At 38.5% G+C, this 138,298-nt stretch overlaps 2 protein-coding genes across 9 annotated transcripts; both read right to left on the bottom strand.

The window, feature by feature from the left end:
* Positions 1-24,656: 24,656 nt before the first annotated feature.
* Positions 24,657-36,010, bottom strand: EIF1AX (eukaryotic translation initiation factor 1A X-linked). 2 transcript variants are annotated; one of them, XR_015261164.1, is made up of 8 exons: positions 35,814-36,010; positions 34,713-34,796; positions 32,278-32,381; positions 30,566-30,616; positions 29,543-29,624; positions 29,344-29,435; positions 26,600-26,986; positions 24,657-26,018 (listed from the first exon to the last, which is right to left on the bottom strand). XR_015261164.1 is itself a non-coding variant. In XM_086767379.1 (7 exons), exons 1-7 carry the CDS (start codon positions 35,827-35,829, stop codon positions 26,013-26,015), a joined length of 435 nt encoding a protein of 144 aa, XP_086623505.1. In that variant the 5' UTR covers positions 35,830-36,003; the 3' UTR covers positions 24,657-26,012. The 2 variants fall into 2 exon arrangements, 1 of the variants encoding a protein (XP_086623505.1); XM_086767379.1 differs by lacking the exon at positions 26,600-26,986 and having other exon boundaries at positions 35,814-36,003.
* A 1,460-nt stretch (positions 36,011-37,470) lies between these two features.
* On the bottom strand, positions 37,471-115,107 carry RPS6KA3 (ribosomal protein S6 kinase A3). Of its 7 annotated transcripts, none has more exons than XM_086767315.1 (23): positions 114,894-115,022; positions 102,010-102,066; positions 95,191-95,269; positions 78,888-79,004; positions 76,496-76,577; positions 72,619-72,699; positions 71,514-71,593; positions 68,963-69,069; positions 66,559-66,596; positions 66,051-66,193; positions 62,834-62,904; positions 58,835-58,923; positions 58,512-58,576; positions 58,307-58,409; positions 57,363-57,487; positions 55,776-55,901; positions 53,866-53,955; positions 49,406-49,564; positions 45,708-45,869; positions 45,438-45,514; positions 44,140-44,257; positions 42,767-42,907; positions 37,471-41,609 (listed from the first exon to the last, which is right to left on the bottom strand). In XM_086767315.1, exons 2-23 carry the CDS (start codon positions 102,063-102,065, stop codon positions 41,487-41,489), a joined length of 2,232 nt encoding a protein of 743 aa, XP_086623441.1. In that variant the 5' UTR covers position 102,066; positions 114,894-115,022; the 3' UTR covers positions 37,471-41,486. The 7 variants fall into 7 exon arrangements, with proteins under 7 accessions (XP_086623441.1, XP_086623468.1, XP_086623451.1 ...); XM_086767342.1 differs by having other exon boundaries at positions 95,199-95,264; positions 114,894-114,914; XM_086767325.1 differs by lacking the exon at positions 95,191-95,269 and having other exon boundaries at positions 114,894-115,107.
* Positions 115,108-138,298: the final 23,191 nt, after the last annotated feature.

Here is a 138,298-nt window from a genome sequence, read left to right as displayed (position 1 = left end):
GCAGCCCCGCGCTGCCGCAGTTGAAGCCGTGGCGCTGGGGAAAGGCGCGAGTGCGTCCTCCTGGTCCGGCTGCTGCGGGCCATTCACCGCCAAGGCCGTTCGCACCTGCAGGCTTGCAGACGGCCCTGCAGAAGAGGAGAAATAAAGAAACATATTTTTTTTTTCTCCTAAATATTTGTATGGTAGTGGTCAAAAAAAAAAAAACAAACCCAGAAGTTGAACACACAGCTTGTGTATTTGTTTTGCTCCGGCCTTCCCATTTTTGTGGCTTCTTGACAACGTGGGGACGGCACAGCGCTACAGGAGCGCATGTGGCCCCTGGGCGTGTGGCCTTGGGCAGCCTTTAAATGTCACTAGAGCTGCTGCTAGATGCCAAATGCCTTATTGCCTCACCTTCAATGCCAGTTTTCCAAAACTGAAATTTAAGACATCCTTAATCCTCCCACTTTCCATCCTTAGTCCTTTTCTTCTGTTCTTTTTGACTGGCAATTACATTCCCATTGTATTCTTCTTTAGCTGGAAATACAGACCATAGGCAATATAGGGAGGTGGAGGAGGAAAATATTTTCCTTTCATTTTTTTTTTGGGAAGCATTTGCTTTGGTATTTCTGATGTGTCTCTCCCAAGTGTAAATTATTCTGTTGAGGTGCTGGTCAACAATTTGTCTTCTATCTATACATTCTAGTGGTGTCCTCATGTTCAGGTTCATACACCTCAGTGAAAGTTTAGCTACACAGATTTAGTTTTTGTTGGTGCGTACAGTAACAATTATTCCTAATGTTGCCTTATCAGTGAAAGACTTCTTTTTTGTTGTTTGTAACTCTGCCAAATTAAAAAAGTGTCAATTGATGTTTTCATGCCAGCTGTTTCTCAGACTAAACTTCTGCCAAGGGGCTCCTCTTAAAATTATTCAACATGGAGAAAAATCCTACATGTCTTACTGTAGCTGTGCCTCCTGATTTCCAGGGGCTCGTTTGACAACAAAACCAAAAGAAAGAAGACTCTTCTGTAATCTTAATTAATCTTTAGCCTCTTGGTGCCTGATGAACACACGGGAAAGAGCAGCTGGTCTCAGTGCAAGTTACATGGGCTTAGTGCTGAGGGAAAGGAAACTGCAGGAGTTTCTAGGACTGCGAGTTAGGAAAGCAGGGAATGGATGTGGGGGATTTGAAGGGACAGGAAAAGACAGAGGAGTACAGCCAGAACCTGGAGAAGGGGAGTTTGAGGGTATCTGCAGAGAAGGCATTTGGGCAGGAGCTGGTGGTTGGGTGGAGAGGGGTGGATGGGACCACAGGAGAATGTGAGCCAACTAGTGCTGGCTCTCAAGTGGCTGTGAAGCCCGTAAGCGTAGCGTGTCACGTGGAGAAATAAGTCATCTTCTACGACTGTAATTTCCTCTGATAGCTGGCTCACAGCCTCACCAATATTCAGATTGGAAGTCATACAGAGAAAAAAAAAAGATTTTAAAGACAACTTGAGGAATCTATATGGAAAACACTGACTCTCCAAAGACAAAAACCTCCCCTGTAGTACTGTATGTAGTATGTGATATGAGTCAGTTTTTAAATTACCTTTGCGGAGTGTTTTTTCCGCAAGACTCCTGCCTCATTCAGTGCAAAGGATGTGTTTAATTAATGTATACTTCTTCAATGTTTCTCTTAATTTTCATCATATAAAGTGGAATCTTTCATGTCATATTCACTGTACATTCTTCAAACCCTGCCTTCAAGGCAGGTTAATTAATTTCCATGACAGCTTTCCTGTGGTACTCTCATAACTCCTTCAAGCATTAATAAATTTAACTTTATAACAGCCTTCTGAGGTGAAGTAGTACAATTATCATCCTTCAGACACAGGGAAGAGCTAACAGAAAGTAATGTATCTGGAGTTGTCCATAGTTGTTTGTTAATTCTTTATGTTGTAGAGGTTGGCAGGTTGGTTTAGAGCGGGGAATAGTGGATTCAATACAATGTGCATCTACCAGCACCTAAGAAACAAGACCGTCACCGTTCTTGCTCAGGTTTGACTTTGAATACTTCATGGATCTTTAAGCACCAGGTGTAGTGAGTGAGTACAAATCTACAAAGCTTTGGTATGCACTTACACCTTGGAGCCAGGAGCTAGTTTCAGACGTATCTGTATATCCTTCTTCATGACAGATAGAGGACCTCTGGGGAATTTTTTACTCTTCAGCTTTTAAAAAGGAAGTTATGAACTGTTTAATTTTGCCCATACTTCACAGAACAAGATTATTTTCTTGACTGTAGCAGCTAAAGGGGCTTTTCCAGCTCTGATGGGACTACAGCCAGTGTCTGCATGCTCAGAGTTGGAGATGTCACCATGTCCCTCTTTAACTTTCCACCCTCCACCTAGCTCTGCTGTCCCTTCATATCACACCAAAGGAAACTGCCCTAGAGGCAACACTTCACCAGAAGCAATGTGAAGCTCCACTTTTGAGTGACAGAGGAAGCAATACATAACTTGACAGCCCTACAGCCTTGAGGAGCTGAGGGACAGGTCTGGGAAGTTTCTCCTCACTCCCGGGACCACAAGCGTGAGTTGCCACAGCACTGCCCGTGAGGGCGGGGAGATGGGCAGGGAGAAGCTGTGTGTGTGCTAGGCTGTGGCCAGCCTCTTATTGTCAGCTCTCTGGCGTGAATTGTAAGGCAATGCAGGAATCCTCCCGAGCGCAACTTCATCTCTGTAAGGCACATCGCATTGAGCCTTCTGGTTGGGAAGGTGTTTTATTGCAGACACTTTGGTTATTCTGCTATCTTCATCTGATGCCCAGTTTGTCCTTCTGTGAATGGAGCTCTGGTAATACTTGTTCCAGACTGTTGTATTTTAAAGTGTTTTTATTTCTTTTGTGGTGTGTTGTGCGCTGTGAAGATCAATGCCACTTTGAGTTTCTTTTGTGGAAAATATATTTCCCCTCTTACCACACATTTTCAGCAGGTGCTGTATTTAAACAGATATACACAAATATTCATACATGAGCTGGAGTAAGTGTTGGTCAACATAAGTCTGTGAAAATCTCGGAGGTAAATCTGCGGAGAGGTAGTTCAGGAAGCAGGCAGAAAGAAGCTGGGCTGACTGCTAATTTTGCCACCTTAAAAGACATTAAAAGAAAAATTGTTGAAAGTGTAAACTAACTTGAAAAGCTTGACTTCTTTTTTTCAGTGTTTTTTGTATCTTGTGGTTGTATCTATGTGTCCAAAGCCATCGATCCCTAGGAATGCTTCTGAGAGAGAACAGAATGGTGAGCCCTGAGCAAACTGGCCAGATCTACAATAAAACAAATCTGCGGTGGTCCACAGTTTCTGCTCTATTTTGCCAGTGACAAGTTGAGAACCCAAAAAAGTGAGGAAAACAGAATGGCTGCTCATGCGTGATGCTTCAGTCAGAGTGACTGGCCAAGCACCTCGGAAACTGTGTGTCAAAGATGGGGATCCAGTTTTCCCAGTCAGTATTTGTCTGCTTCAACTTTAAAATAATCCCTCCTTTTCTGAGATTCCTGAAACTCCAGTGCCTCGTAACTTCTGAATGAAATTGAGTGCTCGCAACAAAGTATTTTTACAGACACTATGAATTCTTCTAAACAGAAGTACTCCTCTTTAGCAGGTAAGTTCATGTTCTCCAAGAAAAACAGAACAAGACTCAGAAGTTAAAAAGAGAGTTGTAGCACATATATGAGAAATTGAAGAAAGGTGGTGGGTACAAGTAATGATAGTTATTTCTGATTGTTGAAATGTTAACTCACCACCTTAAGCATTCCCCTAAAATAGATTATAAATCATAATTGTACTTAGAGTGTTGTCGAGAAATTAGCTTTGCAAATGACAGAAGTGCTCATGGACTAATTGACAAATAAGAAATCTTCCTCATGCGGGGTCAGTCTTACACAAAAAATTAATGGGCAATGAGTCAATAAGCTGAGCCACAGTATGATAACAGAGAAAAATCTTTTTTTTTCCCAGTCACTTGAAACCATTCTATAAAATGTATTGGTGGAGTCAGTCTTGAAGCATATCAACAGCAAAATGGTGCTGTGTTTCAAAACCACAGTTTTGAAATAAAAAATTGTGGTTGTATTTCTAAAGGACTTCTACCTTTAAGTCATGAATGTTTTTATAAAACATAGCTGAATTTGCCCTGGTGAAATGGCTTCGATTTCTATTTGTCTCACTGTCTAAGAAGCCATGGGCAGAATATTCATAGGAATCAAACTATTTTTGAAGTTCTCTTGATTGAAGAGTGGGACCAATGTGCAGCTCAAGTCTGGCAAAGCTTGAACTACATCTGTCTGCTTTATTTTTGTGTACTTACATAGCCAAGAAGTGTCATTCAGTGAATAATATCAGCCTCATGTTAAAATAATTTTTAGGATGAATCATAATGGATTGCTTTTGCATTTGTCATTTGGCATGTGAAAAGTGCATTAGTTCTCCTCCGTGTGAAAATATATATTAAAAATGTTAAATGATATTAATGTTAAATTAAATATATGTTAAGTGACACATCTTCTACCCTAATATCCTATGCCATGTATGATTCTTTTTATACTCACAGAATGCCTTGAACGAGGGGTGTATTCTCGCTTCACACATTTACATTACCTTTTGAAGTGCAGCCGGAGCTGTTTGACATGGAACAGGTTGACACTAACGGGGTCAATCTTCACAAAAATAAGTGAAAACAGAGAAAGAGAGGAACTCTCTCATCACCTTGTTCTTCGTTATTTACTGACGGCGCAGGCATTTTAAGTCATGTACAAACACAGCTCTGCCTACACGCCCTGCTTTTCTGAGCACAGTGATGGGATAAACCGTAGTGGAATGCAGCACAAACTTATTTCAGACCTGATTTAAATTGAGTATTTTTTCATCAGTCTTTCATTGACAGGTTGATATATATTATTTCTCCAATACTCCTGTAAATAAGGCCTTCTTTATTTACCACCAGATACCTGCTCTTCTCCTCCAGATTCAAAACCTTGTGAGCCATGAATCTTAGAGCTGTGTTATTAATTGTTTTGCAGATTTGTGGCCAGGTATCATTGAGGGGGGATATGAACAAGTTCGATTTTGATGAGTTTTGGATTGCTTTTGATTCTGGGATTAAACTAAAGGTTCTTTACTGCAGTATTAGGCAAAGAAAAGGCAAAAGCTCTGTTAGCTTTTCATGCTTTAACAGGATGTGACACAGTCTTAGCATTTGCTGGGAGAGGCAGGAGGAGATAAGTCTTGCTGAGGAAGGAAAGAATGTCTGCCCTGCAGCCATAGAAACGTTTCTCCGTTTCTCTTCAGCACCTGCTGAAGTGATTGATATTTGCCTGAAAGATTTGCAATTATTTGTAGTATTGTTGTTTAACTGCACCAGCGTACTTTGGCAGGAAGAGGAACATTCCTTGCCCAGCCGTACATAATCCGTTCGTATAGGGGAACGTTATGTAATGTTCATATATGACAGAAGCATGGACAGGGACATATCCACATCACATTGATGATGAGCTGTTCTCAAGGTTATGGCACATAAAATCCTAAGATATTTCTGCTCTGATTGAATGCTTAAAATAGCATTAAACTAATTAAGTTTGGTTAACATTGAATAATGATTATACTGCATCAAGTAGCAGACAGTCAGTAGAGAATTAGGTTTTTTAACTTTTTTTGGTTAATCCAGCATCCTATGAATAAGAAATTAAGTCACCTTGAAGAGAAGAGAAGTCATTACTTCCCTGAGGATGCAAAACCTCTGGAACAGGACTGCCAGGCTGTCTTGAGACTATGTAATTTATGAGTAGTACCGCATGTGCACAGAGGAGACCGCCTTGCGCTTGCAGTGAGACCACTTGAGTGCTCCGTGCTCACCCCTTCACATACCACTGACAAGGCCAGTGCCTCAGCCTTTGTGAGCACTATCCGTAAGATAACTCTGGGAGAGATGTAATAATTGGAGGAAAGAAGTCAGCGTGGTTTAGATCTGTTTTCATAACTACCTATTAGGAATCTACAACAGACCCAGACTTAATACCTAACAAGCGTAGGAAAATTGAAGTTGAATTCTGATTGCTTTTATTTGAAAAGAGAGAAAGAACATTGTAAAAGATGAGGATTTTATTTACTTCCATAATCAATTTTCATTCTTCCTTAACTTCCATAGACTGTGATATTTATTTGTGCGTGTGACTCGGCATACCAAATAGAGAATGCGACGCTGGTCACAGCAATTCTGCAGTTGCTTCAAAGCAAGATAAATCAGGCTATGCCTGTAGATGCTGACAGTCTAAAGGTCTCCTGGCTATTCAAATGAGATCAATAATTTTGAAGCAAGCAGTCTTTGAAAAATTATTGAGCTGAGCCTCAAATCAATGGGTATAAAACATTGTACTGAACGTTTTAACACAGAAGGGGAGGGTCTGTTGACAAGACTTGTTAATCAAGAACAAAATGGATCCTCAGGCTGAGCTCCACTGACTTCAGCACAGCTACAGCAAATTAAACAATCTGTGTCTGGACAGAAAAATCAGTTATTCCAGTTTATAATGTATGAACATTCAACAAAGAAATCTTAAATATATATGCTAAAAAGATAAAATAATAACTATACAGAAGTCTCACAGCAAAGTATTTAGGTAATTTTCGTACATTTCAAAACTTGAGTAAACATCAGATGTTAATCAAACATTAACTTACCTTAATTTCACAGATTAAAGATCACTCTCATGTACAATGAAGGATCAATTTTCTGTCTCCCTGCCAATCCAGCAATTCATGGAACATGCTGCTTCCTCTAGATTTGAATTTTATAGGAGTTACAACTAAGCAAACATAGTGAATGCAGTTTGTAAATGTTTACAAACCTCTGTAGCCAACATATGAGAGATCAAAATACAAAATAAGAAGATCTGGTAATTGCTAGTGGGATAATAAAAACAGGCATGCCAGATTCCGTGGAAATAATGTAAGGGGTGGTACCAAGGGCATAGTGTTGTTTTTGCAGTAATTTTGTGTATTTTCTGAATTCTAGCTCTTTGACAACTTAGGCTTCTGGCCCCTGGAAAATCAGGTCTAATTATGTGTTCTATATATCTTGTAATCATTATTTTTTAATTTCTACTTTATATTCAGAATGTTCAGCATTTGTTTTTAAATTAATTTGTGATAATTATGAAATAAGTCATTGTCTCTGCCTTCAAGCTCAATTTGAAGATACAACCCGATGCAACTAACCCAACTACTCCGAAAAAATTAAGAGGGCTAAAACTAATGTTTCTATTTAATGAGAATTCTGCCATTTCAGAATTTCTTTTCATTCCATATCAGTTAAAAATAATGGAAATTACTTACTTGCAGTTAAAAAAATGTTTAAGGATTCTGCATATTTCATGCTAGGCAAATGATAGAAGGTTTTCACAGCAGTCTTGCATACCTTGTTACTGTAGTGTAGTGATCTGTTAGCAGATCTAGGAATAGGTAGATCTTCCAGTCTGAGGACTTAAACTTTTCCATATTTATAGAGTTACTAAGGGTACTCCTTTTCTCTTCCAAATTACATGACAGAGATCTACATCCCTGTCTAAATCCAACCCCCAGGCTCTCTTGTATGCTGCAGGCTCTCTGATACCTCAGTACAGTATTTTTTTCTACCTTTCTCTAAACAATTTAAATTCAAACAGGATCCATTGTATACGTATCATCCCTTTTCTTTCTCTGAAGTCATGAATGCAAAACACTATTTCACCATCTTTATTTTTCTCTTCTATCTTTCCTAAATGATGCATATACTTCCATTCTGATGTTCCAGCCACAACTGCGAATCCTCTGCAGGTCTCTGTACTGCACATTCCCAGTCAGTTGTTCTGGATCTTCTGTTTTGTTGTACCAATGTAACACCTTCAGTCTGGCCACTGCAAGAGGCTCATTTTTAGCCAGTACTTTCCCACTCTGTGTTAGCCAGCAAGTGCTCTTATCAGTATTGGCACATTCATTCCTCTCTCTGACCCTCTGATGTTTCTTTCTCACTACATTATCATCATGGAGATTAAATGAGCCTTTCCCAGCTTTGTTCTCTGCTTTTAAATGTAAGCTCTTATCAATCAAATTAATCTTGATCCCAGTCTAGAACTCAAACTGTTCAGCGTATGATCCTCTTCCAAGAACGTTTCCCAATGGCAGACAAACCCTAAACCTTCCTGTAGGGTGATCTGCTGGTCTTCACTGTCTAGTTGCATCTTTCTTCTAAATATTTGAAGACCAGAAGAATCCCATTCCATTTGTATTGATATTTGTATTAACCACATTTAACTGAGTTGTAATTTCAGGCATCTTTTCCATGCCTTCCTACTAGCAGACTGCAATTGCTTCTGCACTTGGAGTAATTTTTCCATGTTCATTCATGAGTCTTGACCTGCCGGAGCAAAAGTGTGCAAGAGTCAGAAAGACCATCTCCTATGTGGTTTAGATTGGCTAAATTAACTAAATGAAATTATTCTGATGTCTTAAGTAAACCACTACCAATTAACAGACAAAAAAAAAAAAAAAAAAAAAGAAAAGAAAAAGAAAAAGCAGTGTTAGCTGCTTAGTGTAAAGATCAGGAAGGCGAAAGCCCAGCTGGAGCTGAGACTGCTGAGGGGCACTGGTTGGAACAAGGCAGATTCTGTGAGAATGCTAGTTGGAAATGCAAGTGCAAGGCTTCTGCTGACGGAGGCCCCTAGTGACAACAGGTATCAATGAAAAAGCCGATGAACTCAGTGCCTTTTTTCTGCCTCTGTCTTCATAACCACAGCCAACTCTCAGACCTCTGCCTGTACGGACACAGTCGGGGAGAGAATGGGGCAGCCAGCAATGGAGGAGCAACAGGTGAGAGAAACTGGATGTATTCAGATCCACTGGGCTGGGTGGGAATCACCCCAAGCTACTGAAGACCTGATGGACCTGAGTGCAAGGCCACTATCAATCTTTAACTTTCAAAAAGGCGAGAAGGACAACTTGGGAAACAATATCCCAGTCACCTTCACGTCCCTCATTGAGGAAAGATCAGGGAGCACATAGTCAGCAGTAGTCAGCCCAGGAAGGCAAACCACGTTTGACCTGCCTGATTGCCTGCTATGATAAAATGACTGGCTCCGTGGGCAAGGGCGGAGTGACAGGTGCAATATGGCTCAATTTGAATATGGCTTTTAACACCACCTTCCCCAGCCTTCCCCTCTGGAAACAGCAGAAGCAGGGGCTGGACAAACAGACTGTTTAGATGAATTGAAAACTGGCTGTAAGGGTAGCAGTCAATAACTCAGTGTTCTGCTGGTAATCAGCAAAGCACCCTGAGGTCAATACTGGCACCCATATCAAATGCCTTCATTAACAACCCGGCTGCAACACCGAGCTCATTCCCTGCAGATAATGCTAAGTCAGCGGAAGTGGCTGCTGGCTCAACCCAGAAGGACCTTGAAAAACACAAGGATTGGACAGAGACCTCACGATCCTTCTAAGCATGAAGTTCTGCGGCTATGGCAGTTGGAATAACCACATGGGGTGGGAAGTGGCTGGCTAGTGGGTTACAGTGCACACCGGATTGAATGTGAACCCGCGGCATGCTCTTGTGAAAGCAGCTACGTACTGGGTTACATTAGAAGTGTGGCCAGCACATAAAAGGAAATTTGCTGATAATCCCGACTTGGTACTGCTGAGGCCATACTTGAAGCAGTGTTTAGTTTTGGATACCTCTGAACAAGAGTAACATGGTGAAATTGGAAGGACTTCAGTGAAGGGCTACTAAGAAGGCTATTGAGGAGAGGCTGAAGGAGCTGGACTTATTTAGTCTGGTAAAAAGGAAGCTAAGAAGTGACAATACATCAGCCTACAGCTGTTTGAAGTATTATTACAGAAGTGACAGAGCCAAACTCTTCTTGCTACTGCCAGCTGGTCTAACAAAGGACAATTGCCACAGTTTACAGCATGGGAGGTTCAGATTGGCATCAGAAAACAAAATCAACAAGAGGGTAGCTGGGCACTGAAACAGGCTGTCCAGAGAGGAGGAGGAATCTCTGTCACTGGGGTTTTTCAAGACTCAGGCAAAGCCAAGAGAGATATAGTCTAGTGCTGAGCCAGTCCAACTAAAAGACAGCCTCCAGAGGTGCCTTCCAACCAACATTTCTACAGTCTTGCAGGAGGTCTCAGATCTTCACAACAGCTTATTATTAAAGCCCTATTATTAAAATAAACTATTTATTAAGTTGATTGGTTTAATGAGTGGTGGTAGAAGATTGTCACCTAGCCTGTTTGAAGAGAGAAGATTCAACAGGTGGGAAACAGCTTGGTAAGTTTTGTAACTGAGACAACACCTCTCATCAACCCATTTTCTGGGGTTAGAACTACAGCAAGTGACTTCAGCGAAGGAAAGGTATTAAAGCCACTCTTCTGCTCCACATCCCTCATTCCCTTGCCCTGGCACCCATTCACCTTTCTGGCTTATTTGACTTTGTCCTCCATCACATTAAAATCTAGATCAAGACTCAGTTGCTCCTTCTGCCATGTCCGAAACAGGACAACCTGAATTGCTAATTAGCCTCTCTCTGGCCTGCAGTTATCGAAGCATTATTCAGCTTCTTTGCTCTGTAGGAAATACTTTGGTATAAACAGACATATTCTGCTGTGAACAATTCCATGACATCTCAGCCCAGTAGTTTCCCACACTGCATGGTACAGAAAAAAAAAAAGGTGTCTCTTTCTCAATTGCATGAAATTTTTTTTTTCCTCCATCAGGAAATATTGAAGATCATAATTTTCCTCTGAATCTGTGGACTGTCATTGCTTTTATCAGTTAGGAATAAGCTGCACCTGAAAGACAATTGCTTCTGAACAAAACATAAATTTGCCAGGTTTTTCAGTATAGGTTGACATGATGGAGCAGATCAAATTGTAATAGTCCATTTGACACTTAAATCTTAATAGAAAGACAATTTTAAGATGATGATTCTGTCCTCAGTTCAACAGAGTTATAGAGCATCCTCTGAAGCAGAAGAAATGGAAGCAACTGGACCTATAACAAATTCTGGTCCTACCTCTTTGACCCTCTCTGCTGGCCACAAACTTTTGTTGTAGGAAGGCTGGATGATACAGGGGAGAATGCTTTCAAAAGAAGGTGAATCAGATGAACCTGCATACTTGGGATCTAAAAAGTGGAGGGCTTTTTGATACTTCCAGAGGCAAGTGGCCATGCTAATAAGAGTCCACACATTTTCTATAATCTTAGGTAAATGACAATAAGGTCATTTACAGTCAATGTGATTTTCAGGTGTCACCACTAATAGAACTTGCTTTACCATACTCAGGGAAACAATGATCTGCTCGTCTCCTGTTTAGAGGTGTGTGATTTTTGTTTATTTTTTTTCCCAAACAACAGAAAAACCCCAAAAAGCAGTCCTCAGATGGTAGTCTATATCCATATATTCTACGCATCTGAATTCTTCTTTTTATGACACAGATGACACCAAACTGGGTGGGAGTGTCAATCAGCTCTAGGGTAGGAAGGTTCTGCAGAGGGATCAGGACAGGCTGGATCGACGGGCCAAGGTGAACTGTATGAAGTTCAACAAGGCCAAGTGCCGGGTCCTGCACTTGGGTCACAACAACCCCATGCAACGCTACAGCCCTGGGGAAGAGTGGCTGGAAATCTGTCTGGTGGAAAAGGACCTGCGGGTATTGGTCCACAGCCAGTTGAACATGAGCCAGCAGTGTGCCCAGGTGGCCAAGAAGGCCAGTAGCATCCTGGCTTGCATCAGGAACAGTGTGGCCAGCAGGAGTAGGGAAGTGATCATCCCTCTGTACTCAGCACTGTTGAGGCCTCACCTCAAATACTGCATGCAGTTTTGGACCCCTTACTACAAGGACATTGAGTTACTGGAGTGTGTCCAGAGAAGGGCAACAAAGCTGGTGAAGGGTCTGGAACACAAGTCTTATGATGAGCAGCTGAGGGAACTGGGATTGTTCAGTCTGGAGAAGAGAAGGCTGAGGGGAGACCTCATTGCTCTCTACAACTACTTGAAAGGAGGTTGTAGGGAGGCAGGTGTTGGTCTCTTCTCCCAAGTAACTAGTGATAGAACAAGAGGAAATGGCCTTAAGTTGCGGCAGGGGAGGTTTAGGCTGGACATTAGGAAACACTTCTTTACTGAAAGAGAGGTCAGGCACTGGAACAGGCTGCCCAAGGAAGTGGTGGAGTCACCATCCCTGAAGGCATTCAAAGAACATGTAGATTTGGCACTTCAGGACATGGTTTAGTAGGCATGGTGGTATTAGGTTGACAGTTGGACTTGATGATCTTGGAGGTCTTTTCCAACCTTAAAGATTCTGTGATGATGGATTTGACATTGGATCCAGTATTCTAGGTTTCAATGGAGAAAGGATAGGACGTGATGTATGTAAAGGAGAGGAGCAGAGCAGCCACACTATGAGAAACTAGAACCAGAAGACACCTGGTGGGATGCAACCAACACACTTACAAGTGCTAAAAAATCAGATATTTTGGTTTATTATGTATAGACATTCAGAAAAAAAATCTGACATATGTATGCTAAAAAGGTAAATAAACATAATTTTATGGAAGTTTCACAGAGATGTATTTATAGATAGTTGTCATACATTTCAGAACTTGAGTAAACATCTGCTCTTAATCATTAACTTACATTAACTTACCTTCATTTCACAGGTTAAAGATCACTGTAATGTACAATTAAGGGTTGGTTTCCTTCCTCCCTGCAAATTCATGGAACATGCTGCTTCCTCTAGGTTTGAATTATGTAAGAGCTATAACATCATGGACCTGATGTCATTGTGAGGCCACTCTTGTTAACTGATGGTGATGGTGATCAGGGGAGGTTCCTGGGGAACTGGAAGAAAGTAAAAGTTACTGCTTTCTTCAAGAAGGGCAAAAAGGAGGATCCAAGAATCTACAGGGCAGGCAGCCTCACGTCAGTCCCTTGGAAGGTGGTGTTGCAAGTGATTTTCAAACATATTAAAGGATAAGAAGGTGTTGGGGAGTAGTCAGCCTTGATTTACAAAGTGATCATCATACCTCCCCTATGATGACAGTATACGAGTGGCTTGGTGGAGGGAGGGAGAGCCATGGGCTTTATTTTTGTTGACTCGAGCAAGGCTTTCAATACTGTTTCCCATAGTATCCTCATAGACAAACTGATGAAATAGATAAATGACCAATGGGGTGAAATGAAAACTAACTGAACTGCTAGGCTCCAAAGGTTGTGATCAGTGGCATTAAGTCAAGCTGGAGGTGTATCCCAGGAGTTAACGCTCCTTGGGATCTTCATTAATGACTTGGATGATAGGACAGAGTGCACCCTCAGCAACTCTGCAGATGACACAAAACTGGGAGGAGTAGATGATACATCAGATGGGTGTTGTGCTATTCAAAGAGACCTCAACAGACTGAAGAAATGGGTCAACAGAATCCATATGAAGTTCAAGAAAAGGAAATGCCAAGTCCTCCATCTGGGAACAAAAAGTGAAGTACTTAAGGATGTACTGAAACACTGTATCTGACCTCCTTTTTCTTTTGTGGAGGTCCAAGCAACAGAAATCTCCTTTTACCTGCCTTTTGGCCTTGTCTCATGCAGATCCAGTACCTGATCCAGAAGTACAGTAAAAGCTGGTGCTGTTTGAACCACCGGTGACTGTTGTTTCCATTCATGTGTCTGAGACACTTGTGACTCAGCCATGGAAAAGGTCTTCAACTTCTGACACTTAGAAGACTGGTCTGAAGCTAGTGGTATCTCTTAGACTCTTTTCTCTTAAATATTGCAGATGGAAAACTGTGACTTCAGGGGCTGCTGATACCAAGGTAGTGACAAATAATTCTGGCCTTTGAGCAGTTACAGGTAGGGAGTTTAAAATGGGGCTTGAATAGACAGGCTCTCAGCATCAACAACGATGACATTATTCCAGCAGTTGCACTTGTTTATTTCCTCAGAAGGCACCTCCCTAGAAGAGAGGCTGCAAGCTAATTACATAAAAAGATGAAGAAATGATCCTACAGAATGAACACTCAAACTGATTATAGACTTCAGAAAAATACTGTGTTTAAACATGAACTTAAAAATCATTCCAGATCCTCACAGCTCAAACAAGTGTACCTCTGAAGATCCTTCTGGTATGAGAAGCATGTCCTTCCCTCTATACTAGCATTTGCTTTTCTTGGATGCGGTTCAGTAGATATAAATCAGACCTTTGACTCTTAGCTCTAAGTTAACAAACTGAAACCACTGATACAATAGACAAAAAAACACTGATACAATAGACAAAAACCTTTCCATCCTATGCAGCCAGTCCCTTTTGGCAACCATGTAGTTCTGACAGAAAACAAACAAACAAACCTTTAATAGATTGAACTTTGGCAACTGAAAATTGAAGAAATCTTAGGAAGATAGCCTCAGGACAAAATAACTTGAATGTAATAAAAGTCCCAATCTAAGCTTGAGACATAAGCACGTGTAAAATCTGTCATCTTGTGGAAGATTCTTTATTTGGTTCAGAAATCTGCAGTGACAGATTTCTCCCAACTAAGTTCAATGGCTATTAACAGAACTAGCTTCAAAAAACACACCGTTGAAAAAAAAATTAAAAAATAATTCACAGGGAGACCATAAACCATGAATTTTCTTTCCTCCAAAATGTTTTTACATCTATGTATCTGTGGCTATGACAATAACCAGTACCATAGTCCGTAGTGCAATTTTCACTAGAGATACGGGCACATCTGGTTGCACTGAAGATAAAAGCTAGTCTAAAAAAAAAAAAAGGGAACCTCTAAATTTTTTATGCAATACCTCTTAACTGTATTTTTCACTTCATGCAGTTATTCTGCTGAGATGGAGTCACTCAGTTACCTTCTCTAACAGGGAACTGAGTCAGGAGTTCTCAGATTCTTGGAGTCAAGTTCAAGTCTTGTGATTCAAATTGAGTGCTGCAACTGCTCAGTAGTGGACAAAAAAAAAAATCGTATACCAGATGCTTGTTTTAGTCTGCAGTGAAGAACACTGTTGTGTTGAGACTGCATATGAAATACCATGTCCCTTCTGGGGCTCCTCAGCGTGAGAAAAATGAGTGAGTCCAGCAGAAAACTAACAAGACTGCTGAAGGGACTGGAGCACGATACTGAAGAGAGGCTCAAAGAGCTGCGTTTGCTCAGTCCGTAGGAAAGAATAACGAGAGGAGATCTTACTCCTGCCTGCAACTATGTAATTGGGGTGGAGGGGGAGAGAAGAGAAAGCCAGACTCTTCTTCATGGCATACTGTGGGTGAACAAAAGGCAAAGGACACAACTCAGAATACAGAAGATTCCAATGAGAGATGGAAGGAAGTTATTTCTTTTTAACCATGAGGGTGTTCAAACCCTGGAACAGGTTTCCTAGAGAGGCGGTGGAGCCTCCATCCTTGGAAATACTGAAAAAGTGGCAGGACAAAGCCATGAGCAATGTGTTCTAACTGGACCTGTTTTGCACAGGAGGTTGGACTAGCAACCCCAAGAGGGTTGCTAGTGCAATTCTGTGAATCTAACAATTCATTAAGGCCAGGGTTTCCTCAAAGTCTTCAGAGGCTACACCAGCTTACAACAGTCTTCATACCTCCCACTGCTCTTCTCACCTCCCAGTACATTTCTCTTTCAGTTGGGCTGGCATTAATGCAAAATGAACAGGGGAAGTGACCCAGTTTAAAAATAGGTTTGCAAAAAAAAAATCCAAAAAATGTTTTCTTAAGTGACTTAACTGCCCTGAGATGGTTCAGAATGCACTGTACCAACAGTTGTATTGGTACACTACGACAGAGGTTCAAAAGGAGCATTGACCAGGCAAGTACTAAATATTAATTATTCAAAAACATTGTCTTACCAATGATCAGTGTTAAAATTTTTACTATTTCAGAAACTGTTAGGTTTTAAGAAATCTTAGTTTCCAGTCCTTTTCTGTGCCAATTATACAAATGCAACATTGTCCTGCCAACACAACCATACAGAAGAGTAACCCAAATACCAACTTCATAAAGTGGTCAATACTCAACTCTATACTAATAAACGTAAAACTGAAACTAACCTTCAGTACCATCAAGGGACTAAAGACTACCATGCTACTGCTAATTCAACTCAGCCCAAGAGAGAAGGTTTCTGTGGCTTCTGATTTCTTGCTATGGCATAATAGTACAATATAATAGTATCTGCTGAAGAAATAATGTAGATATATATTTCAACTATGTAAACTAGGTGTATCCATTATTGTTACCATGAAAAATATTAAACACTATGTAAACATGCAGGAGCTCCTAATCTGAATCTCTGATTGATACACAAGATGTAGCAGTCTTTCTGACCTCCCCATGATCTTATTTTCTCCTCACGTACCATGTTCTTCAGTGTACTCTGAGGATCAGTGTTAACTCCCCAAATATCGTGGAAGTTTAAATTTCTCAGAATTCTAGTTTGAGGAGTGCTCAGTGGTTTATACCCTGTCTCCTTAGGCATGCATGCACCATCTACACAAGAGGCTTGGAATAGGGCCTAGAGTACCCTCCGGCTTTAGTTCACAGCACAAAAAAGAAAGTTACTCAAAACCTGCTGTCCAAAGGCTCACTGTGCTATGCATAGATGTGACTATTTGAGCTGGAAACATTTTTAGAACTAGCGGTACTTTCTACTGTCAAACTGCACAAGCAAGCTACAAAAGGGGAAGAAAGTGCCCCATCTTCTGGATGCATCTTATACCTAAGTTAGCTTCCAGTTTTTGGTAAATGAGTTAACTTTTTGCTCCAAATGATTGTCATGGGGTGGATGCCTCTAAGCCGTATATCCCCTACACCTTTACCTGGCCTCCTGCAGCTGAATGAAGGATGGTCTTGCAAACCTCTAAAAATAGAGGCTGGAGGAGCAACACAGCCAACTACACCATCAAATTTAAATGCTTTTGCGATGGCATACTAAGCAAAAGTTTGAACAGAGCTCGAGACAGTATGTCTGCACATCTCAGTGACAGAAGTCCTTGAGAACACCAAAGTGTTCAGAGAAGGCCTGTGCAGGCCCACTACCACAGGAGGTGGTTCTGCTCCGTGGCCAGTCTCAACAGAGAGAGTGCTGCTAGCAAGCAAGGCAGACACCATCACACCTCTACAGAGAGAACAAAGATTTGAAATATTTTCAGATGGGGTGGGGAGTGTCAACAGGAGCCTGGAGAGAGACTTGAAGCTGAAGGTCTAGCACTTTCCTAGGATGCGATGAAAAGAATTGACCTCAAGGTTTTCTCAGTCCTGAAAAAGGAATGTATTTTCCCCTTTGTAATCTACTGCTCTAAAATGACTCAAATATTCTGCTAGCATATAGAGCTCTCAGTGATTTATAGCTGAGCTTTCTATCAGAAGAACAGACTCTAAGGAGAAACTGCTTTTTGACAAAAAAGAATAAATTTTGTGCTGATGTCTTTAAGCAATGCCATTAAAATGTGTATTTCTGATTGGAGTTGAGCACCCAATCCAGATTCCTGGTAGAGCCCCAGAGCACACCTGTGCAACGTGGTCACTTGTAGAATCAGAAATCTCTTTCCTCAGTTTTCTCTGAATGACTCTCATCCTTACTCCCCATTTCCCTAACTGAAAAGGGAGGGGTGTATCATGACACAGTGAGCTACAGCTGGGGAATCCCACTGAAAGTGGGAGATCATACAAGAAGAAAGATTTTGTTGTGTATGAGCTGTTTCCTACATTCTTCTCTATCTGCTTTTGGCTATTTCAAAAGCAGGATGAGATGGTCCAGATGGTCCTTTCAAGCTGACAAAGACTGGGTATTTTCACACGTTTATGAAGTGCTCAGCTGATGTACCAAACACGAAATATTCCAAGATACTGCAGGAGATTAAGTGCACTTAAGAGCCCTGCTACTGAAGACTAAAAAGGGACTAATTGGGGAAGTGCAATGGAGTGTGGTGGAGCCAGGAGGTGGAACAAGAAACAGAACTTACTTTATCTGCCACCTCTGGATTTCTTAATCCAGAGGTTAGAATTTACTGGAAAAAAGATATATGATGGTGAGGGTGGAAGATCCATGCCAAATACATTTCAAATCTACTTACTGTGCTAGTAACTTCCCTTAGGTACTCCATCTCTTATCACAAGCAATAGACTGTTACTGGAAGAAAGAATTTCATCTAACGGAACGGTAAGTGCACGCTTTAGTAAGTTAAGTGTCAAGATAAGATACTTCTTTAACTGAATTATAGTTAGAGAGTTATGTATGCCCTTTGAAGTAGTTACCATACAAACCAATTAAAATATATTTCTGAAAAATATTAATATATGGCTTGATAAAGCATTTTCTTACTATAATGTCCACATTAAGTTCTTTTGAAATATAGACATTCAGCTATGGGATACAGTTACCAAAGATTCCTTGATCCTTTGAAGTTCTGGGAGAAAGCCAGGAGCTCAGCTAAACAGCTTTATTTCTGTCAGTCTAAATTCTAATTACACATATATGCACTTCCCTTGAGGAAAGTATGGTTTTGGGAGAGAGGAAAAAAAAAAAGCTTAGTTAGCCATTGAAAGGAATATTGAGTGTCATCTGCTCTAACTATGCCCTTCAGAAAAAACAGTAGCTGATGCTCCGTCCAAGTTCATCCACTTAGTGCATTGAGATAAAATAACAATACTACTATTTTTTACAGAAAGGACACTGAAAACATAATTATTAAGGCATATTAAGCTATTAGGAACAATGTGATGTTCCCTTAACAGCAATATTTCTCATGATAGAGGAAACAGATGCAAAAGTCCCTTGAGAAATGTCAGTAATGAGGAGTACAGGAGAACGAGTGTGATGCATGGATGGCAAAAAATGAAGCTAAAGAAATGCACGTGACCACCCAACACTAACTGAGAAATCAGGAGTTCAAGGACTTTTTTCCAGACGTATCAAGTTTTCTTAGGAAGATGAAGAGGTATTTACTTATCCTTACTGTGTAATATGAATAAAGAATGTAAGAATATTAACTAAGATTTTCTACAGTCATATGTGCAAATGATGACTAAGTACAGAAAAAAAAAAGGATGAAAAACCTATTCAAGAGTAAATTTTATTTTGAAAACCAGTAATAAGGAAATTACTGGTTTTAAGGAGGGCTTGGGTATTAAAGGAGGCAACTATTAGGTGCTATACTCTCCTCCCTTCCCCCTTTTATTATTTTAATTGATTTTGAAGATTTCTATCTATGCAAGTAAGCAGAAACAGTCATGCTGTCTTCTCAACATAAAGTTATTGGCTACTTGGCACTCAAGCTGTTTCTTCTAAATGCTTCCCCATGCCTTAAATCAGACAGACATCTTCCATGTTTTTTGATTCTCTAACACTTGCCTATATAACTATTGCTAGGTTGACCTAAGCTGCCTATAATAACACAAATCCACCTCCTGGTTGTATTATTTTCTCTTTCTTAGTTACCATACATTATTTTCTGTATTGTCCTATACTAAATACTACAGTTAACATCGACTTCCGTAGTCCTAATGAGTAACTTCACAGCAGTTTAGTTTAAAACACTTAATGAAGCCCGAGATCACTCTTCCTACCTTTGTAGTCAAAATGTACACCTAGAAATACGATAGCCTCGATTCAAACTGGGTAGAGGAGGAGGCTGCTGAGGATTACAGCATAATTATATACAGAGGAGCACCAGCTGATCTTGGCTTTTTCCATTTTTCAGCAACTGTTTCATTAGTTGGTGGTAGTATAACAACACACAAGTGATAGTATTTGTTCCGCTTACAGGTGGTGTACTCACATTTCTAGTGAAGCAATCCCTACGCTGCTGCACGTTTCCAGCACCTTTGTGAAACTGGCACCCTGTTTTGGGAAGAGGTTTGTGCTCTCTCACCGATACTCTGGCTAACAGCAGTTGTCCAAAGACACATGAGTAGGCTGCAAGTGGTATAAGCTGCTGGTAAGGGGATGGAGCTGACAACCACAGCAGGATACAGGGTGCCCGTTACTTCTGACCCAATCACTGAAGTGGAATACAGTAAGACTGGACAACCACACTAAAGGGTCTTAGGGCATCTTTTAAGATGTTTTCAGCTAACCAGGCTGGCAGAACCACCTAACATCTTTATGAATACTAAAAGCAATAGATGCACCCATACTTATTATTTTCCGAAGTGGGTAGTGCCATTTAGGTGCGAAGAACCAAATGTTCCATTAAAGATTTCTTAAGTCACAGGTTCACTGAGAATAAGATACTGCAGGTCCTTCTGATTAGCTTAAGAGGCTATTTACCAAACGTACACACACCAACATCTGATCTGTGGCTTCTTCCTTTTCATTTCTATTCAGGCTCCTATGCTGCAGTCAATTAGCAGCAGGTAACTGTGAGGTTGTATCATCAATCTGAAGATTCATCTCTATATATTCTGTCACACCCAACACAGTTACTTACCACTGGCTACTTCTGCCATTTTCAGCAGAACTTAGGATCTAGCTGGATATTGTTATTTGCTCAAGACACAAAGGTCCCTGTGACTGAGCTGTTGCAAAACTCCCTCTGGTCAGACACCTGCTGCATCTGTTGGTAATGAACATCCCAGACCTATTCCAGAGTAATTTGGCAGGGCAAGTTGGGACAGTTGCTGTCCATAGGTTCAGAAGAAGGCAAGGTCTTCCACACCTTTTCAGGGTCTTCGGCTTCTCAGCAAGTCTCCAAGACTACAGCTTTAACTGCTGTAGCTTCTGTATACATCTCCAGTTTCAGCTGTGAGCAGGAGAGATCTTTGCACTGGGTCAGGCAGAAAAAGCGTGAAATTATTCTCAGAAACTTCATTAATGCATCTTTCCCCACCCCCTGCCACTGTCTACTACAATTAGTTTTAAAGCCTTGTAAGTGAGAAGCTGTTTCCTCAAGCACTTTGCAGCACTTGGCTTTCCTCTCTAAGCACAGAGACTGTAACTGCAGCGTCCTGTCACTGTCTTGAGGACTGTCACAAAGTTGAATCCCTCCCTGACAGCAGGTACCACTGATGGTGGAACATATATAACCCATGCGGGTCTGAGTGTCCCACAGGGATCCTCCCATGTATCTGCTGCTGTTTGCTGTATTTCCTACAGATGGGAACAGCAGCATCCATCGTGTGTTGCTGCCAGTGACAGGCTTGCACCTCAGCCCATACTTAATGCTTGAATCAGCTTGTTCTGTAGGAAGAAGGCAACCTACTTCAAAAACCTTAAAAAATAAAACTTAAGTATTTCCATTGCTGGCAATAATTATTGCAGAGACCGGGCACCTCAGAGCCCCTGAAACCCAGTGACAGAAACTCCTTCTACTAAGAAGCTGAGGCAATCTGCCAAGGTCAGTTTGTTTTTTCACTTGTCTGCTCCCTCCAGAGGCCAAGCATGCAAAGGCATTTTGCTGATCATCTTCCTCAACTGGGAATAAAATCCATCCACTTCACTATAACGAAGAGCAGGGCTGATTAAGGAACATAGATGCCAGTGACCGCAGAAGAGACTCCTAAACAGCCACAGCCTAGAGACACAAATACAAGCTACCCACTTTTACAAGAGGGAAGAATGAGTGCCTACAAAATACAGTAAGAGTCCTGCAAAAGAGAATTTACCGTTAGGCAAGTGACATAGTAATAAGCCCCTTAACTGTAACCAAGTCTCTTTCAGCTTCTGACTCAGCTTTCCTTTCTTGACCTGACAGCCTGGATATAAATAAAACTACTGTGCAAGCATCCTCTCTGTCTACAAACACTTTGGAAAAAAAAACACAAAGAAAAGCTAACTCATAGGACAGACAACACAATCTCATCTCTGTATTTTTTTAAAGTATTTTTGTCGCTCTGAAAACATAATTGGTGTAATTAAAACATCTGGATCCCAAACGTGGCCCAGGAGCAAACAAGCACTTGAGAAACAAGTCTTTAGATGCTTCTAGTGGTATTCCGCTGTTAGTCTATTCTATCCCTAGATAGAATTACTGCATGAAGGTACTCACTATTTTCAGCTTGCATCTCTATTTGAGACAGGAATTTATAATCAGAAAGTTGATCTTTGGCATTAAATTTGATGGGCAAGATATAGCACAGGCAACCTGAATTAATCAACAGGAACTCTACCTCATGCTTGCTGTGACAGAAAAATAATAAAGGAAAGGCATCCTTCCTGTTCACCTCTTCTCCCTCTTTCTCCAAAGGGAAGGGCATACACTGCCTGAGAAATAAATTCTGAAGATTGTTTTGTATCAAAATGAGAAAGCTGCCAACAGCTACCTTCACAAAAGCCAGCAATGAGCCACAAGTTTAAAGGGACAAAGCTGCAATCAGACTACTCTGAGATTATTTCAGATAATACTTCCCTCCTCCCACACATCTCCCAGAAGGTTGCACTTATTTTAACTTTCAAGTCCTCACTTCTATGAAGTGGCTGTACAACCTATAGGATAGCAGTGTCCACAGACAAAAAGCTAGGCTTGAGTCCTCTGGTGAACCATGTGATACGGGTGTTCAAGTCTCATGATACTCACGTTCAGTATCAGAAGATAATTACGGCTTAGGTTGGAACCTCTTCAGCAGCAGGAGCAGTCAACACCCCAGCTCACCTGAAAAGAGGACTTACCTTACCACCCGAGGGCCACAGGGAGCAGCAGTCCCAGCACGAGCTCACAACCTAGGCGTGCCACGAGTCTATCCGTTCATCAGAACAAACCTGGTCAGGAGTACAGCTGGACACCACGCCGGGCAAACTGCCACCCTCAGTCATCAGCTCATTTTCATTCGCGGACATCACTCCGACTCCAGAGAGATCACTGTGCCAGCCTAACCTCTGCCAGGTTGTATACCGTACGCTAATTTAAATGTGTGCATATATATGGTACCACATGTCTGTATGTCAGGCATCATCTATACGTAAGGCACTAGCACAGACTACCCCAAATGTGCATGCCAGCACATACAGCGCACACTGCTACAATAGAACCTATCAGTAGTAACAAGTACATGGCACAGAGCTCAACAACTACGGGTGATCAGCTCCTCAGCTCCTTCCCCTCTTACATAAGGAGAGGTTTGGGGTTTTTTTTGTGTGTTTTTTTTTTAAACCATGTATTTTTTCAGTTAGTGCATCTGGACTGTATCTGCTAAGGATTAGGATGGAAAAGCATTAGGGCTGTCCAACCAAATGCACAGCTGCCCCTATTATAAGGTGACGGGCCAAAGAAGATTTGAAACAATGAGCAAAAATCATGTTTCAAAGTTGCAATCATAAAGAACACCTCAAAGTGAGAAACATCTTGGAGAACAGAAAGTTTACACTTCAGCTGCAGGAAATTAATTTTTGAATCCCTGCTTTCAATTTTGCACTATCGGTAAAAAGCCTGCAGCAGTTCCCAAAGTTAAACAAGAATGATTAAAAACTTATCAGGAAAATGCTCTTACGGATGGAGCACCTTTCATGGCTTTACAGTCAGCAATCTTGCAATCCTCTACCTGGCAGCTGCTGTTCTACCGCTGCTCTTTGCACGGAGACACTGAAAAGAGAGCTCTTGTGCAAGCTGCTGTTCTCCCCCAAAGAAGAGAGAAGCAAGAAGGGACAATATAAAGCTGCCTAGAAGGGGCCATGAAAGGATCTTTAGCAGTGAACAGAGAAACAAGCTGAGGAAGTGTATTTGAGGAAGGCAACGCAGCCTAGCATGTAAGTAGACACCAGATGGCGTTGAGCCAGAGCGTTAATAAGAAATTAAGAGTTAAATAGGAAATTTCCTTAAAAACTCTGCAAAGCTTAGACTGAACCAGACACAAGCCTGGGCGCAACAAAGATTGGAAGGAACCTCAGGGCCATAACCAATAAACATTAAAAAAACCCCAAGACCTAACAAATTCTGCCAGGAACAGAATTTCATCTTTGTCCCACAGGTGAAGTCTCCGTTACAGTGGAGAACTCTGGTACAGGGAAATAAGTTCCTTACAACAGCAGTGTATTCGTTTGTATTTCTCCTTACCGCTGACCATACACTTTTCATTTTTCCCCACATGTACAAGATTGGTTTTGGCAAGTGTAATTTCCATGATACCTGTATCTTCAGTAAACATTCGCTGTAATTTAATCATTAACCTTTTGGCTAGCACAACTGAGAGAACAGATGCCTTCTGCACCTGGACCTCAAGATCAGTTTTGAGAGCTTTTAGCCATTTTCAGAGCTGCTCCATAGTCTGCTTAATATGTTGAGGAAACCAATGAGGTAGGGAATGGTTTATAAACCTTATCCTGAAACATTACAGCATTTACGTTGCTTCACAATTGAACCTTACAGGCATACAAAGACAGCAAATTAATATACTTGAAGATCAGTGGAATAAGAATGCTGTATTAGTAGTATATCCTCACAATATTTAGCAAGTTTTTACAACAAATATTTAAAATCCATTAAACACTTGTCAGAATTACTTAATACTAAGGAAACATTATCCCTAGAATAAGATACCAGATCCAGGTAAGGAAAATAGACACTATAACAAAAGAAAAAAGTAAGAGAGAGGACATTTTTGCATTTCTGGAAATTCAAATCAAGCATGGAATTTCTCCTTAAAAATCATGTAAAGCAATGAGGCCACTCAATATTTAAAGCCATTTTGTTTTTATCTCTTGGGGTAGTCACTTTACATCATACCAAAAAGACTGTATAACGAATACAAGTGTCAAGAATCAGATTTTTATGGCACAAAAGGAAGTTTTCCATTAACCTGCTTTCAGAGTTGTTAAATACATAACTGAAGACAAAGAAACTAAGGCTACCACAAAATAATATTTGCATGACGAGGTTAGTCTTTATTCAGCTTCTTAACTGACTCCTCCAGTCCGAGGGCGGAGAAGAATCTTTCCATTTGTTTCAGTGATTTATTCCGTATGAAAAGATTCTTTTCCTACGTTTGACACAAATTTATTTTCTCACTTATATTGTTATTCAAAATTCACATAAGCTTTCATGTTGTACCTTACAATGTATGGAGTTTAAGATTAAAATAAAAATCTACTCTTAACATAACCTCTTCTATAATGTAAAAATATTCTACATGTTTAACATATCAAGAATGTTAAGCATTCACTTGGGGAAAACCTATTTTACGTATTTTTCAGTAAAAGCCAACAGTTAATGTCTTGCATTAATGTATCCCTGTCAAGTTGGGTGCCACCCAGTGTTCAACTTCTGCAACTACAGCTTGACTACTGTACTTACCGAAGAGCTATGCATACAAGACAGTTTTCAACAACTGCCAATTTGAGATGCTGCTTACTTTTTATCTTTACTTCTCCCCTACCTCTCCACTGTGGCAAGTTTACATCTTTGAAATAATGAGTGTTTTTTAATTATCAAAATCAGTATAAAAATAGCAGCATGCTACTAGACATGAAAAGCAGATTCATCACGCATTATGAATTTAAATGCAGATTTCTGCCTTCCTTTTATATTATCAAAATCTTTTTAAAGTTAACATCAAGGCAAGGGGTATAAGGACAGACACTGCATAGTATGATTTTGACACTAATCTGAACTGGGTATTTGTATTTAATCAAAATCCATTATAATTACAGGGTAAACAATTTTTATTTCAAAATACAAGTTTAACTGGAATTGTAGTGATGAAAGTAGAAGAGGAAAAAATGCAGTCTTTTACAGCCCATGTCACTGTATCTCACTTACATCCAGAGGTAAAAGCTCTAATTGGTGAAGAGACAAAATATTTGTGGCTTTTCATTGAACCTTTGTGATAATCCAGCATTATCCATTTCTAAAGAAATATAAATACTTTAAAACAAACATTGAAAATAAATCCTTTTGATGTAACAAACTACACTCTTTACCAGGAATTTTCAGTCTTCTTAAAAGAAAGGGACTTCACCCAAAAAATAATCGAAATATCAATGTAGAACAATCCTTGGAGGAAAAAAGTCGGAATGTAAACCTCTGTTCCAATTTAGATCTGAAAAGCAAAAACACCACACCATACATTTAATTCACATGCATTTTTCATCACGCAACTCTTGTCTTTAAGCTATTTTTATGGTTCAACAGGAGACTTCCTGAACTCAGTACTGCACTGTTTTTGCCTTAGCTCATATCCCATTTTCTTAACACGTGAACAATTACGCTCCTCTTACGACCTCACCACCACTGTTATGATACCATAGTTCTGCAGGTGAGCAATTCTGCCAATATGATTACACATAAATAGTACAGACATAAATTAGCCCATGATTCTCAAAATGAAAGCAAAACCGAGTTTAAGCGTAACTTCCTTAAGTAGTGACTACGTGTCCTGGTTTTGTGTAGCTGGTGGGGGCTACAGTGGGAGCTTCTGCGAGAAGCTGCTAGAAGTTTCCCCTTTGTCCAGTGGACTCGGCCAGACCTAGGGCGGACCTGCTGTTGGTCAGGGCCAAGACAATTGATTACAATGATAGCTTATTTAGGAAGGGGAAAATAAAAAATAAAAAAAAAAAAGGCAGCAGCAGAAGTGCAAGCAGAGAGGGAGAGACGGGGAGGCACGAGCCTTGTGGCCCTCACCTTCTGGCTTCCCACTGGGCAGCTGTCTGGGCCCAACTCAGCCCAGCCCAGTTGCAAGAAGCGGAGATGAGATGTGGAGAGAACCTGAGAGGCGTCTGCCTGAGCCTGATCATGAAGAATTTCTTGTGAGAGGAACGGCTGCAGATGCCAAGGTCAGTGAAGAAGGAGGGGGAGGAGTAAAGTAACTTCTGAAAAGATTCCCCTGCAGCCTGTGGTGATGACCATGGTGAGGCAGGCTGTCCCCCTGCAGCCACGGAGGCCCACGGAGGAGCAGAGATCCACCTGCAGCCCATGGAGCACCCCACACCGGGGCAGGTGGATGCCTAAAGGAGGCTGTGGCCTGTGGAGGGCTGGTGCTGAGACAGCTGGTTCCGGAGGGACTGCACCCTGTGGAAGAAATGACCCACACTGGAGCAGTTTCACGAAGGACTGTGGCCTGTGGGAGGGACCCCATGCTGGAGCAGGGGAGGAATGTGAGTTCTTCCCCTGAGAAGGAAGGAGCGTCGGAAAAACAAACTGTGTGATGAACTCACTGCAACCCCCATTCCCTATTCACCTCTGTGCCGCTCAGGAGGGTGAAGAAGGTAGAGAGAATTTGAAACCAAGTTAAGCCCAGGAAGAGGGGAGGGGTGGCGGGTAAGCTGTTTGTTGTTATCTCTCTCATTATCCTGCTTCGGTTTTATTAATAATAAACTGAACTAGTTTTCCCCAAGTAGAATCGATTCGTCCGTAATAACAGACAAATATAACAGTAACTTGAACGATCTTTCCCTGTCCTCAAATCTCAAGGTTTTTGTTATATTCTCTCTTCTCTATTCCCTTGGAGGGCGGGAAGAGTGAGTGGGAGACTGCATAGCTTGGTCCCAGGCGAGGCTAAACTACAACACTATCCAGATTTGGTAGCAAAATGAAGTTTTCTAACTATCCTTCTGACATAAACAACAAAGAAAAAGTTCCACCAAGTCTTTCACATTAACAGGACTTTGGGACACACTTCATTCTAGGTAGACTAGGATGATCCTTAGAGAGGTTATTTACATTTTCTCTTTATGTCTTTTCCTTTCACAAAGCCTGATATTAGTATTACATTGCATAGCTGACAGAAGCTTAAAAACAATCATAGCTGCTCACTTAAATACATTATCCCACACAAAGATCCACTAATTTGCAAATTTTACTATTTAGTATTCCTACAGCTACTTATCATTTAGACACCTTACAATAGCTTCATTATTAAAAGCACGCAGTCCTAGAAAGTAAGCTAGATCTTCAGTAAGCTCAACCACTGACAGGTCCAAAGTGCAATTTTCAAAAGTCTGATGAAAAATTCATCAAGATTTTGATATTTCTAAAATATTTGATCTAATGCATAATATAGTGAGCACCTCAAAAAAGTAAAAATAATGTAAGCATTTAAAGAGAATTAGTCATATTACCAGCTCAGAGAGAGAGAGAGGACTAAAAAGATGAAGAATTAAAACATAATAATATACTTAGAACAGTCTATCCAATTAAGTTAACTCACTGGCTCAGTAAGTTCCTACTTATCCTCTCAGCCAGTTGACCCTGTAAACACTCATCTCTCAACTGCAAAATGAAGTGCATAGTCTTAGAAGACATTTCACAGCAGATTCCACTTCTGCAATTTGCTATATAGTTTGAATGACCACAATTTTATTACTAAAATTTAAGAGTGTGCACAGTCAATTACTATGGCTTAGCGATAAGCAGTAACACGACTGATAGTGACAATCTCTAGGTTCAGGATTATGGTTAACTTTAGTAACTACTAGGATGATTTTTATGTAAACAAAAATGGAGATTTAAAGTCTTTGTTTTTTTGTGTTGTTGGTTTGTTTGTTTTTTTTTTTTTTGTAAACCACAAATCCCTCAATTGTTTCTGTAGTTATTATTAGACAGTGAGACTGTTAAAAACTACAGAGGAATGAGAAAAGCGAAACCCACACATGCACATGCAATTTGCCAAAACACCTACATAACCTGTGATCTATTCCAGCAGCTGGTGTCCAACGTAGTTTGTATCAGCAGTTTATGGCTCACACTGCCTTGACTGAAGCGGCCACAGCTGTCCTACACAGCACAGGAGCTGACCCACCAATCTTTGCACCTGTTCCCTGAGAAGTCTTTCTAGCCTACTGTGCAAGGGATGCAAGGAAATCCTACAAGTCTGCTAAACCTTCCTGTATCATCTACTTTGCTTTCTGTCACAAGCTTGTAAGGAGCTTACACTTCAGAGAGCAGTACCGAGGGCTACATTCAGTTCCTCCAATATGAACATACCCAGCTACGTCCATGTATGTAGTTGTCGACTCCCCTAACTGCAGTTCTTCACGCATGCGCACACACACATATACGTGTACACACACACAATCATTTGCGTGGACGCTTCTATGTAAATCTCGGTCACTGGGGTCAAATGACTTTGATTTTCTTTCAGGCATCTTAAGAGGAATAAGAAGACTCCTCTCGAGGTATGTTTCAATATTATGACACTAAGCATACTATTTGCATACAGGTCAATTAGAGGAGGATTGTAGGACAGAACAGAGAACAGAAAGCTGGCATGCGTACGTCCACACCACTTTCTGAAGGAGTCCCTGAGAAGGCGAGCTATTCTGAAGACCAATGTGTTATTTTATTTGCTCTAAAACAAGGAAAATCAGCTTATTGCCAAGTACGACAGTTTCAAGTATATGATACAAAAATATATGTTTATTACTTACATCATCAATATCTTCATCATCATCCCCAATATCATCAAACTGGATTTCATCATCATCTCCAGGCCCAAATGTGTCTGTTTCATTGATTTTAGCTAAAAAGGAATTTAGAGAAGTTACAGAGTGCACTCACACCAAGTCAAGACAGATCAAATATTCTTGTCCAATATGAACTACCAATTTAAAGTGAAAAGATTCCTACCATGTTCTGGAAGCTCCCCATATGCTTTCAGACTTCTGGCTTCATCTGCGTTGTACTTTAGAATAACATCAGCCTTGTTATCCTAAATAAGAATTTATTAGCATTTATTAGTCATCTATGAAGAAAAAAAACCCCTATTATCCTCAGCAGACTAGTAACACCTATATCATTTACAGAAGAATATTTTGTTCCTCCTTCCCCTCCAGTTCCTTTAAATGTGAAATAAAAACTACTCATTTGTAGAATATCTTCATTTCTTCTGGGTGACAACTTAATTTTTGCCCACTGTAAATAATTTGAAAAGTTCAGTTTCATGCTTTTGAAATTAATCTTTCTTCAGAGAACACACATAGTGAGGTGTTCGGTGGTCAGTCAGAAAGTGTCAAAACTTCCTAGTTTTAAGTAGAATAATGTATCACAGCATCTGAAACGTTTTACAACTCTATTGTACGCTTCAGAAGCGGAATCTATCTTCAAACAACTGATGACACAACACTACTATTCATGGAAAAAGCATTTACCTAACAAAAATTTGACAACTCTTTTCCAATTAACCTTTACATTACGTAAACTTACACTACTCCATTTTTTGAAATTTAAGTAGCAACTAATCACTGATCAATTGGCCTCTTATGGTAAAAGCCTCCATCAAGGCTCCGAAATTCTCATTACCAACAATTCTGATTATCACAATAAAATGTTTGATGCATAGCTCAATGTACCCTATATATTACAGGATCCAAGCATCAGCTACACCTGGAAAAAAAAAGGTCAGGTGTGATGCCAAAAAGCACTTTCAAGCACAGGGTGCAATTTAGAAGAACAAGTTGAACAAGGATCTGCCATCTACTCATGACAATCTTTCTGTAATAGAGGGAAACTAAAAGTCATGACTCAGCATAACTAAATACAAATTTAAAGTAAGTTAGATGGGAATTTCCTCATGATACCTGCTGCAAATTTAATGTTAAATAAAGCTGTTTGTAAGATATTCTTTACTGGCAAATCACACTGAATTTTTACCTGGTAGTCTCTTAAGCCAACCAATATAATATCAGATGTATTTATCCAAACCTGAAAGAAAAAACATGTTATTGCAGGAATTCAACTTCTGTTGTATAACACAAGATTCAAACAGTACATTTAGGTTTACTGAGAGACATGAAATATTTAACTATAGCCACCACTTTCACTTTCTAACCAGTAAACTGGAAGTATCCAATTTCATATTTTAACAGCAAAACCAAGGTCATAAGTATTCATAGACAGATTATCTTGCATGTTACGGAACTATTACTAAGGGAAATCAAACTTCTTTAAAGAGCTTCTAGCCGATAAGGTGGTTATTAAATCCTAACTTCTGAGGATACAGAAATAACACATCAAGCCACCACTCTGTGAACTGAGCTCCACAAGGCCAAAAATGAAAGAAAAATCTGATGAAGGGGTGATGGACAAGCACAATGAAGAGCACAAGAAAAGAATGGAGTTGTTTCCAGTAACTGACTATGCTAATCAGTCAAACCAAAGCCAGGAGCCTGCAAAACAGGACATCCTAATTTGAATGCACGAGTTCTATCCTACATGAGCTTGATTTTTTTGGAGATCAAATACATTTCAGCTGAGATTTCCCTTCTTTTAGACCTGAGGAACAGGTAAGCGATGCTTTCTGTATCAAGAAATTAATTCTGCAGCACCTAGCATTTATCTGTGTACATTCTCGATTACCTTCAACAGTTTAGCGTAGTGTATTGCAGACAGCTAGCAGGGCTTACACTGATACCAAGATACATGCATTCACTGGTCTCCAAAACCAAACAGATGAAACAAGCCAGAAAGAACACAGTGAACATCTGGGTTTTTTTGGGAACAGACAGAGTATCTCCTCCCTGCCACACACCAGCAGTCGTTAGAAAGTTGTAACATCTGACAAGGCCAAGAGGGGACACCATCCAAAGATGGCAAAGTTAAGGAGGCAAACAAGTACACCTGACTTCCCTGAAGGTACAAACTTCTGCAGATCAGCTTTGCACAAAGGTATTTTGGGAACTGATGATGTGAACAATGAAATTATGGCATCTGAGGTGCCTGCAGGAAGCGATAAACCACCGCTATCGAAATTCCGAAATCACCCCTATTAAAATGTTCCCAGATAAGTCACCCAGTGAGATGACGATAATTATTCAGTTTCTCCCCAGATCAAACAAATGGGGTACCAAGCCCTGATTCTTACTGGGTTTGGGAAACAGCATACAAAAACGGTGGCTTTGGACAACCCTCTTACAGCTTTATTTTCCTATGCAGGGTGTCAATCTTCATGCTAACAGAAGCTCTCCTGCCAAGTTAAGTACTGATCTGGTCTCAGATATAACATGCTGGTTTTCCAAATAGTCATAAAGTTCCTCATCTACAATTAGAGATTTTAAAAATATTTCATATACATATGTTTCTAGAAAATGTAAAAATAGTATTTAATAAGCAGTCAAAAAAATCTCCCCTGAAATACAGACATTCAAAGGTAGCCTTTCAAATACAAGCTTCACTCAAAAGTCAAAGATTGCCTATTTTTGTGACAGCAATACTAACAGAAGAAACTAGTTTAGTATCAAAAAAGAAGTTTACGCTATTAAGTGCAGTAGAAATATTAACTTTTGTAATGAGCTACATACGTAAATGTTTACAGTTACATATAACGCATAATGCCACTGTTCTCTATTGCAGTGCTTCAGAATTACCTTTTTCCTTAGTTTCCCTCTAATATGACATAACCTCTTCACACCATCAAAACATAATGCCTCCAGTCTTCCATTGCCTAACATCTTGATCACCTGGGCATATTCTGGAAGAGATGGTAACATAGAGCAAAACTTGTAAACAAGTACAGCTTCATGAAAGAACCCAGAACTTTTGCCACTGTAACCAAAATTTGGTGTAACATTTTATCAAACATGAACAGCTGAGAGGAGCTTTGACCAGCCACACAGACTGCTGAATGTATCACAGTTGTCCTATCATTGTTGATGTTAACATTTTCAAACACTGCTCATTCTTGGTTGTAGTGATGCTTTTGTTCCCTTTGAAAAGCTCACTACAGATAATTTTTAGAGCCATCAAGTCACACTCAGAGTTTGAAAGCTTTTTGACAGCATCACAACACCTATCCTAACAGACAAACTCTTGCGCTATTATCGAGGGAAGAGGAGAAAGCGGTACATCTCGTATACCCCATTGATACTCCAAAATCCTTCTGCAGAAGCTCTGTGGAAAAACCCACTGTTCTTGAAAGGACACATTCTGGTGTTCTGAGAAACTGCCTGAAAGACAAGTACCAGGCTTCAGCTGAAAACTATGAAGCTTCTCTCCAACAGCCCCCACCGTCAATCTCTCACCTTGAGTTTAATCTCCTTCCCTCACTGAGTTCCAGAAATCACTAATGAAGTACTTCACATACACTATTAAAGTTTGCAGCATAATGTATTACAATTTAACTAAAAAGAATAAAGCTTGTAAGAATTATAACATTATCTGACTGCCCACGCTTGCCAGGAAAAAAAAAAAAAAAAAATCTTAATTAGCCAGAGCTGTAATTCAATATTCTAGAAATCTCTCCTTAGTACAAGCTAAATAGCCCAACAAACCACAGGAGAATATTAATAACCAAGAATAATATTTTATTGCTGCTCATGCCTTGGACAGGCATACTCTTCACCGGGGAAAAACACTGGCTGGATGGCCGGGTCCAAAGAGCGGCGGTGAACGCCGGTCACAAGGGGTGTTCCCCAGGACTCAATGCTGGGGCCAGTTCTGTTTAATGTCTCTATCAATGATCTGGATGAGGAGACTGAGTGCACCATCGGTAAGTTTGCAGATGACATCTCCTAGAGGGTAGAACGGCTCTACAGGGGGATCTGGACAGGCTGGATCAATGGGCTGAGGCCAACTGTATGAGGTTCACAAGTAACACATGATAGGACAAGGGGAAATTGCGCCAGGGGAGGTTTAGATTGGATATTAGGAAAAATTTCTTCACTCCAAAGGGTTATCAACCCTTGGAACAGGCTGCCCAGGGAGGTGATGGAGTCACCATCGCTGGAGATATTTAAAAGCCATGTAGATGTAGAGCTTACGGACATGGTTTAGTGGTGGACTTGGCACTGCTGGGATAATGGTTGGACTTGATCATCTTAAAGGTCTTTTCCAACCTAAATGATTCTATGATTAAGTAGATTTTGCTTTGGAGTTGAAGAAAAATTTTAAGTTTTATAGGTGCATCAAAATCAACTAATTTTTTTTGCTTGCAACTGTCACAAAATACCAGAAAGAGCTTAAAAAATGAGTGCAGTGGTCTCTTCCTTTACAGTGATTTAAGTCAAGAGTTTTCCTGTCTTTCCAAGAAAGCAACTGATTAATTGGTCACTAGGCAAGTACTTGCATATATGTGAACAACCACAAGAGCGTGACACACAAGACAGGGCAAGCCAAAAGGGAGGTGAGCTCACTGTCACAAAAGGCAGGGGAGAGGGCAATCCTAGTCATCACCCTTCAGCTGTGGCTTACTTTACTTGACAGCATCCAAGTAAGGATCTTACCTATTACTCCCATTTTAGTAACTGTTAGACATCCTGACCCAGGAGCCAATTCAACCAAACGGTAAGGGGACAGTGGCAGAACGGTAAGATGTACTGTTCTGCCAGGTCAGTGACTTTGGAAGGATCACTGAAGGATCCAAGAAGTTATACAGTTGGTATAAAACAGGAAATGGGACCGTGCATCCAAGCGACCACAAACAACTACTGGCAACACTGAACTACATCAGCTAAGCTAGCTGCTTACAGACCCTCACACAGAGCAACTCAAGGGATTTCCAGGGAATGTTTACACACATACTGCATTACACATGGCATCACAATAAAGTCAAGGAAAGACAGGCTTCATTCTTAACTGCTGAAGCTATTTAGAATTTCCCTTTTCCTAATGTCTTCCTCCTACACTCGATGTGTCATCTAGAATTCAAATACAACCCCAATAAAAATACCTCTCTTTATTCCACAATAACTTTTGTATTTCTCAGACACCCAGATGTTTTATTTGTGTATCAATTTCCAATGTACATCACTTACAATACTTAACTGAAAACAATCGCATTGCCATACTGTAGTTCAAAACTCACCTTGCCCATCTTCCTTGAACACTAGTTCTCTTTTTTCTGATTCATTCTCATTCTTACCTCGTCGCCTATTTTTACCTCCTTTGCCTAAATTAAAAGGGGAGAAAAAAAGAGCATGTGTTACTATTTGTGAATACAGTGAACAAACTAATAAGGCTTATGGGGATTTCTGTACTAGTTCTCTATATGGCAGTTTTGAGTATCCTATTCAGATCTAGATTTTTCTGCTTGCTTTTAACATTCCTATCTCTAAATTTTTAACTAATTAGTAACATAGTAATTAAAAGATTAGAGCCTCCACTATTTCAAATGTCCTGATTGCTCTGGATTGACAGAAGCCTTCAAGAAGGATTTGCACAAGATCACCATTTTCAGTTTTTGTGACCGCTGCTACCAAATACATGATAAATAATGGTGGGATAACCTGATGCACATCACCACCAAAGAGCAGAAGAATAACTCGAGGGGTTATGGTAGTGCTGCTGAAATCCCCGAAATACTTGGAGGAAAGCTTATGCTCCAGGTGAAGATGCCCTTTTTAAAAGGCACACACGTGGCAACAGGATTAGATACTCTTCGTGAGGACGCAGAAGAGCAGTTCGTTAAAAAGCTGCTGTTCCCTTCTTCTCACTTTTTCTTCATTTCCTTTAAGCAGCAGGGTGGGTGGAGGAAAAGGGGAGAAGCAGCAGCCCGCAGCGAGCGCACGGAGGGACACGCACACCCGGCTACTCCCTCGGCGGCCCCTGACAGCCCAGCCCCACCGAGGGCCCCCCTCCCAGCCGGCTAGGCCCCGGAGGCCTCCGACACGCCGCTGGGCCGCGTACGACCGGGGCCAGGCCGGGACCCGTGCCCAAGAAGGGCCGGGAGCGGGGAGTGGGAACCGGCTCAGGGGACTCGCCGGCACGGCGCGGTGGGCGGGAGGGCTCCTCCGCCCCCTTCCCGCCCCGCCCGCGGGCACCAGGCCGCGGCGGCTCCCACGTGAGAGGCGGCGGCGGCGGCAGGCGGGTGTCCCCGGGCCTCCCCACCGCGGCCGGGCCCGGCCTCGTCGCTACGGCGAAGAGACAGGCCGCCGCACAAGGCCCGGCGGAGGGGAGGGCGCCTCACCTTTATTCTTGGGCATGGCGCCGGGCGCTCCGCCGTGGAGGGGCTGCGAGCAGGGACGGCGGTGGGAGCTTCAAGCGGCTTCTGCGAGGCGAAGGCGGAGACGGCTCCGGGCGCGAAGGGAGGCGGCGGGGCCGGGACCGGGGCTGGGGCTGCGGCTGACTCGTGCGTTCCGGCCGCTGGCGCCGATCCGTCCCACAGCGCCCCCTGGCGCGCGGGCGGGCTGGCCGCCTCCCGGCAAGAGCCGCCCCTGCGCATGCGCCCCGCGCCCTCCCGGCGTAGCGGTGTCGGGGCAGGGACACACCTCAACGGGCGTCGTGATTGGCGAGCGCCGCGCCATTGGCTAAGGCGGGCCTCGCCGGGCGGGCGGCAGCGACCAATCAGGGGCTGCAGGAGGCAGCCGCTGGCGCGAGCGGCGGGGCTGGCGGCGCGGCGGAGCCGCGTGGGTCGGGGGCGGGCAGCGCTTGGTCCTCATCCGGACGCGCACGAACCGGAACAGGCACGGAAACGTCGCCACGGAGTTTCTGGTTTATTTTGGGTTTTTTTTTTGTTTGTTTGTTTTCTGCCACCGCTCCGGGTGTGGGGGCCCAGCGTCGGCTTCGGGAACGGCAGCTCCCGGGGACTGCGGGGCTGTCGTGTGTGGGGTTTTTAGGAAAAGCAGGAGATCCGGCACCTCTGCCCGCAGCAACGGGCGGCGCAGCCCCGTCCCCGCCCCGAGCCTGGGGTGGAGCCCCGCACCTCTCGGGGAGGAAAAAGGTGGTTACGGGCCGCGGGGGTACACGTCACAAACGGGAGGGGGTGAACGTGGCAGTAGCGTCAGGATGGCGTGCTGTATCGACCCCGCTTTCTTCCTTTCCAGAGCTTCTCCAGGCTTATGCATTGTCCAGTTTACTCGAAAATTTATTTTAAAACGTTTTTAGACAGGCAGGTAAAGCGTTGCATAGGCACAGTGCTGCACCGCTGCGTGCCTCGGCTCCTAGGTGCGAATGTCACTCTCTCCCTGCCCCTGGTTTCTGTTGTGCTGTGTTCTGCCTGTCACCGAACCTCTCTTCGTGTCCTCGTACAGCTTTGGGTACGCTTGCCTCATGGATGCTTTATCACAGTTATGTACTCTGGTGGGGCCTGTGCAAACTCTAAAAATTCCAGGTTCTAAGGCTAAAAAGAATTACCCTTGTAAGCTTCCAAGTTCGGTGAGCTGCTAAAAGATGTGGGCATGTTGTTTATGGAGTACTTATGCATACATTCTGATTTTTCAAATGTTTATATGTTCATTAATTATGAAACACGCCTTTATTTTCAACAAACATCCAGAAGAATGGAGGCACTGCAAGTATTATTTAGCAGCCTCCCTTTAAGTTGTTCTTTACAGCTGACTGGAGTCTTCACAGGGTGTTAAAATACAATATTCTTGCACTTGGGTCTTGCTGTGTCAATATACGGGGTCTATAGCATCTACTCAATACCAGTGTTTTTCCGTTGACGCTGTATTTACCTTACTAACAGTGATCTGACTAAATATTCTGTAACATTTTAACTGACAAACACTTGCTTATTAAAAACTGGTTGGAAACGCACGCCTGGTATGCTGCAAATGTAGTTCAGTGTTAGTGACGAACAAACAACTTTGTAACTGGGCAGAACAAATGATTAACCAAAAAGGCACTTTAAGATGTTTGAAAGTTTATTCATAGTAGAAATTTCGATTTCTTTTGAAGACTACAAAACCTGCCATTAGACAGGAGTACAAGCAATGATATCTTTCCAGAACTGTTCATAGTTACATCTGGAACAGTTCTAGTTACACATTAATAGCATGATTGGAACATTTCCTAGATCAGACTCTGAATAAAACAATCGTTTAAAGTATTCAGTACAATTATTTTCTTTTACTAGCATTTCAGTTCTATGACAGCAGTGCCAAGCATCTAACAGATGCTATCTAGAACAAGGTACAATACCACTGATTTCCTGGAACAGTACCTTAGACTCACTCACATGTCATGCTGAGAAAACTAGTATAAAGGATGATTGTATAGAATTGTAGAAAAATATTTTATCTGCGATTTTGACATTTTTTAAAAATGTTTTAAGTAGACCTCCCCGCCGACTAGGTTGCAAAATAATTACATCCCTCATAAGTACACCTTCCCTTTGATTAGGTCAAGAGTATCAAGATAAAGCTAATCATTTACATCATTTTCTTAAGTGAAAATTAATCTATTAACCATTGCTGCTTACTAAGGACCAGCATACTTTGAATCCTTTCCTTCCAATAATAGAAAAGCACAGCTTTAGTTGGTACACCACATTTACAAAAGCAAAACACAAAAAATCCCAGACACGTAAACCTGTTTTCTTATGCCTTCGTCTCTTTAGAATAAAGTTTTAAATATTCTTTTGAAAACCTCCTTATAAGTTTCATTCAGTGTTATAGTGATGATGAATAAAGAACTTTGCCCTTTCTGGATATAGATGGCATTTAATGAGTATTGAAACTATGCTCTTCCTTCTTGTCTCTTATGTGCTCAAGCGTAGTAAGTGGTAATTTCACACACACCCAAAAAATCCCCATGGCCTAGATACAGAAGATTTACTTGTACCTGCAGTTCTCCTTTTTATCCTCTCTGACTCTAGGATAGAGTCACTTGCTATACTTTGCAGACCAAGAAGCAGTCCAGCAATGAATTTACACCAGTGTGTCACATATACTCACATTCTAATAGCAAGTTGCTGCGATTCAAAGCAGCATTATGTCGATTTCTTTATAGCTTCTAACAACTGCAGCTACAAAAACAAAAGTGAAAGTTGTGAACACAGAGCCAAAACAGGAGGTAAGGTACATAAAACCATACAAGTGCAGCCTGTAAAAGTATACCTCTTGCATATACGGGCCCTTGATACCTTGGGTAGCCCTTTATACCTTGGTTTAAAAAGTAACTTAAAAATACAGTGGATCTAGACTTCCACACACTGAAGTCAGCATGTGCTGAACTGCCCTGACTTCAGATGTTCATCCTATGCTGCTATATATATATATATGACATAGTGGCAACACCTGTAAAGTCTAGACTAAATTAACAGCTTACTTGAGAATACAGATACATAAAATGTAGGAGTTCACTTTACTTCATGATTTGGCTAACGACCAGTGAGCCTGAGAGCCACAAAATGTGGCTAAAACAAAATTACTCAAAGTACTTTTGTATTATTTTAACACAGGTATTGCCAATAGTGAAGCAGTTTAACACTTCCTGGTTTTCGTCTGTTCTTTGCAGGTACCTGTATATACACACTGAGAATAGATGAGAAATTCCTTCCCAAACTGAAATGCTATTATTGACACACTAGCAAGTACTGTCATCCCTTTATTTCACCAGTATCAGTTTTAAAATTTTGTTTGTTGACTACATACGACAATCTTCAGAGTAACACGTTTAGAAACCACTCCAGAAGGTATGGTTTCTAGATTTTGATGAGCCTGGCTTATGACCGCTCACAGAGCTGAAAATACATTTTCTGAGAGGTAAGGTTTTACTAAATTCCTCTAGAATTGCAGACACTGTCAAAGAAAAATTAAAATGGCCTTCTTCTGCCTCTAGTTAAAGATGTTTCTCGAAGGAAGGGCAGATGCATCTGTATAGCTAAAGGGAACTTCAATGCTAGAGCATCAAGTAAGGGAAAAACGCCAATTGCTTGGAAGAGCTGTGTGTTCAAATTTCTTGAGATCTATGGTAATTTAAGAATACTTATTCATAAAACCAATTTCCTTAACAATTACATTATGGATTAAATATTTAACAGATTAAGGGCAACAGAAGTGGGATCCTTTGCAAGTCTACTAAAGGAAGCTTTCCCAAGGAACTCTGAAAAAATTGTGGCAGAAGGAACACTCTCACATTCATTTAGAGCAAATCTGTGGTGTCAAAAAGACGATTCTCCCTTTCAACAAACCTCTGATGATTTCAGAGAAATGAGTAAATTAATCACCATAAAAGAAATTTAATACCACTAAATCAAGAAAATACCTTCTTATGCAAAACACAAAATTGCACCTTTTAGTTTTCAAATTGTATTGTTTACATAGAGCTGTTCACCCAGATCCATATTTATTAAAGCTGGAATTCCCAATAGCCATTTTCATATCTGGAATGAGTTGATGTAGCATACCACTTTGGTGGAGTGGGACACTCACTGAATTCAAACACATTCCAGTGCACCTTCTCGTGGGCAATTTGATCTTTCAAGACGAGCCATCAAAATGTGCCTTTCATTACTAAAGACACTGAGAGGCCCGGAGTATTAAAAGTTTATATTAGTATTTGAGTCTTGCACTCTCATTACAAACTTTCTTCCATCCAGGGGAAAATGAGAACGCTCACTCTGAACAGCTGTGTCTTACCTGGCTGGGGCAATACTATTTTCATGGTAAATTATAATGACCCTTTTCCAACCCCGGACAGATCTGGATGACTCTCCTCTTGTTTTGCTTTGGCTGTCAATTAAAATTATCAGAAAATAACCAACAGAATATTAGATTCATCAGTTTTGGAACCGCAATGAATGCAGTTTAAACCTACTTTCTGCAGGCTTCTGCTTATCAGCAGACAATCTGTTTTGCTTTATCTTCAATGCTGCCTTTCTTTTATAATGCCAACATTCGCTGAACAAATCCTTTGCAGCTTAAACAAAAGTCACAGAATAGAGATAAAATATTAACAATGGATTATAAGAATAAACAATATAGAAATGTCCTCTATCAGAAAGTATTTAGCAATGATTCCTGAGTCCAGAGATTAGATGGGAGAAAATGAAAGGGAGAAGAGGGGGAACAAAAGAGTGAGATATAGAGCAAGTTATCTTTTCTCTGGGTTATATTACCTATTGTATATATAGTATAGTGAGAGATTCACTGTTTAAATTTTGAATACTATAAACAGTATCCTGATTTTCATAGCATGACATGCAACGTCAAAAACATGGAAATGTAGAAAAGACAGGCAAGGAGAAATACATATTCATAGTATTACATTCAATAGCTGTTTAACAGTCAGGCTTCTTTTAGAGCTGTCCAACAATACTGATTAATCCAGGTGAACTGTTTAATCAGACTTAATTGTGAAAATGATTAATAATATCTAAGTAAAACAAGGCATGTATACATTAAAGAAAACAGCACAGAAATGTACTGCTTGTGAACTGTTTACAAAAACATACAAAATGTTGGATGGCACGAAGTATATAGTGCTAATATAAACAGATTGTTTAAGCTAAGTGCTTAACATAAACTGTCCATCTCTATCTGTAACAAAGAATATCTTAGGGGACAAAAAATATTCCTTATAAAAATAATGCTATGTGGTGCAGAGTGCTTTATTCAGTGTATTTTTGACAGAGGTGGCATTCGTAATTCTTCTGGTTTATTCAATCATGAACATGATTGTTTTCCTTGTGTCTCCACTTGTCACTCCATTTGAAGCTCCAGTAAGATCAGTAACTTGCCATCAACAGTTTAAAGCGAGAACAGATGAAAGCAGTAGCAGCAGCAGGAGCAGCAGCATTATAGGTACCAGCTGGGACAGAGTGTGCTTGCAGGTATCTGTCAGATATGTGCTACCTGTCGCCATGGTTTGTGCTATCATCTTATGCCATGGTACCAAATATCTGGTTGAGGTCACTTCACAGGGCTGTTGAGGTAATTTTTTTTATACCTCTCCTCTGAGCAAGAGTAGAACGGCCAACTGGCTCCAAAACTGGTGACTGATTACGATTCAAAGCAGAATAAGTTGCTGCCATTGCACCCTGTGGGGCAGAGGGGAGAAAAAACCCAAGAAGAGCACGTTGTGACTGATGCACATGCCAGAGATCACACAGCGCTAACTGCCAGAGATTCTGACCAAGTTTTACCTTCCATTCTACTTTCATCTACAAAACAGAAACATGCCACTGCATTGCTCAAATACCAGCAGTGTCTGGAGTGAGTGTTTTTTTAGGGTAATAAATAGTTTTCAGATCAATCTACAGCAATTCTACCTTGCTTAAAAAGCTAAACCAACATTGCTAAATGAAGTTCTCTCTCTATGCTTTGTGAAATAGCTGGGGAATGAAACCCCACCGGTGGGCTGTCTCTGCTTGTCCCTTATATAACCATTTCAGTTTTCAACAAAATACTTTAAAATCTCCCAAATTATTCAGCACATGAAGATTATTAAAAAAAAAAAAAGTTAGGAAGTTGTAAGCTGTGGGTAAGAACTTCCCATTCTTTCCACTTGTGTTTTTGGATGCTAGAAGTTTCTAATAGGTCGCTCAGAGAGAGTGTTAATTATATTCATCAGAACCCTTTCATGTTGCACAACAGAGATTCTTGGATGTAGGAGTCAAGGCAGGGCGGAATACAGAGAAGCAGAATTAAATTATTTTGGATTTCTCTCTGCTTGTTCAAAGCAAAAGAGTTTATCAGGGTCAAAACCAGATTGTGTTTCAGACAGAATGGAGAACAGTACAATACTGTATTAATTAACACTGCCTTTTTGACTTTTTTTAGCTTATATTGTGATCATGAAGTATATACTGTTTTCTTTTTTACACTGACGAGTAATCACTGAAACTAAAATTCGCTAAACTATTTTTCAGCTCCCCTAAAGTCACCTGACAACATTTTCACTATCAGAAGAATTATTTCTTGTATGCTGGTTTCTTAAGGAAGTTAAGGCTCCGAGTGTAAGTCCAATAAATTTCCAACCTAAGAAAATGAATCTTTTTCAAATGTATTTGATATATTCTCCATGAAATCCTATTACATATTACAAGTTCATCTTATGGCTTAGTGCAATTCCCAGTTATAACAACTTTTAAACAGTATTTAGAGGAAACACATGCCACACAGTAACTACCTATTTTTTTTTTTCATTCTGTTTACACTAATTTTGGCTAAGCAGCAAGCTTAAATATCTACTTACCTTCACTAAATGAGGAGCATCCTGCCTGTTCAGCTGGTATTGAGGCAACTGGTCACAGTGAACTATCCAGGGGTGACTAAGAACTTGGGCTGCAGTCAATCTTTGATGTGGATCAACATGAAGCATTTTTGAAACAAGGTCCTGTCAATAATATACAAAGAGTCAATGCAAATAACAGTAAAACTTCAGCTTTAAAAACAGATTACAGATCAAAACTGAAGATTTTAGTGGTATAAAAATACATTCATAGCATCAGTTTGAAACAGGTGAAAATTTGCCCGGCAATGCTAATACTATACCTTTTAATTATGTGACTTAATGGATGTTTGGTAACACAACAGCAAAGTATCCAATTAAGTTAGGCAAAATACACAAACATAAAAGTATGCACATTGCACTAGAGTAGAGGCCCACTATACCAGCATTTTTTTTTAAACAATGACAAATAGCAAATATGTAGGAAATGAGTATTGGAAAAGGAACAACTGAGAAAATAGAGATGATCCTTCCCTTTGCATGCTTCCCTAGTGTCTAACAATCTTTCAAAAACTGTGCAAGCTGAACAGCGAACTTGAGTACTCCTGCTGGCTATATACATATCCTTAGTAATTTTTACCTCATCCCCTCTGAACTAATTTTTCTGCTTACACTTTTGTTTTCCCCTCCTTCTCAAACATCTTTTTTATTTTATTTTATTTTTTAAAAAAAGTTGTCTAAAATTTTTACTTTGTTCAAACACAGTAAAAAATGTATAATATTTCAGTGGTTGTACATATGGATGTACATATCTACAGTACTAAGTAGATATGACATCCTTAAGAACCAAAAGTTCTTGAAGTACTTAAAAGAATAAACTGCTCAAATTCCTAATGAAAGACTATGAAATAAACTGTCTGGAGTAACGCTGAAGGACTGACTCAACAGAAGAATGTGAGAAACTATTTTTTTTCCTACCATGAATCAGTGAAACATATGGTAATTATTGTAATATTTTCATTATCCTGATTTAGACTATCGCTGTGATTTTTGAATGTCACGCTTCCACATTAAGTTTTATTACAGCATTTCTCATAATGGATGACTGAGCATGCGTGTGAATACTGATGAAATACACTCTACTTCCAAGGACACTAGTTAATGACTCTAGTTCAAGGCACACCGGTTTTTCTTCCTATGTGCAAGTGACGGCTGAGACATGAAAGGAACATAAACAGGAAACAAACTTCTAGGCACATAAAGCATCAGATCAGCATTTTAAAATAACAATAACAATGGGTGGAACTTAATAATATATGATGTAACATACATTATAAGCAACATGTTACATTGCAATCCATTTCTCATCCCCCAAAGGACAAAGCAAATGTACTTGCCTTAGCTGTGTCTGAAACTGTGTTCCAATAACCACCGCTGAGAGAGAACTTTCCACTACCTATTCGGGCCAAAATCTCCTCTGGGGTATCATCAGGACCATTTGCAAAGGGAGTGTAGCTATTTAACCAAACAATTTCAATGTTAATAACTTCCATAACCTGGACCTCAATAGTTATTATAAATCTTATAATAATAATCTGGGAGTTCAACATAATTATAGGCAACAGATAGTCAAATAGCTGTAAAAAGAAATTATTCTTAACACATGAATTGCATGGCCTTGACTACAGATCTGTTCTTACTGTATGTATTTCCTCTATATCAGGTCTAAAAACCAGATTTTTCCTATAGCAGTCTAAGTACTGGTGGTTCCTGAATTACAGAAAGTATTCCTTAAGCCTTCCTATTTTAGCGTAGGAATAAAAAAAGCTGTTATAAAGTTAAATGTGAAGATGTTATGATGAGTTGCATGAGTTATGATGGGGGTTGGACTAGATGACCTTTAAAGGTCCCTTCCAACCTAAACTATTCTATGATTCTATGAGTTTGAAAAAGAATATATGCTGGTTTGATACTAGAAGCAGCAATGTGCAGCAATCTTCCTTGCTTCACTATCAGCATTCTTGCTGCTACCAGAATATCCACAACCAAAAAAGGGATATATTAAAAAACAACAATGCTTGTCACTTATTTATCTTAAAATGCCAAAATGTCTCTGATGTTGTTAACTAAAGTGTCAATCTGAATAATCCAGCATAAAAAAAATAATCTATTTGGCAGGTGCAATAGTAACTATCTTTTGAACTTGTGGAACTATAGTTGAATTTGTTATTCATCATCTTTTATACAATTCATTTCTATTGCACATATAAATGCATTTCTATTGCATTTATTATATCCTAACTGCATCACTTCAAACCATCCAGTGGCTGAATTTTGCACACAATCATGCTTCAATGCATTGCAATTATATTTTGCAACATATATTTCCTTCAACATACATGCTGCTTAATCAGCTAATTTTCACATGAAAGAATCAATTCTTGCTCCTAAATCACCATAAAGCAGAAGCTAAACACCTACAGTAGATAAGACATGAAAAGCCAAGATTTTTTCACATCATACCTTGCAAACTTGGATTCTCCTAAAGGCAAAGCATATTCTACATCCACTGAAGCCAAAGTTGAGATTAATCGGTGCTTCAACAGAAATATCTAACAGTAGGCCTACATTTATTATTCTTTTTGTTTATATTGGTTTGCTATTCTACAGCAAAGCAAACTAAAATTACCCTTACCCAGTAAGCATGGTATAAAGTAGAACACCAAGGCTCCATATGTCACACGCAGCATCATAACCTTGCCTCTTTAAAACCTGAGGGAGACAAATACTTCTGCTGAAAAAAATGCTTAGAAATGCTTTGATGATGCCACAAAAATAGAGATATTTAAAATTTTTAGTGTTTACTAGTTGATTTCACTTGTCACATGAGAATTAAACAAATATCTAACTAGGAAAAACACCACATTAAAATAAATCAAGGCATATAAACTATCCTGGTATTTACCTCTGGTGCAACAAAATTTGCTGTGTAACACGGAGTCATCAGAAGACCATTTTCTGCTCGTAGTTGTTTTGCAAAGCCAAAATCACAAATCCGAATTGATTCTGGATTACCAGATTCATCAACATAAAGAATATTGCTAGGCTTCAGGTCTCTATGAACAACCTAAAAAAATAAAACAAACCACTAAATACAATAAATAAATACAATAAACACAGGAAAGGAAAGGCTTTATAATATAATTATAAACTCTGCTACTTAATTTCAAATCTCCATCGGCAATCAGTTTCCAGACTTCCAGCTTCTAAAATCAGCTGCAGTATTCTGATGCTCAGTGGTGTCTAAAGCACTACAATTCTAACTTGGAAACTCTAACTATAAAGCCTCCTTCAGACATCCCATTGCCCTTAAATTTATTTGTACAGACAGTTCCAGAGATGTTATTCCAATAGGTAAATATATGCATTACTTATTTTAAGATGCATATCTACAACGCTCTTGAAATCAGAACCTTTGGCTAGTACTATCTTTTAGAGTCACAGATGTCCATAGCTGCTGATGCACCACCGTGCCACATAACCACATGCTAGTTACTGCTGGAGTAGCCCTCTAAATTCCATTCTCTTCATTCAGATAGTCTGAATTAACCTCAGGGCAAATATTTAAGGCCTGATTAAGGAGGAATTTCAATACAGTTCTGGCAAAAAAGAGCAAAATATCAAAGAGGTATAATCCTCATAGACAGGCATGTCAAAAAAAGCCTGTACTGGTTCCCAAGTGGCTGTTTTGGAAGGGTCTGATATGTAAAATGCTTGACAAAAAAAACCCCATAGAAGCTGCCAAAGTTCTGGCAGAATGAATCTGATTTTATTTGAAGCTATGTTTTAACAAGCCTTAATAAAACCTGGAATGCACAGGGACAGTCTTCAAAATCAGATGACCTGTGATTTTTTTCTTCACAAGACAAATTAGCTTAAAGTCTCTAGAGGCTTTGCTCTCTGAAAAGAAAAGGATATATACTGCTGTAAGATAGTAGAGTGGATCTACATGTCCTTTTTAAAATATTTAAATAGACCCGCTATGAAGGCCTTTATTTTCTCATTTGTCCTATGTATTTGATTAAACACAACTCTTCATGGTTAAATTTGGATGGAAGACTCATTTCCTCTTGGAAAAGACAGTGATGAAACATTTCAAGAAGGTAATCGCATTAGAACGAGATGATACCTCAAAATTCCTGCAATTAAGTGTTGTGCAGAATCAGAAGCTCTACGCACTCTTCCAGAAAGCTAGCAGTGTTTCAGGAAAGTATGTAATACAAGACCAAGAAGTAAAAGACTGCAGAGGGTCTGCAGATTGTAAAGCCATTTAACACAGCAATTGCAAGTACTTTGCAATTCTCAGATTTAACAAAACACATACTTAAAAATATGGAAATAAGCACCTTGTAAGCTGAAATATACAAAATGGTATTAAAGAATTTAAATTGAAACAGTAGATGTCAAGGGGAACATCCTGGCTTGAGATGTCAGTGTAGGAGAGAACTGGCTCCTGATAGCCCTCATTTTTTTTGTGTTTAGATAGATTAGAATTTTTTTTTTCTTTAAGTAACGAATGAAGCAGCCTTTACTGCTCCAACAGGCAGAAGAAAAAACTCCCACAGTTTTACTCTAGTTGCTGGGTTTTTTTTTTTTTTTTAAATAGATCCTAAAAGGGGTAGAAAGGAAGAGGTGGGCAACGGAAGCAGCACAGAGCTGGGGATTTGGCAGAGTGTTTCTAGAATCAGTCTGCTCGAGTTGTACTTTTTTAGGAAGAAGGGGAAGCAATTCTCAAGTGGGAGGAAGACTAACTAACAGTCTAGTTCAAATTAAAATGCTAATTCCTAAGCAATCAAAATAGGCATGTCAAAGAATAAATAAAATAGTTTCCTGGATTAAGCTGTTTTCCCAAAGGTGAATTTAAAAAAGATGTTAGATTGTTTAGATTATACAGCTATTTTGCAGAGAAATAACATTTTATTTTAGAGCAATGGAAAACAGCAAAACAATATGCAGGACGTTTCAGTTCTTTATTTCTTAGCATCATGTTTTTGATTAGCACTCTCAATTATCTACCAGCATGGAGAAGTATTCTGCTCCAAGATGACATGACACTTCTTGTTTATCCTTTTTATGGTGTCTATTATGCCAATCCTTAATTGCTGTATGCTGGCCCTCATACTTTTAGAACAGTTTGAGTAAGAGTTGGAAGTGTTGCTTACTCTGAAGAGGAGTTAATTTTTCAGTTCAAAAGTATCTTATGAATGTCCATCAGGAAAATCCTTCTGGGAAGAGTTGTGGAGACTGCATACAGATGCAGAATCTGTCAAACCAAATATTACCTAATACCATATTCAAATGAGCTCCTCTGGTGTCTAAAAAAGTTACAAAAAGAAAATTCACTGAAGACAGGGAGGACTCTTCTAGACAACAATTAGAGTACTGAAGTGCTCACTATTTACATATCTGGCCATCTTTCACGTGAAGTGTACTTAACATAAGATGACACAAAAATTTCCAAAAGTAAAAGTTCTAAAAAGCATGTGATCTAATGCAAGTTAAAATGCCAATAGTTACAAAGACCTACACTAAAGAAACCAAGAAAAGCCCCTAAGAACCCTTATTTGATGCAAGGGCACTGGGCCTTTTTTGGCCACATGTATTAAGAAGGAACCAAATTATGATTTGTATTATTCTATTATTTATATTTCCATACAGAAGGTATTGAGGTTTAATCATAATTCCCATGGATGCTGCTGGCCAAGGATTCTATCTTGTGCACAGAGGCTCAAATAAAGTCCACACTTGAGCAAGTGATTGAAGAAAGCGATGAATCATAGAGTAAGATACACCAAATAACTTTGATGCCAAGTTTTCTGAAATAATAGCTCCCAGAAATGACCATGTGTGCTAAATTGTTATTTGTTTCTTAAAATAATTTGAGTACTATCCATTTCAAAGCAGTTTTTCTTGGATAATAACATTAGCTGTTAGCAGCTTGACTTCTTCCTTACACCCTTACTTTCTACTTTTTCCTCTATTCCCCTTTACCTATTTGCTTAAAAATGCAACATGACTTGTCATTATTGCCATACAATTGTCACACTTGCTTTCTCTATCTTTGAGCTACTTCCTTTGTCTCCAAATTAATTTCCTGAAGCATTAATTTTTTCTCTTAACAGTCCACTACAACTTCCTGACCCTATGGTGCAGGAGTTACAAGTCATAAAACCATGTTCTTCAAAACCAAGAAGTGGAAGAAATTACAAGTGTGATAGGTGGAAAATAAATTTTCAGTGTCTATCACAGGATGGGATTGGAATTACGTTCAGTTCCATGGCTAAGCAAAAGCACTGGTCCTAGCACTTCTTCCTGGCTTGCTTCCTCTCTTACCCTATCTACTAGTCATTACCTGCATGTTCCACAGAACTGCTGACAAGACTGCATGCAGGACAAGGGAAAGAGTTGCATCATCTCCTTTATCTGGAAATCTATACAGCTGCTGAGGAATGCTTTGATTTCAACACAAATTCCTGCTGCAATGTAATTATTTACCAAAAATTACTTAATTACCACAGAAAAGAACATATCAAGATAGGAGTTTATACTTCTGAGGGAGAAGAGTATTAACATCTATAACCATTTTGTCCGAGAAAAACTTACCCCTTGCGTATGGAGATATTCAACCGTTTTTGTTATTGTGAACAGAACAGCACTAGCTTCTCGTTCCGAGAAAAATTTTTGTCTAAGAATTTTATCAAGCAGTTCTCCTCCTTTCATAAGTTCTGTTACTACATATACATATTTTCCATCATCATACACCTGCAAAAAGTACAAAAAGATGTAAACTTCAAAATATTTATTTTCTGCTATCTTCCTGTGAAATGCACAGAGATAGTGCAGGTGCATCCACAAGCTGTTTTTTTCCACTTATTTTTCCCATATTTCTCACACTATCCAAAGACTGTTCATCTTCAAAAAAGATCACAAAGCCGTCTACAAAAAGGTAGTACAGTAATGAAATAACATAAAAATACTGGGGTGTAAATGTTTAAAGACAAGAAAGAATTAATAACATAGTTCTCCCAACACACTTTTACTGAAACAAATTAAACTAGATATGGCAGAAATTAAGTAGTAGTAGAAAATGGAAACTAGTCCAATTAAAGCAAAACCAGAGCTAATTCTAGAAGCAATTACTGCACAAAATTACAAATACAAACAGATCATTCTAACTGAATAGTCATACAAAAAAAAAAAATCCAAGTTCACCTCAAATAGCCTCTGTGAACACTGAAGTTAATGCATACAAAAGAGATGCTATGATAAAAGCCTACAACTTATACATTACTCTGCACATAAAGCCTATACCAAACTCTAAAATGAATAAAATATGTATATTTTAGCCGTTACGCCTAGTTATGGAAAATGGCTTAATTTTTGCATGGCTTTTATCTTCCAGGGAAAGAGTAGGTGAGAATTATTCATGTTGTCACCAGGGGGCACTACAGACCGAAGTATACCGAAACACGTTTTAAGGCATACCTCAGCATTTAATTTCAGTTGCACTTTCTTGGGGTTTTAACTTAATCCAGAAAGCGGTTCCTGCTTCAGTGAAACCTTTTACAGACTCTGTTCCCTATTATTATTTCAGTCTATTTTTTTTATGGTGATGTTGGAGTCGTTCTCGTCAGTAATACATATGAAATAAAAACTAGTTCATGTTTAAACAGAAACAATTATCTAAGTTGTAGTAAAATAAATTTAGGAATATATATCAGCTAAATTTAAAAGAGTTTTTATCCCAATTTCCTTGTCTTAAGCTACCTGAGAAATACAGGCTACTAGAGTTCTAAGCTTAAATTTTTTTTGGCTCTTAACTATACCAAAAAGGATTTATTTTCTCACCAAATAAAAAAAAAGAGGAAGAGTGTTAAGAAATAATTCTGCAAGATTTACAAGATTATGATCTTAGGGATAGGAAGATATGATGGGCTTTCTATGTTCTCATTTAACTAATTTTTGCCTTATGAAATATACGATTGATAATCTGAATGTGTTTGTATTAATACTTCAAATATTACACAGTACTAAAAAGCAGAATTATGTAATTCTAGATACAAATTGGCATTTTAGGTATTTTTTTTGGTTTTTTTTTGTTTTTTTTTTTTTGTTTTGTTTTTTGTTTTTTTTTTAATAGGCATGCTCCCTCTATGGTGGTATAACATGAGTAAATAAGCTTATTTCATTTGGCATACACATCTCAGTACTGCAGGGGGCATTCAAGAAAAGGTTACTTATTTTATCTGCTACTCCTTGCTGGTCCTGTCTGCCTGCCAAAAAAACCCTCCACCCCAAACAAACCATTCCCCTCACCCCTGTTTCTCTAATTCTTTCTAATTAATTTAGCTGTTTGCATTGAATACTGTTGAAGTTTTCTTCACAGTTAGGTGCACAGTATTACGCTGAAATAATGAATTTGAGCGCAGCTTTTAAAATGAGCTCCTGGCACATGCAAAAGAGCAGTCAGTGTGTCTTCTCTACCAGGCAAACTGGAAGAAACTATAGTCAAAATAGATGTAGGCACATGAACAAAATATAATGTGATGAAGAAAGAGAATGTGTTTTTTGCAAAGTGAAATAAGATTTCTTATATATATTAGGAGTTTTCTTTAACTCGTAAATTAGCACTTGGGTAGAGAGACTGGATGTACTGTATTGAGGTTTGTAAAATGCTTCTGAAAAGATTCTTCAGCCAATGCTTTAAATAACTCAGAACAAAAGTTCTGTTACAGAACAGTAACTAATCTGGGTAAAATACACGTAATGGTCTGGCACAGGAAGTTTCTAGGTAAAGGTTTGTTGGAAGCTCTGTGCTTCCTCTGTTCTTACACTGTTTCCTAGGGATCCACTAATGGCCACTGTCAGAGGCAGGATATTGGATAAGAAGGACAACTGATTTCGCACAATATAGCTCCTTCTTTTGTTTATATACTGTGTAACTAAAAAAGACCACTGTTAACAATCAGAAGGAAAAACCCCAGAGGACTGTGCATTGAAAAAAAAATTGTTCTTCTGAATATCCATTGTCTCAATCTAAACACCTTCAGAATTAAGTTACATAAAAAGGCTGATCAAGGATGAAAATTTCCATCCTAAGGTAAATTCAACTACTACCACATTTATTCTTGAAATATAAGAAAAGAAAGAAATTATTTCTTGCAGAATAGTAATTTCCAAAGATAAGCACTTAAATGCTGAAACATTTTATTTTGGCATTTCAGAATAGAAACCTTTAAATTTTAGTGTGGAACTGAATGAAAAATTGAGTCAAATCAACATTGAGTTTTATTTGTATAACAACACATGGTGCTCTTGATGAGTTTGAGGCCTGAAGGCCAAGTACTCCTTATTCTTTTCTCTGAAAGCTGCAGTAGCACACCACTATCCTGTGGGATATGCAAGCAATCTGCCCCATATATCTATATTAGGACAATGAAAACTTAAAACAGTATTATATTTTTACAGTAGTGGATATTATACAAGTTTCTAATATATACGAATCTTATACCTCTGTCCTTACACTGGACATACTTCCATAAACTGGAGTTGAGGAACTGATCTTAAGTAGAAACAAGCAAGAATTAACAGCCCACTGTCTTCCTCTGTGGACTTAAGGCCTTTTTTTTTTTGTACTATCCTTTTGCGTATTTTGTGTACTATCCTTTTGTGTATTACTGTTGGGGTGAATGAAAGATGGCTCCTACTGGAAGATGACAGATGATGATGATGAAGAACTAATTACAAAGTAGAATGATTCAGCATGTGGCAACTTTTCAAGGCTGCCTGGATTTCTCTGCTCAATGAAAAATACTCATAATGCTAAAGTTCAGGTAAGTACTCACACGCCTTATGTTTGTCTTCCTGCTTAAATATAATAACCTCTACTATGTATTGAAGTAACACATAAACCTAGCATGCAGCACTAAAAGCAATGTAAATGCTGATGCAGCTTCTGTGTTAGCACAGTTGCTTTCAGGTAGCTTTACCGTCCAACCATGTGAAGCAGAACAAGCAGAAAGTAGGATTCTAATTACAGTATCTAGCTTGCAATAACCTAAGCTCCATGGTGGGCTACCTTGTATATCTGACTGACTTTGTTCTTCCAAGAAAGGGCCAAGCTACATGACATCAACAAAGTGAAGACAGATTATAGTAGGAGAAAGACTTTAGGCAGAGTTCTCCAGTACTCAGCTCCACAGTATTTACAAGCTACAGACTTCAAAATGTTGGAGAATTTCCCTTCAGCTGAGCTCAGCTTCCTGCAAATAGTTAGCTGTTTTGCTTGAGGTTTCGTTTCAGGGACTAGACACTTTCTTGCAGACTAAGAAAATCATTAAGCATATGCCTTTTTAATTTTTAATCCTCTTTAATGCCTCACCAAGGAGAGAAAGCCAATTTTCCTTTTTCTGTTAGATCATTAGAATCTACTGTTTACTATGAAAAACCTCTACATCAACTTATTCTTTGCTTTTTATGGTAAGAGTGTTTCCATGGTCAGAGCAAATAATACAAGAAAAAAATACCTAGGTAATCTTCCAAATAAAGACTAGATAAAGATACTAGGTAAAGAAAAGTGATGACCATAGATATGAAAGATTTTGTCTGCTACTGAGTAATATTCATTCCTGTCCATGAAACTTACTTTGGGAATTGTGCTATCTCAAACAGTGAGTGTTCAGTTATGTAATAACACACTTTAAAATTGCTTTTGACTAATGTAAACAAAAGTAGATTTGAAGTTAACTAAGCAATTAAGAAACTTGCTTGTTCCTTTAAAAATACAGCCAATATTAAATTAATTATTCCTGTGCTAGGATTTATGAAGGATGTATTATTTAACTGCTTAAGATCACATTGTACCAAAATTTGAGGATCTTTAAAAGACATCTCAGTAAAAAAAAAATTGATATCGTTTAATAAATTGCATTAGGACATTATTTCATTTTTAAATACTGAAAAACAGTAACATAAGTCTGAAACATGTAGTTTGTCATCTCTCAAATTAGAAAGTGATATGCTATTATAATACACTAAAGTATGTCTTTTAACACATTACTTACATCTTTTAGGGTAATAATATTTGGATGCTGTCCATAGCGCAGTAGGATTTCAATCTCTTCTGTTGGATCTCTTTTACTCTTGTCAATGATCTAGAAGAGTGAGTAGATACACAGGCATAATTCTGTTTGTGAATATTATACAGTGTCACACTTTGGTGTGCTTACTAGCATAAGCAGATAACGAATATGTATTGTGGTTAGTAAAGGGAATATATTATAACCAAAACAAGGTTTGTTAAATTGGAACAGTTAGGCAAAGCAAAAAATACATTGGAAAAACATGGAAAAATCTCTCAATTGAAAACAATTTTGGAGTGTAAGTGATCTGATCCTTCAGGCTGTGATAAATAATGCAAAGCTGTTTAGTAGATAAGACTTCAGTCACCTACCACTTAATGAAATGGGAAGTTCCTAATTTGACATGAGATACCAGTTTGACAATGCTAATGAACTGATTTTCACAAAGCTAATCTCAAACAAATATTTAGTGCAGCAAAATACAAAGCAGGAGAGTAAAGGAATCAAAAATAAGAAAAAGGAAAAATTTCTCAGAATTAATTCAGATAAGCATTCAATTATGAAAGTTCATTTGAATCTCTAGAGGCTTGCTATCAGGCTCTGAAGTTCTCCCTGTGCAAACAAGGAAAACATTATTTTGCCCTACTTAAAAAGTATTCTTATTCTTCTACTTTTTTTCTCTCCTTCTAAACAGTAGAATTTCCTCTAATGTCTTCTCCATCTCTGTCTTACTTCTTTTTCTGCTTGACATCCTAAAATCCTTACTGCTACCAGCACCACCCTAACACATTGGACACTGATCACATTCTTTTGTCATGATTCCTTGAGGAAAAAAAGCCACAACAGAGGCAGCAGAAAAGCAAGGCAATCCTCACGATAAGTATTCGGCTCAGAGAATTAGCAGCTCTGCCACTACTTTCTTCCAGTTTCAAGAAACTACTTCAAACTGCAAGCACGGAAGTAAAATTTGTTCCTGGTCAGAACCAGAATAATGACAAGTATGTAACTATCAAATTGAAATTGGAGGCTTTCCAGTAAAAAATCTGCATACAACGATACAGCAAAACATACTTGATTTATCTTCGCATTTTACATATTTGAGTAGTAGACTGCTCAACAATACAAAAAGAGAATTGCCTCACAGTACAGGATTTCAATTTTTTTTCTTTGCTTTTAAAGTCTGCTAATCTATACTCCTGCTTTCATAGTAACCATTCAGCTCCAGTGTTATGCAGAGACACAAAAAAAACCCCAAACAAACCAAAAGCAAACTTATCATTCTACTTCTGGAAATTCTATTGATTTAAACTAATTTAATGTCTTCAAAGAAATGCTAGAAAGTCCAACAGACTAACATAAAAATAACATTAGAAACCTTGTTAAAAACTAGCAAGCAAAGACTAAGAGTTAACTGTTAAGCCTGGTATACCTTCCAGAATAAACTTTATGAACTCCTAGCTATCTGACAATTTATTAATCTACTTTGGAAGCAAAAGCTCCATATGTAACGATGTTTAAATAAAAGTAATCACGTTTTTAAAGAAATTATGGAAAGTCACATAAGCTTTTCATAGGACGTTTCCTCCTAGAAGCAGTCATGTAACTCTCATCAGTATTACTGTAATTACATAGGTGTTTCAAAGACTAAAGATTGCTTTTTACCACCCAAACCAGCATGTAGATAACAAAACCCATAACAATTCTATGTAAGTATCTGCCACTAAATATTCTATTTTGTTGATTAGTATAATTCACATTTGCATCTAAAAATTCTTATACTAAAAAAATTAATCTTAATTTGCTATGTTCCTTATGGCAAATAAACTAATAATGTCCAATGTCTATGATGCTAAAACATTAAGAGTTAGCAAGTTTTGTAACAAAGTAATTACCTTTACAGCATATTCCATGTTTGAAGCTTTGTGAATACATCTCTTGCAGATAGAGTAAGACCCAACTCCAATATCTTCCTTTACTTCATATCCATCAGTAAATTGAATGCTGTTCCTGTGCAACTGCTACCAAAATAATATTATGATGAATATTCTAAATATATAAAAGACCTTTACATTAAGGTAAGTTTTTGAATTCCTACTGATTTGCTTCAAATTTTAAACTGATGACTGTACTACGTCAAAATGGTCTAAATAGCCACTACCTTCTGTTTGAAATTAGGATGAGATAAATTATATGTTAGACACATTGTAAATAACATACACTGTATTTTTAGAAACTGACAACATGATGTTTCTGGTTACTGATTTATTAAAGAAAATCTCCTAAACAAAGAAGATCTGAAGACTCCATGATAAAATAACAGTAAAAAAGCATCACTGTTTCTATTATCTGAATAGATGAATGTCAACTGGAAAATTCAGACATACTGAAGAGAATCAGATTAACGGGAAATTGCATGGAATAGCAGTCAAAAATCCTTTCACAGAAATGAAAAGCTGAAAGAATGACAAGTGTTCACTCTCGTAAGGGAAGGAAGTGGTGTTCTCGTGTAAGGAGTTTGTGCAAAGGATGCAAAGCATTTGCAGGAAACCATCTGGGTATCCTGCAGCACAGAAAAGAGGAAATACAAGTGAGGAAGTGGTTCAGGGGCACAGAGGAAAGGCAGCAGAGAAACAGACTTTTACAAGAGAAGGAAAACATATACAAAGAGAAGGCATTTCATCCACAAAACTATGTGGCAAAGAAGGAGCACAGAAAAGCTCGTAGAAACTTTTTGCAAGACTTCAGGACCAGAAGTCATACAGCAAATCAGATAGCTTCTTTAGAATAAAAATGGATCTAAAACTCCTTGAAATGTACTGGTTTTTTACACATGAAACAGGTAAGGTGTACGAACAAGCATGTTATGACTATTCTGGAGATAATAAGAGGATTAAAGAAATACAAGAGCTATTCATGTTCTAAATAAACTGGTTTTCAAAAATTTTCTCAGACATTTGCGAAATATCCTTCCAGTGAAAATATATACAACCCCCATCACACAGCATACCTTTTTATTCCTATCTATGCACCAATAAGGAAGTTTTCAACACAATTTAGATCACCAGCTGTCCAAAACATCCAGATACAATTCGCAATTGTACTCCAGTGCCTTCTACTGCACTGTAGGAATCAACCAATATTTTCATGCACAGGGGAAAAATATCAAGATGTCCGTTATTCCCCTCCACCTTATAAGTATGGCTTGACATTAAAAAGACTCATTACAGTACAGATGGTAGAATGTTTTCATTTGAGGGTTGAAGCCTATTCACGCCCGTGGCTGCTCAGTAATTAAACAGGTCCTGCACCTTCAGTGGTTTTGTTTGGATAAAATAATCTAGTCTTCACTTTTCTTGTGTAAAGCTGATCATGACTTTGTCACGATACTTCATTCTGTGATGAAGGAAACAATCCCTCCACGAAGAGAGAGCAATACTCTTTATTGACTTTTTTTTTTTTTTTAAAGCGAATGTACTCACCTGGACAATTGAATGCACTCCAACTGTCTGCATTGCTTGGCTTTCATCATCTGATGTAATAGCTACGAAACTAAATCCCCGAAAAAGTTGATGTGCATTAGCACTAGGTGGGATACCAGGAGAATCTGAAAAACACGTAATCTACTTACAAGCAGAGTTTTTAAAATGTAGAGATGACATTATGTCTACTCTGAAAAGCATAACTACAGCTTTATTCTATGAAGTACACAGAAAATGAAATTTGGAGAAAAGTGTTTTGAGTACCAAAACACAAATAATTACTGAATTGTTTTGCATATACCATCTAGAAACACAATTGATAATCATTGACTACAAAGAACATATTACTATCAGACAATATTTCTATACAAAATCAGTACTTTGCAGAAAATATTTGCATAAAGCAGTATATCTATGTTATATTCATGGAGTAGAGGCACTCAAATTTTGGTAATGTCCTAAATTTGTAAAGATAAAAATTTCTATCACATTTTGAATGGATCAGTGTGAAAATACACAGAGACAGATTGCACTGAAACAGCAATTTTGCCGCACAAAGTCTGAAATGACTAAGTTTCTACATATACATAGTATGTAGAGTCACCAGCATTAATTAAATGAAGCCATAGAATATAGCCTTTAAAGAGGCACAGACATGGATAATCTTTTTGAATTAAAAAAAAATGAGATTACTTAGATAAGTATAATTGAACTTATGTATATGTTTTGTTGCTGATGATTACTTTATTTTTAACATAGGACAACTCGGTTGCCCCTCAAGATATATTTACACCAAAGACGACCAAAAAATTATTACTATGGAATACTGTACCCATTTAGCCCAGCAACACCTGGAAGAACAAGACACTTAACACAAGCTGAACAGGAACAATGTTCCTTTTTTTTTTTTTAACATGTAGATCGTTTAATTCTTCTCTTTTTACCTTTTGGAGTTTTTGCTGTAAATTCAGGGTCAAAATAAAACGTATCTTCAGGTCTGCCAGTTGCAGGTTTAAAAGGGGGATGAATTTCTCTCCTGTACAATTTCTGAAGAGAAGACATAGGCCAGAGTGAATTAATAAGTTTATACAATGCCACTAAATATTCCACTAAGAAATTTACTGAGTCAATTTTGAATTAGATACTCACATTCCAATCTATTTTGGAAAAAAATGCATGCCTTTTAATTTCTTCAACTCCATCTGGACCTGCTCCTTTTATAAGGAAGAAAAGTGTCTATGAATTTTTTTTTCTTGGTCAAAAGAACGACTAGCAAAATTATATTTCTTATTTTTTTCTGCATTAATTTTAGATGTGTGAATAGCGGAAAAGATAACATGTTGTTGATCATTAGAAGAGCAAGCAAGTAAACTATTTTACACAATAAATTGTAAACTTATTTAGTCAGTTTAATGATCATTGATGTTATCAATACTATGATCAAATTTAAAATATTCCCCTAAACACTTTACCTAATCTGTTTGCTGGGTTTCTTTTGAAGAGCATTCGCAGAAGGCTCTGTGCTTCAGGACTCAAGAACTGGGGCATTCCAAGTTTGGCCCTATAGAACAAAAGTAATTAATAGCATACAAACATATTTAGGTAAGAATTAACTCTGCAATCTCCCTGTCCTTTGTCATTCCACAAATCTACATCAAACAAAATAGCATCACTTAGAAATTGCCTTCAGACATCAGAAATAGAGCAAAAGTGCTGTCAGTCATGTAAATCTGCAATTTTGTTTTTTTTTTTTCCTGTTTTGAGTAGTATAATATTTTCAGTAATGACTCAGGAACTTAAGCAGAGGAAGAGGTGGGAAAAATGTAGAAAAGAATAGTTATAGGATAACAGTTTACAAACTTGTAAATTTTTGTAATATGTTTTGATCCACTTTTAAGTTCAGTTCTTGCCAAATGACATCAAACAAGCAAATCAATTCTGATAGTAAGATAAAAGACATTTTAGAAGGGGTAAGAAAACTACCACAGTATGACATACACCAAGAGCACTCAAGCAAAATAACAGGAAACCTAAGCTAGAAGATAGAAATTAAATGAAGGTAGGACAGTTCTTGCAGGATTAGCAGATAAAAAAAAAAAAAAAAAGAAAAAAAAAAAGAAAGAAAGATCATTCACTTTTTTTTTTTTGCTCCCACCCAATCAATTTCAAATACTACTTTTCAACTTGCTAGTCTTGAAGTTTTAGATTTAAGTTTTTGTAGTTCTGTCATTTAATTTTGTTTTCTAATCCTCAGCATCTTGTTTTTCTCCTCCTCATTTAATGTTGATCCTCTATTCTCTCACTGTTACTAGGTATCACTTTTTCTTATGACCATGACAACAGTTAAGGACAGATATAATTCCCCAATTTTCATCTCTCATTCAACCTGTAGCTTGTATTTTTCCGTAACAATCCATGATGCAAGCTTTCTCTTGGTTTCAAGCAGATGATGTGATTTGCCAGCTCTTCATAGATGTCCACCTCCCTGTCACTTCAGCAAGTGCATATGCATCCCCATTGATTCACTATTCATTACTTTAAAACTGGAATTTACTGAATTTTCCATTCTTTTCTGCATTAAAACAGCTAGAGGGGTGGGGGGGCGGAAGTCTGAAAAACTTTGCCGCCTTCAGTAACATACTACAGGCAGATCAAGACCACCAGTTGAATGGAGGAATGGGCAGTGGGCCACCCAACCCTTCCCCAATTGCTGTGCACCACTAGCAGCTGAATGCACTTTATATGCAGTGATGTCATTGCATGTTCACTTGATGTCTTTTCTGCTCCCAGCAAAGTATCAGAGCGCTACACTGTAAGAAGGAAGCAAGGAACACATTGTCTGCAGAAGCACAATGGTATCACATACAATTTTATTGAGGGACAGCGAACAGACAACTAAATATGATAGGGCTCTGCTGGAGTGGGTAGAAACCTTTGTCCTAGTATAATCCAAACCAGCTCCAACAGCAGGATGCAGCTCTGGAGGTTCAGCATGAGAGGTCATCTGCTCAGAAAAACCTAAAACTAGGCCAAAAACATAACTGCAATTAATCTTGCAAAGTGACTCAATGAACAGAAACAGATTATGTAGAAGAAATTCTAGAGGACTGCAGTCCACAGTGGAGTGAATTGGAGGCCCTTGTGCAAACCACAGAGATTACTACTGGTCATTGCTCCCTTTCCATCATGAAGAAGCACCTTTCACAAAACCCTTTACTAGCCAGGTGACGCAGCAGAAGAAAAGGCAATCACCAGGCCCTCAGAGGTCCTAGGTTATACAGCTACATGAGTGACAGCAATTTTTCTTCTGACATTCCTGATGGATGAAGACAAAAATTTATATGAAGGCATACCTCTTCGGTAAGGGAGAAAAGATTCTTTTAAAAGTTAACTTTATTGCTGCAAGCTATGATTTCTTCAAACTGCAGAGTTTCTCAGTTTTAGGTGAAGGATGGTATTTCTCACACTATTTAGGTGAGAAATTAAAAGCCCAGGAAAACATGTACTGTAAGAAAAGTACATTTTCTCTGGATTTTCAGGAAAAGAAGCGAAGAAAAGCATTATATCTTAAATGATACACTATAAAACAGGAATTCATATGCACACCTGTCCATTTTAAACAGTTTTATGAAAAATATAAGGAAAAATATATTATCTTTACTAGTATACAGAAAATAAAAATAAAACTTAGTGCAATTCTCATAGAGCCAGACAAAAAATGTGAACTTATCAGGAAAGACTTTAATACATCTTCTGTTTTTCAGCTGTTCATGTTACCAACAGCAAAAGAAATTTATACGTACACAATAAGTGTGCAGAATATTAAAACAAAGGTAAAATTTCTTTACTTCGTACCACATTTCTTGTGCAGCTCTCTGAAACTAATAACAATTGCAAAGACTTGAAAGTGAGAAAAGAAGTTGGAAAGGGAATTAGAGATAGATGCTCAGATGAAATGTGAAAGTAGTTATGAATGTCAATTAACTGGGGAGATGCAAGGACAGTATTCTACACGGCAGTTGAATATAGAAGATTTTTGTAGCAATGGTGGAAAGATTGTTGAGGAACAGAATGGAGTCACATGCAGGCAGAGAAAAGAAGAGAAAGATGTGACTCATGAGATACGGATGGAAAAAAAATGCTCAGCTCCCAAAATAAATGAGAGTGCAGCAGAACTATCTCAGACTAGCTTCTTGTAAAAATGAGGTGGTCAGAACGAGTTTACGCTTGCTGTGAATAGATAGAACCTTTTAGTTAAAGACATTCAGTAATCACAACATGAAGATTTGAATTGGCATGGTGTTGAGGCAGCAGCAGAAATTAGCATAAATACATTTGCAAATATAAGATGAGGAAGAAATACAAGGGCAAAGAATAACATAACATGTATGCATTATGAAAGGAAAAACAAGGAAAATAATGAGTTTGTTTTCTAGAGGTTTTCACATTCTAATTACTCAGAAAAAATGAAAGAATTTTGTATATTTACTTTTCAAAACAGGCTGTTGGTGCAAAAGAAATGCTGGCTATATAGGTAGATAAGTGGTAACAGGATTAAGAACAATGATAAACAAAGAAGCAGAAAACAAATGTGAAAACTAAGATAGTCTTATGAGCTTCCACGTAAAAAAAGAAATGGTATTAGTATAAAAACGGCTGGAAGCAGAGAAGTGAAACTACGACATGAAGAAACAGAATTGTTTGCACAGCGTTAGGATACAGTCCCAAAAGTGGGACAATTATGTCAGAGGTTGTATTAGTTCAGAGAATATGTAGGGGATCAGGAAGGAAAAAAAAAAAAAAAAAAAAAAAACAAACAAAAAACAAACCAACCAAACAGGCCTTCATTAGCAAAAACAAGAACGTCAGCTGCATGAAGGAAAGCAATTTCCACAATATAGCTAATGTAAAAAACTATACTGAAATTAGCAAAGGGGATAAATGGAGCTTGGGCAAGTCTTGGGAGAGTATGCAAGGGAGGATGCACTTTAGCAAGTACGGGAAGTATCAGGGAAGCAAGTTGTTGGCAGCACTAGTAATATAAAGAAGTGGGGTGAGGAGCTGGTCAGATAGAGAAGGATAAGGAGAGAAAATACTTTAAAAAAAAAAAAAACAGAACAAAAAAACCCCAACAAAACAAAACCCTAAAAAAACCATCAAGAAAAAAAATGCACAGGTTATCAAAAAGGATAAGAAAGTTAAAAAATATTATGGAAATAAGACGGGCAGGATGACATGGTTGGAGAATTTATTACAGATTAAAGAGCTGCTATGAAATTCTTTGTACCTGGTATGGGGGAAGAATAGAAAGGCAAATTAGATCGGCAGCAAAGGGAATTAATAGTACAGAATAGGGAGTGAGGATTTATCAGTACCTTTGGAAATGAGGGAAGAGTAGAAATTAGATATTGCAGCCCGGAGGGCATCCCTGTAGAATACCTGATGAGATATATAAATAAGAGTGTACTCACTTGAGAATCATAGTCATGGTTTCTTTTCTGTCTTTCCCTTGGAAAGGTAGAGTACCAGTGAGCATTTCAAACTGTATAGAGTAAAACTTTCATCAATTACATTACCTGGACAAAATCTAATTTTTGACAAAACTACTTAGCATCTTAACCTTCCAAAATTCATGCATGTTAACAACCAAGTCTGTGCAAAACAACTTCTCATTGTACAATTTAAATTACTATGAATATCAAGCAGCCTTTGCCATTTTTAAAGCTGCAAAATAGTTTCCTATATTGATACTTTGTTTTACATCTTTTTTTTTTCCTGAAGAATTTAGACTATAATGTTCTGTATTTCTGCCTAAAAAGATTATTCTTGGAAGACTTGATCTATACAACCATATTTTAGTCTTCAAGAGGGTGAAGGGGGTGGGGTAGGGAAAAAGATTCCCCTTTCAAAAGTTAGTGATGATTTCTCCTCATGCAAAGGTATTTTAAGATGTCAGAACTGTAAAAATTGAGATCTACATAGCCTTCATTGGAAAGGATAAAAAGGTTAGTTGATTGACAAAGACATGCATGATGAAAAGTGGTTACTGTATGCATACAGTGGAAATAAAGCCTGAAGGAACATGTAAGAGCTACACAGTACATGCATGCACATTCTACAGTGCCTGGTAGTAGGCAACAGACACTTAAAATACTGATTTGTTCTGAAAGTGACTGAGTAAAAATAGGTGAATATGAAGGCACTTCCATTGGGCTGCACTATACTGCAGGGATATCAGATCTGAGTGAGGTACTGAAAGCAGTCTGTCAGCAGTCAGGGCAGCCAACACTCTGAGGCAGGAGCTCTGATTTTTGTTTTAAGAATTGCAAAACAATTTAGTTTAATGAAATTTCATGGCGTACACTTAAAGCCATCACAATTAAAGTAATTATAAAGGAACCCTCTGAACAGCTTATGTCAACTTAAGTCATCCTGAACACAAGGTATCCTCTATTCCTCTCTTTTCTGGTATGATGCAAACATGCAGCCTTCTAAGTGTTAAAAATGTACATGGATAACTTGAGTGAAAAACGTGTGACGGTAGTATTCTTAGATCTAGATTCTTAGATGCATGAAGTTGCACGAACAGCATTCTTTAAAACCACTTTTTATTAAAATAAAATTTTAAATTTCTTACTACTCTATATCAGAGAATAAAAGTTGCTAAGTCTTCACTACTGCTAGAAACTTTTTACTCAAAGTATTTTTTACATATATACTTATATTTAAAATTTTAAATGTAATATAATGCCAACATGAAAAAAAACACTATTTATGTTTATATGTCAGGAAGATGTGAGAGGAACAAGCAAAAAATATATAGAAAAAGAATCACCTTTTGTTTGTTTATAGTTTAGAATTATCTTCACAAATAGCACTTGCAAAAAAAGCTTCTTTAAAGGTAAATTTGTAGTGCTGTATGTTTTGCTTACACTTACTTAGAAAGTTTCTTTAGCAAGCTCCTATTTGTCACAAGCATACACATTTGTATTAACAACTCGACATAGGTGTTCTTTGTCACCCCCCAAAATACTATATTCCAACATCAACAGGCCCATAGTTCTTTAAGAATAAGCCAACATTGGCCTTCCCTAGGTATCATTTTTTATTTCAGCAGAAGAGTACCTGAACAAATACATAATGCTTCTGAAAACTTCAGATGAATGTTTTAATAGGTCTGGCATTTCCTGAAACATTCTCTGTTTTAAAGGACAAATTGGAATACACTTCTCAAGGATAGTTTAAACATACTTACTGCCTAGCAGCAGGAGAAAAAAGGCCAAGTGATTTGTTGAGATATCTTTCTAGTCTCTGTTTCTATGCTATAACTTCTGTTCCATCTACATACTGTGTACTCACACCACACCAACACCCACTTGAATTCTCAGTCAACACAAATTCTAATTAAGAATGATTTAATAGTGGATACATACAAATTGTCTATGAAAATTACCATGCAAACTAGAAATGCAAGCAACAGAAATAGATCTTAGAGAAAACTGTGCAGTATTCCATATACTAATTTAGAGAATTTGCTTTTTAAGGTCATATAGTTGTATTCAAAGTAGAACTCAAGGTGTTTAAAATACAGTGCACTTAGACTGTGAAAGCTACACTAGTCACCTCTAACATCTTTCAGTAATTTTCAATTTTAATATATGCACTTTATTAGCACAAAATTATGTTTTCCAGTTTTATAATGTAAAGGTGAAGTTTAACTATGTTTGTGTTATCAACAACAATTATTTTGCAACTACACTGTAAGTATCCTTTAACTGACTGTTTTCTTACTGATAAAATGTGCAGTTGTGAGGGGGTGTATGTGTGCTTGTCTGTCTGGAGAGAGTTTAGTTATCAGATGCTACTTTTACATAGTCAGTTTTCAGATCACAACAGCATTCTAGATGATTAAAAGGGATAGAGTGACTTATTTTCAGACACAAGAGTTCTTGTACTACGAAGCACACACACTAGTTGTACTGTTACAGTCATATGTAGCAGAAGCAGTAAGAAACAAAAACATTTCCTTTAAAAACTACAGTTATTTAATCTTTATGTAAAAAATGCATACAAATAATAAAAGCCGTTCAGCATTCCTAGAACACCAAACAATTTTTCTTTTCCAAAGCCATATTAAATACACACATTATTTCCTCCAACCCTGCAACTTCACAGAAGTAAACTCCTTGCAGAAACACCATAATCAACTGAGCAACTATATCCAATATCAGCTCAGTGTCACTTAGATTATTTTGAAGTGTGAGCACAACAGCTGTCATTATTCCACTAAGTTGTAATTACACCGGAGACTCCAATTAGAAAATTATCACTCTTTTTTTTCCACTTGAGAATAAATTCAAATTTAAAATTTTAATCTAAATTTCTTCCTCTCCTTGGAAGAGACACTACTTTTCCTATATATTTTAGTATTCCTATTAGTCTCCATAACATTCAAACTACAATAGATGCACAGTATTTCAAGTGAATAACAAAAATATGGCATATTTTTGGTGTTTATATGCACCTAGTCCATGTTCTTCATCCAAACTCTGTGGTGTTATTAATTTCATATAATTTAGACTTTTTCAGTAGTTAGACTTCATTTAAAGCTCACCTTACAGTTTAATGTTTGATTTACTTCACCAAACCTTGCAAAGCACAGTTTTGTTATTATTTGCATTTACCTACCATTAAAACACCAAAAGACCACCAGTCCGCACTCTGTGTATGGCCTCGTCTATTAACGACTTCTGGTGCCATATATTCTACTGTTCCACAGAAAGAGTAGGCTTTTTTTTCGTGATCAATTGACTCCTTACTTAAGCCAAAGTCTGGAAGAAAAAAAAGAATAGTTCTGAACATTTTTTTTTTGTTTGTTTAAATCACTCATGGTTAATACTTCCACCATAATATGAAAAGTGATGCTGATATCATTTGTATATACACTCAAATACACATATGGGAATTACAGAATTCTCCTTGCATTTTCACAGGTCCATAACATCAGATACACTTGGAAAGCAGATATCTTAATTTATATATTTCATTTATTTCAAACTAATTACACTATTTGCTCCACAGCAAAATTGCCTACCAGTTAAAATTACTTATTTTACCATATTGCTTTACCAAAAAAGAGAAAAAGAATTTATTACGAATGGAAAAGATCCAGATGTTGCGATTTCCCTTTACTCACCTGTCAATTTGATATGTCCTTCCTCATCTAGCAGGATGCTAAAAAACAATAAAAAGAATAAAATAAGCTAATTACAATATCTTTTAATAGTTGTTTCAGAAAATGTGCTGACAACATTTAGGAATAAACAGAATGACATACACAAAGACAAGCAGAATTTAACGTGCATGAAAATGAATCATAAGGAGGAGATACTTTGAAAGTACAGATTTTCTTTTCCCTTAATTCTTTCTTTTAAAAAAATATTAAACATAACCAGCATATCAGAGTTTTATTTAACCATTTGGTTAAATTCAGCATGGTATGTAGCAACATTTATCTTGAACTTTCAGTTTTGGCCATCTGCAGCATGTGTCATTATCACAATTGTTAAAAATAGAGATACGGTTCTATTTCTCTTAGACTGAGCAAGACACATTAATACAATCTATGTCTGCATATGCATACAAAATAGATATTCATTTGTAATTACCATTTCAAAGGGTGTTGACCACTTAAAATAACATCAAGTAATAAATATTCTCATGTTGTACCAAAAGACAGGAGCCATGGGCCCTATACTTCGAGTAAGCCTTGTGCTTCCACCCATTTATTTCAATCCCCAAAAATGCCACACTTCTTTTAGATGCCAACTATCCTTAACCACCACTGAATACAATCACAATTCAAAGCATGCAAAGTATTCAAGAACTGGACTCTCTAACACCACCTACACAGCGGACTTAGTTCCTCCAGCTTCTCCTGTGGGGAGCTGTGTTTCCATCCTGGGGATGAGACGTGACCCAGGCACACGCTATTTGTCCATTTCCCCTGCCCTTCCCTTTTCCTCCTGGCAGTTTCCATGGTAGGAAACAGCCCCACAGTACAGATATAGCCTGTGAGAGCTAATATTACCTCATTCATGACTTGCAAATAATTTCAACCTTTGGTAAGATTTTTTTTTTTTAATCAGATACAGCCAAGACTTAAAAATCAAGGCTTTTCAATAGGTATAGACACATACTTAAAAAAAAAATACTATATTTGAGGCAGTAGCTATTTAGTCTGCTGACAATTACTATTTTGTTCTTTTCCTCTTGGAAGTAAATGTTAGCAAAATAACTAAACTTCTCCCACTTTGCTTTTTAAAGGTCTTTTTCCACTTGGTAAGCTTATTTTCCCTCACTTCAGAACTACTTAGCAGAACACTCTTGAAGTTTAAACATAATTCATTCCCTGTTTATTTGTAAGTGCAACACCATGCCAAAAGCCTCCAAATTTCTGATTTGAGTACGAATCTTTCCCTTCCTGTCACTCAGGGCTAAACATTTTTAAATATGTGTCTTTTTTCCAGGAGATGCACAAAAGAACAAGCTATCCTAATGGAAGTTCCACATAACAGCCAGGTTCTGTGATACTTGTTACTGATTTTTACTCTTTTCCACTAAATACTTTACATGAGATAGTTATCTCACACAGACTTCTCAGGTTCTCCACATAGCCAGAGAGGTGGGATCACAAAGGACATCAGGACTTCAGAGTTATTACAGACTTCCTTGCAAGGAGGCAGAGTATGTTAACTATCTGATTAAGCACAATAAAAGATATGCATGCATTATATTGCCACTTAGATTCCGCTCTGGGTAGAGAGTAAACACTACAGAATACATTTATATCTGAAAGGTTCAAATGTTCCAGATGATAGCCCTGACATTTTCTTCTTTAAATCTAAAACTAAAAAAAATTACTGGAGGAAAGACACAAACAGGAGACAGAATTCAGTCATTTGAATGAAGCACAGATGACTAATACACTGAGACACAACAACATACCAGAATTGTAACTTAAAGCTTATTTTAAGTTTTCAGTGTAATTATGGGATCATCAATATGTTAAATAAAGCCTGTGAGTTACTATTTTCATATTTTACTTTAAAATTTAAACTCCATCCTGTTCTTTCTGCAATGGATTTTAAAAATCAGCATTGGAAAATATGTTTGCTGCTAGGCTTTCAAATGCAAAGATAGAACATTAAACTGTAACTTTATATCGTGCATGTGTTCTAAGTTTATCACTAGTCCAGAAAGTCTACAATAATGACAAAAATAAAAGGCTAAGATGATCTCTTCTCCGTTGTACACCCTAAAACACCTGGAAAATGAAAAGTAGGAATATTTCAGTATACACTTTAAAGTAACATGGATTATCGTACTTGGCATATCACTGTGAAACTAGATGCTCATGTTAGAGTGGAAGTGAAATCCAACCTTTTTAATTAAGACAGACTGCAAGCTTTCCCCACCTCCTTCCCTGCCCAGTTTATATAGGAAATTACTGAAGTTTAACAGCTGGAAAGAGAAATGCATAGATAGAAGTTCTATACAAATCAAATTAATACACTGCATTTGCTGCAGAAGATCCTTACTTTTCTGGTTTTAGGTCCCGGTATATTATTCCAAGACTATGTAGATGGTCTAAAGCAAGTGCTAATTCTGCCAGGTAAAATTTAACATCGTCTTCTGTGAACATCACCTGAAAAAGCAAACCAACATATTTCAAATGTAAAATCTCTAAAGCTTATACCAACACCAACTAAACAATTATAAGAGTGGTTTTCCAGAACAGTTCGTAATACTTGAATTCATTTATCTACAAAACCCTTAAAATTCCAATTTCTTGGTTAGACTTGAACTTGGATTTCATAAACAATACTATTTTACAGCACATACTTGAAAAAGAACTTTCAAAGTCAATATTGTATTATGCTTTCTGCAAAACTGAGGTTATTTGCTTCTGATTGTTTAAGAGAATAAACAGATTGTAGTGGGACTGAAAAATTTTGCGAAGCATTTCAAGAATGGGACTACCTCTTTATTGGATGTGACCATTTCACTTCCAGACAACAAATGGACTAAAGAAGTTGAAATGCCTGAATTTTGTCTACAAAGTCAGAGAGGTAAGAAAAGCATATGCATCTTAATTTTGAGGGGAGTGTCTCTAAGCACTATGAGAAAGAAGTTACAGTGATGGTAAAAACCAATATGCAGCCCGAGATGTAACTGCAGAAGAGAGATCAAAGAGTAAACTAAGGAAATAGCCTATGTAAGGGTACAGGTAAGATCTCAGATAGCAATCCCACACTTTTCCACATTTCAAATGTAAACAGGGATTAGTTTATCTACAATGAAATGAACATGTCCCAGTCATACCAACACCGGTTGTGATCCACTGACAGACAACATCACAAATTTTAGTGCAAATTTAGAAAGAGATTTAAAAAAATCCTGCATGATTTTATTCTACCTCAGTTACTATTCTGAGCCCTCTTCCCACTTGCCTAGAATTTAAGGCTAACATCTTTAAATAGGGACCTGGAAAAAATAATGGCAATGGGGAGCACAGACAAACACTATTTTAAGCAAGAATTAAGAATAGAGAATACCATACATTTTCCCCCTTAGTAGTTTAAAGGGAGAAAGCAATATCAATGTTTGTACAAAAGGTTGTTGCTGATGTTACTTCTACAAAAGAGGCAATATTTAGTACAGGCACATTCAAGAAGGGAAATCTCTACAAGAAACATTTAAAAGCTCAAATAATGAAAGATCCCACGAGGATGATAACACACCCACACACTATGCTCTTTAAAAACACTGCATGGAGTTACTCTCTCCTAACCTTAAACATCTACAGTGTAGACATCTAGCTGTGAATTAATCACTTTTCCCTTTGTAGTCAATGGGGAAAAAGCAGGAACTTTTAGGCTGTAGTTCATCTCAAAATCACATGAATTGATCGGAGGACGACATTAATTGCCTCCAGCATGCCCATTTCACTCCATTAGTTATGAACAATTAGCTTACATTCAGGTACCTATAATGAATATTTCTTATCTAACCATATTAAATCTTTTCAGATTTTAGTGGCTCAAGATGAAAAAGTCATCAGCAAGAAAGCAATATACATTCTTTCTTGGGAATCAAGAACGAACTATGGATTTTAAGAAAAAAGTATGTCAATTTTAGAGTACTAATAACTTTCTACTTATCTGTGACAAAACAAATTAAAAGCAGCAGCTTGAAATAGATGGCTTCACTGAATTAAATGTAATACTTTATGTGGTCAGTAGGGAAATGATGATATATCTACGTACAAAATGCATTGCATTGTACTCTGCTCTTAACGTCATATGAGATTTGTAGTGGTGACCCAACTGTCCTGGATACTCTGTAGCAACGGAAAATGAAGACAGCTACAATTACAAGTTCTGGCTACTAGATATACACTGGATATATTTGTATCTCTATCCTACAATATATTTGTTGGAAGTTTTTGCACACGAATGACGTGAAAGAAATAAAAGTCTGATATATGAAGTGTTAGTATTTATTTCAGGAGTTACAATCAAATTAATGTGACGTAATCAAACCTTTCAAAGTCATTATTTCAGATATCTACACAGAGATATCACCAGCATGACAAAGGCAAAGTGTTCACGTTTGAAAAATTACTAAAATAAATTTAATATGATTCTTGCTTTTTAAATATTTAGAAAGAATGTAATTTTGTGTTCATACATAAATCCTAAAAAAAAATTTCACACTAATTTCAGAGTAGTAAAACCAGACACAAATCAGTTAATTTGAATACAACTACTTTATATAAATCCATGCTCCGAGACTCATCTTAAAACGTGGCAGCAATAAGAGAAGAAAATTTTGTAAGGTGTAAAAAGCAGCACAGAATACCACTTGTATAAGTATTTTTTTCAGAAACAATGTGAATTACCAACAGCATTTTCATGAAGAGACTACTTTGTGCAAAAAACCCAAGAAAACAAAAAGTCTAGCTGGTTAAAAAAAGATATTAAAAATTTTATTCAATGAAAACTGAATTTAAAAAGTAAACTCTCCTAATATAGGCAATTTATAATCAAATTTTATCAGTAGATGATTTTCAAATTAAAAAAAGTTTACCTCTTTGGATAAACGTGTAAACAAGTCTCCTCCCCTGAGAAAATCCAAAATAAGATATAGCTTCCCTTCTGTTTGAAAAGCTGAAAAGATCAATTAAAAAAATTAAACATCATCTAATTCTACCCACGATCAGAAGAATACCATACCCAATAATTCACCCTTTATTTTAATTATAAAAATGAATTATTCTTCTTTTTCCTTTGTGGAAAAATTTATTTAAATTAACTAAGCAACTGTTCTTCTATCATGGACCAAGTAACTCTCATGCCATGTCAAAGCAAAGCAAGCCACCAATGGAATTTATACATTTCTAAAAAAGTAAACTATATTTAGGTTAGCCAGCATTTCATTCCAGATTTTGGCAGTAAAAATCCTAGATTTAAAAGGGCAAATTAGTAACTAATGCATGTATTCTAAAACCTCTGGAAACTCAGCTTAACAGGGAGATCTTGTCCAGTTTGCAAAAGAGTGACAATAGTGAAAGCTACATTATTTAAGCCACATCAGAAAGTGACAGAGATCAGAGGTTTGAAAGATAGGAAAAACTGGATCCTAAAAGAAAAACAAACTGAAAAAAAAAATGAAAACCAGGAACTATTAGCTTTTTTCAGTTTACTTCCTGCATGACATGTTAAGAGTACTAATTTCCTCCCCCACTCCAAGTGAATAATTGTTTATGGCTGTCCATACTACTAAAATTAAAAGGCATATTCCCATCAACTTGATGTAACTGGAAGTAATGCCATTATATACAAACATATACATATGTTTGTATATACAAACATAAACATATACATATATGTTTATATATACATATACAAAACATAAGAGGTTTCAGAAAAAAATGGCTAGATATAAATAGATAACTGCTTTTTAATAAAGCAAAGGACTACAAAACTCTCGGTCCTATAAAGATATAACACTGCATTAAGTTAGCCATGTGCCTGCTTTGCATGAGAATTACTACACAGCAATTCTTTGCACTATCATGATTTAGACAGCACACTAATTTTCTCTAATTCTCTGAACCACAAAGCAAATATTAGGTACCATCTTGACAAGCATTCATTTTTACAATATAAAAATGAATTTTTCTGCAACTCACCATAGTGTAACTTGACAATGAAAGGATGGTTAACTTCTACTAGGATATCACGTTCCATTTTTGTCCGAACCCGATCTCGAACTACAACAGAACATGAGCAAGATTTAAAGAAAAAAAAAAAAAAAAAGTTACATTGCGAATCAGTATTTCTCCTACGTTTTGGGATGTACTTCACATTGTATCCCGTAGTATTGTCTGCAGGTCCCTATACTTTACAGAGTAGAGACCTGAGAGAATTTCACAGTGCAGAGTTTTCTGATGAATCTCTTCATGCTTTCCAATTTGCTTCAGTTTCTACTATTGGCAAAATCTGACACTGGCTAAATAAATTTAACAAAAGCTCAAGAGAAAACATAGCCACTCTTCAGTCTGCCCTATACTTAGTTAACCTTTTAAATGGTAGAGCAAAACTGCCACAGCTATGTATAGAAAACATAGTCATTTTCTCTACTGTTGAAAAGTAGGGAGAATAAAAGTTACAATAAAACAAACTTATGAATACAATTACAGTATTATAAAGATGCTTACATTGGTTTAACTAATTCAGATAACTTGCACTATTAAGATCTTAAGTACCTTCACAATTTGTAAGGGATATTTTTAAAAATTTCCTTCTTTTGTTATGAACTCACAATAAAAAGAATATCCATTCAATGTAGTGTGTACTTCAGACAAGCTTTTTGATTTTAAAAAGGTTTACTGAGAGAAAATGTGCACAGTGGAGAATATCAGACATCAGAAGCAGCTACTGCTCAAGCTGCCTGTGCTGCCCCACCATGCTGGCTCAGAATGGGAAATGTATCTGCTCCTATGCCACTATAGATTAAACTGAGGATCACGTACAGACGCCCCACATATGGGGCTGGCAATGCATGAAGACAGGCAGGATGGTCAGCTGAGGATGGCACCTGCTTCAGCTGTCCTAGGCAACTCCCCTGCCATTCCAGTCAGTGCTTGGTTCCCATTCGAAGCTCCACAACCATCAGGACACAAACAAAATTCAGAATTCTTATAGATAAGAGCTAGGAAAGTTTGCTACACTGATTTAAGATGTTGCATTTCTCTTTCTTTCCCTTATTCTACATTTTGTTACTGCCCTTTTCACAAATGTAACTTCTTGAAAGAAGCGCCTGAGAGCAATGAAGTCCAGTCCAAAGTTTAAGTTGCTGGCATTTCTTGTACAATTAACAAGCCAGAATTCTCAGATATTAAAACATAACAAGGCAGGAACAAAAGTCAAGAAGCAAAAGGGTCTTTTAGAAATCTAACTATCTTTTCCTAGAAACAGGCACTTACAATAATACAGGTACTTGTGAAATAAAGTTACATAGGTACATTTTCATAAATGAATAAAGCTATCAAGTTTCCATCTTCCTGCAGAACAGATTCCTAGAAGTGCAAGCACATGAAATAACAGAGCAAACATCATATTTGAATTTTGACCTTTAAATTTAAAGTAATTAAAATGTCACAATATAGTTGTGCTATTTCACTGTTCCAAGGGTTCATGTGAATTACGAAACTGAAATTCAGAATATTCTTTTTTAGGTAGATTCAGCTGAGAAAAAAAATCGAAGGACTTTTAAAGTGCCTACAGCTAACCACAGTTACATTGATAACAAGCCTTATTCTGAAAAGCTAGAGAAAGCTATACTTCTTTTTTGCTTGCTAAAGCAACCAAAAAAGTATAAGTGAGCTAATTTCAGAGATTAGTATTAGCCATGAAAAATCTGATTTCTGTTGACTATAGTTTCCATATGGGTACTGCTGGAAGCCCCGTTTTTTCCTAATACATTTGATGCCAGACCCTCTAGCAATGATTTGGCCCTGTTTCTCTCTCTTCCCATCATAAAGGGGCACTGAAAGGTGATACCTTTTATCAGAGTGTATTAATAAACTAGTCTCTGCACTAAACAAAGTTGTATATGTATATTCTTGGATTTGCTGTAAACACTAAAAGGACTGTGTAGTTGCATCAACATGTTCTGGCTAATATAGTTGCATTCTTAGGAGAATATTCTTTCTAAATTTGATTTGTGAGTCATGCACATCGCTTTTGATTAAGTGTTAAAGGGCATTTTTATCTTTAACTTTAGAACACAAAAATAACTTTATGAAACAGATTTGAAAGAGCTAAAGAATCATGGAAAAAATCAAGTAATACAGTGTATTATTTAAAATTACAATATTAGATCTCAAAAAATGTTGCAATTATGGAAAAAAAGAATTCATTTATGTTACTTTCATATTAAGATTTCAACAGTAATCTTCATTTACTTGCAACTCTACTCTTCCTAAAACATGAAACACAACCAAAAGACACTCAACAGCATCTGAAAACCCAGATACGAAGTGTTGAAAAATGCAGCATCCTCCTGCTAGTGTCAGCTTTCCACCCAAGCCTTTTGCATCCTTGAATTCTCAGTGCCCACAAGTCTCCTTTTCCAACCTAAAGTTCAGTTTCCAATTTCAGTATTTATCAGTTTCTGCCATCTATAGGCAAAACTAGATCTACAGTTTGGACTGTAATTTTTACATGTAAGGTTAAACCATAATCAAAAGGTGATGGAGAGAAGCCCTCAAATGTCTTTAAAAAGCAACTGCTGAATGACCTTTGATTCCAGTTCTGAGCTATTAACAGGCTGGAGAATGAAAGGCTATTGAGGATACCAAAGTACCTTAAATGAGTGGAAATCAGTTTCCGAAAAATAGGAAGTAAATAATGAGAACAGCACGTGCCACAAAACACAGAGGAATCAAAATATAGGAAACTGTTCAAAACCACTTACACTCTCTGTAATAGTTTTAAGCGAAAGTGATATAAAATGAGATCTGCGAGACAAGATATTCAGCAATAGATCTTAAGCAGAAAAATTTCAGGTTCAACATTTTAGCAGAAGTTGACAATTCAGTGCGAGTTTTTGCTCCCTCCATCATTCTATGAATATTTTCAGATGAAACTGTACGTTAAAATTGCAAATCAATATAATAATCAATAACACAGGTCAAGTAATACAAGTTGTTGGAACTATCCCAAAATTATCATTGCAATTTCAGTCCAGACATGAGTTAGAATAACTACAAATAGGCAGAAGTATTAAATAATGGCATAAAGCAACAAATACACATTCTGGTTAAGGGATTAGTGTGAAAGATGACTTTAATTTTAATCCACAGTAAAAAATACATTATTGATTTTTTCTTATGGAATTCTCCAGGACAGAACTGAGACTGTTCAGGTTTTAAATTATTTTCTTACTAATACCCTTCAAGACCAAAAATTCCCAAGACACAAAACATTGTAAAACTCATTTTTGCTCAAGTAATTTAGATGATTAATTTAAGATTTTATGAAATATATCCTACATCCAGAACAAGTTGCCGAAGTTTTGGGAACAGGTAGTGTATACTTCTGTTCTAAAGAAAGAGTTAAACCCCTGTGCTTAGAACTTTCAGAATATAACAACTAATATAATGCACTTTTAAATATCACGGTCTAAATATAAACTGAGCAAGAGGCATTAAGTGTATCCTTGGTGATAAACAGCAAATGAAAAAAGGAAGGATATTAAGTTTCAAATAACAGCTCAGGAGCAAGTCAGGTGGCAGATGTAACACAACTACTCTATTAAACCGTTATCACCTACCGAACTTTGCATGTAAAGGAACCTACTTTCCCCTATAACTATCAATACGGTACGGTTGTTCTCTTAATTTTTCTGGGTTTACAATACAAGGCAGTGTATTCTACTATTTGTTGATAGAAGAAAGTTCTAAAATATAATCTGTAGAACAGCATGTGTGTAAAGATTGAGTTTTGGTATAATGTTCTTGATTTATCTTTTTTTTTTTTCTTTTCTCTCTAGACAATGCTTACCTTTCAAGGTGGCCTTTTTCAATACCTTCATTGCATAAAGTTGTCTAGCATCTGATCCTGAGATTTTTTTGACTAGAAAGACCTGCATTGAAAATTAAAAAGAATTCTTAAATGAAAATAAAGGCAAGTCAGATCAATATACTTTGCTATGAAATTCAAGCAGTCAGTATGATTTCAATCTTATTATTCCTCCCAATACTACTGCTAGCTTCTTCGACAGTTTTAGATTCTGCAAAGTCAAACAAAAATTTCCTTGCAGTTTTTCCTACAATTCCTTCATTTCATAATCCAAAAGGTTCATTCAAGACAGTCTGCCAAATTAATTTTGATTTAACTTAATAGATTTCAGTGAATAAAAGAAAGAATGAATTTGGATTGTCTCAGAAGTTGAGAGAAATTTGAAACACAAAATTCAGCTTTTTAATATTAATCTCTGAATAGTTTTGTGTCTTATTAAAATACATAAGAAGGCACAGCAAAAGTGCTAATAATGATCAGATATGAAAAATAAATGTGTGTATAAGAGTTGATCCAGAAAATTGTATGAATCAATGCATAACAAAATAATTAAACAAAAACCTCTATAAAATTGTAAGAACCAACCTCTTATGTCACAAAAATGTTTTGTTTTTTTTTTTGGTTTTTTTTGATATGCTTCAGTTGAGTTTTGCACAGACCAATAAAGTACAAGCAGCTTCAATTAAAGTTGAAGTTTCATTTCCTTCTTTAGTGTAATGGGCTTTCTTGAGTGGGATTGTATTTAATATCCTTAATACAAAATGAATTTCAGTAGAGCCAAATTTTAGATTTAGAAATAAAGGAAAAAAAAAAAAAAAAAAAAAAAAAAAGACCTGCCACAGGTTTTCTGGTTATTTATGAAAAAGCAGAGACACATGTTGTGGTATATGAGAATGTTAAACGTATTATATGAAATTAGTTTTATGCCTGGTTTTGCATCCAGTTCCCACGTATGTTAACATCCCTTTGCATTATCCAGAGATTACCAAAACGTTATCAAGGGACCTGTAAAGCATGCAAATTACTCTTTTTAAACTGAATAGGAAGTAGCGACATCTTTCCAAATTATTAGAAAAAAAAGAGATTATGGGTTTTGTATTATTAATCCTTTTTGCATAAGCACTAAACCAACTGAGGACAAGACTGGCATTTTTGCAATAGTTTGAGTCAGCTGGACAGTTATTATATTTGTGTTTTCAAAACTTGCCGCCCCCCCCCCCCCCAGCAGTTATAGCACAGAATTTGGTATCATCACTAAAATAAAAGAGATTGTTGAAATTATCATTTATTAGCTTACATTTCCTTGACCCTGAATGATTTACCTTTCCTGATTTGAAGATTGCCAAATAAAAACTTGGTTATGATTGTGGATTAAATCAAACAACATAAGAAACCACCTTTGGAATCAGGTTTCTTAGTGAATTCTTACTAGTTTGAGTACCAAATGTTATAGTTTCTAAACATCTTGATTTCCAAGCTTAACTAGAAACATTACTCCAACAATGTGATTAATAGTAACTTGCTACCATCAAGAGAGAATTGGATTGATTATTCTAATTTCCCCCCATATCCAAGATGGATTTGGCACTACATGCTAGAGCTTAACATCATATCCAGAATGGCAATTAAGGCTGAAAACAGGTGTAAAGGCTCTGTTGTCTTACATTACATATTCCATTCTGTTTCAATGATCTGTCTTGCAACATGAAGTTAATGTTTTGCTTCAATGTTGGATTTGGACAACCACAAGTATGAATCACATACACCTAGTAAGATCTCAGTATGGACAGTACTCACTGAATGCCAGAAACATTGACTCTTTAAAGGAGCTTTGAATAAATATCAAAGTACTTTGTGCCTTAACCAAATTATGACAAATAATGCCTAGCATGAACACAACCAGGGTATATAATGTTTACTTCAGTAGCCATGATTGCTCAAATTTTGTTCTTTACAATTACCAACTGCTACAAAAATAAATTCTGCCTGTAGCTTCTATACTGGTGATAACCTACCATTAGCAGGTTGGCAATCAGGAATACATATCAAATAAACCTCACCTCCTTTAAATGTAGAAGAGTAGTTACAGAAAAATGACATTCCATTTTAACAGCAAATACTCAATTATTTCATATCTAGTCACTTTTTTCCTATGGATCTTTGATATCTACAAATCATATAAACTAGAAGAAAAATCTACTGCTTTAAAAAGATCTGCCACAATTACAGTGGCTAGTTAGCACTAATTTAGAAAGCAGTTTTCTCTTGCAACATTGCCTTAATGCAAACTGTGGCTGCCCTAAATATTTCACTCCTAATATTATTCAATGCTATATTCCTGAATAATTGGCTCCACAAGAGTTCAGTTACTAACCTTTCCAAAGGATCCTTGTCCTAGTACTTTCAGAAGTTCAAACTGTGAAGGGTCTGCTTTCTCATGTCCTTCCTTTACATGGTGAGTTATTGCAATTTCTTTGATATTTCCTTCTTCCTGACAAAGAGCAGAATAAGTTTACGTTAGTGGTGCATAGAATCATAGAATGGTTAGGGTTGGAAGGGACCTTCAAAGGTCATCTAGTCCAACCCCCCTGCAAGGAGCATCTTCCCAACATGTTTATACATTCACAATATGTTGAAAGATACCAGTGCCACTGAATCCAATGAACTACACACTCCCAAATAGACATTAAAAAAAAAAAACAAAACAAAACAAAACCAAAACCACTGAGCAACACTATTTGCATAATCAAGACACAAAAAATAAACTATATGCATTACAAAAGGTGGTATTAGTTTGGTAATTACGTGGCTTAAACTTTTAGGGATGTGTAAGAATTCAGATAACAACCCAGTTGACAATAACAAGTTAGCGATTCCCAAGCTTTTGTACTTAGGCCCATATTGTTTGGTTCATAATCTCCATTCCAGATTCAAAATCCATTAATGGATATCTTCTTAAGAATTTAGTCCTCTTAAAGAACATCTAGAGTGCATCAAACAGACCAGATCTCTTAGGAAGCCCTCCTTTTTAACATTTGAATGAGGATCACTATGCTGTGGCAATGCTAATGCTCACATTTATAAGACAGTGTAAGACAGCACACCCTCCATCCCTACTTCAGCAGCAATAAACTCTACCTGCCACTCAGAAAATTCTGGTGAGGAAAAGAATCTCATTGCCTCTTTTATCAAGGAGAGTCTATTCTATAAAAGCTGCCAGTCTTCAGCATTCCCCCTTATGTGAAAAACTAGTCATCAGAAAGCTCTAAAGGGCAGTGAATCTTCTAGTCTTTTCGTGCTCTGCACTGTCATAGTTTAGCCCTACTCGGGACCAAACTATGCAGTCTCTCTTTCACTCCCCCATCCTCCAAGGGAACAGGGAGAGATAACATTAAGAAAAAAAGGCTTGAGGTTTGAGAGAAGGACAAGGAGAGATTATTAAAGTTACTGTTACAAGCAAAACAGACTCAACTTGGGGAAAACTGTTGTCGTAGTTCAGTTATTAAAACCAAAGCAGGATCATGAGAAAGAGAACCTTGAATAACTCCTTCTACTTGTCAAAGGAATTACTTGCTGGTCAACATTTGTAGTTTCATCTTTTAAATTAGTATATGGTCAGTCAGATTACGTACTACTTAAACCACCCACAGTAATCTTAGAGAATCCCAGCGAAGGAATAGCATAGTAGAGCAGACTGCCAAGCGCACATTACTTCAGATACTTTGATCCATTTCTGCCTAGCTCTTTATCTATTAGCTTCCTGGCTATCTCGGAAAGTAAAAAAAAAAAAAAGTGTGAAACAGAACTTCCTGTTAACTTCTGTTAACTTTCCATTATCTACCCAGATAACAGGGACCCAAAGCTATCAGGTCGACACATTGCTTTAAAAGCATCACAAAATGTAACGAAAACAAGAAATGAAGAAGCAAAGATATGAACTTGTTCTCTATACAGAAACAAAAAAAAAATTTTTTTAAGGCAATGCAATTATTCTGCAACCAACTTCCCAGTGGTTATTTTGGGCACCCTCTAAAAAAAAAAAAAACCAAAACCAAAAACAACAACAACAAAAAAAAAACCAACCCAAAAAACACACAAAAAAAACCCCCACCCAAACCCAAACCACCACTTCACATTCCTGATAAGAGAATATTCCCAGTCTTCACAGTTTCTCATGGTTCAGATACTCTTCAGTCCTTACAAAGCAGATCTAATATAACTCTGTTTTAAATAAAATGGAACTCATCATATCCTACTTCAGTAGCTTGTCCATAACATATGTTTGGGAGCAAGATTTATGACTAATAGTTATGCACAAATTTGCAGTTTCCTTTTCTGATGTAATGGCTCAACAATTGCAATTCTAACCTAAACAGGATTTTGCAAATGCAGTTAAAAATATAAAAGCCAGGCCTTTCACAGAAATGCAAATTATATGCAGAAGTAATCAACCTGCACTGTATCCACTATCTACCTGAATGAAAATACAAGCCTTTGATACTGTAAAAAGAGATCTCTTTCTCAGCCAATTGTACTAATTACATTAGTTAATAGATGTCATCTTACAGTGGAAGAGAAGCCAGCCACTCAGTCTGGTACTGAATTTGTCTTAAGCTCCGTTTCTGATCATTCCACGATACTTGGAAAAAACATTTGTCCAACATTATTAATTCAAAATAAATGAGATTATGCGTGGGGTGCTGAAAGACTCTGGTTCTCCTCTCCTTTATTCAGTTCCCTGACAACTTTCACACCACTACAGATACTCACCAGAGATCTGGCTGTTGCAATGGTGGGATCTTCTTTCCAGTTGTAACTACACCCTACTGCCTATATTTTATTTCTGTTATTTATAAGCTTGGAAAACTCCCTTTTCTCAAGCCTTATACTGCAGCAATGTCTAAATAAAAGTCTCAAGACATAAGTTTCTTTTTTGAGCCTCACAGCTCTTCCAAGGCCTTTTTCAAAGGGGAAAGCAATATTGTCACAGAAAGTCACATTTAAAAAAATATAAAATACTGTTAGTCAGCTTAAAGTGGTTGCTACTGGCTTCCGTTATCATGAAGCTAAATAAAGAACACAAGGAAACAAACAGAAGGTAACATTATTCTGAGTTTCCTTAACATTTCCTTAACAATATAATAGTGTTAAATCAACACTGGCCTAGAAGGGAAGTAAGTGACAAACAAGTTTGGGTATGAATTTAAAACACCACTATTTCAGAATAACTTCCTGCACTGATACAGTTCACAAGTCAGAACTATTCTGTTCAGTAAGTTAGTAATTACTCCAGTATAAGTAAGCTCTTAGTAATGCAGCTCACAAAATATGTCTCTGCGCAGCAATGCATAAACACACAGGAAAGAACATGGAATGGACTATATTCCAAAGACAAATCAAAAATCAAATCTATAAGAGAAATGATGATGATGATGATGATGATGATGATGATGATGATGATGATAATAATAATAATAATAATAATAATAATAATAATAATAATAATAATAATAATAATAATAATAAGGTTCAGCAGCACCAAAGCACCAAGGGTGACTAATTTATCATTTTTCTCTTTAGGAATCAGCTGCAAATTAAAATAGGAAACATACTTGTCAGGGAAAAAAAAAAGATACACACCTTCTAGGCAAGTGGTGAAAAACTATTTAACCATTATAAGGCTATAAAAATAGTAGTCTAGTCATGTTGCTGGAAAAAGTCCATATTTTAGGTAGTTAATGAATACTAAAGTACTCACTTTTGTTCTAGTAATTGAATTTACATTGACTTTTTCATTCAAGACTAAACTAACTTGCTGTAACATAAAATACTTGTATTTGTTTCTGAGATTTTATTACAGGAACAACTATTAGACAATGTATTAAAAGGAACCAGACTTTAAACCCTAAAGGAGGTAGAAGCAGATGAGCCTTCTAGGTAAGTATTTCTCAGTAGTAACAAAACAAAAAACAAAAACAACAAAAAAAAAACCAAACCCAAAAAAACCTAGAACAGAACAGCAAGAGAAAAATGTGAGTATATCTGTACGTAGAATCTTCTGTAAATTATCCTTCAGATTTCTGAGTTTTCACTAGGAGAACTGCAAATAGTTCTGTCTGTAAAGAAGCGGCCTATGCAGAGCTGCACTGCATAATACACTGCTTGCGTTACACAGGTGAGTTTATCTGCAGACCTTTTTCTGAGCAGCACATTCTAGGGACAACTGAAAAGCTGGTCTAGGGCTAACAAACTGGGCTCTGAACTGCTAGGAGAGCTGCCAGTATAACCCACAATACCATCCCTATTGTTGTCATAGGCTTGTAACTTCCAATTCTTTTATTGCTCCTAATAATTTCAATCTTTTTACAGACTGATTTTATTTTCTAATCACACATACAGCAACAAAGAGAGTACATATCCCTTTTATCTCTAACTTGCAATTCCTGAAGATAATGTGAGAGTGGTATGAAAGAAAAAACAAGTAAAAGGGGTCTGTGAGAGAATTCTGGAGTCTGAGCTTAAACCATTTGTAGACACTTTAAGAGAGTGTTGCCAGATGTGCACTTACAACAACGAAGTATTGCAGGTGCCATATGAGATATATTCTTATGACACAACCTAAATCTGATAAATTCAGAAAATACAATGAAGACTCATTAGAATTTAAATAGCACCTCAAAAATTAGAAGTGTTCTTAGCCCACAAATTTTACAGATAAAGTACAGAGAAACAACCAACTAAAGATTAAAATAATTTAAAAAAAAAATTAAAAGTATGCTCTGACACTGACAAAATAATCCACAAGGAAAAAGCTCCGAATGATCTAAATAGATGGCACAAAATCAGATTTATGCTCTTACTCATACCAGGAAGAGGAAGGCTATCTGCAATAAGGACCACTAGCATATCCAAACACCATAAGGGTCCTGCTGGACCTAAAATTCTCAGTTTCAGGTTCTTGAATAAACACATAAGCATGGTGTGAACATACATAAGTTAAGTCCTTAACAAAGAAATTCCAAAACATTGGCACGAAAACTGGAAATTCAGCAATAAAAGTTACCTTACTCTCAAAGATGTGTAAGAATTATATATGAATTAACTTCAACAGTACATCAGAGAACAAGCTGGTATGTCATGTACAGAATGCTTACTTAGGAAAAGTATCCCTGGAAGATAGATTCCTCCTTTTCTTGGTACTCAAAATTATACGAATATGAGTAGAAATATTTTAAACACCTAACTCTTTATGATAGCGTATTTTACAGAACAGTTATTAAAAGAGCAATTAGTTCATCAGCTTCACAGTGAGTGACAAAGATCTGAGTATACACTCTTCAATATACCAAAAGTCTAAGTTAAAACTAGCTATATACAGATTACACTAAAGGGAAAAAGCAGCAGTTATCTAAAAAATTTTAAAGTTTTACAGCAATAATAATAATGGAGTATTTAAAATTGTTCCTACATATAGGTGATATTTAATGGGTGTAAAGTCACCAAGGGACATAAAATTGGAAAGGTACAAAAAAAAAAAGTACAGGGAAACATTTACAGCTTAAGGCATCCAAAGCATTCAGGTCAGACAGTAAACTAGACCCATCCTGAACAGAAAGACTGACTGCATCATCTCTGCTGTCAGCTTCAGTGAAACTAAACTGGAATTAGATCATATACAGAAAGCTAACCAAAACCAAGATATCCAGAGGTAAGATCCCTAACAAATTCAGAATCAGATTTCTGAGAAAGTTCTCTTTATGAAAAAGTTCATATATGGATTTAGAAAATACCAGAAGTTCTTATTGTGTGAGATATGTGATGAATAACCGTATCCTACCTTGAGTCCTTTGCATCAGGAAGTGGATATTAAAGATAACGCACAATATCCATTTTCCATTAATAAAAGGGACAAAGTGACTGCAAAACAAGGCTTCATGCTCACTTTCTCACAAAATTAATACTACCTGAATGTAGGAGAAAAATCTCCTCGGAAGTGCAGTGAATTTCAGCTGACAGACAACTAAGCAACAATCAAAGAACCTTCCCTCTGCACACTTGCTGGCTGTATGAAATACATCAAGAAGTAAAACACCAAACCTGTAACATCTGAATAAAAGGTTTCACGGTGAGAGAAAGTAAAAGGCCACATACCAACCCCTTCTGCATCTAACACAGATGGAATTGAGAAGCAACTTGCATTTCAGTAGGGCTTTAAAATAAACTGTATTTTTCTAATAAGGGGCACAGATAACTAGAATAGATATAGTCTAGAATCAAAGAATATGACTATACATACTGGAGCTCATCAAAATCCAGTGGGAGGGAAATCTGGCATATGCAAAAAATCCTTAGATGGGTCTTGTATTCAAGAAAAGTTCTTCCTGGACAGCAAATATTGTTGACATGCTGACCAAAAACTGTAAAAATGAAGTTAAGACTTTGACTTAAGGTGCACATTAGATAAATAGATTAACAAATTTTTAATCTAACTGAAAAATTAAAATCTGTTCTAATATCCAAGCCGGGTTAAGTAACTACTGGAGAAATTAACTTAAATACTGATATTCCTGGTTCCGACATTACCCAGGTTTCACCTTTATCCATTAATTCTGTATTGCTCTTAACAGAGTTAAGAAGGTACAGTCTGAAGCATCTTCTAAATACAGTTACTTACAGACTTCGTTATGATTTAATTTGCCCCTTATGATAACTAAGGGTTTGTTCAGATTTTTTTTGCTGTAAAGTGACCTTCCAGCTCCTGGTCTTCTAAGGTCTTCCCTGAATAACTTTTTATTTTTAATACTTGATTTTTAGTGTTATTTTGGAAGCCCTTGCATCCCTGCTAGACACAGTAACATTGGACTGATTTTATGCTGCCTATAGAGCAATAGCCCCATACTACTCCTAGCCACAATCTTCCTGCCTCGACCTGCAGAGACTGCAGTTGCTGAGGCACCGACCACCAGGCTGCGTTCAGCTGAGAGCTCAGTGGTACTGCTGAGTCCTTTGAGTCTCTGCCTGCCAAAGTCAAGTCACTCCCCCAGATTGTGCAAGATTCTTTGTTCCTAATACACAAGTTAGCATTTAACTGTGCCAATATTTGTATGTTTAACACTCCTTCTAAACAGACACTATTAATATGTTAAGAAATGTTGGTGGAATCCCACCAGAAACTCTTCCAGGAACAGTTTCATTAATATTTTCTGTTTTGAATTAAAATCTTTTTTATACATTTATTTTGTATAGTGATCATTTACACATGAGAAACAGCCAGAATCACTATTAGGAAAGTTCACAATTTTGGAATTTCAACTTCTGTATAGTCAGGAACCAGAATGAGAGAGAGAAAAAAAAAATCTGTTAGTTTTAATCACAACAACTAAGTCAGATCTATATTGTCAGTATTGGTGAACACCTGCCTCAAATATTAGCCATCTTTCAAGATAAGACGACAGCCCTAGAACAAATTTTAAAACTAACTTTCTGAAATAAAGATACAAATATTTCAATAGTATTAAGGTGCAACCCTTTTCCTATAAGACAGATAATAGTAATTTCTATCAGTGTAAAGGACATTTCATAATCTACTTCCCTGTAATACTGTTCAGGTAGTAAGTATTCACTTAATGAATTTTAACTTATCTGACAAACTCACTTCTCTATCAGTTTATACTACTGAACATGCAATTTTCAAAAAAGCAAATCCAACTAATCAAGCGCTAAGTGCAATATTCTTTTCCACTTGAAAGCTGAGCAGCAGCAAAAAACCTGCTTTTATCAGTTTTGATTTGTTAGTATCATGTATGTAGCTACATAGAATTTTCCATTTTCATTACAGAAGTAGCAACTTTGTTTTCATCTCTCTCAGTCTATTTTTCAGGAATGTTTTGCTTCCTCTAGACAAATTCATGTTCTTGAGGCACATGTACATTCAGTACAAGCGAAGATAGACTGAAAACAGAAAAAACTGATTCCCCAGCAAGTTACTTAACACTGCTACAACCACGATTGCAAGTTTCCTTTTACTACTTTGTTAGCCTTCAATGTACTTATGAACGCTCAGCTGGACATTCCTGTACATGGCAAAATATTTTTCTGTCACAGGCATAAGAAGGTTGATTCCTGTAACGAGCTAGAAACCATTTCTGAAATATTGACTATGATATTAAACCTTGGTGCTGAAGTTACATAATGCAGTTATGGCCCGTAGAGACAGTGAGCTTATTGGATATCAAGAGATTTTAAAAGGATGACTCAATGTTGGCACAGCTCCCCAGCTCATATACATAATTTCCTTTTCCTCCCCTCCCTTAAGTCAGGAAGTCTCCTAGATGTATTTTTACTTTCCCAAGTTGTTATGAACGTAGGACAAATTTTCAGTATTACCTGAAGAAATAAAACCCATATGAGCTACGATTTTGAAGTAAAAAAGAGCCAACAAACTGAAAACCAACTACTTTTACCTTTTCTATTAGAGCCTATGGAAATCTTTATTAAGTCAAAAATAGGAGTTAAAAATGTGAGGACTACACCAGTCTAGGTACTTTTTAAACATCTCAAACACATTCTATATACAATCATGCATTCTATGCTCATTATACTCCTACCTCTAAATTCAAAACTGTCTTTAAAAAGAAATCATTTCAATGTCCAACAAGCATTTCACAATCTCTCATTACTTCAGTAAGCAATGTTAGTGAGCTGAACCATGGAATAAAAAACATTCCTTATAGTTGTGACTAATATTCAATTTGAGTCTCTTAACAGAACTAACGATCACTTAAATGCTTGTACACAAACAATTGTTCTAAAAAGCTGTTTAAAAATGCTGCTTTTGAAGTAGTAATTATTCTAATATAACACAAAGCAAAGCACTGCCATGCATATAATTAAATCAGGCTGTCTTAGGGTTATTCTGTGTGTGTTGTCTGTTTTACACTAGTATCAAAGAAAATCAAGAATAGAGCAGAAGTTCTAATTAATGTGGACATTTGAAGTCAGAAATACAGGTTTTCACAATTTATGCTTTTGCTTCTTTTTTAAAAGATGGAAAAAAAAAAAACTTGCGCTTTCAACTGACATCAAATTACCTGTTGCAGACAGCACCTGTTGTTTTACCTCAGAGAAAATAAGATTTCCTAAAAGCAAACTCTATTTGTAAAAGTTTAGTTTCAGAGTTTGGTTTTTTTTTTTAATTATTCTTAAATTCTTAAGTCTCTAAGAGAAAAACAATGCATAGAGATAATAAAGAAAAATCACTGTATTTATGTATTTATTCCTTACGCTCTATACCTTCTACTCTTTTCCATTCCTGCCTTTCTACTACAATAGTTTTGAGATCTAGAAGGATGTCTATGCCCACATCTGTTCCAGGTAGCCAACTCACTCACATAAATGAAGACTGCAGACCTGGTGGTTACTGAGACTGAACTCCTCCCATTCTTCTGGTGTTGCAGATGAAGCAAGACAGGGGTTTGAAGAATGAGCCCTGTCCCAGAGCAACAAGTCAACGGATAGATGAGGCCCTTTGGAATGACTGGCCAGACTGGGAGGATAATTCTGAAGATACTTTCCCTCCTCAGAACGAAAATACAAAGTTCAGGACAGAAGTAGGACTCTACTCCTTCCTTCCCAAAGAAACTGTGAGCAGTAGGTTGTTTATCAAGTAAAGCTGAGGAATTCCTGTAAGCATTTTAAAAGCTCAATGTTGGTCACTAAAAGCAGTTTTGTAATTAAATCCTCTTTCGATCATCATGAAATTATCTCATGAAGGAGACCATGCATATCAACATTGGAAAAAAATACTCATTGAGTGGAACTTTAATTTCCCAGTAACTTTGACAAAAGTTTTTGTTCCTACTTTGTAAGCACTAATACATTTGAGAGCATCACAATTAAGAAAAATAATTCAAATTTAAAAAAAAAATTCAACTATTAAAAAAATTCCATGAGCATATTCAGCACTAATCTATGAAAGCTATGATTCTGGTTTTACTGAGATAATATCCTAAATATATAGTAAAATTTATATGGGCTGCACTGTTCAGCATTTCAAAAACAACAGAATGTTAAATACAGTATAATCAAACTGCCGTAAAAGTAGCTAAAATAACCTTCTTTTTTTTTTTTTTTTAAGAGACACTTCTAAGAAATACCTTTCATGTTGCCTGTGGAAAAGAACTATAATTCAGGACTATGAGTTGATAAATGTGGATTTTACAAGGTTTACATTAAAAAACCCCAGTATATAATGCAGCCCATGTTCTACTGTGTTACATGCACGTCTTGTTTTAATGTTGCAGTTATGGCAAGCAAATTCAATTTAATTTTCTCATACGTATTCCAAAGTTTAAACCAGTACACAGGCTAGTAGGTGTTAAATTACTATTCCTTTTATTTACAAATAAGTAGACTTGCTTCACTTAAGACATTAAGACAGTACACAAGAAGAGCTGTTTGGGTTTTTTTTTCCACTGAAAAGTATTTGCAGACTTATAGGAGGAGAAACAGGAAAAGTGATTTGAGTTTCAACGATAAAATGCTCTATCACATCGCATGTTCACATGTATCATTAAATAGTTCAGAAGCAGTGCATGGGATAATACAGTTCTCCACTAGAGATTTTTCTCAACTTAAAAAAAAACCCTTTTATGTTTAAATATATGCTGAACAACAAGACAAATTATATAAGTTAAATGTCTCCTATTACTAAACTGTAATTTAAAAGTTGAAAGAACCATAACATTAACTGTAACTTAAGCAAGAGTGTCACTATTCTTAATGCCATTTTCAGAAGTAAATTTAAGATATTAATAAGCCTGAGTTATTTTAACTGTCATTCCACATATAAACATATTTTACAGCGTAAAGTACTACATGAAAATGTAACTATTAAAACAAACACTAAGTATTAATTTTAAAAATATTTTAAACATTTTTAATAAAACTAGACTCTCAGTGACAAAACTTAACATACACCTTTCTGCAGGAAAAAAAAAAGTAAGTTTTACTGTATTTAAATATAGGTAAAAATTTCCCAATAAGGCTAAATTATCAACAGGTACCTTAGAAACTTCTACAAAATACGAGCGCACCCCGAACTTTTTTTTTTTTTTTAAAGAAAATAAAGGCTTTGTATACAAACAGCATTGACACCAAAGCAGTGAAAGACTAAAATTGCTTTGAAATCAGAAGTTTAATTAAAATAAAATTTCCCCCTTTCCCCTCTTATTCTTTTCAATAAGAAACTAAGCTCACCCGAATAGAACGAACACGTAGAGCCAGAAACTTAAACATGACTAAGAAACCATGATGTTTAGATTTTCTGACTGAGCAATCGTAAGTCTAGCAGGGAAGACCAACCCTGGCGTTTTTGCTGCGACCAGCTGTTCTGGCAATTAGAAAATTTCCTGTCAGGCAAGTCAGACACAGTCAGGGGGTGGGGAGAGAGAAGCAGGGGAAAAAAGGTCAAAGAAAAAAAAAAAAAAAAAAAAGAAAAAAAAAGGAGCCTTGATTTCCCTCCCAATAGATCAACAACTATCTCAGAAATCATGCTACTATGCAACATTTCACTAGTTAAGCAGAATAGCAACTATTTTAGGTTTTACATGTGATAATTGTATTTTTATGAAATTTAACTTAATTTTACAAAATGTTTTAAGATATCATGCATCACTACTTTTTAGACTTCATCAATGCAGAGAATGCGGTATGCTTACGCTTAATGACTTTTTTATTTACTAGTTGTTAGAGGACCAAACGGATCTTGCACATAGCCCTTTGAAATCCTGCACACAGAAAATGCTACACAGATGTTATAGAGGTTAGGACAAGGCAGACTGCAGAAATTATTTGAATTGGATCACCCAGCAAAATGTCTGACTTAGGCACCAATATTATATTGCTGTGAAGACAGTGAAAAATTTCTTAAAGTAATAAAAATATCTAAACTTTCTTTCAATGTTTGAAAAAACTTCAGCTATTTCTAAGAATTAGAATTCAATCTAATTACTTCAAACAGCTAGAGATGAAGTTTTAAATCTGATCTCTCCCTAGATTTAGTACAGAAGTTATTGTTCCGAATCTTGACAGTACCTTTAGCTTTTTCGATATTTCTTTAAAGCACTGAATTACACAGTGCATGCTCTATTAGAATATGGAGCAAGATTGCTTTTCTTCAAGCAATAAAGAAATGAATAAAGGCAAGTAACAACATTTAGTCAAAGGCATACACAGGTACTCAGTTATACGCAGATCCAGGTGATTCCATTTAGTGACTCTGTACCAAAGGAAACATACAGAAAAATACTGTATTTCTGAAAACAAACAAACCCTCCAAACTACCTCCCTTGACTGGGTTCTAACAAATACCTGAATTAGAATCATAGAATGGTTTGGGGTTGGAAGGTACTTTAAAGGTCATCTAGTCCAACCCTCCTGCAAGGAGCAGCGACATCTCCAACTAGATCAATCGATTACTGCAATGTTTTTAGACTTTAATTCCTATTCAGAAGACAAAGACAGCAATTCATGTATTTAAAGTAACAGAACATGTTGCTTCTATCTCTATAACATATCCTGGCTGTCTACACTGTCAGTTTCTAACTTTGCCTTTAAAACCTGGATTATGTGTTTCCCCAGCATAACCAAAGACCCTCTTGCCCAAATGCAGAGATGAAATAAAGACACCTCATTCTTGGCTTTATTAGGACCCCACAAGCAAAAATGCGCCTATTTTGTGTTTTCTTGTACTCCTCTAGGTCTTTATGTCACATTCACAGGCATGGATCTTTCAAATTATATGTACTGAATATATATCATTATTATTATAGATTACATAGTAACTACTGTGTTACAGCAGTATAGATTACAATAACTACTGCTACACCTTGAGTCCTCAATTACAATGTGGTTTTACAGTCCAGTGTGTTATAGCCTTTCTGGAAGAAACAGCCTCTACTACAACAGCAGTAACACAGTAGGAAAAATGATTCAATGTTTGTTTTGGGATAAATAAAGCTTCTTGAGCACAAGGAGGTTACTGCAACACAAGGATTTCAAGTATTTCATAAATGGTACAAAAATTACTTGAAACTTTCCTCACTTCAATTGTTTTTAACTTTCGGCTACTTCCTCCTCAAAACTGAAATACCTCAAGAACTGCAGTTTAACAGCAATATATTGTTCTTTATATTTTGAAGATTTAAAGTAAATAACTAAATAAATGGGAAAACATTCAAGCTCTCTGCCTTACCTTGTCAAGAACATGCATGAATGTGCTAAAAGCAGAGTGATCAAGAATCTCCAGATCACCAAACTAAACTCTGTGGTGGCAAGGAAAGCTAAAAGCAGAAATGGAGAGTAAGTGCTAGGACCTACACTAACCATAATGTTCTTTAAAGCCGAAAAGATAATGTGGGTAAACCATTTTCTTCTCTTTTTCTTGTAAGAGTATGAGTGTATTCTGCTGTAGATAAGCTGTATCTGCTAAGGGTGACAGGAATAAGGCATTTCAACTGCAGCATTTGTACAATTACTGACTACTGCTCTCCCAAACCTTTTATATGACCTCCCAGTGAAGTACAAAGCACAGTGCTCAGGGGTCAGCGGGGTTACTTCACAACAATAGTTCTCCTATAACTGGCATGGATCTGCAGCAGGTGGAAGAAATTTCTTGTGTTCTGGGAGAATAAAGCCTGCATGGTTCCCAAAGAACACTACCAGCCAACCAGAAACATTAAGATATATGCTACATAATTCATTTTGAGAATCTCTGAGAATGGAGCTTGCCCTTTTAAATATTCCTTCATATGAGAAGGAGACAGGTTAGAGGGCAGCAGTCCCCAACAGGGAAGTCTGTGGTAACAAGGACAAATTGCTCCAGCAAATTGCTCCCCTTACCTTGAAATCTTTGATCAGAATTTGTATTATACATGTTTATCATGAAACACGACTGTCTCCAAAACAAAAGGAATTTGCTATGCCTGTCAGTGACAGTTCTGTCGATTACAGAACTCCACTTGCACAATGCATTTTGTCCTCCAGTACAGAAATATAAAGTGAGTTCATCTCCTCATCTTCCCCTCTTCTTCTTTTAAATTGGATGCTCTGAATTTGCAAAAATGAAAAGAAAATGTAATCAGACTTGCTGTCCAGACATTCAAGAGAATGGGGCTCACAGCCTCCACAGAAAGCACGAGAATGGAGAGATGCTAGAGGAGCTCTCAAAGAAGTACGGAACATATGGGAATCCATAACTTATATTGAATAAAACGTGCATGCCACAGTGGGATGTTTTTACACATAACCAGAAAAAGTTGAAGCGTTTAATCTAAGTGGAGTCCCTTAGGTAGACTGACAATCTTCCTATACCATCAGTCTGAGAAGTGTAATAATGCAAATTAAACCTTTATGCTGCTAGACAAGCAAGGCTCTGTAGTATGGATGGCCTTTAATTATCTGGAAAAAACAAAGATGGAGCACACATAAGGAGTGAAAAGCTCTCATTTGATGAAGGTCAACAGTTGAGGAATAGAGAGCTACTTTTTAGAGTTTTCAGAAGCTGAATAATATACTTCTCTTCACAATAAGTACACTGGCATAGCCAAAGCAGCAATATCCTGTTAATCATGGGGTGTGGCAGTTTCCATCTGCTAGTTTACAGGCTTTTCAGGGCTACCATCTGTTTTCTCTTCATGTAACAAGTAAGCAGCCTGACTTCTAATGTTGCTTAGACTCTCAAAGTATTCAGTTCTCTGACCAAGATCCAGAAAGTATTCTGTACCTAAGACACTAACTGCAAAATAAGGCATCCAGAAAAAGACATCAGTGAAAGAGTTTTGCTGTAATCTTTTCTCAACACCTGATGACATCTTGGGGGGGGGGGGGGGGGGGCGGGGGGAATATTCTAGAGTTTGCCTTCTTTATATGGGTTTGATGTCTAATAGTTAACATCTCAGACTGAAAACTTTGCACTGTCTACAAGGGTGCTGTAACTTCTTACACGAGGACCACTAAGTCCATTCTTACCCAGGTGAGATGCATATGCTTCACTGTAAGATTCTACCAAAACTCATCCAAGTTTCAGCACAGCTCAGTGCTTTGGAAAATAATGAACTTCCCATTTCATTACATTAAAGGAAAAAAAGGTATTCTGCCATTTATAAAGGAAAATGTGGGCATGGAGAAGGGAAAAACTGAATTCAAGTTTTACAGATGTAAACAGTTTGCTTGGGAAACTTATTTGTTTAAGAATCAAGATAATAGATTGTAAAATAAATACATGGCTACATATATTTAAATGTATTTAGTAAAATATATTAGAAAGAATGTAAGAGTTACATTCCTCCTTAAGGTCCGAGTTTAGTATTTGTAACCCAGATGGTTTCTTTCATTCCCTGCATTACACAGCAGACACTATTTCATTATATGGCCAGGTAATAGTCTGGCTTTAACAGAAACTACTGCATAAGAAGAAACATGGTGTAATACTGAATTATGCAATATTATAGCTTCAAACGATCGCACTGCTATGGCTGTAAAGAAAGCTTCCTCAGTCTGATTTCCATATGAACAGGCAATAATTACACATTCAAGAATGTGTAAGCAATGTGAAAGAATAACTTAACTGTATACCTCTTCTCACAGCAAAAATACAAAAATATTAACTTGTCACTGTTTTACTACTGATAAGCTATCCAAGTAACTGTTTTAGCTAAAATGAAGTATTAGTTTGTAAAACATGAGAAATCCCAAACTCGGTACTCTATGAATACTTGTGAACCCAAGCATTTCTGTAATACTCTACGAATTCTAGCTATGTCTTACAACCTCTACCACAGAGCCAAGAATTTACATTAAAATACTGACAAAAATACCCACACAGAAAATTGTGAAAGTTATACCAGCAGAGGGAAAGCAAATATATCAAAATGATCATCAGAAATTTTGTTCATGGTTATGTTAATACACATGATTTTAGGAAACTGTTATTGAGCACCCAAACAACCATATCCAACAGAAGTCTGGAGCAGTGCTGAAACGGTGCTTTAACCTGCCAAAATGTAAAAAAAGTTTTTGAAATTGAAAGTTCTCACTGGTACAATGCTATAATATTAAGAATTAAGGTAAAACTAAAAATCATGGTAGATTGTACAGTGTACGTGCATGTACAATACAGAATCTCAATATTACTACATATCATTGACCAATCAAATTCAGTACTTTGACAGAGACACAATATCACATGCTTCAAACTATTTTTCTAATGTATCTTAAAACCTTATTTAAGATCACATTTTCCTTATAAATTCTATTAAAACACTGATTGTCAAGACAAAAGTCATAATTTTAATCTCTCCTGACTGTAAACAGTTGTTTTATTTAAATTGTATTAGAGAAAAATTAAAAAGATGTTTTAAACTACTGACTTTTCTTTGCAAGCTTTTCTTACACTACTTTTTGACTACCCATTGACTACAGTCTGTTATCTTAATTACATATATTTTAGTAAGCGGATGAAAGCTACCAAGATTTAGTTTTTCATCACTCAGATTAGCATATTTTAATATACTTTATGCTTTAGTTACATGTAATTCTATGTATGCTTTAATTCCGCTTATTTAAAAGTAGCGTTTTGTTTAAAGTTTTACCAAAGCATACAAGCATAATAATATTACCCAATCACCTCCACTGGAGAGAGGGTTTACTTTTTCATCCCAGTTGTTTGAGCCTGAAAAGGTTCCACTCCTGCCTGCACTAGAAAAAAAGTAAACTTCAGTCTTTGTAGATTTCCAACAAGAAATATATGTGAGTTTTTCTGCAACTTACAAAGTATTATTGAAAACAACTTTTCACAAATGCTTGGAACCTAATATTTTTGTATGTTTAATAATTATGCTTAAGCTAGTAGAGTGCAACAGTAATATACCAGTTGTGTTACGTGTTTTAACAGCTAAATTGAATTCAGATTACAGAATGGAACAAAGAACATGGCACACACAATATGCTCTTCACGTAGACAAAATGGGAAGCTACTTGGTGGATCAGCTGTAGCTTCTGGTTAGCTTTAGGTAGTAGAAAAGCATATATCATGATTGTAAGAGCTCAAAGCAATTAACTTGCTCAGTCAATTTACTCAATCTCTATGGACACAGAGATACAGAATGCAATGGCAGACAGCACAAGAGAGAGACAGGTAGCAAATAAAAGGCTTTAAATAGCTTCCCCTCTTTCAGTAATGTTCATTTAAGCTTTCACATTAGGTCAAGCTTCAGACAGCTGTTTACTTGTTCTTGAACTGGTTTCCTGCTAGACCCAGATCGTTTATAAGATACATCCGATAAAAAGTGTTGACAGCAAACTATAAAGCCAGATATAACCAGTATATTCATTGTAATAAAACTAGAATACTGAATGATTCCTCTTTTAAGATGAGCAAGACTTTGAACCATACAGCATCTTGGACTCCTCAGAAACAGATACGTACTGTTATAGCTTCTGCTTCGCTTCAAGCAAACTACCAAATTTGAGTCAAAGTTATGCAACTCAGACTCTCCTGTCAATCAACTTTACTTTTAACCAAAAGATCAGGGATGTAACAAAAAGAAATTTCTTTTGGTATGCAGAATACTAGAGAAACTTCCTATGTAAGCAAAACTGTGTTAGCCCTTAATATTTAAAATTTATCTGATTTGCATTATCAGCATACCAAACACTTAACACAGCAAAAAGATGCAGTATTTCAATTTTTCACCTTCTGTCTCACTATGGCAACTCTCTCTCTATCCTGAACTTGCATACCTTACACACCTACCAAGTATTTTGTCTTTTTACCTGATGTACTGGTACATGCTAGACCTGTTCACTCTACTGTCCTCAGTTACAGCTGAGAAATTTCTTAAGTTGTAACTAACCAAGTAAGTGCTTTAAGTCCATTTCAGTGCAAAGTTAAACAGAACAACTTAAAACAAGTTTCTGTGGCAATTTAAAATTAATCTTTCATCAAAATAGATACAAAGCAAGGAAAGAATATCACATCTCCGCTGAAGTAGTATTTTATTAGAAGACAGAGAGCAAAGGCTAGCTTCCAGATATAACTGACTGAGTGGTCGTAGTAATTTTTTGTGTAAAAACCCTAAATCGTTTTACATCGCTATTGGCAACCTTTTACTCACCACAATCTAGAAATAAATGTTAAATAAATTCCTGAAATACTGCTCTGAGGCATTAAAAAGCTAAAACAATCTCAACCAAGTAGCTCAAGCATGACAGAAAGAATATTAGAGAAAGGTTTTAAGTTTTTGCTGGTCATATCAGGCCTAGTCAGCATGGATTTATGAAACGCAGGTCTTGCTTGACCAGCTTGATCTCCTTCTACGACACGGTGACCTGCTTAGTACATGAGGAAAAAGCCGTGGATGTTGTTTACCTGGACTTTAGTAATGCCTTTGACACCATTTCCCACAGCATTCTCCTGGAGAAACTGGCTGCTCATGGCTTGGACAGGTGTACTCTTTGCTGGGTAAAAAACTGGCTGGATGGCCAGGCCCCAAGAGTTGTGGGGAACGGAGCTAAATCCAGCTGGCAGCTGGTCCCAAGCGGTGTTCCCCATGGCTCAGTACTGGGGTCAGCCCTGTTTAATATCTTTACCAATGATCAGGATGAGGGGATCGAGTGCTCCCTCCATAAGTTTGCAGACAACATCAAGTTGGACAGGACTGTTGATCTGCTTGAGGGTAGGAAGGCTCTGCAGAGGGATCAGGACAGGCTGGAGTGATGGACCACGGTCAATTGTATGCGGTTCAACAAGGCCAAGTGCCAGGTCCTGCACTTGGGTCACAACAACCCCATGCAACGTTACAGGCTTGGGGAAGAGTGGCTGGAAAGCTGCCCAGTGGAAAAGGATATGGGGATGCTGGTAGACAGCTGGCTGAACATGAGCCAGCAGTGTGCCCAGGTGTCCAAGAAGGCCAACAGCATCCCAGCTTGTATCAGGAACAGTGTGGCCAGCAGGAGTAGGGAAGTGATCCTTCCCCTGTACTTGGCTCTGGTGAGGGCTGCACCTCGAATACTGTGTGCAGTTTTGAGCCCCTCACTACAAGACATTGAGGTGCTGGAGCATATATAGAGAAGGCCAACGGAGCTGGTGAGGGGTCTGGATCACAAGTCTTATAAAGAGCGGCTGAGGGAACCTGGGTTGTTCAGTCTGAAGAGAAGGAGGTTGAGAGGAGACCTGATCACTCTCTACAAGTACCTGAGAGGAGGCTGTAGCAAGGTGGGTGTTGGTCTGTCCTCCCAAGTAACAACTGACACGACAAGTGGAAATAGCCTCAAGTTGTACCAGGGGAGGTTTAGATTGGATATTAAGAAAAAATTCTTCAGCAAAATGGTTATCAAGCACTGAAACAGGCTGCCCAGGGAAGTGGTGGAGTCACTATCCTGGGAGGTCTTTAAAAGATGTGTAGATGTGGCACTCAGGTACATGGTTTAATGGTGGACTTGTCAGTGTTAGGTTTCCAGTTTGACTCAATAATGTAAAGGTCTTTTCCAACCGAAATGATTCTATGATACTGTATTAACACAGGTTGCTCCTAAAAAAAGCAGTAGTTTGGAAATGTCTGAAAAAAGTACAGGAAATGTCCTGGCTTTTTGTAGTGGGGGGTGAAGGTGGGGGCTACAGTGGCAGCTTCTGAAAGAAGCTGCTAGAAGCTTCCCCTTTGTCTGGTGGATTCAGCCAGGTCTAGGGAGGACCCGCTGCTGGTCAGGGCCAAACCAATTGGTGACACAATGTTCAGTGATCACGCCTCTGTGATAACGTATTTAAGGCGGGGAAAATAATAAATAAATAAATAATAAAAAAGAAGGAGTGAAGAAGCAGAAGCAGGGGCAGAGAGGGGCAGCCATGAACTTTGTGGGCCCTGCGGCCCTCACCCTCTGCCCTCCTGCCAGGTGGCTGTCTGGACCCGACTCAGCCCAGCCTGGCTGCAAGAACTGGAGAGGAGATGTGAACAGAACCTCAGAGGCATCTGCCTGAGTCTGATCATAAAGAATTTCTTGTGAGAGGAACGGCTGCAGACACCAAGGTCAGTGAAGAAGGTGGGAGAGGAGTAATGTTGCTCCCAGCAGAGATTCACCTGCAGCCCATGGTGAAGACCATGGTGGGGCAGGCTGTCCCCCTGCAGCCCATGGAGGCCCACAGAGGAGCAGAGATCCAGCTGCAGCCCGTGGTGGACCCCACGCCGGAGCAGGTGAAAGCCCGAAGAAGGCTGTGGCCCCTGGAGGGCCCGCACTGAAGCAGCTGGTTCCTGAGGGACTGCATCCTGTGGAAAAGAACCTGTGCCAGAGCAGTTCATGAAGGACTGCAGCTCATGGGAGGGACCGCTTGCAGGAGCAGGGGAGGAATGCGAGGAGTTCTTCCCCTGAGGAGGAAGCAGTGGCATAAAGCAACGTGTGATGAACTGACCAAAACCCCATTCACTATTCCCCCCTGTGCTGCTCAGGGCAGGGGAAGGAGGAAGAGGTAATTAAAATGAGCTTAAGCTAGGGTAGAGAAAGGGGTGGGGGGAAGTTACTTTATTCTCTTTCTCATTACCCTGTTTTGGTTTTATTAATAATAATAAATAGATAATTTTCCCCAAGTCGAGTCTGTTTTGCCCATTAACTTCAACGATCTCTCCCTGTCCTTATCTCAATCTCAAACTTTTTGTTATATTTTCTCTCCTCCATTCTCTCGAAGGGCGGGGAGTGTGAGTGAAAAACCACGTAGCTTGGTCCTGAGCAGGGCTAAACAACAACAGGAAACCATTTGTAAGTAATCCTGCAGTTATCAAATCTTGAAAGAAAAATTTGATAGTTGTGGTGGGTTAACATTGGCTACTACCAAAACCTTGTCATGTAAACGTACAGAATAAAGAATACAATTTTAGCAGGTAAATACAAACCAGAAAAGCTCGTAAGATGAAGGTGAAGTTACAGATTCAAAACAAGGATGCTATCAAGTGATGGCACTAGTCAGAATGAATTAACAAACCAAACCAAAACTGAACACTTTTCCAAAAACAAATGTTCTATTTCAAACAAGAATTCATGTAAGCACTGTAGTCTATGTTACACAGAATATTAGAAAAAATTATCTACTTATCCTGGTGTTGCCTTCTAACCACACAAATATTGTTCCTTTCTTACTCTAACCTTGCACTACTTTTGTAGCACTTGTAGCATCTGTCAGCACTTGCCTTGTTTCTTCACCCTGTGTTAAAGACTGCAGAGCTTTGCATGGTATGTGTAGGAATTAAAAGCCGTTATATAGTGCAGGCTTTTAATCTCCTAATTTTCATATCAGCTTATGAGCTACATCTATTACTGGCATGTTTGAAGACAAGCACGGAAAAGGCAACTCCACTCATTATCTTAACTGTCTCTTGTCCACAGCTTCAGCAGAGCGAGAAGCTGCTGTGGCATTGCCATTATATCCATGCTGCACAGATGAACATAGGTTTAACCGTCTAATCACAAGCTGAAGGCTGCACAATATGCAATACCAGCATATGAACCCTGAACTACAACCAAACGTGGAGTTCCAAAAATTGTGTTTTATTGGCAAGGCCATCTATCACCAGGCTTATCAGTCAGCTAGCCCTCTAACACAAAACTACAACTAAACACCAAAGTTGCCTTAATGTCTGAGAAAAAGTCACAGGCATCACAATAAGAAACGTGAATTCACTAGTATCTTCACATTATGAAATTTTGTAAATTGCAAGTTTGACATGAAGATAAGGAACTTAAATTATCAACCAATCCTCCTGCTGTGATCTTCTCTTTAGCAGCAAACTCTATTTTCAAGAAGCCTGGGTTAAGAATTTCTTTGATTAATGCCTCTCAGTTACAAGAGCAATGGAAACCACAGTTTCACAGTCCCTCCTCACTCTTGATCTTCCCCAGAAAGACTATTGAAAGCAGAAAAGAATACGAGGTATGGGCTTTTAAAATTTACAGATAGCTGAAATATTTTTTTTAAAAGTTATTAAAAGGAAGAAAAAAAGGGATAAATACCTGTTTGGTTTTTTTTTATTTACTTGCTATTTTAAGCTCAGAGTCACCACTCTATGCCTATGTGTGCTTCACAATGCATTAGTCCACAGCTCTCTAATGCTTACTGTCCAAGTTTGATTTATAGCAAACACTCAAGATCTACATTAATAGTTCAGCCTCTGCCTTTAGCTATTACATCACTATGAAAATTTCACTAAGCGTGTTTCAGCATTTAGCATCTTATCTGAGGCAGGGAAGTGGTCTTAAGTCACTGTCTAAATTGATACGTACTGCTATCATCCTCAAGTATCTCCATGCAAACATTTCTGGAGCTTCATCAGCTCTGAACCAATGAACAGAAGTTCTCTTCCACTCCAACTTAGCCAAATTAGCAACACAAGAGGAAAGTTGGAATCCAACTCAGAAAAGAATTAGGAAACCCCTGGGCCTCAATGGTCTAGCTTTGCTATTCTTGAATACATTCCAATGTGATATTTCTAAACTTTTCAACTGGACACCCAGGAAGAAGGCCTAAAACTCTGTATCTTAGTTTCTTAGTTCTATGGAGAACAGGAAGAGGAAGAATCTTCTAGGCTAATGAAGATTTACAATGCAAATAATCTAGATTTACATGGGTCAATAAGGAAAATATGAAATGACTAATGCTAGCAACAAAAGGGCACAGGTAGATACTGCCAAGAAATCTTATGACAATATGGAAAAACAAAGGTGATAGCTGCTGTTATATCTTGTATATCAAACTAGAAGGGGAAAAGCTACGGTGTACACAGAAACTCTGAAAAAATTGTATTTCATACAGTAAGTGCACATGTCCCTGCAACAGAATCTGTGTGGAATTTAACCATGTATCCTTTGCTGTGACACAACCACAACTGAAACCTTAACAATTAATAAAGCATACTCTGGAACTCAGAGATGTAAAATATTTTCACCTATGCACCAATGAGACTAACAGAAGCCAATGGAAGTGCTCTGTTTGCTGACACTAGGAAAAGCGGACAGTAAAAAAAGAAACAAATGTTTAAAGTTTGTTAAGATAAGAAAAGAGAAGCTCATCCTCCCTTCCTAATTCAGGAATGCTCTAACTAGACACATCTTACTATCAAACCTTTTCACTCCCCAATCCAATTATAATTTCTACCATATTCAGCTTTGTGCTTTCCATAGGAAAGTCTGCCTCATATTAAGAATACTAGGGAGAGCCTGTATCATACAAAAATACTAGGGAAAGTGTAAGAGTTCATCAGAACAAACAGTAGGATACTGAACCAGACAAGAGAGTCAGGGAGAAAAAACCCCTTTCAAAAAATATCCTAGATTGCACTTCATACCACGTAAATCTAAACAACAAATCATTAGTGGTAAACTGTCTGTAAACCAAGTGATATCAGTGTGCTACCATTTTGTACTATCTGTCTTTATTACAACCATCTTCTACTTACAGTTTGTGGGTTGATATCATCTTCTCCCATAGGTTCATCAACAATTTGCTGTCCATTCTGTAAAAAAAAGACATAGCAAGTTACTAGAAATGCTGAATCCAAGTATAGAAATAAATATTGTAGATGTGCTTTTATGGCATGCTACTCTACAGGATCAAGTGTTCTCTTCTCCATATTCTATTTAAAAAAAAAAAAAAATCATGGAAAGGAAACACAGAAGACTGCATATTGCTGGCATGCAGTGCCACTCTCGCTTTGATCCTCATGTATTATCAACCTAGATGGAGTCACAGTAAGAAATACATAAAACTATCTGGCATTTTAAGCCTTAGTACTACACAGCTAGACATTATTTCCACTACTACAACTTCCACAGAAGACTTAAACCTCATGAAGGCTGAACAGCAAAAAGCCACAACGAAGAACAGATAAACAGGTTCTTTCTAAAAGCAAGATCTTACGTAGCAAGATCTTGTTGCTCAGCCAATGCTTTCTTTTTTCTTGTCAGTGATACTGTACTTGGAGAATCGAGACATTTTTCCCCAGAAAGACTTAGAATGAGCTAGCATACACAAGCACAAATATTAGCAAGTTGTAAGGAAAAATATGTATTTCCTAAGTTATACCTCAGATGATATCCTGTACCATTAATTCCTAATTGGCTCCTAAAGTTTAACAGCAATTCAATACGATTTTAGAAATAAATGAAAAACTATTAAAAATGATTACACTTATGATTATCCCTTACCACTGGAGGGAGAATTTAAGTTCATTTGTGCATTTTTTTTCCCTAGAGAACACAAGGCCTAGTTAATCTATTTTTTCAGAACTTAATTTACTTAAAATAAAGTTACATGCATGTATAGATACATATTTTCTAGATGTTGCAAAGATAATAAAAGCTGCTCAGAGATTCAAGCTTCATTCTACACCTTGCTTCCCACAGTTCAGTTTTTCAGCAGACTTCTTGTGTGAAACCTTGCTAACATTTTTCTGTAAGAACTTCTTGTTAATATAATCTTTCAGCCTGCACATGACTGAAGGAGAATCTTTTATAGGAGGTGACAGATCAAATCCTAACTACTTAATAATTCTAATTTTCAAATATTACAAGTACACTGAATGTTCAATCTCAGACTACTACCAGCTCCCTACCAAGTTTTCTCCTGAGCATTTTTTTTTTTTGCTAAAAGATACCGCTGGACAAAGCTAAGGTATGAGAATTATGGATTGCTCAAATATGACAAAGGGTTGGGGTTTTTTTTGTTTGCTTGTTTTTTTTAAGGGGATGGGAAGAATGTTTGGCTTCTGATTGTGTCTCCAGTGCAGAGTTCTGGCACACAGTAACACTGCTATTTTCTCATCTTAATATGCTTCAGGAAGATACTAGAGACTTCTAGTACAACTCTAGTCTACTCTAGAAGTAATCTTTCCGTGAGACATCACTAGTAAGAAATCAGCTTCACATGCTATACATTACTAAAGAGGTGAATATAATCTTTATAAGCTGTCTCAGTTAAGGGCAGTCAGCATTACACCTTCTAGTTGTACCACTAAGGCTCCAAAAAGCCTAAATTCCCCTCACTGTAGCATCTTATAGCGTACAAGCAGTGAATATGGTACTATCCAACCTTAAGACACATAAAAATTTGAAATCATCAAATAGAAGACCATAAAAATACCAGCTTAGCTAAGTAACAGAAATGAGTGTTTATAATAAAGCCTGTTTACAAGGAAGCACATGGTGTACACATACATCATTACCATCAAGGCCACAAGTAACATACTTTCCATTTTCTCAAACTTATGGCATATATTTAAATTAAATTAACTTTTGTATTTTAGCTACACATCTCTATATTCTGTTTATGCTACAAGATAGCTTCCAAATTATCTCATCAATAGAAAAAAAATGAGGCAAAAAACAGTAGAACAAGTAAGACAATTGACTTTAGCTGGAAAGGAGGAGTCTATAATATCCCAACAACTAATGATGGCTAAACTCTGGGGCCTAAAATAGGGCAATTTGTGTACCAAAGCCGTGTACTGTAAACTGACTCCACATGCAGATTTTCAGAAATAGTGATTCCTGCTACAACAATAATTCCACTGAATAATAATTTACCTTAACTGCAGGTTAAGTAAGATTTTACTACACAGTGAGCTTTAAGATTTCATACTTGCTATTTTAAGGCAACTGAAACACAGCTGAAAGTGGAACACACCATGAGAAACTTGAGACGAGCCTCTCTTTGAAGACAAAAACATGAGATCAACCTCTGTTTTTAAAATGGCTCTAATCTTTAACCTCATTGACTTTTTCAACATTTTATCAGTCTACCAGAAAAAAACAGCAAACTTTTGCAACACAAATGAATGTTTTGTACAATCTGGTTTTCCTGTTTAATCCTGCACTGCTTTCAGTTACTCTTCAGTTGAATTCAAGCAATGCATTCTGGACACACTTACTGGAACTAGGAACAAACTCAAGAAATCAGCATGTGCACCATGCAGTTATGTCTGAGACAGATCACTGGATTAGCAAGATCTTTTTAGACAGGTCTACCCAAGCAATGATTATGCTAAAGGAATCACTAGATGGTAGAACCAGTTTTTCTCAGAACAGTCTGAGCCATGTAAGGTAAAGCAGAATATGTATATATGATTTATGGTTTGCTGGTATACGATACCATTAAATGGAAAGCAGTTGTGTATTCAAAAAGGCTACAAAGTGTACTGCCTTCCTTATGAGTTAAAACGTAAAGCCAAAAGGTTCCTATTGGAAGTGGCAATATTTAAACCACTGTGAAGCAAGGAGGTCAGCAGCATGCTCAAGAGGTGAGTGAATGAAATAGCTTTCATTTTGCTGGGCGTAGACTTGCTTTACTATTTAACTAGAAGAAAGGGCATGTCTCAGTGACATAACAGTTTGGGACTAGATATTGCAGTATGATGCATACAGAATAAAAGAAGGCTGAATATATCTTCCACATGTACAGATGAGTCTAATTCAAAAGACAGAGACTCTAGATCTTGCTAATTCTTCAGCTGCACTTCTCCTGTAGTGGAACGCTAAGCAAGAGGAATGGATCAAAGATCTGGTTATATTTCAGATGACAGCACAAGAGAACTATAAGAAAAATAACAGAAGAGGTCCATAGAAAGTTTCTACTTACACCTAAACACATCAGCAATCAATTTCTGCCATGAAAGGAGAGTGCACATCCCTTATAAGGGTAACGTACAAAATGTTATTCAAATTCACTCAATTCCATTTCCTATTCTGTTTTCCAGTGGAAGCAGTCATGTTAAGTTAGCAACAAATTTCCCTCCCAAAAGCTTTTAAGCCTGTTGCCACATTTCACTAACTTGTTAGAAATGAATACTTAAACATAGTTGGGTTCCAGCAGTATTCCTGAAGGCACATGGACAGGAACACAAAAGAAAACCTACAGGTTCCCTAACTAAGCATAATGCAGACAAACATCAGGGAATCTGCATCAGGCAACTGGTAGATGAATATCTCTCATATGAACTGACAGAAGCTTTGACACAAAAGTCAATCAACTACAAAACAGGAAATCTACCATCAGTATTTCTAGCAAACAAGAATTACAGGTTTAAACCCACTGAACTTTTAGGATATAATAAAGTACTTTATTTTCCTGGCAAAAAGACATATCAGAGAAGGTTGGTTTGTCTTTTTGTTTGTTTGGTTTTGTTTTGTTTTTTTTTTTAAAAAAAAACAAGTGGAATATTTTCATTTCTTGACCAGTAACACACACCCATAAATAACTGCACTGGAAGGCACCAAGAAGTAGCAAGTAGTGGTGTATGTTAGGGTATTGGTACTGAGAGAACATAATCATACTAAATCCTTTGTAAGAAAGGAGTACATCAAGAACTAGCCCACATCCCATCCACAATCAACTAACTGCTTTGTGTGAAGCAGGGAATATCCTGCACTCTACACACTACAACTATTACGGTTCCAACATTTACTGCAAGAGATCCAATTAATCTCAGAACTCTGCAAAATTTTACTATCTGGGACACCTGCACAATAAATCTAATGCTATTCCCACCCATGCTTCTGATTAGCATTGATTACCCACACGGGTAATCTTTTAAGTAAAATAAACCATCTAGCATCCATAACAGCAGTTTGAACTTACCAATTTGGTGCAGGTTTTTTCACAGGTATCTAAACCATATTAATTGAAATATTAAGTGGATAAAACATTGTTTCCTGCAGTACTCATTTTTTCCCTATTTTTCCTATTAGTTTCATCAATGATATTACAGATAGTAAATTAAATCTAAAAACTTAAGTGTATACTATCTCCATTCTCACATTCTGTTTGCAAATTAATTTCTGCTCATTTGAATTTACCTTGCTGAACTTCATGTTCTTTCCTACAGTTTAATAGATTTTTTTTTTTTAATATATATTAGGCACCACCAAATATCATCTTCGACCTTCCCAAAACATCTCTGCTTTGTGTTTAGACTACTGCTAGACTATTTTGGGATGTTTAAGTAGCCTCTCTGCCAAACATTCTAACTTTTTAACCTGACTATGCTTGTCAGTTATTTTAAAACCCCTTATGAAATTTATACCAATTATAGCTTTTGGTATAATTCTTCTGCCATTAACCTCAACATTTCCTAATTAATATCAGGCTTGAGCATATAAGTTAGTAAACCATCTTTACACTATTAACAGAGCTCAGTATATTATATAACTACTGACTTTTCCATGTAATTGGTGCCTTTTACCAGAACCATACCCCCAGTTAAGATGTAATTTAAAAAGTGTTATATCCTTAGACTCAACAATTGGACAAATCAAGAATTATGAACTGTATATCAGTGCAGGATGATGTTTTGAGTACGCAAATAAGCAGAGAAGATATATGAATCACAATTTAAAAATTATTATCTAGAAGTTTTAATATGCCAATGTTAATCGCAACATAGGCAATGATTTAACTATACTTTGCAATTATAATTTAAATAAATTACTTGGATAGGTCTGAAGTTTTTCCCAGGTAATTCCTAATTTTCAGCTACCTAAACTTCCAGACTTACCTGACAACTTTTAAACACAGTTACAGGATTTAATAAAAAACTTCCCTCCTGACCACCCCTCCCTCCCCACTTTAAACTTTCTGAAATAAAGTTTAGGTACAAAAAAAAAAAATTTCAAAACACACAAGAACTTTTGGTATTATTTAGTCATTAAAACACTGGCCACATATAGATCTGAGCACTTACATTCTGCTGTTTTCAAGACACTCTCAACTGACAGACAAAGCTTAAGAACCATGCGATCCTTGAATTGAGTAAAGCTGTAACAATGCTTCTGGCTTGTTTCAAAGCAGCACAGAATACAGTATTCCCACTGAAACATTAATAACAAATCTGCTGTTAGCAACACAAGGCATTGCGTGGAGCTACATTCAGCAAAAGCCTTTCGATCTGTACACACTCAAACTTGCTATTCTAAGCAGCAGTGAGCTACCCAGAGAAAAAATTCATAGGTCCACAGAAAAGTAGTTGAAAATAGACCGACAAGACCTTGGGAGGTCATCCAATCTATCTCAGTGCACCAAGGTATGATCAGCTATTCCTACGACGTCGCTCACAAGACGTTTATGTCTAACCCTTCCTTAAATCTTCAGTAATGGAGTTTTCATAATCTATTCCAGTAATTAAGTAAAATATAAGGTTTTAATAGAATCTGAATTAATGACTTGTGCTCTAACTCCTGAGCTGTGAAGCCACACAGATCCAAAGCATTTACCTAAATCTTGACCTGATTAGAACTTACTACACATATGTATAAGAAGCAAGCTATCGTCTTAGACTTCTTCAGCTGTTGTCTCATGGCATATATTCAACACATTTTATTATGTTAAAAATAGTATGTGCAAGTATTAGAAACTACTTAATTTTTTTGAAAAACCAAACAAAAAAAATAAAGATACAAGTCTTTATTTTTATGAAACAAAATTATTGCAAGTATTTATTTTATGTAAAACTTTGTTACTTTGAGGTCCATTAATTCCACATATATTGACTAAGGTGACTGACTTCTTCCTCTGCTGAGTATTAAAAGAAACAGCAGGACATAGAAACCTGTCTCTCTGTACACAATCAACCTCAGATATAAGCCGTTAACATGCAGATCATTTAGGTATAAAGTCAAACTTCCTTAAGTAAGTTAGGTTTTACGAAATCACATAGTTAACGTTGCCCAAGTATCCTATCTACTTCACACTACCACCTTCTTATCTAATATGACTCAAAGTCCCCTTTACTCCACTGTGATGCTTTCCTTGGCACTGGCATCTGTCCAGCCTTGTGCCAAGTCAGGTCAGAAAACAAAACTAAAAGAAAAGTTTGCAGCTCTCAGTGAGTTTAATTCTCTAAATTTACTCAGCTTGAAGTCAGACAAGTGTCATGGCATCATCCAATATGTTGGACATACAGTATCATACAGTAGCTGAAACAAGCTCCGAATTGTGTATGTTCATTTGTTGGGGGAGGGGGGCGGTTTGTATGGTTACAACAGGGAAGTGACATTTTCATTTAGTTCCACACCTGTATGGGTGATAAATTATTACACTTAACATATCAATTCAGCAGCTTTAATAAAACAAACACTGCATCACCTAGTCTCTGTTCATCTGCTCCAAAAAGGAAAAAAAAATATACACATAGAAATAACTTACTTCAATATATCCAATCACTGCTGCACATATGAAAATAAAAGAAATTCCTTCTCTGCTTGCACACATCCTAAGAGTGACTCTAGCAACTGATAGTATGCAAATCTTATTACAAGGACAGTACTTACATGAGAAGGCAGGTATGCTTCACCTTCACTGCCTCCTGCAGTCCCAGGCCCAGGGAAATGCCCTGTGCCTGCCTGGCCTCCTTCCAAAGGGGACTGGGGCGCACACACACACGAGTACCCACCAGTTCCCTACCCCATGAGTCAAGGGGCAGCCAAAAGGCACAGCAAGTCTGCAATTCCTTACAAAACAGACACAAGTTTGTTACAATGACTTTACATGATAAACGACAAAGGTTGAAATTTAATATTGAAGTCAACTAAAGCATTACTTGTTTATGCTCATTTTGTCAGTTAGCTATTTCAAGAAATTCTACTAAGAAGAGAGACTAGGAGCAACTTCACTGTTTCCTAAAATTCAGAAATTAGAAGGTGACTATACAACAAATGTCAACTGCTGGAAGAGAAAGACTCCCCAACAAGTGAAAAAAAAATTGTTTAACATGCAAGTCTAAGTTCTAACAGTAATTTTGGCAATCATGTTATGTAAAGAATAATAAAATAATATTCATCATGGTCTATTTACATCCTGAAACCACCAACTTTTGAGCCTGCAGAACAAAGAAGATTTTATTTTTCAAAGCTATGTTTTACTGGACATTTACAATCACTACAAAATACCATTTCTTCACATCTTCTGTATATACTTAAATATTAACTGTTCTGATAAATTAATGATTGAAATTAAATGTTAAATGGAAATTAAATTTAATTAATTAAATGGAACCTTAGAAATTGTGTCAGAAAACAGACCTAGACAATAACAATGTATAAGTCACATGCTACTTTTTACACAATTTAATTGCTTCACATAATAAATAAATAAAATTAATTTTTAAAAAGCAACACATTTCCTCCAAAAAGAGTTAAGTGGAGCATTAAGCGTACCACAGGGGGTTCCTTGCATCAAAGGGAACATATGGTAACTGTTACCAATAAGAATGAGCTAGCATAACTTTGTGGTTGAGCCACTGGAGTAGGTCCCTGGAAATCAGAGCTCATCTCCTAGCTCTAGAACAGACCCCATGAATTATGCTAGACAGAGTCACTAAGCTGTTGAGCCTCATTTTCCCATCTGTTACACAGGATTTTTTTTTCCCCCTCTACTTCCCATGAGTGAGGCATTTAATCTTACTTCAGAGAATAAGTAGCACAGTATCATGTATGCAAGCATATAGCACAATACTTGCAGTAATCAACCACTTTAGTTTGTCTAAACTTAAAAATTCCCTGAAGAGATTCTAACTTCTCCAGTTTTACTCATAAAATTATTCCTCTTCTGGAAGTCATCAAGATTGAAAAAACAATTGTCATGTTCTACTCTTGCCTGAAAAACTGCTTAAAATTTTTATTATTGGAATATTGTGAATTATGTTAATAAAAAACACCTCAAAACAAAACCCACAAAAAACCCCACAACTCCAAACCCAGTATCTTGAATGAGTTCTTAAACTACCAAGATCAATCAACTCATAAAGCTAATGTTTTTGATGTGCAGAAATAATTAAACACCCACCTTAGTCTATGCATCGTTGTGAAGTTGAGCATTTCAAATGACAAACAACTACAGTTAGCGTGACAGATGACAATCAATTCAAAGACAACAGACGTGCCTTTAAACATGTCAGTCTGCTTACATCTACTTTATGTTATATGTCCCAGCTGTGGCAAGAAGTATTACAAATCCTATACTGAACAAACCAATTACAAGCTAAGAACTGCCAATGTCATAAAAAACCTAACGGAACGATTCAAGAAGTCAAACTCAACACCTTCTATAAGGAAACCAAGAGCTGCGGAGTGCACGCGATACTGCATGAAGGTACTGAAGTCAGCAGAGTAAAAGCACCTGCCCCCTCCTACCCCACCCGCCTGACAGCAGGACATCAGTACTATGTCACATAGTAGGAATATGTTAACTAAAAAAACAGTACAGGCAAAATTGTACCATTAAAGATCTGAAAAAGCTGAAGAAAAAACCTCATGCACCTAAACAAACATCTTTCATGCAGATGATATGTTTCTCAGGATGGTATTTACATATATATAACATCTGTTATCTGTCTCTCTATCAGAGTAGTTTGTGGAATACAGTATATATTACTTATTTAGACGAGAATTAAATTGCCAATTACCACTTTTAAGCCAGCCTAAGAGAACATCACTCCACAAATCTGTGGAAAAACCCCAGACTTCAGAATGCACTGTACTGACAGCAGGTATATACAAGAAGCAATAGCAGAGTGCTGCAGAGAATTCTGCCTGTAATAGAGAGATGATGGACAGTCTTCAAATCCATATAGACCAGTCCATTTGGGTGATTACACTTTGAATTGTTTACCTGTTAGTTACACAGAAAATGACTGTAAATATAGCCTTTGTTCCTGTGGAACGTAAGTACAGCACTGGTTACACAGACTAGTACAGTGTAAAGACACAATCACAACCACAGCCTCATGGCCCCAGGTGGCAAGACATCCCATATACTTCAGATTCCACACCAGAAGCATACATTGACATAAAGAATGTCACTCTGACATCAGAATGGAATTACAAAGCAAAAATTACATTATACTGGATTCTTTAAAGCATCGGCATGACCCTTATATGTTAGCACCCCTTATCTCATGCAAGGTTTAAATAATTCTGGATACAGAAGATAAAATAAGGAATTACGTGAAAGGGGATTTGCGCTATCTATTTAGACACCTAAATAAGTGATCATAAATCCCCTGTCAAGAGCAGCAGAAAAAAACCTGATCTTTCTCCACAGCCAATTTAGAGCACCTAAATTAAAGCTCCTAAAGATAGATGGCATAAATGCTTCCCAGAAAGTCTAGCAAACAGCATCCTTGTGATGGCCAGCTCTTTCAATGTACTGGTGTCCAAAATTTGGCTGCCATAATTGTATTCATTCTCCTCCAGTCAATATTAACATGCATAGCTGGGTGTACAGATCAAAGGATCAGACTAGTTATTCAGGCATTCAAATACAAACTCAAATAATCAATACTTCATCCGCTTGAAAGCAGATGACTTGAAATAACAGACACATTCTCACCATGAAAAACAAACCTATGCTTGTGATAAATCTTGAGTAGACCCTGAGTCAATAAGAGACAGCATCGTTCCACAGGCTTTAAAGGGTGAAACTTTAAAAACAAACAAAACCACATTATGCTACATAGACAAATTATTTCTAAAATCATGTAACAGCTTTACACATAGGTCACTGACCTATTTGTACCTGTAGAAAGAGAAGTGCTGCAATTGATTTCTGAAAACTGTAAATTTATATTTTATCTAAAAACACTGACTGTGTTATTTCTTAAAAAGGACCACATTCTACAGATCTGTTGTCCTGTATACCTAAGTTACAGCAGCTGTTGATGGTTAACTATACTGTCTTCCAAAATAATGCTAGTTAAAGGCATTCTGTTCTTCCTACTAAATCCTGCTCACGTATCACAGCAAATCACTTCCTCAGTGGTAGCACTATAAAACCAAATACAGGATTATACTGGGAAACAAGTAAGAAAATTAATCCAATATAAAAAACCTTACAGAGTTGTTAAGACAAAGAAAGTGCCCGAGTCAAGTTTTAAAGCTCAATACTTTGTAATTCCATGTAGATAACAGTGTTACAAGAACCATGTCAGCAAATCTGAGAGGTTAGCGGAAACTCTTTACCTCACTCAGTACTACAGCTAAAGACATTATTACTAACAAACTAAGACTGAAATCATACAGAGTTTCCAAGTGGATGTAAAAAATATTTTAACTCAAGAACAGTCTTGCAAGATAGGGTCTGTAATTAGGATATTGATATGCTACAGAAACACAACTTATGCAAACTGAAAATGTAAGTTATGTATTTAGGTCATTTGTTTATGTATTTGACTTAAACTTATGTATTTTCACTAAAACATATTTTCTTTAAAAACTCATTTCAGGTAAGCAACCTTTCTAAGTCTACCTTTTTCCATTTGAGGTTCACCTGGGAAGCTTTTACAGGTGCAGTCTGGTCTTCTCTAGAACTGAATGTTTATTCTAGACTAGGGCCTTAGAGTGCAAACCTGTAAGTTCAGTTGCTGTTTCATGTTTTGTTAGCAGTCCTACAAAATTTTTTGGTGATAAACTGCTGTAGACTCATGTAAATATATGTGGGGTTTTTTGTTTGTTTGGGTTTTTTTTTGTTTTGTTTTTTTTTTTTATTTTTTAAGGAAGAGGAAAAATACACTTGTTTCAAGAAGTTTATGACAGAAGTTGAAAAACAACTCATGTCTGGAATACACTAAAACAAGCAACAAAGTATAATTAATCATGCACATACACACATTTCAAATAATATGATCTATTTTGCTACCTTTCCAGCATATATACTATTATTGAAGTTGCATAGACTACAGGCAGTTAGCATGGAAGACTAAAGTAACAGTTAAGATATTTTCTCTAAATCGTGAGTTTAAGTGGTCTTGAAGAAACATCTCCCCTGCCTCAAGCATTACACTACTATTGTAGTCACTCCCCATTAAAAAAAAAAAAAAAAAAAACAAACACAAAAAAAACCCCAACCAAACCAAAACCATCTAAGATCCCCACTTCAGAAGTCAGTGAATAACTGGCAAGAATTTACAATTGACTACAGTAGCTGGCAATAATTTAAAAGACAGATCTGCCTGTCAGATCAGAACCGCAGAGTCTTCTGAGCCCCAGAGATGCAGCCACTTTAAGCAGAAAGAAGACAAGATAAACATCAAAAGGACAAATACTTCTGATACTGCAGAAACTTTGCACTGGTCACTCTCTCTTTGCTCTGCTCACCGAGGAGTAAGTCCTAACCTTGTTGTGAGCTGGCCTGGGTCCATACTGTTCAAGATCAGCATCACTTGAAGCAGCCTGGCTGCGTATCAGCTGGAGCAGATTCAGGTAGAAGCTGCGCTGTCAGAGGAAGCTATTTCTTTTCACGCGGGAGTCTGGTCGTAAACTAGCACATGCATTGTGGGCTACTAGGGAATCACGGAGCAAGCACAACCGACAGTGTAGGTGTAGTGTTTACACAGATCCAAACCAACACAGTAGTACACCGTAGGACAAAATGAAGATAACTGAAGGCACCCATGGCTTCGGACGCAAGTGAATCTAATTTCCAGCCGCTCTCGTTATCTCAGCCTAGGGAGGCTGACACGCGTCCTGCCTAACAAGGGCAGGAGCACAACACGATCTCCCCGCTACCAACAGCAGGAAACCACGCTGCGCTTCATCTCCGGGATATTCCCACAAACGCCGCCAAGCACAAAGCTTCACCCATGCGAAACGTCCCCGCGGTTTCCCAAACGCTTGCGAAACTGCAGAGACAACCCCATCCCGCTGAGATAAGGGGGCAGCGGCAGCCGGGCGGGGACGGCCCTTGGCCGCCGCGGGGGGAGCAGCGGCAAAGCGAGGGCACCGGGCAAGGTGAGGGCAAGGCCCCGGCCCTCCTGCCTTCCCTCCCCGGGCCGCCCTTTGCGGAGGCGGCGGGGCCGCCCCGGGAAGGGAAACTCGCCGTGACAGTAACCAGACACCGCGCTAGAACAAAAGCGCCCGAGTCGGCGGCCGCCGCAGAAGCAGGTTACTCCCTCCCGGGGAAGGGGGCGGAAGGGGAGGGAGCGAGTGAGCCGGGAGCAGCCCGGTCCCGTGAAACACGCCCCGAGCCCCGGCGCGGGGGAGTCCCGGCCGGTCCCGGCCGTGAGTCAGTGTCCCGGAGAGGAAGCGGCGCGCAGGGGCCGGCCGGGCGGCAGGCGCCGACGCTCACCCTCCACTCGCTCCCGCCTGAGCGACCCGGGGACTCAGCGCCCCGTTCCCCCCTCCCCCCCGCGCCGGGCCGCTGTTCCCCGCCTTCCCCTCCCAGCCTCCCGCCCGCAGTCGCGGCGCTGCCCGCCCCGAGCGCCCGCGAGGGGAAACTCTGCCGGTCCCTTGAGCGGCGGCGGCGGGAGCCCAGGTCCCTTCGTAACTTTCCCCACAACGCCCCCCGCCCGCCCCGTACCTCGCTGCTGCTCTCGGCCGCGCTCTCCACAGCCATCTTCTGCCAAGGGTCCGCCAGCTGCGCCAGGGGCATCTTCCCCGCCCGGCTCCCGCAGCCTCCGCGCTCCGCTTCCCCGCACCCCGGCGGCGGTGGACGAGGCGGGGGCGGCGAGGCAAGCAATGAACCCTTCGGAGGGCGCGGGACACCTCAGCTAGCTCCACCGACAAGCGGCGACTGCTGCCCGCTGCCGCCGTCCGTCCCTCCGCCCCCTCCCCGCTGCCAGGCGGAGCCGCGCTTCCGCCCTCCCCCCGGCCCCACCGCTCGGGCCCAGCTTCCGCTCACAACATGGCGGCCGGCCCGTACCTGGCTGGCCAACGACGCCTGCGCGCGCCACTGCCGGGCGAGTCCCTCGCCGCCCCGGCCTTCGCCGACCGCGGGGGATGGAGGCGGCTAGGCCCGCTCGGCTCAGCGGGAGGCGACGGCCCCGCACGGCAGAGCCGAGCCGAGCCGAGGGCGAGAGCCTGGAGCGCGGCGCTGCGGGAGACCCGGGCAGGATCGGGTCAGTGGCGGGTGGGGGAAGCGCTCGGTGACCGCGGGCAGCCGGGCTGGGGCTCCCGGGGGCTCTCCGCCTCAGTCGGTTTCGGCAGGCCCGCTGGGCGGAACGGCGGCAGCGGCCGAGGCGCGGTTCGTTACACGAAGCGCCCGTGCGGGGTTTTGTCCGTCGCCGTTGCCGCTGCCAGGTCCGGTCAGGCCGGCCCCGAGCGAAAGGGTTGTTAGGGGGGCGTGGGGAAGCCCGGCCAAGGTCCGGGGCTGCCGCTGCTCGGGTGGGTGAGCTTGTGAGGGGAACAAGAGAGGCAAAAAGTTTCTTTGAGTAAACAGGAGAACGGGTGGAAGAGTTGGGAGGCAGACGTAGTGTTGTGCAGAATATCATTAGGCAAAGAGGGAAAGGAATTAAGATGCAGGAATTTTGTTTTTATTGCAATACCGTTTAAGCAGTGGTTGGAGTGCATGAGTAAGAGTTGCCTCAAAGCGGGAAAGTCATACTTCTGCAGGCCAGGAGACGTGAAGATAAAGCTGTCAAAAAAACCCCCACAGGTTCTGAAAACAGAACTTTTTATACTCAGCGGTTAGCTAGTACACAAACAGCTGAGTTAAACATATACTGAGATCCACGAACGTATGTGGTCTTAGACGGCTCTCTTAAAATATTAAGCACTGTAATAAACACCCATCCTTTTGCAACGTCAGATGGCTTGGCTGATGCCGAAAAATCCTTGAAACATTAGACCAGCAACTGAAGATGGGTGCTGGTGTCAGACGTCTTGCTGTCAAAGCCAAATTTTTCAGAACTGTGTTTGAGAAGGCTGCTTCATTCTTAACAGCCCTCAGCGTCCCAAAGCATTTGTAGATTTTGACAGGTTATGTGCTTTTTTTTCCATCCTTGACAAAAGTTAACATTCTTTAAATATTTTGACGTTTTTTAAGGGTGGGAGGAATGGCAAGAGTGCTAATTAAAAATGTGTGTATGTGCATGCACACACTGCTGTGATGAACACAGGCTACTTCTGTTTCTGCTTGGTAACATTTTTGATCCCACTTTATATTCGTGTAAGCATAAATACCTATCTACAAGGAGGTACAAAGGAGTGGATATGCAGTTGCTTATAATGAATCAGACTTCAGCTGGTACTACAGAGGCTTCCATATTTGGAGTAAAAGGTCATAGTTGAATGACCACTTGAAGCCATCACCACTGCCAGGAGAAGCAGCTGTGCCTTCCTCTTGCTCACTGCTGTTCAGTCTGGCCCTTGCATCAGCCTCCCTTTTGAAGTGGTGCAATTGCATGTGCTGCCACGTAGTGAGTTAGGCTGGGGAACAGATCTACGTCAAAACTAACCCTGTCCTTTTTACCTTCTGTTGTTGTCTTCTCCAAAAAAAAAACACCAAACCAAAAAACCAGCAAACCAAACATCACCCACCAACTAATCCTATCGAAGTTTGAGTTAAAGGTTGAAGAGAGGTTGAGACTGCTTCTTTCAAAACCGGGCAATTTGCAAAACTGGCCAGTTATTGGTATGAAATTTAGAGCAAGGTAATAGAAAATAGATAATTCAGTAGTGCTTGGTAGCCTTTATGCTTGATTGCATGATGTTAATAGCAAGAAATAATTTTTTTTTTTGTAGTCTGATCAGCACCAGGTCACTTTGGTCTCAAACTGGCTGCTGGAATGTTGAGTAAAAAACCCTTATATTCACAGCAGTTGTACATTGTGAGTTTGACACACAAATCAGGACTTCTAAAACAAAAAAAAAATCTTTGAGCTCATGTGAAAATCCATGATGAAAAAATTGTTTCCTTCTATCCCTCTGGAAACATCAGTTTCTGTTCTCTCACAGGGATAATTCACTTTACATTATCAAAGCTCATGCATTTGTACCTGCATCAACTACACAGTCAGGTACATAGGTTTGAGATGTGCCATTAGGGAAAAGAACCTGAACAGCTGAAAGGTGGCAACAACAACAGGAAAACTTTAAACCTAAGCTTGTGTTTAACATTGTTCAAGCAGTCCTTTATATGAAAAGACTTCCTTCCTCTAAGTAAAAAATTCCATCATCTCCTCTTTTTCTTTCATAGTTATCTAGTCCTTTTCTGCTATAAGTGCCTATTCCAAATTACTTGTTTGAATTAAAAACTCTTTTTAGAAGAAGAGTGGGTGTCACATTTCAGTTAGCATCTCTAAATTTTGTTATGTTGGTCATTTTTTGTTCTCCCCTGTACGCATCCTACAAACCCAGAAAAAACAAGGGCAAAGATCTTATGCACTAGCATATAAGAGGACTGCAAACAATAGAAATCTGACCTTTTCTCAGGCACTGAAGTGCAGAGGGTAGGCAGAAGTATGCCATTTCATTGTTTGGGGGTTTGAGTATTATCACACTACACATTTAAATTTTATAAAGGAGAAAGCTGTATTGGGATTTTAATAGGAGCTACTATGCAAGAACAGACTTCAGGGCAAGAAAATCATCTGGAAATTGTCTCCACGGGAAAGAGAAACATATCAGTTAATCTCTGGGAGATGGGGGGGATTCTGACTTTCAGATCCTGCTAAGCTCAAGAGTTGGATCGTCCTCCCAGTGAGCGGCAAGACACTGAAGATATTTTGCCTCAAGACAGCAGCTCCTATTTTTCATTCCTTTTGTCTCAGGCCAAAGCAAGATCGTGCTTTCACCTGTGGCAGCAGACCTTTCCTTTCAACCTCTTTCCCTCTAGGCACAGCCATCACTGCTTGACTATCGTCACCATTAATAACTGTTTGTCACCAGACTCAGTTGTGGGGGTTGATTTCACCTTTGTGTAAGTGGTTGCAATTGTATTGCATCCACACAGATGTTTTACATGCATTGCACTGGAAAATTTTATCACGTTCATTGGGAAAAGGGTAGCATATGGCACTCGAATGACAGTGTTGTATAAAATCCTGTTAACCTGTCATCATATGAATTAGGTGGGCTTCACAAGCTGCACCATTTTTTTGATCTTACTTCTAACAAATCTCACTAAAATGTCACCCCATTGAAAAGGAGGCATCAGCTTAGTAGGACATATCTGTCTTTCCCCACAGAAGGCATCTTGATATGTGAGCCGTAGAAATTGGAGAAGCTTGCTTATGGTCGGTGGCATCTAGTGCTTTGTTTAGGTTTGAAGTAGTACCTACTTACTCTTTGCAATTAAGGCAGAATTCATGGCAGAGTTAGTAAATCACCATAATCATACTAAAAAAAAAAAGAAGTATAAAACAGGATTAGTTTGCTAATATTACTATCAGCATAATATTTCGGAGCTTGAATTTGTATTTTTAAAATACAAATAAAAGGGATGGAAAACCAAAATGAACTGTTTATGGCAACAAAACCCACAGTCCAGCACTCATCTAGAAGGTGTAGTAGTGTCTCGGGTGCGAATTATAATGCAGTATCTTCTGGATTAAAATGAATAGAATATGAACAAGTAAATGCATTCCACAAGTGTGAAATTTCAGTTTCAATAATTAAAATCATAGCAGAATTTGAATTTAATGCACAAGAAAATATACAGAAATTACTGTCTAAATTTACATGGGAAAAACCTCTAAAGAGTTAAAAAAAATCAATACGTTTATTTGTATAGCTGGTAATGCAGCCAGTCACTTACACCTGGATTCAATTCCTAGCAGATCACAAAGGACAATTGCGTAATTTAGCAAGTCACTTAATATAGATGAGATTCAACTAAGGAGACTTAGTCTTTGTTAATGATGTTTTCAAAAGTGTGAAGAGGCCTTGATTGGAGAAGTGTAAATACATCCTGCCAAAACAGACTAAAGAAGCCTTAGTGCTAATTAGAGCTGGTTGCTCTGTGCTTTAGTTGCAAATATAAAGAACATCTCCTTAACCTCATTGGAATAGTGAAAGGATGGTTTCATTGATGTTTGGAAAACTGACAAAGACCAGGGGGAGAGAGACAAAGCGCTGCAAAAAGTTTCCAGCTGGTGTGAATTGTCATAGCAGAGACACCAGAAGTGTTTGCTCTACAAACCAGGGTTAAAGAGAGTTATAATCAGTAATTAAAAAGGGAAGAACCAAAATGAATGTCTATCGTGTATTAAGACTTAGCCTGACCTTTCAAACAACATCTGCTGAAGAGTGCTTTCACCATTATAGGCCCCTGGATGATGGAATCGTACAGGAATGCAAACATTTCGTACAATTTCCTCTGGCACGCTCTTCTTTGAAGTTCTGACCCTGCAAGTGTAGTAGAAGATGCAATAATGACAATAAGAATACTTCTAAATCCTACATATATTAGAGATACGGTGTTTGACTCACTGCTTAGAACTCTAGCTTTTCTGGATGTATGTATGTTTACATAAAATTGCAGTGAAGGAGTAAAGCATAATGGATCAGGCTCGATGATATTACTGCTCTAAGTTTTATCTGTGGTCACTATACTAGCAGGAAATATTCTGCCTGTGGTTTCTACATCCTGAGTGGAAATCTGGAATTCAATAAAATATGGTCTCATTACAGCATACCTGTCTCCAACATATGTTCTCATTTTAGAGTTTCTGTACATACAGATAGCTCAGATTTATCTTCTGAATGACAAAGATTATCCTGTTCACCACAGAGTATGAGCAACCTTCTGCTGAGTCTTGAAATCTTACATGGAAATCTGCTATCAAATACTGAATACAAGTTGTCACCGCGTCACAGAGGAACACTGAGAAGCAGATCAGCATTTCAGATTGTGGTATTTTGAGACAAAAAAGAAACAAACAGTGGAGTATGAACAAGGATCAGTCTCCAAAAGCCGGAGTTCTCCTGGGTTACATATGACACAATGTAGCTGTTCACAAAAAAAGGAAAAAAAAAGATACAAAAGTGTTAGAATGTGAGATCATATTGTATTATATCAGATAGCGTAGTGATAACAAATTTGTTGGTTTCACGTTTCACCTATAAAACACAGCAGGCCTAGAGGAGAGCACAGCATTATATGTACCCTCCCTGTCTCCTCCTCCAGACCTAGGACTTTAAGGGTCACATACCTTTCTATTATTGTTATCAAATTAGGTCTGATTTAAAGAGTCTAGCTTATCTAGCTTTTTTGGGATCTAACCTTACTACCTCGATTTCCTGATTTTATGCTCTCCCAATTAAATAGTTTTAATGGCCTCACCCATCCCTTGGTCTCTTGAAAAGCTCCCCACCAAATCATCTATTCTTAACAACCTTACTCTTCACTTCCTTTTACAGATTATCCAGTGTCTCTTAGCCAAGAATCCCTTTTAAATCTAGAAAGCTTTACTTTCTCTTTCCTGACCCTTAATTACACTCAACAGGATTCTCCTGGCTGAGCTAACAGCTGTCCTTTATCCTGCTTGACAATATCTGATCCTCATTCCCAGCAGCCTGAAATACCTGCTGTTGTAGTGATCAGACCTAAAAATACAGTTTGCTACCTCTACTGGTTTGAAAGATCCATGTGTTCCCTCAGTATAGATCACTTGCTCTCCCACTAGCATCTCACATTGGTGCCTCTCACATTCTCTCCCCTGTAGAGAACCAAGGAGTGCTGTTCAGAGGGGAACCCAGTTTTGTGTCCAGCCACCGTGTCCATATGTTTTCTCCCATGATCAATAAAACCTGTAGCATCATCACCAAATGTAAATCACAAGGGACTGCAGTTGTGCATGGTGTACACAGGCAGTAGGTATCGTTTTCCCCATTTTCCTGTATGATGTGTGCTGTTCCACTGCAGCTGGGTAATTCCTGCCATGAGCCCTGCCCCGCCCCGTAATTCAGGTATGTGACAGAATCACACTACCATGTGTATGACTTCTGTGAAAAAGGAACTTCACTCATGGTTGACTTACCCTGACAAGTTTCTTCACCACTCATCATGAGCTGGTGGCTGGCAAACTCCAGAGCATACTAGCACCCTTCCTTGTGTCCCATGGGTGATTTACTGGTGAAAAAGACAGGTGCCTACTCTGAAGATGGATATTTTAGATCCCTAGCAATCATTCCAGGACCATGCAATGATACAGTCCCATACGGAGATGGCTCCTTAAACAGGGAAGAGGAAAAAGAGCAAGTGGAAATGAATAGCCTGTTAATCCTATATAAGGCTTTTTGTGTCAATATTTAGTGAATCACAGGAAATCGGAAAGGCTGATGTGTTAACAGTGATAAGACATAGGGATGCTCTAAGCAATTGTAGAAATTTGCCAATATTTTCTTTTTTAAAGTCACTTGATACAAGATTCATGAAACAAACAACCATTCAGTGTCTCATTAAATCCATTCCAACCAGATAAAATTTCCAATGGCTTCAGCTAAATGTTTGCAGTAAGAAGCAAATTTTCAGCTCCTGAGTGGGCCTACAAGTTAATAGAGTCTTTGGTATTACATCACCACAGACAGTAGAAAGGATTAAGCGAGTTGTCAGGATTATATTCCTCCTCTACTGATGCACTTTCAGCAAAACTGAAACTTTGTCTGACTTCAAAGAAGCTATTTTAAAAATCACAATTCTCAGGAAGGAATGACGTTATTTTGCCTACTCCACCAGAATGAATGCTCCTCTGCTGTGCACAAATGAGCTGCTTGCCCTAGTTGAACAAAAGCTACGATGAGGGCTTTGATCAGTGTTGACAGTGTTCCTGCAGTATTTCAGTGTCTCATTCCTTTGTGCTTCCTAGAACCACTACTAATGACGTTGGTTAAGAGACAGTGTAAATTGCAATAAGATGGCCATCTCCAGAGAGTGCCGAATCAGTCTGTTGCAAGGATTCTTTAATTATTAATTTCATTGCTACAGATTTTTTTTTGGTTTAATAGCGTCTCAGGACAAAGAGATCCTTTATGAGCTCCTTAAAGCACCACTCATCTATATGACAAAATTTGTCCGCTTTAGTCCGCAGAGACCCCTTTTACATTAGTGACATGCCAGTGCTCTTGTTTAAAGGGTTACATTCCACACTGGGTTTATTTTTCCTTGGAGACAAGCAGGAAATCTGTCACTAATTTCCTTCCAGCCAGCTCTGACTGTCTTTTCTCAGTCCTCTTAATCCTCTGTACATTTCTTCTTCTCCATTTTGTCTTCTGAAGACAGACCTAGTTCTCTTAACTTCGTTTTTGTGTTTCTTTGAAGGTATTCTTCATCATTCTCACAGAGCTCCAAGCTGGCACTTGGCAGAAGAAGCAGGTCTGCTCTCCGTGCAATGCTTCCAGCAGATCTGAGGTGCTCACCCACCTTAGGTACCTCTATTTCCTCACTTACCACATCTCCTCTTTCCTGCCTAGTCATCTTTATTTTTACGTGTCTCCGCATTGCATGTGGTGTGCCCAAAACTTTCCTTCCCCTTTTCATACATAAACCTTTCTCTTAATACCTTCCCACTTGCCATACAAGAAACCTCTCTAATCCTTCTTGTCAAGTCGTCAGCTTCTCATTAAATCGTGTACCTTCAGGAGCTGCATATTTGCAATTCAGCATTTCCTCTCTGTTGCCACTGCCAGGAGTTGCAGTCCTGTTGCTGCAATGTTCTCATCACCTTGCGTCTCATCACTCACTAATAAAGCCAGACTGCTCGCATCTCTCTTGACATTTCTGCACCTTCACTTCTTTCTGCTTCTTACTCAGGTTCAGCTTCGCGGCTCAGCAGAACTCTGTCTCAGCTTATTTCACTTTTCTCATTTTATCCTTTACCTTGTTCATGGTTCCGTATCCTTCTACATTTCTTTCCTACTGTTTCTCAGCCTCATGCATTTTTTATGTCACTTTGTGCTTCAGGCTTATCACGTAGAAAGCCCTGCTTTTCCCCAAATCCCCTCGAGTCTTCTTGTATCCACCTTAATAGCGTCTCTCAGCTGTTGTCCCAGAAACTGCATTTTTTTTTGTGTTAGAAAAGTCTTCAAAGTGCAGCTTTTGTACTGTCAAAAAGCAGAAGCTTTTCCATTTCCACCTTAAAAGTAAGGAGTGCACTTGAGAGAAAGATACTTTTGCAGATGTAGAGCCACATCCTATACTGTTCTCTGGGGTTCACAGGTCGGCCATCTAAAGACTGACAGACTCCATCTAAAGACACTTTTGAACATTTTGGCAAATGATTTAAGCTCTTCCCTGTTTTATTTAGGTGCAATTCTAAAGGAGGACTTGTTCCCACTTAATACAAGGCTAAAATTGCTGTAAACCTTAGGTATTGGTGCTCCCTAAAGAAAGAAAGAAAAAAGTTTTATTCAGTTACAAGCCTTTGAAAAATGCATATATACTTCTAAGCATGAAATGAGAATTGCAAAAAATATCTAATTTAAGGGAGTAGGTACAAAGCAAATACATTAGGAGTAGACATGAGAAAAAGTTAAGCTTTCCTCCCTCTCTTTTATGCTTCTCCTTTACCAGTGCTCTGGAGACTGAAAATAACTCCACTCTCAGTGATGTCATCACCATTAGAGGTGCGCTGTCAGCTTAATTTGTTTTCTGACTTCAGCAGGGGAAATAGAATCTGACTGCTGACTCACTTGTTAGGTCTGAGGTAAAGTAGTAATGTTTATTTCATCTATTTGGCGATGAGTTTGGAGCTTTAAATATCCACTCCCTTTGTAGCAGGTACAGGTACTCCTATTCATGAAGGAAAAAGGAAGTGATGAGTCCGAAATAACTCTACGCTCTGTTATCATGGAGAAGATGTTGTCTAAAGCAGGAATACATAAGATTTTTGCAGAGTTGCCCTACTGAATAGTTTTCTTCTTTCATACCAGGCCACAGTGGTGGTCTAGTTGTTGGTTGTCTGGGAGGGTTGAGTTGTTACCTTAACCTCAGCCTCAGCAGCTGACGCAGTACCAGTGGTGTCAGCAAATGATGGTTTGGCTGCAGACCCATTGTTCACATGCTTTTATTTTTCTTTCTTGGCCTTCCCCCTAATGTCTCTGCAAGCTGAAGTTAAGAAGTTTTGTGGAAAATCAGTATGCAAATGGACCCTCTTTTGTCTATTTCATTATCCTTTGTTTTCCATGTACCTATGAGGTTGGGCAGAATTCCTCTTGCCCCAAAATAATATTTTTGATGTCTACATTACATATTTTGAGAAAAAAAAAAGTTGCAGTTTAGTTTGGACTGGCAAAGTAGCAGCAAATGGAGACTTTTCCTGACAGCATACTTTTTTTGGCTCTCCTTCTTTATTGAAGTACCCGGGGGCCAGATCCTCTGCTGGCAGAAGATAAGAGGGGCTCTAGCTTTTTTAACTACTTTGCATCTTCTGCAGATTTAAAGCTTTGACTGCCACTGACTCGCCTAAGCAAAGCGGAGTTGTGTCCATAATCAGAAATTAAGACACATTTGAATGCAATGAATGGCTGAAAATATTTAGAGCAAGGAAGAACACACACAAGAAATAATAATAAGAAAAAAAGATACAGATTGTTTCAGTCATGTGGTTTTCCTCAGGATGTTTAAGTAGCGTTGCCTTAGTTTCAATTTATTTTTCTGTAATCCTTAGAAGTTATTTAATATCAGATCTAATCTTATTTTCTGCCTTTAGCTTGTTTGTTTTTAGTTCCTCCTTCTAGAGTTTTAGTTGGAAGCTACTCCTTGCTGATTTTTTACCCTTTTGTTAGGAGGATGCAGGAGGAAAACATGGCTGCCATATTTCTAAATTCTCATGGACTCAATTAATCATTATTTCATTTGTCACACTTATAATAATGTGCATGCATTGTAGTGATAGAACTGTGTATTTCTGTAGGAAAGACCAAGGAGTTCTAGAAATTGATGTGACAACATTAACAATAGTCTTTTATAACTCTTCCCCCTGGATTAATTTAAATTGTATAATGTATCTTCTTACAAACAAACTGTGAAAACTAATGGCAACATTCCATTTAAATAGGAGGTAGATGGGAAGGTAAGGTACTAGTACATTAAAACAATTAATACAATTATTTTCTCACTGAAACCATAGGCATAATTCAAATAAATACCTACAGGAGCAAAACTCAATCTAACTTTTAAACTTTCATTTTATAGTGGCAAAGTTCATCCATAGAGGATCAGTGCATAGCATCATTCAACTTAGGAGCTGTTAAAACAGCTTTCTGATGTAACACCATGCCCTTAAAAGACATATTGTCTCTGTACTGAGCATCAGATGCGGGCTCTGTGGGCATTTTTAGGGCATCTCAATCCCCAGGTGTAAGAAATCTGGAAAGGAGGGGAAGAGACCAGCATTGATGAGTCAAAACCTGCTGGTCAAACTGAAGGGCAAGAAGGAGACATACAAGCAGTGGAAGTAGGGACAAGTATCCTGGGAAGAGTATAGGGACACTGCCCAGTTGTGTTGGGATGGGTTCAGGAAGGCCAAGGCCTGGGGCAAAGAAGACACAGAATAATAATAATAAGGGCTTCTATAGATATGTCAGCCAGAAAAGGAAGGTCACAGAAAGTGTACCCCACTCTGATCAACAGGACTGGCAAACTGGTAACAATGGATGAGGAGAAGGCTGAGGTACTCAACGACTTTTTTTTGCCTTAGTCTTCACTAGCAATCTCTCTTCCCATCTCTTGAGTGGATGGAATGCAAGACAGGCACTGGCGAAGCAAAGTCCCTCCCACTGGAAGAGAAAATCAGGGTCAAGACCACCTGAGGAACCTGAACTTACAAGTCTCTGAAACCTGACAAGATGCATCCCAGAGTCCTAAGGGAATTGGCTGATGTAGTTGCCAAGCCACTCTCCATGATATCTGAAAAGTCATGGCAGTCAGGTGAAGCCTCAGTGACTGGAAAAAGGGAAACACTGCATTCAAAAGAGGAGAAAGGAGGACCTTGAGAACTACTGACCTGTCAGCCTCACCTCTGTGCCTGGGAAGATCATGGAACAGATCCTCCTAGAAGCTGTGTTAAGGCACTTGGAGGACAGGGAGTTTATTTGAGTCAGCCCTCATGGCTTCATCAAGAGCAAGTCTTGCCTGACCAATCTAGTGGCCTTCTGTGATAGAGTGACTACATCATTGGACTAGGGAAGAGCTACAGATATCATCTATCTGGACTTCTGTAAGGCTTTTGACACGGTCCCCCACAACATCTTTCTCTTTGAATTGGGGAGATATGGAGTTGATGGATGGACTATTTGGTGGATAGGAAGTGGTTGGATGGTCACATCCAGAGAGTAGTGGTCAATGGCTCAATGTCCAGATGAAGATCAGTGACAAGTGGTGTCCCTCCAGGGTCCATACTGGGACCAGTACTGTTTAACATCTTCATCAGTGATATAGACAGTGGGATCAAGTGCACCCTCAGTAAGTTTGCAGATGACACCAAGCTGAGTGGTACAGTTGATGCATCTGAGGGACAGGATGCCATCCAGAGGGACCTGGGACAAGCTTGAGAAGTGGGCCCATGTGAACCTCATGAGGTTCAACAAGGCTAAGTGCAAGGTCCTGCACCTGGATTGCGACAATACCCAGTATCAATACAAGCTGGGGGATGAAGGGATTGAGAGCAGCCCTGTGGAGAAGGACTTGGGGATACTAGTGGATGAAAAGCTGGACATGAGCTGACAATGTGCACTCACAGCACAGGCCAACTGTATCCTGGGCTGCATCAAAAGAAGCATGGCCAGCAGGTCGAGGGAGATGATTCTGCCCCTCTACTCCGCTCTGGTGAGACCCCACCTGGAGTCCAGCTCTGGAGCCCTCAGTACAGGAAAGACATGGACCTGTTGGACCAGGTCCAGAGGAGGCCACAAGGATGATGAGAGGGCTGGAGCACCTCTCCTATGAGGACAGGCTGGGAGAGTTGGGGCTGTTCAGCATAGAGAAGAGGAGGCTCTGGGGAGACCTTATAATGGCCTTCCAGTGCTTAAAGGGGGCCTATAGGAAGGATGGGGACAGACTTTTAACAGGGCCTCTAGCAATAGGACAAGAGGTAGAGCTTTTAAATGAAAAGAGGGTAGATTTAGACTAGACGTAAGGAAGAAATTTTTTACAATGAGGGTGATGAGGCACTGGAACAGGTTGCCCAGAGAGCTGGTAGATGCCTCATTCCTGGAGACGTTCAAGGTCAGGTTGGACTGAGCCAGATCTGAGCAACCTGATCTAGTTGGAGATGTCCCTGCTTACTGCAGGGGGTGTTGGACTAGATGACTTTTAAAGATGCCTTCCAAACCAAACTGTTCTATGATTCTGTGATAAAACCGAACACAAGTTCAGCAAAAGGTAGTTCAGCTTGACTTTTTAACTGGAGGAAGAAGCTAATACTGATGTTAATTACGTGCCTTTAAAAATGCAAATCTTCATTACAGCTATTGTTCTCAATTCAAAATCAGTTAGATTTACTGTGTATCACAATTCCCAGTGGCAATTCTTAAGCATCAGGAGCCGCCTTGATACAAAAGGCTGCAATCAAGGACTTGCCAAAATTGAATAGATGCCCATATCGACATGCTTATTATAGCACTTCTGATGTAATAAGTGCCAGGTGGATGCATGGACTATGACAGAATAAAAAATACAGGCAAGGGCTGGATGTTTACATGGGAATGCAGCCCACATGTGTCCCAGAGTCTGCGTGGCCTTTGGTTTCAGACATCTCTAGTACTAAACTAGAGATTTATTGGAGATAGATGGGATGGATCACAGAGTGGGATTTGTCTGCCTAAATCACCTTGGACATCAGCTATACCTTAAAGTTGATGAGCCTGGCCACTGACATTTAGATGGCTAAAATTGTATGAATGAAACCATTCCCTGCAGAAATATCCTGGGGAAAGTGTTGTGGGAGTGCCAGGTGGGAATGATGGAGAGGATAAAGTGCTTTGGGGTATATTAACTGATCAGAATCTGACTATAAGCCACTAATGAGAAGCTTCCTTGAAGCACAGTGCTCAGATGTGTCAATTGAGGCAATTTTAGAAAAAAAAAGAGACATATTCATGCAGGTGTGCCAAAACCTTATCTGGAGTATTGTATGCACTTCTGAGCATCAGTGACTGAGGGAGACGGAATTCAGACTGGAACAGGTGCAGAGAAATTATGACGGTAATGAAAAGCGTTTTAGAGAAGAAAGCTTGCTCAGCTTAGAAAAGCAAAGGCTGAAAGAGGTCATGGTTGCTCTCTGTGAATGCAAACCAGGTAAAACACCTGGAAGGGAAGAAGCCACTTATGCTAAAGAACAATACTGGCACCGGAATGAATGAGTATAAATTGGCCATGAGTAAATGTAGATTGAAGGCTAGGATGGCTTATAACCAAAGCATTAAAGTTTTGATTGTTTTAAAACAATGGAAATAAGAAAGGATGGAATCTACATAGTTTTAAAACAGAACTTGGTCGGTTTGTAAAAAGGAAGATGCGAGTTGGTTGCTTGCAATAGCAGATAGGTAAAACTTGATACACCAGGAAATTCCATCCAGTCCGTTGCTCCTGGGTCAGTCTCTAACCTTTCTGCTTGAGCAGACATAGCCAGTATCAGTAACAGATTAAACTAAAGCTGAACTAAAACTGAAATACTGGTGGCTTGCTGTGAGAGGGTGGGTAATTATTTAGAAGATAATAGGCCCCTGCAGATACCAGAATCAAGTTCCTGCTGGCAGCGTTCAGGTATTTAGGCAACATACAAACTTGGTTAGATAAAGACAGCTAGGGTAAGGTAGGGAATAAAAAATAATGCCTTGTAAACAGAGATCACATTACAGAGGTGGCATAGCAAACACCATTTACCTACAGCCTTGAAAGCAAAGGAGTAAGACATTAGAGAAAAAGTATTTTTCTTTCCACGTGGTCTTTAAAACTCAAAATACTCAAAGACTGTTGACTGTCACTCTACTGCAACCAAGACAGCCAAGCACCACACAACTTCGAGCTCTGAAAGAAAAACCTTACTAGTGGCTGATCCCCATGACTGGAATGGGATATATTGGACTAGATGCACCGAAGTTGCCCATTTCTAAATGTCTGTGATCGTTATTTCTGAGAACTAATGGCATTTCCTCCTGTAAACCATGCCAGGGCACATGGAAAATAAAGAAATAATTGGTGACAACCAACATGGCAAATTGTGACTGACCAGTTTGATGGCCTTCTATGACGGGGTTACAGCATTGCTGGTAAAGGGACAGCCAACAGATGTCATCTACCTGGACTTATGCAAAGCATTTGACACTGTCCCACATGACATCCTTGTGTCTAAACTGGAGAGACATGGATTTGACAGACATGGATTTGACAGACAGACCACTCAGTGGATAAGGAATTGGCTGGATGGCCACATTCAGAGAGTGGTGGTCAATGGCTCAATGTCTAAGCAGAGACCAGTGACAAGTGGTGTTTCTCAGGAGTTGGTATTGAGACTGGCGCTGTTTAACATCTTTGTTGGTGACATGGACAGTGGGATAGTTTGCCAACAACACCAAGCTATGTAGTGTGGTTGACACGCTGGAGGGAAGGGATGCCATCTAGAGGGACCGTGACAGGCTGGAGAGGTGGGCCCATGCAAGCCTCAAGAAGTTCAACCGGGCCAAGTGCAAGGTCCTGCACATGGGTCGGGGTAATCCCAAGAACAACTATAGGCTGAGTGGAGAATGGATCAAGAGGAGCCCTGAGGAGAAGGATTTGGGAGTGATGGTGAATGGCTCAACATGACCTGGCAATGTGCCCTCGCAGCCCAGAAAGGAATTGTGGCCAGCACGTTGAGGGAGGTGATTCTGCCCTTCTACTCTGCTCTGGTGAGACCCCACCTGGAGTATTGCATCCAGCTCTGGGGCCCCTAACATAAGAAGGACATGGACCTGTTGGACCAGGTCCAGAGTAGGGCCATAAAGATGATCAGAGGGCTGGAGCACCTCTCCTGTGAGGACAGGCTGAGAGAGTTGGGGCTGTTCAGCCTGGAGAAGAGAAGGCTCTGGGGAGACCTTATAATGGCCTTCCAGTGCTTAAAGGGGGCTTATAAGAAAGATGGGGAGAAACTCTTCAGCAGGGCCTGTTGTGATAGGAAGAGGGGTAATGGTTTTAAAATAGTATGAGGTAGATTCAGACTGGATATAAGGAAGCAATTGTTTTACAATGAGGGTGATGGAACACTGGAACAGGTTGCCCAGAGAGGTGGGTGATGCCCCATTCCTGGAAACATTCAAGCGCAGGTTGGACAGGGCTCTGAGCAACCTGTTCTCGTTGGAGATGTCCCTGTTCCTTTCAGGGGGGTTGGACTAGATGGCCTTTAAAGGTCCCTTCCAAACCAAACTCTTCTGTGATTCTGTGATTCTATACCATCTTCACTTCAGTGTGTTATTGATCCCCAGAAACAGGGATCTCATTTTAGGATCTCTGATGCTAAATTTAATTTGCATTTCTGGTAGTGAAAATCTTCAGACTGTGATCCTCAAAGAATGGTATAGAAAGGGAAGAATATAGATGGTAGCATTAAAACCAACACTCTCCACCTTTATTTTTTGACCCAACAGACCAAAACTACTTTAAAAATACGTGTACCACACTCAGCAGCTCTGCAGATGTAGTACAGGACTGTCTTTTTTCCTGTGGAAAAAAAGAAGTCTAAAAGTCTTTCAGATGAGAGACTCTCAAAGGTAACCACTTTTTCATAAAGTTCCCCATTTTTCGATCTGAATTTCAGCACTGAAGATTCCAGATGCTATAAAAATATTAATGTAGCACAACATAGTGTTAAGGCCACGTCTCACTGAAGCAGACTGTACTGTTTTAGCCACCCAGCCTGACAAATTGCTGCCAGTGCCAAGGCAGTATATCTTTTGTTCCCATAATTATACCATTTTTATCACAGAGTGAGATTTCTCAGACATGCTATTGTCGTCAGGGACGTAAGACTCCATTACCACTATGCCGAAAACTCTTCCCTGCCCCCACAATGCATTCAAATGGATCTTAGCTTTTACTAAACAGTTGTTTCGTAATCACAGATTGAACAAAGTGTAGCTGGGCTTAATAGAAATGTCATAGTACAGAAACGGTCATTTTCTTATTTAACTCTAAAAAAAATATCTCTGGCTACTATTTTTTTTAACCACCAGCATTCTCTCCCGAGACCTAGTTGCTGTATCAAAATTAAAAAAAGAAGTCTTTGACGGGAATAGGGTAAGACATATGATTGCCATGCCAGAAAAGAATTAAAAATGAAAACAAACTGGAAAGCTGTATTGCATGTAATCTGTCTTCCAATTACATCAGCAATTGATAAGCAGCAATTTGGGTTGATGTTCCTATTACTTTCAGAAGGGAGTTCAAAGGTCCAGATTTTTCAAGAAGTATCATTTTCATTGTATTAAGTCTCACTGTAATTGATAGAAAGGCTCTCACAGATCTAAAAATAGAAGACTAGCTAGCCTCTTCAATGGCAAACTATTACGGAAAGTCTTACAAAGTTTAATAGCAGCTGTGGCTGGCAATGCCTGGCAGTACGGACAGGCAATGCTTACCCACAGCAGAAAGGTGCTTGCTCCCCAGGAACTAGTACAAGCTCCTGACTGGCAGCAGACTTCTGCTTGTAGACTCTCATCCTCGGGGTGGGGGTTCAGCCAGCCAGACACCTGCTGGGAGGTCAACATGGCATCTGGCAGGAAACCCAGGAGGCTCCTGTCTACAGGGGCAAGGATTGACTCAACCTACTGCTCGCAAGCAGTGAAGAGCTGGTGCCAGCGGTGGTCACACAGAGCAGCCCTGCTGCAGCAGCCATAAGATGCTGGAGATTGGGGTCCAGAGGAAGGCTGGAAGGTGAGCAGAGGACCCTGGGCTTCAGGGGAGCAAACAGACGCTTGCTCAGAGGTTGCCTGGCATGATTCCCTGGGGAGCTGCCGTGAAGGGGAAGGGTGCTGAGAACAGCTGTCTGGTTTATAAAGGCAACATACTGAGAGCTCAGGAATGAAGTATCTTCTTGTGTGGGAAGACTGGGAATTTCAGAAGAAGGCCTGCATGGCTCGATGGTGAGCTTCTCATTGAACTAGCACACAAGAAGGGAGTGGAGAAGAGGTAGAAACAAGGACAGGCGACATAAAGCAGTGTTAGGTACTATAAAGTGGTGTTAGATACTTAGTGTCAAAATCAGGAAGGCCAAAGCCCAGCTGGAGTTGAGACTGCTGAGGTGCACTCAGCAGCAGCACCAGGGAACCAGACAGACTCTGTGGGAATGCTAATTTCAAAGTAAATTCAGGAAAAGCATGGGCCCATCAATAGGTGAAGAAGAAACCTTAGTTACAATGGAGCAAAAAAGACTTAAGTATTCAATGGCTTTTTTTCACCTCAGTCTTCGCAATCAAAGGCTGCTCTGGTACAGATGTGATTTGGGATGGAGAGGGGCAGCCCTCCCTCAATGAGGAGGGGACAAACAAATTAGAGACTTGAAAGAAGTTGGATGTACTCAAAACCATGGGGTTGGGAAGGATTTACCTGAAGATGCTGGAGGAACTGCCCAGTGTGATTGTGGGGTCAGTAGATGGGGAAAACATTTTTAAATTAAGCTTTTTTAAATAGCAAGAGAGCTGTGAAGAAGAAAATGGAACATGCATGTGAACAATTTTAGCTGTAGCTGAGCTACATTAGCTGCATTGGCTATTATAATGAAAGAAATTCCCACAACTGAGTGGGCCATGGGATTTGATTTTCATGTTTCTTGTCCTACTTTTATGTTTATAAGACCTTACATACAGCAGCCTTCATTTTTAAGACCTGGGATTTGGTGTATCCTATTTTTGAAACAAAAATGAAAATTTTGCGAAATTTATCGCTGAAGGAAGAGGGCAAAATCCAACACCAAGTAAAATGGTACTTTTAGAAGCTGGACTTTATATGAGCTTTCACAGCTGCCCTGGGAGAGATAAGCTGGTACTCTGGTGAAATACTCTGACATCTGGGTAGGAAATGCTTTGAGGAAGTGAGCTCTTCGTGCCAGTGGGCTGAGTCCCAAAGTTTCTGCTGAGTTTTAGCTCAGCCAAATGCTCATTCGACTCAGTTGGATTTCTCTTCTGAACTTAGATCTGCACAAGGACTGCGAGTCATGATCAAACCCCCTCCCCTCCAAAAAAATAAAATTACAGACCTTTCCATTTGTGAGTTTTCACTTGTGAATCTTAATGTCCACAGTCTGGCATCTGATCTGCCTAAGACTCCTATGACATTCCTCTCGGCTCATCTTTCTCTGTGTTCTTTAATACCCAGCTACCAACCTTGCTACCCATACTTCTCAAGTACTGCCTTAGCAAGAGGGAACGCAGACTGGCAAAATCGGGGAAGCAGCTACACATCTCACAGTCATCCTTCTCCTAGAGGGACAACTAATTTGTCAGTCTCTTCTCTGCAATTTTCCCAGAATTTGTAGAAATATAATCTCTTGGAGATCACTAGCTCTCTCAAGTTAAGATAGCTTTAGCCAGAGAGTTCAAAAGTGAACGTGGGCAGACACGACAATGTTGTCAGATAAGCCCCATCTCATTCCGAAACCAACCTAAAGGTATGGTGAATTTAAGAAGGAAGAGAAAAAAGGAAGCTAAGGCTGGGAATGAGAGATACAACTGAGTCTCATTTTCCCTTTCATTTGCATAATTGGGAATTCTACTAATTGATTTGAATAGGAACAGAACTGGACCCTAATTCATCTATGTCTATTTCAAAGAAGCACATTTAATTTAGGAGGTCAATAGTGAAGTTATAATTTAAAAAGAGGAAAAAAGAGACATTATAAAAGAAGCAATGATGCTTCTTCCTTTTTTTTTAAGTTTCTGTTTGATATTAATATTTGGACATCTATTGACACACTAATAACTGCTTTGAGGAACAATTAAAGGAAAAATGACTGGCTTTGGGGCTAGATGAGGATATAAAATAAATGCCTTGATACACTGGAAGGAATTACCGGTTAAGAAACAGTGAAAAGGACTCATTTAAGACTGAATACATAACCTCAGCATTACTATTTTCTGTTTTGCTGTGCTTAGGCAATTTACATGTTCTTTAAATATATGTGCTTTTAATGAACATACAGGTGATGCTGTGTCAATGTATATACTGAGATAAATTCACTTTTACCTGGGTTACCAACTGTACATTCTGAATGCCTGTAATGAAATGTAGTCATTACAGAGTTTTGATTTCCTAAAGCCTTTAAGCCTAAAACTATATTAGGATCTTTTCTAGCAACATCATCCGTGTTAACAAACTTTCAGCCTGCTTCCCTCAGACTTAGCACAGGATAAGCACTTGCTTTGTTAGTTTGACCACATAGTTTCATAATCATAAAGCAGTGGTGTTATTAGTTCATGTGGGCTTCATTTAGCAGGGTATGAGCTAAGCAATGGTTAAAGCTTTCATTCAGGCAAGAGCTTAAGCGTATGTTACGTGAATTCTGCTGGACAAACCTGTCCCATCCTGAGTTGTGCCTAGGGATGCCATGATTCACCATGCCTATTTACGCATAAGGGAGAAAAGGCAAAGAGAGAAGGGGAGAAGCTTTTCTGAGACAACCTCATCTTCCTAGGACCCTGTTAATGGTTCCAGGCACTTGCAATGTGCAGCCTCCATATGTCTGGGGATTAAAACCAGGCAGGAACCAACTCTGCAATTTAATTCCTTGAGGAGCTAGAGAACATGCAGTCTTGTTACATAAGAATCCATGGAAATTTTAATTAATATCAATATCCAAGCCAAATAATATAATTATCCCAAATTCCTCAAGCCCCATGTTGGGTACTAAAATAACTGTCATAGTTTAGCCCTGCTCGGAACCAAGCTATGCAGTCTCTCACTCACTTTCCCCACCCTCTGAGGGAACAGGGGAGAGATAATATAACAAAAAGGCTCGAGGTTTGGGATAAGGACAGGGAGACATCATTGAAGTTACTGTTACAGGCAAAAAAGACTGGACTTGGCAAAAACTATTTGTTTATTATTATTAATAATAAAACCAAAGCAGGATAACGAGGAAGAGAACAAAACAACTTTCCCCCACCCTCCCTCTTCCTGGGCTTAACTCTGAGTGGCACAGGGGGGATGAAGGAATGGGGGTTATGGTCAGGTCATCACTTGTCACTTTACGCCGCTCCTTCCTCCTCAAGGGAAGAACTCCTCACATTCCTCCCCTGCTCCAGCATGGGGTCCCTCCCACGGGCTACAGTCCTTCGTGAACTGCTCTGGCGTGGGTTGTTTTTCCATGAGGTGCAGTCCCTCAGGAACAGGCCATCCCAGCACGGTCCCTCCACGAGCCACAGCCTCCTTCAGGCATCCACCTGCCCCAGCGTGGGGTCCTCCATGGGCTGCAGGTGGATCTCTGCTCCTCCGTGGGCCTCCATGGGCTGCAGGGGCACAGCCGGCCTCACCACGGGCTGCAGGGGAATCTCTGCTGGGAGCGACTTTATTCATCCCCTCCTTCTCCACTAGCGTCTGCAGCCATTCCTCTCACAAGAAATTCTTCACAATCAGACTCAGGCAGACGCCTCTTAGGTTCTCTTCACATCTCTTTCCACTTCTCTCGGCCGGGCCAGGTCATTCAATCCAGGCCCAGACGGCGGCTCGGCGGGAGGCCAGAGGGTGGGGGCTGCAAGGTCCACAAGGTTTGTGCCTGCCCCTCTCTGCCCTCAGCTTCTGCTTCTTCACTTCTTTTTTTTTTTTTTTTTTTTTTTAATTTTCTCCTTCTTAAATACGTTATCACAGAGGCATTATCACTGAACATTCCGTCACCAATTGGTTCGGCCCTGGCTACTCTAGACCCAGCCAAGTCCACTGGAAAAAGGGGAAACTTCTTGCAGAAGCTGCCACTGTAGCCCCCCCTAAACAAAACAAACACGCTATTTTAAGGTCATTGTGCTTAAATCCACAGTCTGTAATTAAAAAAAAAATCAGACTAGGCATCCTCTGACAGAAGGATGTCTACTGCCTGACAACCTTCTTTGGCCCTGCTTCTTTCTTCCTCCTGTCTTCTTCCTCAAATGGCTCTTTTGTGTTATTCTCTCCAGGTGTCTGTCAGGGGCACAGTATCTTCTCACAATATAATTTATTGCTTAGTTATCATTGACCTCAGGTATTAAAAAACTGATGTGCCCTGGATAATAGCCAAGGGTGTCCAAGAATGACACATGAAAGGGGCTGGTCAGCCTTCGTTGTTCTTGTGCGCCCCATGCTTGGTGCAAGAACGGTCCTTGTCTCCTCCCACGGCTTCTGTGTCAACTGGGAGGCCAAACACAGCAGAGAAGCAAAAGAGACCCAGACTCAAAATGATGTTTTCAGCCTGACCTCTATATGCAGATACCTAGTGAAATTTAAAAGCCAGAGAGCCATTTCACAGAGGTCTGCAGTAGTCAGGGAGGTTTGTTGGGCTGCCATACACTGCACAACTTTCAGTCCTAGGCAGTCAGCTGCCAAATTGGTTGAAGCATAATATGAATTATAGGGAAAATTCACTATATAAGATGAGTAACTCTTCATAGTGGATCTTCATGAGCTTATAAAGGCTGCTCCTGGTTATGTAGAAAGAGAATGGCTAGGATCTGAAACTGAACTGCTAAAATCTCACTTTCTCATCTGATTTGTAAATTCCAATTTTGGGCTGTACTTAGAGCTGTAATCAGTGTTTTGAAAGGAGTTAATCTCAGAGCATGAGGAGTGACTAATACCATTATTCTCCTTTTAGATTGCTTGCACAGTTTCTCTTTTTGATTAGTAAGAAGAACTCTCTACCCAAAAGGCCCATCTACTTGCAGGCTCTGCATTCATAGTCAAGGATTACTTTCATCTAAGACATTACTTGGATAATTTTCAAAATCTGCTCAACATTTTCCTTTCTCATTTCCCATTTCTTATTTTGCCCACATTCTCCTCTGACTTGCACTTCCCAGAGTGTTATTCCAAAAGGAGACAGGTTGCTATGATCTCGCCTCTCTTCCTGCAATAGTTTTGAAGATAAAATGTGGAGACAGTGAGTTTCAAAATTACCCCTCTTGTGAGCTTCCAGCTCCATTTCCCTTCTCTGAAGAAAGGGACGCCCTTTATTGAACAGGCTATCACTTCCATAGTCTAGAAGTCAGCAATTCAAAAGCAAGTAAAAAAATCCGAATGTTTCAGCTGCTCAGGAGTTGTGCGTTGACTTAAACGTCAAAGTTAACAGTCAAAATTATGCGCAGGCAGAGACCACATCCACACGTCTGAATCCAGCTTGAGAAACCTATGCTTCAGAAAATGGAAAGCCTTCCCTATCATCTTGCTTCTTTTCAAGATGTTAACTTGTCTGCTTTTAATAAGCTCCCTGGTTACTGCAAGACAGTGCAGCTAGCAGTGGCTGAAACTTCAGCAGTTTGTTGCTGCCCTTTTTCTGCTTCCCAGTTTCAGAAGAGATCACCACGTTGGGTTTGAACTTCCCTTCCAGCAGGTGGTTGTCTCAGTTTCCCAATAAGCTACTGCAGCCCTGTCAGGCTTGATAAAACTTTCTCTTCCTAAAGATCCTTGCGCAGAAAAGCCCCTGGGCTTTGCAGTTCCCTTCTGGGGCTGTTGCAGCCTCGCAGGGGGAGGCAAAGTGTTTGGGAGCACAAGGGAATAAAGCTCATCCTTAGAAGTGTATCTCGACCCAAATACAGAGTTTCTGGATCCTGATAAGCCACTCTTGGAATGAAATATTCTCATCTCTGACCTGTACTTTGCAATTGCTGTGAGCTTAATCTTCATTTGCTCTTTATTGATTTTACATTTTGAATTTGTTGGGAATCACAGAGGTCTGATGTAGAACATACTTAGCTACAGGAGTCTTTTTATGGATTTCAAAGAGCTCTTTATTATTTGACAGTTCTCATTCAGTAGGAGGTAGACCTTTGTGGATCACAAATGGTAACATTATTTTGTTTTTCTTTCATAAATAGCACTTAACTAGTGTT

This window comes from Chlamydotis macqueenii, chromosome 1 (genome assembly GCF_036417535.1).
Source record: "Chlamydotis macqueenii isolate bChlMac1 chromosome 1, bChlMac1.mat, whole genome shotgun sequence".
Lineage (NCBI taxonomy): Eukaryota > Metazoa > Chordata > Aves > Otidiformes > Otididae > Chlamydotis > Chlamydotis macqueenii.
The sequence above is the reverse complement of the archived record's forward strand: the minus strand, read 5'-3'. Positions and strand labels throughout refer to the sequence as shown.

Bases quoted from the DNA above. Each gene is read 5' to 3' on its own strand.
- EIF1AX (XM_086767379.1), bottom strand. The intron at 32,382-34,712 runs GTGAGTTTTGAA...CATCTCTTCCAG, and splicing joins GTTCAAGGAAGATGGGCAAG to AATATGCCCAGGTGATCAAG. The intron at 30,617-32,277 runs GTAATTCTGAAG...TTTTTCTTTCAG, and splicing joins GAGGGAAACTAAGGAAAAAG to GTTTGGATAAATACATCTGA.
- RPS6KA3 (XM_086767315.1), bottom strand. From the start codon at position 102,065: ATGGACAGCAAATTGTTGATGAACCTATGGGAGAAGATGATATCAACC. The intron at 71,594-72,618 runs GTGAGTTGCAGA...TGATCTTTTCAG, and splicing joins CATTGTCAAGTTACACTATG to CTTTTCAAACAGAAGGGAAG. The intron at 57,488-58,306 runs GTAAAAAGAGAA...CGTGTTTTTCAG, and splicing joins TACAGCAAAAACTCCAAAAG to ATTCTCCTGGTATCCCACCT.